Source organism: Capra hircus, chromosome 15 (assembly GCF_001704415.2).
Source record: "Capra hircus breed San Clemente chromosome 15, ASM170441v1, whole genome shotgun sequence".
In the NCBI taxonomy this organism is placed as follows: Eukaryota; Metazoa; Chordata; class Mammalia; order Artiodactyla; family Bovidae; genus Capra; species Capra hircus.
In genome coordinates, this window is record NC_030822.1 from 64908092 (window position 1) to 65052270 (window position 144179).

General features: G+C 40.7%; 1 protein-coding gene across 1 annotated transcript; it reads left to right on the top strand.

The window, feature by feature from the left end:
* SLC35F2 (solute carrier family 35 member F2) lies at positions 1952 to 68417 on the top strand. The gene is made up of 8 exons (XM_018059843.1): positions 1952 to 2231; positions 50336 to 50511; positions 53025 to 53152; positions 58349 to 58508; positions 59343 to 59499; positions 60058 to 60110; positions 61170 to 61324; positions 67431 to 68417. Exons 1-8 carry the CDS (start codon positions 2134 to 2136, stop codon positions 67614 to 67616), a joined length of 1113 nt encoding a protein of 370 aa, XP_017915332.1. The 5' UTR covers positions 1952 to 2133; the 3' UTR covers positions 67617 to 68417.

Genomic DNA, 144179 nt, shown 5'->3' on the forward strand with positions numbered 1-144179 from the left:
CTTTATTGACTATGCCAAAGACTTTGACTCTGGATCAGAACAAACTGGAAAATTCTTCAAGAGATGGGAATACCAGACCATCTGACCTGCCTACTGAGAAATCTGTATGCAGGTCAAGAAGCAACAGACCTGAAATGGAGCAACAGACCGGTTTCAAATCGGGAAAGGAGTACAGCAAGACTGGTTGTCACCTGGCTTATTTAACTTATATGCAGAGTAGATAATGCAACATGCTGGGCTGAATGAAGCACAAGGTGGAATCAAGATTGCTGGGAGAAATATCAATAACCTCAGATATTCAGATGACACCACCCTTACGGCAGAAATCCAAGAAGAACTAAAGAACCTCTTGATGAAATTTAAAGAGGAGAGTGAAAGTTGGCTTAAAACTCAACATTCAGAAAACTAAGATCATGGCATCTGGTCTCATCACTTTGTGGCAAATGGATGGGGAAACAACGGAAACAGTGAAAGACTTTATTTTCTTGGTATCCAAAATCACTGTAGATGGTGACTGCAGCCATGAAATTAAAAGATGCTTGCTCCTTGGAAGAAAAACTATGATCAACCTGGACAGCATATTAAAACACAGAGATATTACTTTGCAATAAAGTTCTGTCTAGTCAAAGCTATGGTTTTTCCAGTAGTCATGTATGGATGTGAGAGTTGGACTATAAAGAAAGCTGAGCATTGAATAATTGATGCTTTTGAACTGTGGTGTTGGAGAAGACTCTCGAGAGTCCCTTGGACTGCAAGGAGAGCCAACCAGTCCATCCTAAAGGAGATCAGTCCTGAATATTCATTGGAAGGACTGATGTTGAAACTGAAAGTCCAATACTTTGGTCACCTGATGTGAAGAAGTGACTCATCGGAAAAGACACTGATGCTGGGAAAGATTGAAGGTGGGAGGAGAAGGGGTTAACAGGGGATGAGATCGTTGGATGGCATCGCCATCTCAATGGACCTGAGTTTTAGCGAGCTCCAGGAGTTGGGCAGGGAAGCCTGGTGTGCCGCAGTCCATGGGCTCGCAAAGAGTAGCACACACCTGAGCAACTGAACTGATTGTCTATCACATCTAATCCCTTGAATCTTTTTGTCACTTCCACTGTATAATGGTAAGGAATTTGATTTAGATCATACCTGAATAACCTAGTGGTTTTCCCTACTTTCTTCATTTTAAGTCTGAATTTTGCAATAAGGGGTTCATGATCTGAGCCACAGTCAGCCCCTAGTCTTGTTTTTGCTGCCTGTATGGAGTTTCTCCATGTTCAGCTGCAAAGATATAATCAACCTGATTTTGGTATTGACCATCTGGTGATGAGCATATGCAGAGTTGTTTCCTGTTGTTGGAAGAGGGTGTTTGCTATGACCAGTTCTCTTGGCAAAACTTTGTTAACCTTTGCCCTTTCATTTTGTACTCCAAGGGTAAACTTGGACTCTACACACACCTTAATCTTGTCAATAACCCCACCCTTTTAAAACTTTGCAGAAGAAGGCAAGAGTTTTACTGCCTTGAGCCTTATCACATCCCCCTGCCAGACTATATAACCTTTACCTATTCACCAGGGCTGGGGGTATTGTTCTAGAAACTTGCCTTCTGGATTCCCCGTTTGCCTGGCAAAGAAAGAAAGCCACTCTTTCCTTCTCTATGGTTCTGACTCCCTATTTCTGTTTGTGATTGATACATAGAGAGTCAAGCTTTTGGCGGCAGTAGCTAAATTACTGCTTCTTAGGTTAGTACACTGGCATAATCTCGATTCACCTCATTTGCTGATTTTAAAAAAAGGACCATAAGAACTTGAAATGCATACTGGGTGTCGCCCAGCAGTTAAGCTCCACTGCCAAGGCGGGAAAAAAAAAAAAAAAGCGCCCTTTCTCCTGCTGCTCCTTGCTCTCTCTCGGAGTTGCCAGACTGTCATCTGCTGATGGATTGTCTGGCCCCAGGGCCTTGACAGTTAATGATTTGCCGCAGAACGAGTCCGCCCAGCAGAGGTGAGAGAGCGACGCCGGCGAGAGCGACAGCGCGGTCCCACTGCCCGTGCCGAGCCCCCACCGGCCGCACAAGCGCCGCCTCCCGTCTTCCGGGACCCGGCACTTCTAGGGGTTCCGGGCGCCGAAGACCGCGGGGCTCCGATGGAGGCCGCCTCGCCGGCGGGACCTAGCGGCCGGCAGCCGCACGCGCCGGGCTCGGCCAGCCTGCTGTTCTGGATCAAGGGCAAACTCTTCACCTGGTGAGTGGAGGGCAGTGCTCCGCGGCCGGCTGGGCTGCGGGCGCCGCAGGGAGCACCCCGGCTCGGGCTCGGCGGCCGCGTGCGTTGGGGGAGCTGGTTCAGGCGGCTCAACATGTGCCGCAGGGGTTTTACTCCTTACTGGCTTTATGAAGCGCTTGGTGTCTCTCTCCGGGCTCCCTCTTAGAAATCGTGGGGATGTGTTTCAGAGGATTTGATGGGAAATTAATTCTTTGGGCATCGTTAGGTCTGTCCCCGGTGGCCTCCCAGCCTGCAGGGGACGGAGCCCCCCGGGGATGCTGTGAAAGAGGGGTCCCCACCCTCGGGCTTTGTAGGTGGGTGAGCTCCTCTCCCTGGAGCCTATGTCCACATTCCACTGCTGCGGAGCCCAGTCCACTAACAGTTGAGTTCACCCAAGTGAAAAATCAGGGTTGAGTTTTCTGGTGCCGCCTGGAGGTAGTCGAGAGCCAGCTCCTTCCCTGGGCTGAGATGAGAGGCGACGCAGCCACCTTTGGGTCCAAGGTCCTCAGAGAAGCTGCTTCTGTTGTCATCATGCTCTGTGGGAAACAGAAGTGTGTTTAAGGGATTGGGAGAGACTCTGGGTCGGGGAAAGCATTTTTGTGGTCGGTGGACGACTTGGAAAATAGAGATAACTCAGGATCTAAATAATGAAAGCCAGCATTCATGGAGCATTCACAGTCAAGTACTGTGCTTAGGAATTTTTATGGATAATATTATTTAATCCTTACCACTTTATGAGATGGCACTGTTGTTATCCCTACTTTGCGGATGGAGAAACAAAGAAAGCTAAAGCAACTTTGCAAGGCCATGCAACGACCTGTGAGGAATGAGCCTGTCCACCCCAGTCTCAGCTGACCTGAAGTGCTCCTGGCCACTGGCTCATTATGACACAGGCATTTTTTTTTTTTCCTTTTTCAGATTAACAAATCGAATTTTTCATAAAAGGTTGTGAAAACTATGTCTTGAAAAGTCATACCATTTTCAAAACTAGATCAATAATGGTGTATATATTTTTGTCATGTAAATAAGAATAGTTTTAAACAGCTGTATATGTTTAAAGGGGAAAGGTGGCCAAAAATCACCTTGTATTATCCAGCAGTATACAGTATGCTTGATAATTTAGACAGAAGTTCTCAGCTGGGAGGCAGTATCTAAGAGTACATGTCTTAGAGTAATGTCTAAGAGTACAGACTCAAATTCTGTTTGTGCCACTTACCAGCTGACTGATTGTGGATGAGTCATTTAACTTCTCTGGGCCCCAGTTTCCTCACTTGTAGAATGGGGATAATAACAGTACCTATTTTGTTGTGATATTGTGGAGATTAAGTGGCTGACTACACAGGAGGGGCAGACAGCTTGGTTCATGGTACTATTCATGGGTTTGTTTCATTCATCATCAGCCCCCAGTTCTTGGGTAATAGGAAGGTGTGGTGTTGCTTTAGGAGATAATAGCAATCCTGAGACTAGACAGACAGATTAGTGTAGCAAGACATAAGAAAGATGAGCAATATTTTTTTTTCCCTAATGCTCTAATATTTTCCAAAATCTATTCTATTTTATTAATACCAGGAATATCTCATAGCTTCCTAGACATGAGATTTCTTCTCTCTCTAAACACACTTTTTTTGTGTGCCTCCTTTATTGATTTTTAATTTCTTCCCTGTGTGATAGCTATTTGTATGCATCTTACATTCCTGATGGACAAAGTCCTTAATAGCAGGAATTCCGATCTTTTTCTCCTCCCCCCCCCCACAATCCCACAAATGAATGAATGAATAAGGGATGACTAGAGTTCTTGAGACTTCCTTTTCACTCTACCATACTCCCTATAATCTTCCCTTTATTGGTCTTTATTCTGAGGGTCTTGGGCTGGAGCTTTTGGCAAAGCTCTTTTGTTCGTTAAGATTTTCAGTCCTACCTCTGGCAACTGTCCAAACATAAATTCTGATGTGCAGTTTCTCTTTGTTTAACCCAGCAATCAGAAAAATGCATTTTACCCAATATCCAGTACTCCTTATATTTAGTATTTTAAACTCTCAGTGTTAAAACTCATCTCTTCTGCTAGACTTCAAGAGGTGAAGTAGCTCATTACCTTAGGAGCTGGAGGGAGCTGGGTGAAGGAATGGCTCCAGGCTAGAAAGCCTGAACCTTTTTAACTTTTCAGCACTGCAGGAAGTTGTTAGAGGGATGGGCAGTAATGCAGTGTAGGGAGGAGGTGAGGGTGGACTTTAAAAGCCTTCCACGTGGCCTCTGGCCGTTCTCTGCCCAAGGGTATATTCCTCTCCTTCCCACCCCCCCAGAACAGTTCTAGGTTATTCCTGCTTATCTCTGCTCCTTTCTTTAGGTTCATTTGGAGGAATATGAGATGGCTGCCAGTGCTTATTTCTCTTCTTGACAGCGCTTCCAGAAAGTATATGGAGTCCACCTCCCCCTCCAATCCCTATGGTCACTACTTATGTTTAGACCTTTATCATTACTTGCACTTTTGTCACAGCTTCCATTCATGCCTTCATCTACCCTAAATCATCTCATTACAGAGGAACCAGAGTAATGCCAAATAACACTGAAGGGTACCAATAACTGCCATCAAATGAGAATTTTTCCCCCAATAAGGTATCCTTCAGGCTTCCCTAATAGCTCAGTTGATAAAGAATCCGTCAGCAATGCAGAGACCCTGGTTCGATTCTTGGGTCGGGAAGATCCGCTGGAGAAGGGATAGGCTTCCAACTAACATTTCATCAGTCCTTATAAAAAGTTTTTTTAGTCCCTTTGATAGCAGGTTGGACTTCCCTGGTGGCTCAGATGGTAAAGTGTCTGCCTACAATGCGGGACACCCAGGTTCAATCCCTGAGTCAGGAAGATCGCCTGGAGAAGGAAATGGCAACCCACTCCAGTACTCTTGCCTGGAAAATCCCATGGACGGAGGAGCCTGGTAGGCTACAGGTCCATGGGATCGCCAAGAGTCGAATAGGACTGAGCGACTTCACTTCACTTAGATAGCAGGTAAGTAATTTGCCTGAGGGCAGATTGCTGTTGATGATCTCACAGAGGCAGCTGTGAGCAGGGGCCTCAGATCTTAATTCCCTGCCCAGGAATTGAACCTGGGTAGCGCAGTGGTTTCCCTCTGGTGGCTCAGATGGTAAAGCATCTGTCTACAATGCCGGAGACCCGGGTTCGATCCCTGGGTCGGGAAGATCCCCTGGAGAAGGAAATGGCAATCCACTCCAGTACTATTGCCTGGAAAATCCCACGGACAGAGGAGCCTGGTAGGCTAGAATACATGGGGTCGCAAAGAGTGGGACATGACTGAGCGACTTCACTCACTCATAGCGCAGTGGTAAAGAATCCTTCTGCCACAGGTATACACGTGTTCCCCATCCGTATGGCAAAACCAATACAATATTGTAAAGTAATTAACCTCCAATTAAAATAAATTTATTTTAAAAAAAGATTTATTTATCATTGAGGAAAAAAAAAATCCTTCTGCCATTGTAGGAGATGCAAGAGACTTGGGTTTGATCCCTGGGTCAGGAAGATCCCCTGGAGAAGGGAAGGGCTTACTCCAATATTCTTGCCTGGAGAATTTCATGGACAGAGGAGCCTGGTGGGCTACAGTCCTTGGGGTTGCAAACAGTCAGACATGTCCTACTTAGCAAACAGGAGGCTGGTTTTAAGTGTCTGGCATGAAGCCCATCTTTTTCTTGCTCTAAGAAATGTAAACAAGTGGCCAGTTGTAAATGCCTAATTGTGACCCAACTGTCTCCTGCCTCAGGGAGAGGCAAAGTTGAGATAGTTTCATTTGATTCATGTTGTTGTTGTTCAGTTGCCAAGTGATGTCCGACTCTTCGACTCTTCGCGGCCTGATGGACTGTAGAATCATTTGATTCTAAACTAAACTTTTGCAGTACTATTTCAGAAATCTCACTGCATCGTGTTGAGGGTGAAATCTTTTGGCTTCCTCCCATTACCTGCCCAGTGGTTTACAATTTGGGGAAGCTCTTGGGGGGGCACTGAAGTTTCCTCTGGGTCCATTATGGGGGCAAGATGCGAAGTAGAAGCTGGCGGGCTCCTGGGCTGGCCTTTGGACCCTACTCGGTCTGTGGCTTTGCCTGTTTTACAGTTGGGCTTTTGTGCAAGATGTTTGAAGACAGGGTTCTGCAGTTAAAACAAGGCTAAGAGCCATTGGTTACTGAATGGAGCTCAAGCTGTGTCTGTTGGTACTGCTTCTGGTCGCTGTTCCCTCTTTTTCTTTCCTCCCCCTCTCCCTTCCTCCCTCCTTTGTCTTCTTACCTGAACACAATTATTATATTTTTAGAGGTTTTTATTATAATAAAATATACATAACGTAAAGTTTACCATTTTAACCATTTAAAGTGTCTAGTTCAGTGACATTACATTACATATATTCACAATGTTGTGCATCCATCACCACTCTCCATTTCCAGAACTTGTTAATTATTCCAAATGGAAACCCTAAACCTGTTATACCCTAACTCCACATCCCTTTCTCCCCACAGCCCTTGGTAACCACTATTTTGCATTCTGTCTCTATAAATTTGACTATTCTAGATCCCTGTTATAAATGGAATCATGCAAAATTTTTCCTTTTTTTGAGAACTCAAAGTTCTTGCCTTGAACTGTAAGGCTGTCTCTCATTGGTCCACTTCCCTCTCCAGGCTCATTTCCCAGGACGTCCATCTCTCATATGGTGGCCTAGCAACACTGGCATTCCTCTGAGTGCCTTGCTGCCACACGCCATAGTCCATGTCTTTATACTCGTCCCTCCCTCCTTGAATGCTTTCCTATCTGACCTCATGGCTGCTTAAAGACTCTTTGCAGACAGCACTAAGTTAGGCAGTCTTCTTCCCTGGCTCCTTGCTGTCTCTCTGTTGGGTGCCCTTCCTCTATGTTCTTCTGTACCTGTTTCCTAACTCATTACATTACCATACTGTAACAAAAAAGTAGTTTTCAGGAGCTACAGCTATGGAAGAAGCGAATTGCCTCTCAAGGTAACTGCTTGTGTACATTAGTTTTGGTAAGTTTATTAAAAAGTTATAAAGCTTCCTTATATTATTATTTACTGAGGAACATCAGAGAAAATGAAGTATTTCATGCAGGTGAATTTTACAGGTAACTTTTGACACACTTTTTAAAAAATATTAAGACTTTTAAACCTAATCAAAGTGGCACTGTTTATGTAATGGATTACTCACTTCTGTTGTCATAATTTTGGGCAACAGTTCTTCACCATTTAATTGGTTTGTATCAAACAACTGTCTGGGTTAGGCCAACCCACTGAATTACTTAGTGAGTCCATTTGCAACTAATCCTGGAGATTTTACCAAGGAAAAAATCCATCATTTAGAAGTCTTCATGGTATATTTAAAATAGAAATGAGACTACTTGCCTTTTAATAAACAAAGTGCATTCAACATAGCACCTTTTCTTAATGATTCAGGATCATCATTATGATGATTATGATAATTAAAATTATTCTGCTGAGTAGTCATAATATGCTAAGAGGCCATTTGACTTAATATTTTGTCTTAATTTTTTTTTGGACTTCTTATAGTTGTCACACATGATTTTTTTTTCTGTATTATGGAGCATATCTAAAAGTCTACATTTTTCTAGATTATGACTTCTAACCAATTAATGCTGTAGAAACTAGATAACCCATTTCTTAGAATTGCTCATAGTCAAAGTATAAATAGGCCCTGTATAAAGATTTAAATGGTTTTTATTTTAATAAATTATAAAAACTTTAAGTCTACAGATTGTGGGACTTCTTTTTAGATGGTTACAGGGGTCTGTGTTAATTAAAGTCATCAGATAAGTAATATGTCATGAAAACTTGGTTATTTATGCCAATGATTCAGAGAAAGATTCCATTAAAAACCACCTGTGAATCTCAGACTTCTTTCTACTCATTTCTTGGAAATCCGATTATTTAAGGAACGTATTGATTCAGTTTCTGCACTCCAGCAAATCCTACTGAGAGCTTGAGGCTAGTATTAATATGCTGTATGACTATATTACTATGCTAGTATTACTATGCTGCTGCTAAGTCGCTTCAGTTGTGTCTGACTCTGTGTGACCCCAGAGATGGCAGCCCACCAGGCTCTCCCATTCCTGGGATTCTCCAGGCAAGAACACTGGAGTGGGTTGCCATTTCCTTCTCTAGTATGATTTAGAGCCTCCCAGAATAGTACTCTTGTACTACAGAATATTTTTTCTTTTTGAGTTTTTATTTTATGATGGAGTGTAGCTGACTAATAATGTTGTGATAGTTTCAGATATACAGCAAAGCTACTCAGCTCTATGTATAAATGTATCTGTTGCAGGAAGGGGGATCCCTCCCAGGGTCCCAGAGAGCTGTTGTCTAACACTCAGAAATAAATTGTCCAAGGAGACATACATGCTGACAAAGCAAGAGATCTTACTGGGAAAGGGCACCCGTGCAGAGAGCAGTAGGTAAGGGAACCCAGGAGAACTACTCTGCCATGCGACTCTCAGTCTCAGGTTTTATGGTGATGGGATTAATTTCTGGGTTGTCTTTGGCCAACCATTCTGACTCAGAGCCCTTCCTGGTGGTGCACACATTGGTCAACCAAGATGGATGCCCATGAGAAGGATTCTGGGAGGTGGTCTGACATGTGGTGTCTCCTTTTGACCTTTCCTGAACTGGTTGGTGGTGGCTTATTAGTTCCATGTTCCTTACTAGGACTTCCTGTTGTAAAATAACTCATGCAAATGGTTACTATGGTGCCTGGCCAGGGTAGGCAGTTTCAGTAAGTGTGCTTCCCCTAACATATCCATTAGGAGAATATTTCTTAAGCTTTTCACGTGGTGTCAAGTCAGAGATAAAATAATGTTAAAAGCCAATCTTTGTTGAGTAAACTTTACTTAGTATACCTAGAGCAACCTCACTCTTCCAGGACATCATGTGGATTAATTTATGTAATCCTTACAATAATCCTCTGCAGTGTTATACTTGCATTGCCGGGCCCCTAGACACATTTGGAAGCTGAGGCACTGAGAGGTTAAATCTTATTCCCTAATGGGATTAGTCACATAGCAGTAAGGAAAGCAGCCAGGTTTCATCTCCTCCAAGTCAGTCTGGTCCCAGCGCCCGGGCTGCTACCACTGTGGTGACGCTACCTCCGCTGAGCTGGACACCAAACAGAAAAATCAAGCCCGGGACAATTTTACCCTCTAGAGTTTTTGTTCTGGGCTGTTCGTATCCCCTTAGGGTTCCAGGGAGAATATAAAGTCACAAGATAAATATAATTCTTTTCCTGGAGCATCATTTATTTTTTAGATTCCAGTTGCATGGAAGTGTATTACTCATAATCCCTGACACATGACATGCTTTCATAGTTGGCCCATGAATGACTGAATTAATTTTTTTTTTTTTGCATGCAATATGTTCCTATATACCTACTATCAGCCCTGAAACTGGCATTTACTGGTAATTTTCATCTACCTTTTTCAAACTGTTGACTGAAAAATTAGTCACATCCTGAAAATAGAGAATATTTCACTTGGTGGGAATGTTTAGGACTCCTAGCCCAGGAGACAGCATCTCAGAGGCCCTGAAAAACTGCTCTGAGCAGGCACGAGAGGGAGTCAGGCAATATACAAATTTGCAATAAAGGGGTCGGACAGGCTGACCATCACAGATTATTGTTAAGTAAGGAATACCAGGTATCAAGGAATTTAGCACCTTTCTATGTGTGAGAAGATGCAAGAGTCTGGGATTATTGAAGTCATTTCTTTCATATGCATTTCAGCTATCTGGGGCCAGCATCCTGCAATTTTACAAAAGTATTCTTTTCTCTCTTGAATTCCCTTATGGCTCACCAGCTCACACTGGAGGACTGTAATCGCTGATGACTGTAACACCCTTAAGTTCCTTGGGTAGAGAGTGGTGCCATTTGTTGGCAGGGCTCAGAAATTCACATTTGGTGATGCCATTTCTTGCTAGCTGATATGGCAGGAAATATTTCATTTCATACTATCCCTTCTTTCCTAACCAAAGATAATCACCATCCTAAATCCTTCTTTCACCATTTCCTTGCTCTCATTTTGGTATAGTTTTGTACCTGTACACATTTCTAAAACTTATATTTTATTATCTTTTTTTTTAACTGTTTAAAAAGGGTATGTTATGAATAATCTGTTGGGATTTATTTACACCCCCCATATCGCATTGCTAAGATTCATCTGTATTGTTGCCTGATGCTGCAAAACACTCCCTTTTGCTTCATATAATATTCTTTCTTGTGAGTATACCACATTTTATGTTCTCATTCCGTTGAGGGGCATTTGGGCTTTTTCCTATGTGTTTTGGAATAGTGAACAGGAGTTTTAGGAACATTCTTCTACTGTCTTCTATTGATCACTTGTAAGAGCTTCTTTAATACATACACATGCACACACACATGCACCTATGAGAGGAATTGCTGGATTAGAGGGTATGTGATTGTTCAACTTTATAAAGTAAATGCCAAACTTTTTCCAAAGTCTTTGTATGAATATGAGAAATCCTGTGAAACAAATATCCTAACATTTGATGTTATCATGTAAAAGAGTATCTTAATTTGTGTATCCCTGATCAATAATGAAGCTGGGTCTCTGTGTATGTTTATTGGCTTTATTTATTTCCACTTTTGAGAAATACTCATATTACCTGTGAAATACCCATCTCTTGCTATTTCTTTTATATCAAATGACATCTCTATGGGCTTCTTTTATGGTTCAGCTGGTAAAGAATCTGCCTGCAACGTGGGAGACCTGGGTTTGATCCCTGGGTTAAGAATATCCTCTGGAGAAGGGAGAGGCTACCCACCCCAGTATTCTGGCCTGGAGAATTCCATGGCCTGTATAGTTCATGGGGTCACAAAGACACAACTGAGTGACTTTCACACATACATACACAATGCAATTTACATAGATTTTTAAAGATGCCACCTGAGAGCTTAAAAAATTGGGGCTTGTATCAGGTTCCCCACTAATGCTCATTTACTTCTCCTTGCCTGATACTGGCAGTTCCATTTGAAAAGGTTGAGAGTGGTTGAGAGCTGGCAGGCATAAATTAGGAGCAAATGAAGCAGACTAAGGAGGAGAGTGAGTTTTTCTGGTTTAAGGTCTGTGGAATGTTGAAAGACTGTCATGACTCACTCCCTTACACCTCCCTTCCCCTCCCAGACCCAGTCCTCAGGAACTTTCAGACTTAGATTCCTGTTTTCTTTTGGTGCCTGGTTGGTGTTTGAATAGTGTATGAATTTGATTGTTAGAAGAGAAATCCAGCTGACCACTGTTGTAGGTAAAAAGGAAGATTTATGACTTCGCAGAATTCAAGGAGGGTTTAAGTGCCAAACCACAGAGAGCAGAGAAGCAGATGGAGCCAGGAACCCAAACCACAGTGGGATTCTCTGCCTGTCTCTTTATTTGTGCTTTGCTGTCGCTGTTGACTTCATTCTTCTAACTGCAGACCAGTTGATTTTCTTCATTTGAGGATTACATCTTGCCATTTAAAACACACAAAACAGAAAACAACAAAACCCTCAAATTTTGAAATCCGTATTTTTGTTTTGATAATCCATAATTTTCCAATGGTTAAAAAAGCTAGTTCTTCAAAACTTCCTATTCAGCCTCAGCCTCAATGGGTAGGCAGTATTAGGAATTTAAAATTTTATGGGTGGTGGCTTCTTGGTTGCCCATCGAGAACAGGGTTAGTCTGTTTTCTTCCATGCCTTTGCCAGACTGGGCTGGGTAGAGATATGGTTGTACGTCTGTCACAGGATTTTAAACTCTAGCCATCTAGACTCTTGAAACTGCAGTGTGCTAATTACCCAGTACTGATCCCATCCTTCTGAATTTACCCTTCCCCCATCCCTGTCCCCAGCTTGTCAGCCCTCCTGGAGCTCCTGTTCCTGACCTTGGATGGTGTTTCATATTGGTTGCCCCTTTTGGAACTCTCACACAGGAGTCTGGGGAGAGGGAGAATCCAAGAGGTGGAGGCCACATCCTCTACATATTGCCCACAGCTAGTGCTTCTCCAGCGCCTTCTTGTTCGCTTCCCTAGTGGCTCAGCAGGTAAGGAATCCACCTGCAATGCAGGAGACCCGGCTTCGATCCCTGGGTGGGGAAGACCCTGGCAGAAGGGAATGGCAACCCACTCCAGTGTTCTTGTATGGAGAATCCCAGGGACAGAGGAGCCTGGCCGACTGCAGTCCATGGGGTCGCAAAGAGTCACACACAACTGAGTGACTAACACTTTCATTTTAACCTCCCCCTTGTAGGCCGCAGGACTCAAGTTTCTCTGATCTGTGTCCAAATAGAATGCTGCTGCTGCTGCTAAGTCGCTTCAGTCGTGTCCAACTCTCTGCGACCCTATAGACGGCAGCCCACCAGCCTCCCCCGTCCCTGGGATTCTCCAGGCAAGAACACTGGAGTGGGTTGCCATTTCCTTCTCCAATGCATGAAAGTGAGAAGTGAAAGTGAAGTCGCTCAGTCATGTCCGACTCTTAGCGACCCCATGGACTGCAGCCTACCAGGCTCTTCTGTCCATGGGATTTTCCAGGCAAGAGTACTGGAGTGGGGTGCCATTGCCTTCTCCGCCAAAGGGAATAGGTGAATTGAATATGTGTTTCAGACTTTCTCTTTTCAGCCAATCAAAATTGGAGGGCAGAGAGAGGATACCATAAATAGATAAGTCTTTCTTAATTTCATTAGAACACCCCTTATTAGAATAATTGTGGAACATATAATCAAATGCATGTGTTAATGCTCATTGTTAAGAGATTCAGGGTAATTTGTATCAGTTGATCTCCTTGCATGGTATCTTAATCCTCAATATTGTATACTTTACTTTTGTTATTATCAGAGAGGTGAGGTAATATGTAGGATGGGAAAATACAAACTTGGAAGGGCTGAAACTCAGTTTCTTACCTATTCAGTTGTACTTGTAATCCCTTTCTCACTAAAGCTTTTATGAGATTTAAATGAAACAACATATATAAGCACTTAGTATGACACCCGACATAGTTATTTTTATTGTCTCCTCAATCTTGTTAGGATAATAAAAAAGGTATTTTGAGTCCCGAATAAATGCTGTCCTTGGTTTTAGTTTCACATGGTCAGCTGAGGCCTGAAAACATTAAATGGAAAATTCCAGAAATAGACAGTTCATAGGTTCTAGATTGCGTGCTGCTCTGAGTCGTGTGGTAAAATCCTGTGCTGTCTGCTGCATCCACCTGGGATTTGATTCATCTCTTTGCTCTGCTCTCCTGCCCATTAGTTACTTGTGGCGTCTTAATGATCAGATCGACTATTTTTGTGTTCATGTCACCATTAGATTACTTAAAAATGGCCCACAGATGCAAGAGTAGTGATGCTGGCAGTTTGGATACAGCACAGGGAAGCCATAAGGTATTTTCTTTAATTAAAATGGTGAAAGTTCTCTGTTTAATGAGGGAAAAAACTTGTCTGCTGAAGTTGCTAAGATGTATGGTAAGAACGAATCTTCTGTGAAACTGTGAAGAAGGAAAAAGAAGTGTGTGCTAGTTTTGCTGACTCAAACTGCAAAAGTTACAGCCACAGGGATTTCCCTGGCAGTCCAGTGATTAAGAATCCACCTTGCAATGCAGGGAACGTGTGTTTGATCCCTGATCGGGGAACTAAGATCTCACATGCTGCAGAGCAACTAAGTCCACGTGCCACAGTTACTGAGCCAGAACCTGTTCGCCACAGTTGGAGAGCCCACTTTAGCAACTGCTGAGCCCACAACTAGAGTCCCTGAGCTGCAACGAAGATCCCACATGCTGCAACTAAGACGTGACGCACCTAAACAGAGCAAAATAAAATAAAAGTTACAGACACAGTGTGTGATAAATGCTTAGTCAAGATTAAGATGGAAAACACATTAAACCTGTACTGTAAAATATTCTGAGCTCACATTCACATAACTTTTATTATAATATATTGTTATAATTGCTCTATTCTGTTATTAGTTACTGTTGTTAATCTCTTCCTTCATGTATAAATTAACTTTGTCATGAGTATGTATGTATAGGAAAAAACATAGCATGTGTAGGGTTGAGTACTATATACATTTTCAATCTTCCACTGGGATTCTTGGAATGTATCCTCCATAGCTAAAGGGGAGAGGGCTACTGTACTGTTATTATAAACCACAGTGCTTGGGCTGCTCCCCAGGTTCTACTGTTTATTAGCTGTATAATATTGGGCAAGTTGCTTAATGTCTTGTGCTTCAGTTTCTTTATCTATAAATAGCAAAAGAATTTTACCTACTTTATAGGATTGTTGGGAGGATTACATGAATTAAAATTATGAAATTGTTAGAACAGTGCTTGGTAAGAAATGTGCATTCAACAAGTGTCAGATATTATTGGTACTGTAAATAGTAATAATAGTAATAGTAACAATAGTAACAACAGCAATAATAGTAACAGTACTGGATATTATATGAATGTAAGGGGAAGGCACAACAATCCCCATGACACACTTTCTGCATTTATAATCTAGTAAAACAAATGAAACAGGAATCTAAAACACTACAGACATATAGTAGAAAGTGGGAAGAAGAGTTACAAGGCAAATGCTATAGGAATTGAGGGATAAATATTCTAGAACTGTGCACCCTTCTTACTATCTTTCTTCCCACAATTATTTCATTTTCTTAGCATAGCAGAATGGAAAGAACACAGGCTTTAGAATCTTATTTGAATTTTAATCTAGCTGCAGGGCTTCCCTGGTGGCTCATATGGTAAAGAATCTGCCTGGAATGCAGGAGAACAAGCTTTATTCCTGGGTTGGGAAGTTCCCCTGGAGAAAGAAATGGCAACCCACTCTGCTATTCTTGCTTGGAGAATTCCATGGACAGGGGAGCCTGGTGGGCTACAGTCCATGGGGTTGCAAAGAGCTGGACACGACTGAGCGACTTTCACTTTCCTAGTGTTACTATTTATTTGTTATAACTTGGTTAAAACACTTTGAACTTTGGCAAAAGAATACCTACATTTTAGGTTTGTATAAAAATCCATGAAGTTAATATATGTAAAAGCTCAGTACTTGTCAGTGATTGGCACTTGTCTCCCTTTTTGTTGTAGAGAGGGTGAGTATTAATATGTTTCCCCTGTACTCCTGACTATCTTAGAGTCATGCAGGACATGATATGTAAGGGGAAATCTCTAGATTTCCAACTGTACTTTTGTTCATTTACATAAAACTAGTTCAGTAGTTTCTGGTTTGATGGCATGGTTTCACTTTCTTCCCAGCAAATGATGAAAGTGTTTTAATCCAGGATGGCTCCTGATCAACTTTGTTTGCAGTTACTTAATACACTTTTTACTTGATGTGATTATCTTGTTACTAAGGCCATTCATTGGGTTGGATGTAAAGAGTTAAATAACATTATGATTCAAATATTAAGTGTCATATGCAACTAACTTGACTTGGTGCCCTAGTTTTCTATTGCTGTTATAACAGATTACTACAAATTTAGTGACTGAAAACAACAGATTTATTATCTTACAGTTCCTTAGGGCAGAAATCTGACACAGGTCTCACTGGGCTAAAAAGCAAGACATCAGCTGGGTTGTGTTCTTCTCTGGAGGCTCTAGGGAGAGTGGATAGCCTTGCCTTTTCACTTTCTGGAGGATGCCTGTATTCCTTGGTTTTGGCCCCTTCCCCCATCTTCAAAACCAGCAACGTTGCTTCTCTTGGACTCTTTTTATGTAGTCATACCACCCTCAACCACAGATGGAAAAGGGTTTTCCTTTTAAGGACTCATCTCAAGGTACTTAACCATAATTACATTTGCAAAGTCCCTTTTGCCCTAGGGAAAAAACTATTTTCCTAACTCAATATTTCTGACAACAAATGTGGGGGTGGTGGTTGTGGTTTCTCACATCAACAAATTTACCAGCTCTTCTGACACAAATTGGGTGTACCTACAATTTAGTTATGATACTGTTTGGAATTAGTGCAGACTCCACAGGCGCTTTTCAGGTGGCTCAGTGGTAAAGAATGCTCCTGCCAAGCAAGAACATGGGTTCAATCCCTAGTTTGGACGATCCCTGGAGAAGGAAATGGCAGCCCACTTCAGTATTCTTGCTTGGGAAATCCCGTGGACAGAGGAGTCTGGCAGGCTACAGTCCATGGGGTTGGTTGCAAAAGAGTTGGACATGACATAGCATTTAAACAGCAGCAGCCCTAAAGTTTGCCCTATTTTGTGGAAAGTTTTATTTTCATTTTAGGTTCGAAGGATTTATTAACAGAAGAAACCACTTGTAGTTACACACAAATGAACACTTTCAGTATTTAATACAGGATTATTATTTAGCTTAATTTCAATACATTGTTGTTCATAAGTTGTGTATGACTCTTTGACGCCCTATTTACTGCCGGGCTCCCCTGTCTTTCACTGTATCCCAGAGTTTGCTCATATTCTTCCCAGCAAATGATGAAAGTGTTTTAATCCAGGATGGCTGCTGATCCATTTTGTCTGGAATCCAGTGTCCATTGAGTTAGTGATGCTATCTAACCATTTTGTCCTCTGCCACCCCCTTCCCCTTTTGCCTTCAATCTTTCCCAGCATCAGGAACTTTTCCAATAAGTCAGTTCCTCACATCAGGTGGCCAAAGTATTGGAGCTTCAGCTTCAGCATCAGTCCTTCCAATGAATATTCAGGACTGATTTCCTTTAGAACGGACTGGTTTGATCTCCTTGCAGTCCAAGGGACTCTCAAGAATCTTCTTCAGCACCACAGTTCGAAAGCATCAATTCTTTGGCTCTCAGCCTTCATTATGGTCCAACTCTCACATCTGTACATGAATACTGGAAAATCCATAGCTTTGACTAGATGGACCTTTGTTGACAAAGTGATGTCTCTACTTTTTAACACGCTGGCTAGATTTGTCGTAGCTTTCTCTTCAAGGAGCAAGTGTCTTGTAATTTCATGCCTGCAGTCACCATCTACAGTGATTTTTGAAGCCAAAGAAAATAAAATCTGCCACTGCTTCCACTTTTTCCTCTTCTTTTTGCCATAAAGTGATGGGCCAGATGCCATGATCTTAGTTTTTTGAACGTTGACTTTTAAGCCAGCTTTTTTACTCTCTTTCACCCTCATCAAGAGGCTCATTAGTTCCTCTTCGCTTTCTGCCACAAGGATGGTGTCCTCTGCAGATCTGCGGTTGTTGATATTTCTCCCAGCATTCTTGATTCCAACTTGTGATTTATCCAGCCTGGCATTTCCCAAGATAGACTCTGCCTATAACTTAAATAAGCAAGTTGATAATGTGCAGGCTTGTCGTATTCCTTTCTCAATTTTGAACCAGTTGTTTTTCTGTGTTCAGTTCTAACTGTTACTTCTTGACCCACATACAAATTTCTCAGGGGACAGGTAAAATGGTCTGGTATTCCCATCTCCTTAAGAATTTTCCACAGTTTATTGTGATCCACACAGTTAAAGGCTTTAGGATAGTCAATGAAGCAGAAATAAATGTTGTTTTTTTTTTCCTGGAGTTCCCTTGCTTTCTCTGTGTTCAATGAATGCTGGTGATTTGGTCTCTGATTCCTCTGCCTTTTCTAAATCCAGCTTATACAATTCCAAATACCCAGTTCATGTACTGCTGAAGTCTAGCTTGAAGGGTTTTGAACATAACCTTACTAGCATGTGTAATAAGCACAATAGTATGGTAGTTTGAACATTCTTTGGCATTGCCCTTCTTTGGGATTGGAATGAAAACTGACCTTTTCCAGTTCTGTAGTCACTGCTGAGTTTTCCAAATTTGCTGGCATATTGAGTGCAATACTTTAACAGCATCATTTTAGGATTTTAAATACCTCAGCTGGAATTCTGTCACTTGCACTAGCTTTGAGGTAATGCTTCCTGAGGCCCACTTGACTTCATACTCCAGAATGTCTGGCTCTAGGTGAGTGACCACACCACTGTGGTTATCTGGGTCACTAAGACTTTTTTTGTATAGTTCTTCTGTGTATTCTTGCCACCTCTTTTTAATATCTTCTGCTTCTGTTAGGTTCATTCCATGTCTGTCTTTTATTGTGCCCATCCTTAAATAAAATATTCCCTTGATAGCTCCAATTTTCTTGAAGAGATCTCTAGTATTTCCCATTGTATTGTTTTCCTCTATTTCTTTGCATTGTTCATTTAAGAAGGCCTTCTTATCTCTCCTTCATATTCTCTGGAACTCTACATTCAGCTGGGGATATCTTTCCCCTTTTCCCTTGCCTCTTAAATTTCAATATTTAATAAAGGGTTATTTAACTTAATTTCAATATGCAGTCATTAAAAGGAAAGAGAAATAGAAACAATAGAGAAGATTAACAGCATATATATCACCAAATTGTGCTGACCAACATCCAGACTTAAATGGAATGCTGGAAAGTCCCTCATTAACAGCAATCTGGGGTCCCAACTGGGGGAAGGACCCTGGGTGATTCATCTGCTCCATGTGTGAGACTTCAGATTGTAGTTTCAGAGGCTACCACTTATAATCCCAGGCTGCAAACTGATATCATTATCAGTTTGTATACAAAAATGCAGCTCTGGTTTTACATTAATCTTTCCTTTTTTAAAAAAAAAATTTATTTATTATTTTTGTCTGTGCTGGGTCTTTGTTGCTGTGCACAGACTATCTGGCTTTGCTTAGGCTCTAGAAGGCACAGGCTTCAGTAGTTGCGGCACACAGGCTTCATTGCCCAATGGCATGTGGGATCTTTCCAGAGCAGGTATCAAAACCATGTCTCCTGCCTTGGCAGGCAGATCCTTAACCAGTATAGCACCAGGGAAGCCCCATTATTTCAATTTTTTTATAATGCTGTTTGTTTGTTTGTATTTCATTAGACCCCAGGGAGTTAGCCAGATCTCTAGGGGCTCAAGAATTCCAAGACCCATTCTTGGAATGGGTTTTATCTAAAGTACCTCCTGACTTGCTTTGCTTGCAGGCAGGCACGGAATTCTGGCAGTGTCCAGGCTGGTCAGAAGCCGATCAGAGGCCTGCTCTCCTGCTTCTGAAGCCTGAACAGAACTTCTTCCATTTTAATTTCCCTAACATGCCCCCACCTCCCAACCTTCCATTTCAGACACCAGTCATGAGTCCCAGGTAGTCACCTTGTATTTCTGCTGATCAACCAGAGGTTAGTGAATGTTTTTGTTGGTGACCCCATGGACTGTAGCCCATCAGACTTCTCAGTCCATTGAATTCAACAAGCAAGAATACTGGAGTGGATAGGTTTTCTCTTCAGGGGAATCTTCCCAACTCAGGGATTGAATCTGGGTCTCCCTCATTTGCTACAAATTCTTTACGGCCTTAGCCACCAGGAAAGCCCCCATTATGTAGCAAAGTGATTAATTCATTGGTCATCAGTGATTAACTCAACCTCCAGCCTCTTTCCTCTTCCTTGGGAGTAGAGCTGAAAGTTCCAGCCATCTAATTACTGGCTGGTTTCCCTGGCAACCAGTCCTTTATCCTTAGGGGCTTTCTTAAAGTCGTATTATTAACATAAACTCTGGCGTGGTTTAAAGGGCCTGTTACAAATAACTAAAGATGATTCTTTCTTCTTTATTACTCTGGAGCTATTTCAGGATCTGGAGACCAACAAATGAAAAAAGGTGGTCCTTTCACTTTCTATCTCTCCAAAATCACTGTAGATGGTGACTGCAGCCATGAAATTAAAATTTGATGCTTGCACCTTGGAAGAAAAGCTATGACAAACCTAGACAGCATATTAAAAAGCACAGACATTACTTTGCTGACATTAGTCAAAGCTATGGTTTTTCCAGTAGTTATGTGTGGATGTGAGAGTTGGACTATAAAGAAGGCTGAGCGTCAAAGAATTGATGCTTTTGAACTGTGGTGTTGGAGAAGACTCTTGAGAGTCCCTTGGACTGCAAGGAGATCCAACTAGTCCATCCTAAAAGAAAGCAATCCTGAGTATTCATTGTAGGGACTAGTAATGAAGCAGAAGCTCCAATACTTTGACCACCTGATGCAAGAAGCTGACTCATTAGAAAAGACTCTGATGCTGGGAAAGATCAAAGGCAGAAGAAGGGGACGACAGAGGATGAGATGGTTGGATGGCATCACCAACTCAATGGACATTAGTTTGAGCAGACTCCGGGAGATGGTGAAGGTCAGGGAAGCCTGGTGTGCTGCAGTCCATAGGGTCACAAAGAGTCGGAAATGACTGAGCAACTGAACAACTCTCTTTTTTAAAAAATTAGTTAATTAATTAGGCCTCCTCGGATCTTAGTTGCAGCATGCTGGATCTTCGATTGTTATTGTGGCATGTGAAATCTTTCTTTAGTTGAGGGCATGTGGGATCTAGTTCCCTGACCTGGGATGGAACCCAGCCCTCAAAAGTTGGGAATGCAGTGTCTTTGCTACTGGATCACCAGGGAAGTCCCCTTTCAGTCTTATCATTTAGGAAATTATAAGGACTTTAGGATTTGGCCAGGAGCCAAGACTAAAATATATATTTTTTATATCATAATATTGTACCATGTAAGGTGAACTATACATAGGTTCCAGGGTACTAGGGCATGGAGATATTTTGGGAGACATTATTCTTAGTACATTTGGTGATAGAGTCTAAAATTGGTTCCAGTTAAAAAAAAATAACTTTAGAGCACAGAGACCATCTGGATGCTGGTACAAATGTAAGCAATAATTCATAAAATATCAAAAAAAGTTTTCTCAACTCATCTAACCCTCACCTTTGCACATGGTCCTTGTTTGAAATAATCAACCAACAATTGGTTCTCTTTTTAGGTTGTTCCACAGGTTTGAAAGAGATTTGGTAGCTGCTAATTTCTTTGGATGAGCTGCATCTCTAGGCTCCAGGCATGCTGGAGAATTCATAATACCACTGTCTGCTGGGACCTATAAGCAGATAAGGCAGAGGGTCCCTGGAGAAAGAGAACCAGGCATGGTTTTCCTGACATTAGAGCACGGCCTAAGCTATTTTGTGATCTAAGCCTGACCACAATCCTTGATCAGGTCTCAGTATTCAATGACCTTAAGGACAAAAGAACAAATGTGTTCTTAGGCAAGAAAAGTAACAACAGCTAAGGAATAAATCAGTTATAAAGACTCCCAGTTACATTTCAGTGATAAAGATAGCCAGTATGTGGGTTCTTGGTCTGTTTTGTGGAACTGACCCCTCCTCCGACCACATGCTCAACCACCAGATCTACTGGAATCTAAGGAATGATGATGTTGACCTTTTCTGACCCTGGAGATTTCAGTCAACTATAGCTTGTACTTTGTCAACCTTAGTTCCAATTCTGTGCTGACTTCTTCTCTGCTCAAGTCCCTTCATGAATACATGTGAACCCTTAGCTTCAAGCTTCTCCAGCTTTGTTGTTGGTGAGACACTGCTTTGGGAAAGATACCTGTTGTTCTTACTCGCTACAAGTAGTAATCCCCCCTTCTCCTGCTCTTGGGCTTTTGGCTGTGTCTTTTAGCTTAACACCCACTAAGAAGTGATCCCAGTTTTCAGGTAACAGAACAGCAGTTCCTATTCCCTTTCTCTTAGCCTGAGCAGCTTGACGATGTCAGGGAATAGGAATAGAAAAGGGAATAGGAATTCCTGTTCTGTTATCTGAAAACTGGGATCACTTCTTAATGGGTGTTAAGCCAAAAGACACAGCCAAAAGCTCTAGCGCAGGAGAAGGAAGGATTAGGAAATAGCAATCCACTCAAGTATTCTTGCCTGGAGAACTCCATGGACAGAGGAGTCCTCTGTCACAGTCCATAGGGTCACAAAGAGTCAGACACGACTGAGTGACTATCACTCACTCATTTCTTTACTGTTTTTCTTCACTGTTGTATTGTGAATTTCATGAAGGCAGGCTCTCTATTATTTTTCTATATTCTGAGAGTCTGATATGGTATCAGGAACTAAAAAAAAAAATTGCCGAATTGAAAAGGGTACTAATAAAAAGATGGTAATAAAGGTCACCGTGGGTTGTAGCAGTTATCTGCCAGGTTGGATTGTTTTCACTAAGCAGTCTCTAGGTAGGAGTAGTATACTACTGCAAAGCCTAGCCCACTAACTCCTGAAAAAAAGACCCAGGTATAAACTTGATTAGATCATCGCTGAAGAATTGATTCTTTTGAACTGTGGTGTTGGAGAAGACTCTTGAGAGTCCCTTGGACTGCAAGGAGTTCAAACCAGTCTATCCTAAAGGAAATCAGTCCTGAGTGTTCTTTGGAAGGACTGATGTTGAAGCTGAAACTCCAATACTTTGGCCCCATGATGTGAAGAACTGACTCACTGGGAAAGACCCTGATGCTGGGAAAGATAGAAGGCAGGAGGAGAAGGGGTTGACAGAGGATGAGATGGTTGAATGGTACCACTGACTTGATGGACATGAGTTTGAGCAAACTTTAGGAGATGGTGAAGGACAGTGAAACCTGGCATGCCGCAGTCCATGGGGTTGCAAAGAGTCGGACATGACTGAGCAACTGAACTGAACTGAGATAGATCAGCTCCCTCGAACAAGCTGCAGCTTTCTATTACAGGTGCAGTTACTGAAAAATACCTTAAGTGGCTATTTTCTCCATCCACGCTTCTCTATTTGTGTGAGGATGTGTGTGTATGTGGTTGTGTGTATATCTTTCTGTTTTTGCTTAACTAATTTTCTACAGGACTTAATATTGGTATCCTTCTCATATTGGCTGTGGGATGATATTGCAATGATTAGAGTTGCCAGGTATTGCCAAAATTTGCATACTTCAGTATTGTGCACAGTATTTATTAAATTGCTTGGCATGTGTTAGGATATATTTGCAAATAAAATTCTGAGAAATATGTAAACTGATTATAATTCTATAATAACTGATTTAATTCTATGCAAACTGAGTTTATATTTTACCTAATATAAAATATATGGAAAAATATAATTTGAAGTCATATTCAATGATTAGATGAGAAGTCAGGCATTTATAGAAAGAGATGGTATTCAGTTCAGTGCCACCTTATCCATTTTCGTCAGATATTTGGTTAGAGAAAAAGAAGAAGAGATGAATCCTCTACTTTAAGTTATTTTAACAGAATCACATAGGAGGGAACATAGTGGGCTAGCAGAAGCACTCTATTTAGTTCTGGGGCCTTGTATTTTGTACCTAATTCTGCTACTTTGGAACCAACATCAGTTAGGTGACCCATTTCATCGCTCTCAGCCTCAGTTTCTTCATCTGTAAGTCCACAGCACTGTCAAATGGATCAAAAATCAAAGAAGGTAGAGAGAAGTTTTTGTATCTTGCAAGGCACTATAAAAAACATAAAGTAAGGTATTTTGATGGGGTTCTTTAGCGTGAATGTAAGAAAATAATACTTGATGGTGACAGATGAGTCAACCTTAGCACAAGGATTCAAAATGAAGAGTCAAAGAAGTCTTGTAACGTTAGTCTGCACGGCCTCTTCTGGTCCCTTCAGACTCTACAGGTTTTTAAAGAAAGAACATAGATGTTTAAAAATAGATTTCTCATTGTTAGAAAACTTGCTATGCACAACTTTGATAAAGAAGAAAACAACCAAAGTCCTATGATCCCAGCCAAATGCTCTGTTAATTTTAAGGTTCAGTCAGGTAATTTGATCCATCTACCAATCTAGTCATTGATTTCTTATCTCTTTCACTAATATCCTTTGGCTCTAGGCCCTTTTCATGTTTCTGCAGAGTCAGAATGGAATGAGAGTTTCAGGAACTAGAAGAGAGTTGTTAAGGCTCAGAGGTTGAAGTTAATTTTGGTTGAAAACATCTTGAGTTACAACTAAAGAGACTGAATGTAATTCTGGTCCTTGCTGGACCTATACACACCCTAAGTTTGCTCTTCTCCAAACCTCGTTGTATTGTCATAGAGTGCCACAAAATTGGTTAGCTTTCCCCCTCCCCTTGTAGTGTAAGAAGTTCACTATGACATATGGTGATGGTAAGTAGAGAAAAACGTTTTGCCAATTTTGAAGTGCCTTATTCTGTTATTCTGTTTAATAGTAATAAATAGAAGAAAATATAATAGGTGCTATGATTTATGGGGCAACTTTTGGACACACTTGCTTCATTACTTCATTAAACGATAGATTGTGGTTATGGCAAAATTTTGTGAACATCCTTCTAGCATTGTAGATAAGAAAGCTGATAGCTGCATTTCTGAATTCCTGTTCCTTGGGGGAATTTTCTACTTCTGTATATCTGGAACATCATGGTCAGTTCATTTGGGGGTGATTGGGCTCTAGATAAAGTGGGGCTCTTGCTGTTGAAACTTACATTTATACTTGAAAATAAATGTAGTAATTTATAATGGGGGCTTCCCTAGTGGCTGAGATGGTAAAGAATCCACCCGCAATGCGAGAGATGTGGGTTTGATCCTTGGGTTGAGAAGATCCCCTGGAGAAGGGAACTACACACTCACCAGTATTCTTGCCTGGAGATTCTCAAGAATGGAGGAGGCTGGTGGGCTATAGTCCATAGGGTCTCAAAGAGTTGGACAGGACTGAGTGGCTAAGCACAACAATTTATAACAAGAATTGTCACTGTTAAATTTGACAGCTGGTTACAGTGAAATCATCCCAACTGGAAAATCTACTTAGGAACTACAAGATCTGATGTTGTTTGGTGAATCTAGGACAAAGACAAAAGAAAGTCTCCCCTTACTTCATGACATCTTTTCTTCTACTCTTGGTATCTGACTTCCAAGCAGTTAGGATTGATTGTCAATGGACCCTTGCTCCTGTATAGGACTAGAGAAATGGTAATAATTTGGCAAGAGCCTACAACTTACAGTTCAGTTCAGTCACTCAGTCGTGTGCGACTCTTTGTTATCCCATGGACTGCAGCACTCCAGGCTTCCCTGTCCATCACCCACTCCTGGAGCTTGCTCAGACTCATGTCTGTCTTGTTGGTGATGCCATCCAACCACCTCGTCCTCTGTCGTCCCCTTCTCCTGCATTCTATCTTGCCCAGCATCAGGGTCTTTTCCAATGAGTCAGTTCTTTGCATCAGGTGGCCAAAGTATTGGAATTTCAGCTTCAGCATCAGTCCTTCCAGTGAATATTCAGGACTGATTTCCTTTAGGACGGACTGGTTGGATCTCCTTGCAGTCCAAGGGACTCTCAAGAGTCTTCTCCAACACCACAGTTCAAAAGCATCAATTCTTTGGTGCTCAGCTTTCTTTATAGTCCAACTCTTGCATCCATACATGACTACTGGTAAAGCCATGGCTTTGACTAGACAGACCTTCGTCGGCAAAGTAATGTCTGTGCTTTTTAATATGGTGTCTAGGTTTGTCATAGCTTTTCTTCTAAGGAGCAAGTGACTGTTAATTTCATGGCTGCAGTCACCGTCTACAGTGATTTTGGAGCCCAAGAAAATAAAGTCTATCACTGTTTCCATTGTTTCCCCACCTATTTGCCATGAAGTGATGGGACCAGATGCCAACATCTTAGTTTTTTGAATGTAGAGTTTTAAGCCAGCTTTTCACTCTCCTCTTTTACTTTCATGAAGAGGCTCTTTAGTTCTTCTTCACTTTCTGCCATAAGGGTTGTGTCATCTGCATATCTGAGGTTATTGATATTTCTCCCAGCAATCTTGATACAGCTTGTGCTTCATCCAGCCTGGCCTTTTGCGTGATGTACTCTGCATATAAGTAAAATAAACAGGGTGACAATATACAACCTTGATGTACTCCTTTCCCAATTTGGAACCAATCCTTTGTTACATGTCCAGTTCTAACTGTTTCTTCTTGATCTGCATACAGATTTCTCAGGAGGCAGGTAAGGTGGTGTGTTATGCCTATCTCTTGAAGAATTTTCTATAATTTCTTGTGATCCACACAGTCAAAGGCTTTAGTGTAGTCAATAAAGCCAAAGTAGATGTTTTTCTGAAATTCTCTTGCTTTTTCTATGACCCAGTGGATGTTGGCAATTTGATCTCTGGTTCCTCTGCCTTTTCTAAATCCAGCTTGAACATCTGGATGTTCTCAATTCAGGTACTGTTGAAGTCTAGCTTGGAGAATTTTGAGTATTACTTGGCTAGCATGTGAGATGAGTGCAAATGTGCGGTAGTTTGGGCATTCTTTGGCATTGCCTTTCTTAGGGATTGGAATGAAAACTGACCTTTCCCAGTCCTGTGACCACTGCTGAGTTTTCCAGATTTGCTGTCATATTGAGTGCAGCACTTTAACAGCATCATCTTTTAGGATTTGAAATGACTCAGCTGGATTTCCATCACCTCCACTAGCTTTGTTTGTAGTGATGCTTCCTAAGGCCCACTTGACTTCATACTACAACCTATCTGGTGAGCCAAATACATACTAAATAGAATACTATATAAGACATTTTATTAGATCAGCAATCTAGGTTTTCCTCCATTATAAACCTGTTTTCCTTACTTCTCTCCTCAGAATCTTATATTTTGAAACTTTAAAAAATTGTATTTGTTAAATAATAATGAATTTATTTTTTTTCCTCTCTGTTTTAACTAATCAGACACTAAAGCTTCTGATTAGTAAAAGAAAATGAGTGTTCCCATATTTGGTTGGTATAATTATAACTAAAAGTGAGTAAATATGATATTTGGGTTTGTCTGAATAGTCTTATCATGGGTAAATATGAGGTTTCTGTTAGGCTTAAAAAAATTATGGGAATATTTAAATAAAAGTAGAGACTATTACCTGCTGTGATATACAGATCAACTGATAATTATCAGCTTGTTTCTTTCATATTTCTCCACTTCATCCCTCCTGGATTATCCTAAAGTAAATCTCAAGCATCATAAAATTTCATGCATAAATATTTCAGTATTAATCTCAACATGTAAGATAAGGACTTAAGAAACATAGTCATAGTACTATTATTCCACCTAAAAATTAGCAGTAATTCCTTACTATCATATATCTAGTCTATGTTCAAGTTTTCCCAATTATAACTTAATTTTTAAAATAGTTTATATAAAGATGCACATAAGTACCATTCATTTTTAAAGATTGTTATATCTACATCTCTTTCTTCTATATGTTTCCTCTTCCTCTTGGCTCTTTTCTATTGTCCTTTTCTTTTTTTGGCTCTTTTATTCTTGCAGTTTATTTATTTTTTCGGTTCTCAAAATTCATTCTTTATTTTGATATAAAAAATAAGCCCGTCAACTTGTAAAGAGTGTCACTTGTTTTCATATTGTTTATTGTTGTAGAGCAAACTTATAGAATAAGACTATCTGCTGCCAGCCCTAAGGGTGTCACGTATACTTTAGAAGAAAAATCATTGTTACTTAGACCCAGACAAGCATCAGTGTGGAGAAAGTAGTAACTAATCTGATTTTTTTCATACTTTTACTAAATCATAACTAGAAAAGCTAGTAGTTGGGATGTCAGATAATTATGCTAGAATTTGGTAGTGGTGGTAAAACCAGGTATCTGAACCCAGCTAAATTATAAAAACATGACCTTCTTTTTTGCCATTCTTCCATTTCTGGAGTTCAAGAGCTGTGTTTGATACCCCTGTAGGCTAACAATAAGCTTGAGTTGTAATGTGTAGATTACTTTTGATTATAGTTGCCAAAGAAATCTTTAAATTCTTGAGAGTTTGACTTCTCTTGGAAAGAAGTAAGTTAGGAGGCAGACGGCTGATCTGGATTTGCTTAAATGGAAAACATTTACACTAGGAGTCCAGCTCATAGGCTGTTGAAATCACCAGGCCTGTACTGGTCATCGAGTTCCGTCAGCTGATTGGGACACCATCTCCAGATCTTTAAGTGACATGTTTGAAGTTCTCATAGTAAAGTTGTGGCCTTGACTCTATTCGCTCTGGTTATCTTCTTTGATTTTTAATGCCTAGCATTCTTCAGCAGCTGTAGTAGCCACAGCTTGGTAAAATTTTGCCACAAAGCCTGGCTTACTGACCTCCAGCTGCCTGACAAATTCCTAGTGCTGTTGCTCAGCCCAACCTCAGGACCGTTTATCCTGAAGATGCAGCTGGCACTCAAAGATACAAGGTAGTGGGTTTGCTCCAGACACACTGAGCCGCTCCAGACTTTCAAGCAGTGGCTATAATTTTCCCAGTACTGTCTTAGCTATCAGGTCCTGTTGTAAAGGTTCACACTGAGAACCCGACCAGCTGGCAAACCAGGGAAGGATACACTTTATCTCCTGGGAAATGATGTAAGACACGGGGGAGGGGAAGAGTTAGAAATGTCTGAGACAGAAGGGAGAAGGGAAGGGGAGCGGCATCGAAGAGGAAGATGATTCCAGGGGCACCCTCCCCTTTCCTCTCACAGGGTACCTGGAGACCACCACAAGACTGCTTGGACTCCAACTATTGCACTTCTGTTTTCTGAAAACTTATAAGAAAGGCCAGTCAGGCAACCCAAGCACGTCTGGTCTCTTGCAGTTTATTTTTAAAGGAACAGTTCATATGTGCTAGAGTTTTCCACTCTCTGGGTTTTGCTGACTGTATCTGGTGGGTTTACAGTATTTCCTTCTAAGAATAATGTTTTTAAATGCAAAAAAAATAAAATACATAGGATTATAGAGGAAACCCATTCTCTCTATTTAGGTATTAAATTATTAAAAACAATATGATGTTAATATATGTGCTCTCTTTTAAAAAAAATGTTAGATTAAAGATCTCACAATGGGTCTTTAACTACCATCATTTTGGAGTAGCAATGATGTTTTGAAATTCCAGCCAACAATTGTCATATAATATGAAAATATCTGTAAAATCTTTAGCAGCAAATTTATAGGCACAGCTAATAGTAATACCTCTATAATTTGTTACCTATGTTTGCAATCGAAGGGAATTTAAACTACAGTTTAATGTTACTGAAGATCAGGATGTATTTTTTACCCATCCAAGTTCATGTATTCCCTAGAATATTTTCATGGGCCTGATCCATGGACCCCTATTAAAAACTTTGTGGTTCTACAATTTTAGCAAGACAATTTTGTAGATATTGTGTATTGTCTTCAGGAAGTGCCTAATGTTCACGTCTTTTTTTTTTTTATGTTATGTTAGGAGCTATGAAGTTTTATTGCCTAGATTCATTATTTTATTAGGAGTTGTAAAATTATAGTCTCTTTCTGTCATTCCGTGTTTATTTATTATATACGTATTTCTACAAAGATGAACTTCCTGTCATCAACTCATTACCCTGAGGTATAATTTGTATAGGAAGGGCAGGGTAAATGTTTGCTTCTTTCCCTCTATTTACCAGTTTTCAAAATAATGGGTTGGTTCCCTGCGTGCGTGTGTGCTAAGTCACTTCAGTTGTGTCCATCTCTTTGTGACCCTATGGACTAGCCTGTCAGGCTCCTCTGTCCATGGAATTCTCCAGGCAAGAATACCAGAGTGGGTTGTAACGCCCTTCCTCAGGGGATCTTCCCGACCCAGGGATTGAACCTGAGTTTCCTGCATTGCAGGTGGATTCTTTAGCCACTGAGCCACCTGGGAAGCCCAGATTGGTTCCCTAGCATCCACCAAAGATGGTCAATTGTAGGCAAATAGGTTGGGGGTTTCCCAGAGAAAGAACCAGGAATGATTTTCCTTTTTTTTCTTAATAACAATAATTTTATTTATTTACGTATTTTTGGTTGTGCTGTGTCTTTGCTGCTGCACCCTCAGGCTTTTCTATTTGCAGAGAGCCGGGCCTGCTCTTGGTTGCGGGGCACAGGCTTCTCATTGCTGTGTAGTCTCTTGTTGCAGAGCATGGGCTCTGGGTGTGCAGGCCTCAGTAGTTGCAGCTCACGGGCCCAGTAGTTGTGGTGCACAAGCTTAGTTGCCCTGTGGCATGTGGAATTTTCCCAGACCAGGGATCTAACCTGTGTCCCTGCATTGGCAGGCAGATTCTTTACCACCGCACCATAAGGAAAGCCCTGCTTCACGGATTCAAACATACTAGAGGTATTTCAATCCAGTGTAGTTGCTCTTACTGATGCCTAGACGGTCTTTTTGTCATGACTTCACTAAAGTTTCTTGCCATTTGGTGTGACTGGAGTTCCAGTCTTTTTCCTGCTCCAGAAATCAATACATTAATATATTTTCTTACTTGTTTTATTCCACAATATGCATACAATTTCAAAATAATATCTACTCTACCTCTCAAGGTGTTTAAGGCATTTTGCAGTTCTTATTGGTCCTATAGTGTATTCTATTAAGAATTTACTATCAAATTAGTATATTTTTTAAAAGTTTATTTATTTCTAATTGAAGGATAATTGCTTTACAACATTGTGTTGGTTTCTGTCATACATCAGCATGAATCAGCCGTAGGTATACATTTGTCCCCTCCCTCTTGAAACTCCCTCCCACCTTGCACTCCAACCCACCATTCTTAGTTGTCACAAATTAGTATGTTTTAAAGTCATTTGAAATAATTCCTATTGGGTTTTGCTACCAACTTAAGACATTCTTTAAAGTTCATTTAACATTTTGTTTTTAATTCTATATGTAGCTTATTTTAAAATTAAAGTTTTGGCTTATAGTTATGTAAAATGGTTCCTAAGACAAATCTATAAACCAAGGCATATTCAGACGTAATATAGCTCTTACTTTTTCTTTCTTCTGACATATAGGTAGCTTTAAAAGCAGTTACCTGTTTTCACTTAAAAATATTAACAAATGTAGGTGAATGTTTGCATTCCATCCCATTTTCCTCCATACTTATTTTTTAGTATATCTTGGCAGTCAGTTTATAGAGTGTAGAGAGATATTTGCTTTGCTTTTTATAGCTACGTAGTACTCTTTTGTATTTATTAATCTAGTTCCCTGAGGTAGGAAGGCAGTGGGACATAACCTTTAAAAGAATGACAGCCATTGAGGACAGGACAGAAACTGGTTAGAACCAGCTAGGTCTAAGATGGCAGATGATTGACTTCCGCTAGACCTTAAGACGCAGTATACACTCATTGTAGTAGATCAGCTAAATGACATGACCGTTCTGAGACTGGACTGTAAAAGACTGAAAAGTGGGCAGTGGCCCAATTCCTGGAAATCCACATCCCTTCCCCCAAATAGTTGGAATAATCTTCCCACTTATTAGCCTATGAGATTACCCACCCCTATAAAAACCAACAGCCCTGTACCCTGGTGCTTCTCATCTTCTGAGGTGGCCCATACTCTGTGGGGTGTTTTGCCCTGAGTAAACCTTCTTTCACTTTACTGTGGTTAGCGTTTGAATTCTTTCCTATGCGAAGCCAAGAACCCACGCTTGGCAGCCATTCCAGACACTCACTTGAGACCTAGGATGTGACCATCCTCTCAGGCCCACTTTCTTTCCTGAAACACTATTGTGAGACATATACGATTTTCTCTTTAGACTTTACAAATAATACTGCAGTGAATAGCCTGTATATACACAATTGCACTCATCTCACATGCTAGTAAAGTAATGCTCAAAATTCTCCAAGCCAGGCTTCAGCAGTACGTGAACCGTGAACTCCCTGATGTTCAAGCTGGTTGTAGAAAAGGCAGAGGAACCAGAGATCAAATTGCCAACATCTGCTGGATCATGGAAAAAGCAAGAGAGTTCCAGAAAAATATCTATTTCTGCTTTATTGACTATGCCAAAGCCTTTGACTGTGTGGATCACAGTCAACTGTGGAAAATTCTGAAAGAGATGGGAATACCAGACCACTTGACCTGCCTCTTGAGAAATCTGTATGCAGGTTAGGAAGCAACAGTTAGAACTGGACATGGACCAACAGACTGGTTCCAAATAGGAAAAGGAGTATGTCAAGGCTGTATATTGTCACCCTGCTTATTTAACTTATATGCAGAGTACCTCATGAGAAATGCTGGACTGGAAGAAACACAAGCTGGAATCAAGATTGCCGGGAAAAATATCAATAACCTCAGATATGCAGATGACACCACCCTTATGGCAGAAAGTGAAGAAGAGCTAAAAAGCCTCTTGATGAAATTGAAAGTGGAGAGCGAAAAAGTTGGCTTAAAGCTCAACATTCAGAAAACGAAGATCATGGCATCCGGTCCCATCACTTCATGGCAAATAGATGGGGAAACGGTGGAAACAGTGTCAGACTTTATTTTTTGGGGCTCCAGAATAACTGCAGATGGTGACTGCAGCCATGAAATTCAAAGACGCTTACTCCTTGGAAGGAAAGTTATGACCAACCTAGATAGCATATTGAAAAGCAGAGACATTACTTTGCCGACTAAGGTCCGTCTAGTCAAGGCTATGGTTTTTCCAGTAGTCATGTATGGATGTGAGAGTTGGACTGTGAAGAAGGCTGAGTGCCGAAGAGTTGATGCTTTTGAACTGTGGTGTTGGAGAAGACTCTTGAGAGTCCCTTGGACTGCAAGGAGATCCAACCAGTCCATTCTGAAGGAGATCAACCCTGGGATTTCTTTGGAAGGAATGATGCTAAAACTGAAACTCCAGTACTTTGGCCACCTCATGCAAAGAGTTGACTCACTGGAAAAGACTGATGCTGGGAGGGATTGGGGGCAGGAGGAGAAGGGGACGACCGAGGATGAGATGGCTGGATGCCATCACTGACTCGATGGACGTGAGTCTGAGTGAACTCTGGTAGATGGTGATAAACAGGGAGGCCTGGCATGCTGTGATTCATGGGGTCGCAAAGAGTTGGACACGACTGAGCGACTGAACTGAACTGAACTGAACATCTTTTGTATTTTTCCCAGATTAACTTTGGGGTATTTTCCTAGAAATAAAATTGCTAGAAATTGTACCTCTCCACACCATAAATAATGTATCATTTTTGCATTCTTGCCAGAAAGTGTCCGAAATGCTGTTCAGCTTTTTGAAGTATCAAAAATAGCTCCTAAATAGCCCATGCATTGCTGCCACTAGTTCTATGGATTCAGAGTTGAGAGAGCTCAGAATTAGAAGCACTATGTAGAGCCTTGGACTGGAACAACGGACTGGTTCAAACTGGGAAAGGAGTATGTCAAGACCATATATTGTCACCCTGCTTATTTAACTTATATGTGAGAGAGTCAATTCCTAGGCAGGTTGATAGGAAGTCCGGTGGTCCCCAAGGAGAGAGGGGTCTAGGGTCCTCTAGGAGGAGATAAGTGTTTGGAATTCTCGAGGAGGAGGAAAGGACAAACTTTTTTTCCTCTACATTTCTTAGGATGATATAACAATAATGTATCCTGCTTGAGGACAGTTTCTGGAAAAAACCTTCTGGCTAACCTGTAATCTTAAAATGTAAATTATGGGAGTGGGTCTAGTAAGGTCTATATAACCTCCAGACATTCTTTTGACTCACTGTAATAATTAAAAAGTATATAACTCCATTGCTAACACTAACAAGGGGGCACTCTTTCTGCCCTCTTCTGATGTCTATGTCAGAAGCTTTCTCTGTCTCTTTTATACTTTAATGAAACTTTTTTTACGCAAAAGCTCTGTGTGATTAAGCCTCCTCTCTGGCCCTGGAATGAATTCTCCTCCGGAGGCCAAGAATCCTGGTGCCTTTTGTGGTTCAGAAACGACCTTTCATATGCAGAATACATCATGCAGAATGCCAGGCTGAATGAATCACAAGCTGGAATCAAGATTGCTGGAAGAAGTAGCACTAACCTCAGATATGCAGATGACACCATCTTTATGGCAGAAAGCAAAGAGGAACTAAAGAGCTCCTTGATGAAGGTGAAAAAGGAGAATGAAAAAGCTGGCTTAAAACTCTACATTCAAAAAACTAAGATCTAAGCATCCAGTCCCATCACTTCATGGCAAATAGATGGGGAAACAATGAAAGTCTTAATTTTCTTGGGCTTCAAAACCACTACAAATGGTGACTATAGCCATGAAATTAAGAGACTCTTGCTCCTTGGAAGAAAAGCTCTGACAAACCTAGAGAGCATATTAAAAAGCAGAGACATTACTTTGCCAACAAAGGTCTGTATAGTCAAAGCAATGGTTTTCCCAGTAGTCATGTATGGATGTGAGAGTTGGACCATGAAGAAGGCTGAACACCAAAGAATTGATGCTTTCGAACTGTGATGTTGGAGAAGACTCCTGAGAATCCCTGGGACTGCAAGGAAATCAAACCAGTCAATTTTAAAGGAAATCAATCCTGAGTATTCACTGGAAGGACAGGTGCTGAAGCTGAAGCTCCAATACTTGGGCCACCTGATGTGAAGAGCTGACTCATTGGAAAAGATCCTGATGCTGGAAAATGTAGAAAGCAGGAGGAGAAGGGGATGACAAAGGATGAGATGGTTGGATGGCTTCACCAACTCAATGGACATGAGTTTGAGCAAGTTTCAGGATTTGGTGATGGACAGGGAAGCCTGGAGTGCTGCAGTCTGTGGGGTAGCAAAGAGTTGGATATGAATGAGCAACTGAACAACAGCTGTAGAGGCTTACAACTCAAAGTGTGGTCCAGCAATAAGCATCATAGGCATCCTCTGAAGTGAAGTGAAGTGAAGTTGCTCAGTCATGTCCGACTCTTTGCAACCCCATGGACTGTAGCCTACCAGGCTCCTCTGTCCATGGGATTTTCCAGGCAAGAGTACTGGAGTGGATTGCCATTTCCTTCTCCAAGGGATCTTCCCAACCCAGGGATTGAACCCAGGTCTCCCACATTGTAGACAGACGCTTTACTGAGAGTGTTTAAATGCAGAATCTCAGACTTCTTTCCAAATCTACTAAATCAGAGCACGTAGTTTAACAAGATTCTCAGGTGATTCATACCAGGCTTCCCCGGTGGCTCAGACAGTGAAGAGTCTGCCTGCAATGAGGGAGACAAGGATTTGATCCCCGTGTCGGGAACATCCCCTGGAGAAGGGAATGGCCACCCACTCCAGTATTCTTGCCTGCAGAATCCCCATGGATAGAGGAGCTTGGCAGGCTATAGTCCATGGGATCACAGAGTTGGATATGACTAAGCGACTAACACTTCAAGATTTGAGAAGCTCTGGTCTAGAGTTGTGCTTTTTAGTATTTATAACTATCAGCTGCATGGGGCTATTTAAATTAAAATGAATTTCAATGAAATAAAGTAAAAAATTCAGTTCCTCATTCACCCTACTAGCCACATTTCAAGTGCTCAATAGCCAGTTTTAAACATTTACATTATTAGTAGCTTCTGTTGCACAGTGCTGGTCTGTGGCTACACTTCAGTGTGGTAGCCTCTAGCCACGCATGGCTATTTTAATTCAAATTGCAATTACATAACATTAAAATTTACATTCACAGTAGCCATATTTCAAGTGTTTAACTGCTACATGTGGCTGACACCAACATGTGGGTGTTGGTTATACAGAACATTTTTATCATCACAAAAAGTTCTGTTATACAGCTCTGGTCAGGAGGTTTCCAGAAGTCTGGGTGAGCCAGAAGAAAGACGGAAAGAAGATTCATTGAGTGTCTAAGGTTGCAGATACTTTTATACAGGTTACATCAATTAATCCTTAAACCCATATAGGTGGTATTGCTGCTGCTGGTAAGTCGCTTCAGTCGTGTCCGACTCTGTGCGACCCCATAGACAGCAGCCCACCAGGCTTCCCCGTCCCTGGGATACTCCAGGCAAGAGCACTGGAGTGGGTTGCCATTTCCTTCCCCAATGCATGAAAGTAAAAAGTGAAAGTGAAGTCGCTCAGTCGTGTCCAACTCCTAGCAACCCCATGGACTGCAGCCTACCAGGCTCCTCCGTCCATGGATTTTCCAGGCAAGATATTACACCCATTAAAAAAAAGAAAGTTTTGAGAGACTAACTTATTCAACTTCATAATACTGAGAGAAAGTCTAAAGCTTTTTCCACTATGTTCAGAGGAGTAGTCCTTTCCTGAAAGCTCTATCTGGGGTGCAATCTCTACCAGCCTTTTACAAAACAAAACAAAACCAAACACAACAAAACCCACTGTTTCTCACTTGCTTGCACCAGTTTTTCTATTGTTTCATGTTTCAGATTTAAATCCAGACCCCAGTTTTATCTAACTGAGCTCATATTCCTTTTACTGTAACATTCCTTGAGTTTACTTCAAAGGGTTTCTTATCTACAGTCTTTGTCTACCTTGCTTTTTAACATTATGGCATCTCAACTGTTAATTGCGCATTTTTCATTAATTTAGTAAACATTACTGAGCATCTCCTGTGAATGAGACATAATCCAGTGGGGGAAAAAGAAAATTACCTTTCCTTATTTGTCTTCCATTTAGAGTAATTACACACACACACACACACACACACACACACACACTAACCTTTCTATTCTTTGAAATTTGTCTTGCTTGGCCACTTTGAATATGCTTTTGTTACATCAGAATGTTGGTTCCTCAAAACTGCTAGCTACTTATGTTTATTATAATTAGATGGCTAAATTTCTGAATCATAGAAATGTAGACATGGAAAGAATATAACAGATCATCTAGGCTGCTACAATGTAAAGAAAATCTATCATTTATTTTTTAGCTTCCTTCCAGTCTAATTTAAAATACTAATACACATTGGATATTCTATGTGCTAAATATGAGGATTTATTCTTTTCAGATTTGTAATAGGATTTTTTTATAGAAGTGCTCAAGTTATTATTCTATCCCAAGTATTTACAGATGGCAAGTATGATAGATTTAAAAATCTCCCCAAGAAGATGGCTCCATAGAAGTCTTTAAGCTTTAATTCTAAATCCTGCCTTTAGCTGATAATGGGCAACCTAGCAGCATGGATCTGAGACATAACATTGTGTTTCTATAATGTTCCTGTCCTCCGGGAGCTTAGAGTCTTGGAAGAAGAACCATAAGCAGCATGGTGGGTGCTAGGATAGAGGCATGTGGGTATTTTTTTCAAGACGCACAGTAAGAGCATCTTTAGAGAAGAAGGCCTGGGACCATGAAATACGTGGGCCTTTAAAGTTCTAAATTCTTCATGTATAACACATATTGGGGGGCTTCCCTGGTGGCTCAGAAGGCAAAGAATCTGCCTGAAGTGCAGGCAACGTGGGTTTGATTCCTGGGTCCAGAAGATCCCCCAGAGAAGGGAATGGCTACCTACTCCAGTATTCTCACCTGGAGAATTCCATGGACATAGGAGCCTGGTGGCCTGTAGTCCATGGAGTTGCAAAGAGTCAGACACCACTGAGCAACTAACACACACACAAGTAAATAGTAGCACATATTAGGCACCCAAGAAACTTTAGTAAGTTCTTGACCAAAGAGTTTACTGACTGAATAAATGAATAAGAGAAATTATAGTTTCATTGGAAAGCATATGCTAAAAGTATGAGTTTTAGAATGGACGGGATATTAAAATACACACTTCCGGTTTTCTAGAAGAAGGAAGGGAGGAAATAAAATGGCCTGCAATCTTTTCTTCCTTTATTCCTTAAATTGTTAAATTTGTACAATATATCCAATGAGTAATGTGGTCAGAATGAGTCATGTGGTTAGTTTCATTTCTACCAGTTTCCCCACCCCTACCCCTGATGACCATGACTTATTTGTTCTGCTTCATGCTGTGTAGCCCAGCTCTCACAGCATGAAGCTGCCTTGGGAAACACGTCTTGGAGCTGGATCATATCCTGTCATTGAAGTTCACTTCAGTAGAGGTTCCGTTTGAAAAACAGTGACAGGATATGTCCCATGGTTAGATGCACGTTGCTTCTGGCAACTTCCCTTAAAGAGGACAGGCTTTATTATGGTATAGAGAGAGTCCCTGTGTTTAACTCAGAATTCATATGGACTAGGAATTTGTGAAGTTCAAATGCTTACATATGAAGCCATAAGTAACAAAAGTTGTTTTGTGGCCTTAGGTATCTCTCTGTACATGTCTGAGTCGTTTCCTCTTCTTTCTCCCTTGTGCGGCCTCCAACCCCTTCAGCTCCTCTTTCTGTCTCTCTTTCTCACTTTTGTTCTTGCTCTCTTCCTCTTCCATTATAGATGAGGTCATTATGATTTGGAGCCAAGAGAAGTGCATTGCTGTAACTTTAATCTCCATACTCAATTTATGACTCCCTTTTTATTTTTTAGAAGATAGGTATACTTTATAGTGGGAGGATAACTTTCTTAAGTGTGCCATTTTAGAATGTAAATGGATCTCACCTGGTTGGCTTAGATGGTAAAGAATCTGCCTGCAATGCAGGAGACCGGAATATGATTCCTGGGTCCAGAAGATCCCCTTGAGAAGGGAATGGCAACCCACTACAGTATTCTTGCCTGAAAAATCCCATGGACAGAGGAGCCTGCCTACAGTCCACGGGGTTGAATGAGAATCAGACACAACCGAGTGACTAACACTTGAATGTCCTCCTTATTGCAAACATCAGACTTAAATTGAAGAAAGTGGCGAAAATCACTAGGCCATTCAGGTATGACCTAAATCAAATCCCTTACGATTATACAGTGGTAGTGGCAAATAGGTTCAAGGGATTAGATCTTATACACAGAGTGCCTGAAGAACTATGAACAGAGGTTTGTAACACTGTACAGGAGGCAGTGATCAAGACCATCCCCAAGAAAAAGAAATGCAAAAAGGCAAAATGGTTGTCTGAGGAGGCCTTACAAATAGCTGAAACAGAAGAGAAGAGAAAGGCAAAGGAGAAAAGGAAAGATATACCCATCTGAATGCAGAGTTCCAAACAATAGTAAGGAGAGATAAGAAAGCCTTCTTAAGTGAACAATTCTAAGAAATAGAGGAAAACAATAGAATGGGAAAGACTAGCAGTCTCCTCAAGAAAATCAGACATGCCAAGGGAACATTTCATGCAAAAATAGACACAATAAAGGACAATAAAGAAATAGTATAAACCTAACAGAAGCAGAAGATATTGAGAAGAGGTGGCAAGAATGCATAGTAGAACTATGCAAAAAAGATTTTAATGACCCGGATAACCATGATGGTATAATCCCTCACCTAGAGCCAGACATCCTAGAGTGTGAAGTCAGATGGGCCTTAGGAAGCATTACTATGAACAAAGCTAGTGGAAGTGATGGAATTTCAGTTGCACTGTTTAAAATCCTTAAAGATGATGCTGTGAAAGTGCTGCACTCAATATGCCAACAAATTTGGAAAACTCAGCAGTAACTATAGGACTGGAAAAGGTCAGTTTTCATTCCAATCCCAATGAAAGGCAATGCCAAAGAACATTCACACTACCTCACAATTGCACTCATCTCACATGCTAGCAAGGTCATGCTTAAAATCCTCCAAACTAGACTTCAACAGTACATGAACTGAGAACTTCCAGATATTCATGCTGGATTCAGAAAAGGCAGAGGAACCAGAGATTAAATTGCCAAAGTCTGTTGGATTGTAGAAAAAGCAAGGGAATTCCAGAAAAACATGTGCTTCATTGACTGCACTAAAGCCTTTGACTTTGTGGATCACAACAAACTGTGAAAAATTCTTCAAGAGATGGGAATACTAGACCATTTTACCAGCCTCCCGAGAAAACGGTATGCTGGTCAAGAAGCAACAGTTAGAACCGATATGGAACAACGGACTAGTTCAAAATTGGGAAAGGAGTGCACCAAGGCTGTATATTGTTGCCCTGTTTATTTAAATTCTATGCAGGGTACATCATGTGAGATGCCAGCCTGGATGAATCACAAGCTGGAATCAAGATTGCTGGGAGAAATAGCAATAACCTCAGATATGCAGATGATGCTACCCTAATGGCAGAAGGTGAGGAAGAACTAAAGAGCTTCTTGATGAAAATGAAAGAGGAGAGTGAAAAAGCTGGCTTACAACTCAGCATTCAAAAATCTAAGATCATGGCATCTGGTCCCATCACTTCATGGCAAATGGATGGGGAAACAATAGAAATAGTGACAGACTTTATTTTCTTGGGCTCCAAAACCCCTACAGATGGTGACGGCAGCCATGAAATTAAGACACTTCCTAAAGCTGTGACAAACCTAGGCAGCATATTAAAAAACAGAGACATTACTTTGTCAACAAAGGTCTGTCTAGTTAAAACTATGGTTTTTCCAGTAGTCATGTACGAATGTGAGAGTTGGACCATGAAGAAGGCTGAGCACCAAAGAACTGATGCTTTTGAACTGTGGTGTTGGAGAAGACTCTTGAAGAGAGTCCTTTGGACTGCAAGGAGATCAAACCAGTCAATCCTAAAGGAAATCAACCCTGAATAATTCATTGGAAGGACTGATGCTGAAGCTGAAGCTCCAATACTTTGGTTACCTGATGTGAAGAGCCAACTCATTGGAAAAGTTCCTGATGCTGGGAACGACAGAGGCAGGAGGAGAGGGGGGCCACAGTGGATGAGATGATTGGATGGCATCACTGACTCAATGGATGTGAGTCTGAGCAAGCTCTGAGAGATTGTGAAGGCGAGGGAAACCTAGTGTGTTGCAGTCCATGGGGTTGTAGAGAGTCGACATGACTGAGTGACTGAACAACAAGAATGTAAATTTGGGCTTATTAGAGGAGTTTTCATTCATGAACAGGGCTTAGTTCCACATTTCTTATTCTCACGTTTCAAATTTATAGTTGCTTTTGAGCCCATTATGGTGGGCAAAAAATGTTCTGAACTTAAAAAATTTTCAGCTCCTTTATTAACTTTTTGGTGCCCTGTATTTTGGACATCCAATGTCCTCCTGACATGTGGGAAGCAGTAGCAGAGAAATTGGTTTCTCTGGTAGCAGAGAAATCGGGCTAGACCCTTTCTTTCCTGACCGTAAAGTGAAGTGCACGGATGCTTTGAAGAAGGTGGCTTCTAATGTAAGGTCTGTTATAAAATCATAGAGAAGTGAAGGAGGGTGGGAAAAGGGGTGTGGGGATAGGTGAGTGAGGATGAAGAGGCACAGGAGTAAGAAGATAGCAGCTGTGAGAGATGACCTCACTTCCTATCCTAAGACCGTGTTCTCCAGTGGGCACAGCAGATGCTTAATGGTCAGAGAATTTGCATACAGTTGGCTCCTATGTTTTCTTAGGTGATATACTCAGCTCTTCTGGCCAGTTTCCTCATTAAGAAAAAAATGGAGATTAACAACGAAGTCCAGCAAGTCTGAGACTTTGTTCCATGGAACAGAGAAAGAGAAGTTTAAAGAAAGGAAGCGTTCATTAAACAATGAAATACAAGAAAATTGGAACCATTTCCTTGCCAGGTACCCTTCCTCACATATTCCAGAGGGAAGTGTGTGGCTGGGAACAATGACTCTGAATGCACTTTTTCATTCTTTGGCTTTGGTCTATACACTTGTAGGTTCCCAGTTCATCATACGGGACCAAGTGGTGAATTTCTTTTGCTTAGGATAGGACAGCATAATTTCCAGAATCAATGCAAACTTGTCTCCTTCGGAAAGAAATGAGCGCAAGAGAGAGGTAGCAACCCGCAGATCCAGTTTGCCTCATCAGCCTGTGACGAGAAGAGCAGCCCTAGAAAGAATACTACTCTGTGAGAGCAAGTCTTGAAACTTTTGCTCACCTGGTTGGAAAATTCCTACAGTAGCCTAGTAAAATGTCTTTGCATCTGAACAGTTCTTGATACTATTTTTGCCTCTTGAAGGGTGAAATTTGCCTCACTTTCTTCCATTTGAATGTAACAGAGTAGGCTATATGGAGCAATATAACCCTTTAAAGAGAATTTTAGCAAAATAAGTAAAGCTGAAGACATGTTCTAAAACCAATTATTCTATTAAATACATCTCTAAAGCAAATGATTCCTTTAAACTTCATGACATAAATAGAAGTTTGTAGGATACTATGAGTTCACTGCTTTCAGAAGATGTCTAGGTGGTACCCATCAGGCCATCCTGAGTGCTGAGGAGATTATACATTACACATTAGTAACTCATTTGCACAAATTTTATAAAACCTAGAAAAACTCTTAGATATGCATGTTGGGAAACATACATATGAATATTTATAGAGGCATTGTTTATAGAAGCAAAAAAATTTGGAATACAACCTAATAATCAATAAAAGAATGGGTACATGAGGTGTGATATAATACAGTAGTGGAAAGGAATAAACTAGAACCAATGTATCATTATCAATGATACCATGTTGATCAAAACAGCAAGTTGCAAAAAGTATACATATAGTGTGATGCTGTTTACATAAAAATTTTAAACAGTTAAAATAATTGTTTATATTGCACAGGGATACTTACATAAATATGAAAATATATGGAAATGCATGAGATGTTAAATTCCAAGTTCTAGAAGGTACTTATCTCAGGAGAGCTAAGATACTGGGGAGAACACAAGAGGGAATGTTGATGTCATCAGTATTTTACATCTTAAGCTGCCTGGTAGATACACAAGTACATGCTGATTATGCTTTGTACTTATGTTATATTTTAATATTCTATAAGAAATTTCAAAACTTAAAAATTAAACTGTGATGGGACTGCCCTGTTGATCCAGTGGCTAAGATGCCACACTCCCACGCTCCCAATGCAGGGGGCCAGGTTCAATCCCTGGTCAGGGAATTAGATCCCACATGCCACAGCTGAGAGTTTGCATGCCAAGACTGAAAAATCCAGGATGCTGCACCTAAGATGCAATGCAGCCAAATGAATAAATAAATGTTGAAAAAAAAACAAAACAAAACTTCTACATCTTCTGATTAACATGCAGAATGTTGACTCCTGTATAGTGTAGAGATTGGGTTTGTGGAGAGTAAAGAAGAGAGAACAGTTAGGGGAAATTTGCTGTAGTTCAAACTGTAGAGTACTTTTTGCTTGAAATGCCACTTACCTTTGCTTCCAGTATTTTTGGCTTGTTCTCTCCCTGCATCTTTCTGGCCATGCCTTTTCATCTGCATCTCTAATTCCCCTTCCTCCTCTGCCTACTAAATGTTGCTGTTTCCCTGGGTGTTTCTTTTTTACCCTCTTTTCTTTTCAGTTTTTAGGTATATGTTTTAGTGATCTCATTTGTATCCCAACTTCAATTACCACTTTTATGATCATGATTCCCAAATTTATTTCTCCAATCCAGTCTTTTTATCCCAACTCCAAATTGTCTACTGGATATTTATTCTGGACTATCTCATAATTTAAACAAAATCCAGCATGTCCAAAGTGGAGTTATTCTCTTTTCTAAATGTGCCTTTTCCTTTTGTCTTTGGGATCTTGATTAACCGCATTGTTATCTACCACATGTCTGATTCAGAAAACTGCGTATTATATTAGACAGACCTGCCTCTGACAAATTTCCTCTTGAATTGGCTTCCATGGCAGGAATTAAGAGTAGGTTTTGGTGCTATGTGTTATGACATATAGGGACCCAGGCATGCCCAATTTCTGCCTTGCTAGTCACTTTTTTCTCTTCTATGTAGAAGATTTCAATGAGCTTGCCACTAACAGATAAGATACCAGCTTTAGAACTTACTTTAGATCTTTTCTTGATCTCACTTTTATTGACTTTTCCATCATCTGTTGCTGCTGTTTTTCTCTCCTATACTCTGAGCTACAGCTGTACTAACTCACATGAAATCCCTGAATGTGCCATATTGTTTTAGAGCCCTGTGCCTTGGTACTTGCTATTCCTTCTGCTTGAGATATCTTTCCTTACTGTGCCTGTCTAGTGAATTCATGAAGTTTTTGTAACCAGCCTATTTTTGTATTTGTCTGTCTGTGCCCTAGTTACTAGTTTATATTCCTGCTTATCCCCAGTGGTCTCTGAGCCTTTGAGGCACAGAAAGTGCCTATTCAGTTTTTGTATTCTCATGGCCTGGCACATGGTAGATGCTCTATAATTAGGATTGTCCCACCCAGCAAGCTTCCCCTTTTTCTTTTTGCCTGTGTTGGGATTGTTTGAGGTTAATTGTGAATTACTGAAACAAATATTCCAAAACAACAACAACAACAACAAAAAACCCTAAACTATAAACTCTTAGATCAGATATTCTGTGCCTTCCATAGTATTGGTATTTTCTATTTTGCTAAGAGCAATTCTTGAAGAAAGTATTTATGTAGAGAACACTTAAATAAAAGTTCTAGTATTCTCAGTCCTGGTCCCTGAAACTTCCAGGAAGTATATGTATCTCCCAGAGTTTGCTCATACTCATGTCCATTGAGTTGATGATGCCATTCAACCATCTCATCCTCTGTTGGGCCTTCAACTTCAACCCTCAATCTTTCCCAGCATCAAGGCCTTTTCCAGTGAGTCAGCTCTTTGCATCAGGTGGCCAAAGTTTCAGCAGCAATCTTTTCAATGAATATTCAGGGTTAATTACTTTAGGATTGACTGGTTTGATTTCCTTTTTGTCCAGGGGACTCTGAAGAGTCTTCTCTAGCACAACAGTTTGAAAGCATCAGTTCTTCTGCACTCAGACATCTTTATGGTCTGACTCACATCTGTTAGTGGTTACTGGAAAACCCATAGCTTTGACTGTACAAACCTTTGTCAGCAAAGTAATGTCTCTGCTTTTTAATGTGCTGTCTAGGTTGGTCATAACTTTTCTTTCAAGGAGCAAGTGTCTTAATTTCATGGCTGCAGTCACTGTCTGCAGTGATTTTGGGGTCCAAGAAAATAAAGTCTGTCGCTGTTTCCATTGTTTGCCCCATCAATTTGCCATGAAGTGATGGGACCAGATCATCTTTGTTTTTTGAATGTTGAGTTTTAAGCCAGCTTTTTCACTCTCCCCTTTCACTTTCATCAGGAGGCTCTTTAGTTCTTCTTTGCTTTCTGCCATTAGGGTAGTGTCCTCTGCATATCTGAGGTTACTGATATTTCTCCTGGCAATCTTAATTCCAGTTTGTGGTTCATCCATGCTGGCATTTCACATGTTGTACTCTGTATATCAGTTAAATAAAAAGGGTGACAATACACAGTCTTGATGTACTCCTTTCCCAATATTGAACCAGTTCATTGTTCCATGTCTGGTTTTAATTGTTGCTTCTTGACCTTCATACAGGTTTCTCAGGCAATACGGTCTGGTATTCCCATTTCTTGAAGAATTTTCCACAATTTGTTGTGATGCACACAGTCAAAGGCTTTAATGTAGTCAATGAAGCAGAAGTAGACATTTTATTGGAATTCCCTTGCTTTTTCGATGATCCAGCAGATGTTGGCAATTTAATCTGTGCTTCCTCTGCCTTTTCTAAATCCACCTTGAACATCTGGAAGTTCTTGGTTCAGCCTTGTTGAAGCCTAGCTTGTAGGATTTTGAGCATGACCTTGCCAGCATGTGAAATGACTGTAATTGTGCAGTAGTTTGAACATTCTTTGGCCTTGCCTTTCTTTGGGATTGGAATGAAAACTCACCTTTTCCAGTCCTGTGGCTACTGCTGAGTTTTCCAAATTTGTTGGCATATTGAGTGGAGCACTTTCACAGCATCATCTTTTAAGATTTGAAATACTTTAGCTGGAATCCCATCCCCTCCACTAACTTTGTTTATAGTAATGCCTTCTAAGGACCACTTGATTTTACACTTCAGGATGTCTGGCTATAGGTGAGTGACCACACCATCGTGGTTATCCGGGTCATTAAGACCTTTTTGTTCAGTTCTTCTGTGTATTCTTGCCACTTCTTTTAAATATCTTCTGCTTCTGTTAGGTTCACACCATTTCTGTCCTTTATTGTGCCCATCTTTGCATGAAATGGTCCCTAATTTTCTTGAAGAGATCTCTAGTCTTTCCTCTGTTTCTTTGCATTGATCACTTAGGAAGTCTTTCTTATCTCTCCTTGCTATTCTTTGGAACTCTGCATTCAGATGGGTATATCTTTCCTTTTCTCCTTTGCCTTTCATTTCTCTTCTTTTCTCAGCTATTTGTAAGTCCTCCTCAGACAACTATTTTGCCTTTTTGCATTTCTTTTTCTTGGGGATGGTTTTGATCACTGGCTCCTGTACAATGTTACAAACCTCTGTCCATAGTTCTTCAGGCACTCTATCAGATCTAATCCCTTGAATCTATTTGTCACTTCCACTGTATAATCATAAGGGATTTGATTTAGGTCATGCCTGAATGGCCTAGTGATTTTCCCTACTTTCTTCAAGTCTGAATTTTATTGAAATCAGTATGGTGTTCATGATCTGAGGCACAGTCAGTTCCCAGTCTTGTTTTTGCTAACTGCATAGAGCTTCTCAGTCTTTGGCTGCAATGAATATAATTCATCTGCTTTCAGTATGGACCATCTGGTGATGCTCATGTGTATACTCATCTCTTGTGTTGTTGGAAGAGACTGTTATGACCAATGCATTCTCTTGGCAAGAAATTTTGGTGCATTAATTTACTGATATTCTACTCACTCAGCCCACTGAAATCTGACTTTAGTTACTACCACTAACAAAAAGCCTTCTTTCCAAGCTACCTAGGAGCTTCCAGCTTGCCATTTCAACTGTGTCTGTTTAGCCATGATGACCCTTTTTCTGTCTCTGCGGTTTTTGGCTGTTGTATTGTTGATATCATTTTTCTTAAAATGTTTCTGTACTCAGTTTCTGTATCATGGCACTTTCATAGTTTGTTGTTTTTCTTCAACTATTACACTTCATAGGACAAGTGGGAAAGTGTCTTATATTTGAGGTAACCATATGTTTGGGCATATCTGGTAATTTCTTTATCTATTTACATTCACTTGACAAATGTTTATTGAGTGACAGCAAAGTGCTAGCACTGGATATGTAGTGGAGAGCAAAACAGATATAGATACAGTCTTTCTGAAGTTCAGAGTTTCAACTTTGTATTTTTTTAACCTCTTGCTACTGTATAACAAATTGCCTCAAATTTAGTGGCTTAAAACAATACACTTGTTATCTTATAGTTTTGATGGATCAGGCATCTGGGCATGGCTTAGCTCTGCTGTCCGCTTCAGATCTCTCATAAGGCTGCAGTCATGGTGTTGGCCAGGGATGGAGTCTCATCTGAAGCCCTGACTGGGGAGAAAATGCTTCTAAGCTTGTGTTGATGTTGGTGAGATTTATTTCCTTGGAGACTGGTGGACTCAGGGTCTCAATTCCTTACTGGTTGTTGACCAGAGGCCACCATTTGTTCCTTGCCATGTGGGCCTCTTTATATAGCAGCTTGTTTGATTAGAACCAGTAAGGAGGAGAATCAGTAGAGTTGGCTAGCAAGATGGAAGTTATAACCTCATCTAATGTATTCATGGAAGTGGTAGCCTGGGTTTTTTTTTTTTTAATTGAAGTATAGTTGATGTACAATAGTATATAAATTACAGGTGTACCATATAATGATTCACACTTTTTTTTTTCATTTTATTTTTATTTTTATTATTTTTTATTTTTTAAATTTTAAAATCTTTAATTCTTACATGCGTTCCCAAACATGAACCCCCCTCCCACCTCCCTCCCCATAATATCTCTCTGGGTCATCCCCATGCACCAGCCCCAAGCATGCTGTATCAGACATAGACTGGCGATTCGATTCTTACATGATAGTATACATGTTACAATGTCATTCTCCCAAATCATCCCACCCTCTCCCTCTCCCTCTGAGTCCAAAAGTCCGTTATACACATCTGTGTCTTTTTTGCTGTCTTGCATACAGGGTCGTCATTGCCATCTTTCTAAATTCCATATATATGTGTTAGTATACTGTATTGATTCACCCTTTTTAAGGGTTATACTCCATTCGCAGTAACTATAAAATACTGGATGTATTCTCTGTGTTGTACAGTCTGGTATCCCATTATTTTATTTGAATTCTAATGGTTAGAGTCAAATTAAAGATCCAGCTCATGTTCAGATGGAAGCGATTACACAGAACAGAGCTATCCAGAAACAGATTCACTGGTGGCCATCTTAGATGGCGCTTTCACGCATTACTTTTCCAGGCTTCTTGCCCATGGCTCTTTGCACTTGTGCCTTAGGCATAGACCACTTGCTTCCAGAACCCACCATTGGATGTTTGTGCCTCTACATTTGGGCCTACAGTTACTTCTTGGATTCCCTTCTCCCTACTTCTTCCTCTATCAACCTCTTATATACATCCAAATCTAACTGAAAAATTGTCTGTTCCACAAAATTTTTCTCAGTTTTCCCTCTGCCTGCTAACTCCCTCATTCAGAACTAACCTGTGTGCTCTCTCAGCCCTTTCTCACTTGTACCACTGTTATAAGATTGCTTTCTGTAACAACAAAAAAATGGTTTGTGTGGTTTGCTTTCTGCAGTTTTCAGTTGGTTGCTAAGGTACTTCTCTTTTAAAATGAAGAAGGGTAGGCTCTAGATCTTATTCTACTCTGGATTCAAAGTACCTGTCTCTGAAGTGGTGATTCACAGTCTTGGCAGCTTTTGGGATTACTTGGGGAGCTCTGAACATCACTGATGCCTGGACCCACCCCTTGAGGTGATAGTGTAATTGGTCTGGGGTGCAACCTGGGGTATTAACATTTTTAAAAGCTCTGTGATTTCTAACATGTAGGTAACACTGAAAGTCTCTGCTTCTAATTGAAGAAACCAAGTCTCTGGGAGAATGAAAGGATAAGAAAATGTTAAACATTTAATAAACAGATAAACTTTAAAACTAGAGTTAAAGTTGAGTTTTAAAAAATCACACAGACACAATTCAAATAATATATGACATAGCTAAGTAATCAGTTCAGTTCAGTTCAGTTGCTCAGTCGTGTCTGACTCTTTGCGATGCCATGAACCACAGCACGCCAGGCCTCCCTGTCCATCACCAACTCCCAGAGTTTACCCAAACTCATGTCCATTGAGTCGGTAATGTCATCCATCCCCTTCTCCTCCTGCCCTCAATCTTTTCTAGCATCAGGGTCTTTTCCAGTGAGTTGGCTCTTTGCATCATGTGGCCAAAGTACTGGAGCTTCAGCTTCAGCATCAGTCCTTCCAATGAATATTCAGGACTGATCTCCTTTAGGATGGACTGGTTGGATCTCCTAGTAGTCCAAGGGACTCTCAAGAGTCTTCTCCAACACCACGATTCAAAAGCATCAATTCTTTGGCACTCAGCCTCCTTTATAGTCCAATTCTCACATCCATACATGACTACTGGAAAAACCATAGCCTTGACTAGACAGACCTTTGTTGACACAATATTGCCTCTGCTTTTTAATATGCTGTCTAGGTTGGTTATAACTTTCCTTCCAAGGAGCAAGCATCTTTTAATTTCATGGCTGCAGTCACCATCTGCAGTGATTTTGGAGCTCAAAAATATAAAGTCTGTCGCTGTTTCCACTGTTTGCCCGACTGGATGCCATGACCTTAGTTTTCTGAATGTTGAGTTTTAAGCCATCTTTTTCACTCTCCTCTTTCACTTTCATCAAGAGGCTCTTTAGTTCTTCTTCACTTTCTGCCATAAGGGTGGTGTCATCTGCATATCTGAGGTTATTGATCTTTTCCCCAGCAGTCTTGATTCTAGCTTGTGCTTCTTCCAGCCCAGCGTTTCTCATGATGTACTCTGCATATAAGTTACATAAGCAGGGTGACAATATACAGCCTTGACGTACTCCTTTTCCTATTTAGAACCAGTCTGTTGTTCCATGTCCAGTTCTAACTGTTGCTTCCTGACCTGCATACAGATTTCTCAAGAGGCAGGTCAGGTGGTCTGGTATTGCCATCTCTTTCAGAATTTTCCACAGTTGATTGTGATCCACACAGTCAAAGGCTTTGGCATAGTCAATAAAGCAGAGATAGATGTTTTCTGGAACTCTCTTGCTGTTTCGATGATCCAGCAGATGTTGGCAATTTGATCTCTGGTTCCTCTGCCTTTTCTAAAACCAGCTTGATCATCTGGAATTTCATGGTTCACGTACTGCTGAAGCCTGGCTTGGAGAATTTTGAGCATTACTTTTCTAGCGTGTGAGATGAGTGCAATTGTGCAATAGTTTGATCATTCCTTGGGATTGCCTTTCTTTGGGATTGGAATGAAAACTGACCTTTTCTAGTCCTGTGGCCACTGCTACTAAGTAACCAAGATGATCTCTAAATAGATCATCAGTGAACTAGGGGGATATGTATTTTTGTGGGAGAAATTAGAAATATAAAAGAGAATAAAATTGTAGTTGTTGAAAATCCAACACTTTTTGTGCATATGAAGTAAGTGATAAATTGAAATAAAGAGCCACCTGGAATTATTAGCATTTTCCTTTTTGTTTAGCCCTAAAGTGTGTGTGTGTGCATGTGAAATACATAAATTATTTACCAGTTACTCTTATTTTCTCCTTTATTTTCTAGGAATATTTTGAAAACAATTGCCTTAGGTCAGATGTTATCCTTGTGTATATGTGGGACAGCCATCACCAGCCAGTATTTGGCAGAAAGATATAAAGTGAATACTCCCATGCTACAGAGCTTTATCAACTACTGCTTGCTGTTTCTAATTTATACAGTGATGCTGGCATTTCAATCAGGTATGTCAAATTACCTTTTTAACAAATTATCTTCATAAAAATTTTGGCTCTATACATTCAAAAAATAAAACATGAGCCCAAACCAAAACCAAGAACTGGAAACTACTGCTGTTTTTATAAAAGTCACTAGAAAGGTATGACACCTCTGAATTCTATGAAGTTAGTGACTAGAGTGGTTAAAATGAGTAGCATCAAACTGTAACATAGGATTTGTTAAAAAAAAAAAAAGTGTAAATGCCTTTATAAGTTACACCTTTTTTCCTCCCCTGTGGTTGATAAATTTAAGAGACAGTGTTAAAAATACTTAAAAAGTCAAGAACCTCACTTTCCAAAATATATATTTCCAGCTAAGTGGAGAATGCTAAGTAGAGCACCACTGCCTGTAAATGTGAATGAAACAAAACAAGGAATTAACATCTTATCACAAGATTGATTTCAACAGTGTAAAGACAGTGGATAACCCAGACTGGGAGGGTGCAATACTACCATTTTCATCACATTTAAAGCATATGATAAAATTACCAGTGTGGTGGTTTTAATATGAACATTAATACATCCATGGTATTCCTATATGTCAGGATAAATAACTTACTTTTGAAAGAAAGTGGAAGCCAATTATGAGAAGGGGGAACTATTCTAAGGGGAAAGCACCAAATTTGGCAAGAGCTGTACAAGCTGGAAATAGAACTGGTATGTTGTGGTTAATAGCCTCAGAATTTGCTCCTCTCTGTAAGAATTGGCCTTTAGGAAGTCAGTGTGATTTGTAAATGTATCAGTGAAGTCCCTCTAAGGGATGGCTAATATTGTGTTTAGTTGCTAAGTCGTGTCTGACTTTGCGACCCCATGGACTTTAGACCACTGGGCTCCTCTGTCCATGGGATTTCTCAGGCAAGAATACTGGAGTGGTTTGCCGTTTCCTTCTCCAGGGGTTCTTCCTGACCCAGAGATTGAATCTTCCTGCATTGCTAGTAGATTCTTTACCACTAAAAAAATGATACGTAATATAAATCAGTGAAGTCCCCTAAGGGATGGTTATTATTAATAGATGCCTTCCATGCTATCTCATGTTAGGAAGACTGTGTTTTTAGGATATTCCTGCTAGTTGGGATTTAATGATAATTATTGTGGATGGTGACTGCAGCCATGAAATTAAAAGACACTTGCTCCTTGGTAGAAGAGCTATGACCAACCTAGACAGCATATTAAAAACAGACATTACTTTGCTGACAAAGGTTCGTATAGTCAAAGCTATGGTTTTTCCAGTAGTCATGTATGGATGTGAGAATTGGACCATAAAGAAAGCTGAGCACTGAAGAATTGATGCTTTTGAACTGTGGTGTTGGAGAAGATTCTTGAGAGTTCCTTGGACTGCAGGGAGATCCAACCAGTCCATCCTAAAAGAAATCAGTCCTGAATATTCATTGGAAGGACTGATGCTGAAGCTGAAGCTCCAGTACTTTGGCCACATGATGCAAAGAGCCGACTCAGTGGTAAAGACCCTGATGCTAGGAAAGATTGAGGGTAGGAGGAGAAGTGGGAACAGAGGATGAGATGGTTGGATGGCCTCATCGACTCAATGGACATGAGTTTGAGCAAACTCTGGGAGATAGTGAAGGACAGGGAAGCCTGGTGTGCTGCTGTCCATGGGGTTGTGAAGAGTCAGACACAACTGAGTAACTGAACAATAACAGAATTTGACTATGATTCTCTCTGCCTTTATTTCTTTGCAGGTTATCTTACCCATAAAGCCTTCTTGCATATATGCCAACTCTATATCTCCTTGTAATGCTAGATTCTCCAAAGAAATTATTCACAGTTAACTTGAATAAATAGAATTTAAGGGATAAAAGGTGTTTCTTCAATGATGCCACTAGGCTGTTTTTCCAAACTTACCATTGGCTTAATTTTCTGTTGAAAGCAGATATTTTCCAAAATAATGACCACAAACAGAGTTTTGGTCTGTTTGATAAAGTTATAAGAAAACATTTCATTTCACAAGATGATCTGGATGTTATATTTCTGTTGCAGTAGGAAAGAAAAAGGAATTCAATGAATTTAACCACTCTTACTTCCTTTATCTTTGGTGTTTTCATTGAGCACTTGGTCTATGATGACATCTTAGCTTGTGCCTCATACTAGAAGAAAATCTGACCAACTCTGCTGAGCTGTTGCAGGAGTTTGAGTTATGAGTAATGGACTTTAGGAGGGACCATGTTCAATGCACATGGTGGTAAAGTATGTGCCTGTAATGCAGGAGACCTGGGTTCCGTCCCTGGGTTGGGAAGATTTCCTGGAGGAGGGCATGACAATCTACTCCAGCATTCTTGTCTGGAGAATCCCCATGGACAGAGAAGCCTGGTGGGCTACAGTCTATAGGGTCGCAGAGAGTCAGACACAACTGAGCGACCAAGCACAGCCCAGCACAAACACTAGCTTTGAGTCTTTATCTCTAAATTAACATGCATGGAATAATTTTCAAGTAACATGTCCTAATCTAGATTTCTTTCAACCAGGTAGTGATAATCTTTTATACATCTTGAAAAAGAAATGGTGGAAGTACATCCTGCTTGGACTAGCAGATGTAGAGGCTAATTACCTGATTGTCAGAGCATACCAGTACACAACTCTAACCAGTGTCCAGGTAAGGAGTGCTCTGACCAGTTTGGATTTTATAGCTTTAAGAAAGGAATCTGAACTCATATGTGCTCACCTAATTTGTTTAAGAACCTGTTCACTCAGAAAAAAACTAAAAACAGTAGATGCTGTCTGTTTTCCAGTGGAGCACGTGTGCTAATGAGAAAGGCTTCCTGGAATTAGTGAAAACATATACAAGTTAATCTGTTCCCAAATTGCTAATGCTATAGATGAATAGAACAGTTGCTACCAAATAAACATAAATATTTAGTTGGCAGTCGATGCTGTGATGTTGGCAAGAGTTCTGTTCTGTATGTTGTTTAAATGGTATATAAAGTGAATATACTATTGTGTCCCAGATAAATTGGAGTCTTACAAGTAAAGTAGATATCTAAGACAACTAATAGGTTGTTGTCTTTTTGTTGTCTGTTGTCTAATAGGGCATTAGACATTTTGGGTAGAGGTGGTAGCCAAAAGTAAAACTTATATCTATTCCTTTTCTAAGTTTATTCTCATTAGATTGAAAGAAAAATGTTCCTACATAGCGGTACTTTTCAACTTGGTGGAGTTGAGGACGACTGATTAAGTTGTCTTAACATTAGGGAGTTCCCTGGTGGCCTTAGTGGTTAGGATTCTGGGCTTTCACTGCTGTGGCCGAGTTTGATCCCTGGTCGGGGAACCAAGATCCAGCAAGCTATGTGACACACCCAAAAAAAAGAAAAGAGTTGTCTTAACGTTAGCAAACTGTGGAATGTATCATAACACTGACTCCTTATTGCCAACAATAAAATGTGTTGTAAATGGAGATGAAAGTAAAATAGATTCCCATGTCGGGTTTAGACTTCACAGTTTACTGAATTTACGACTTAAAAAAAAATTTGTTGCGGCATGTGGTATTTACTATCTTTACCAGGGATCAAACCTGAGCTCCCTGCATTGAATCGCAGAGTCTTAGCTGCTGGACCACCAAGGAGGTCCCTGAATTTATGACTTTTGATGCATCTTTTTTTTTTTTTTTTTTTTTTGTCTGTGCTGTATAACTTGCAGAATCTTACTTCCCCAACCAAGGAGAGATTGGACCTGTGCTCTCAGCAGTGAAAGCACAGAGTCTCTACCACTGGACCACCAGAGAATTCCTGTTGCTTTACTTTTTCCTATAAAACAGAGATAGTCTTACCTCCAAATTTAAGGAACATGGAAAAATTGAAGATTTAAAGAGAAAGATTAATGATTAGTGAAAACTCGGTATTTTTCTGATGTGAATATGCGTTAAATGCTATTATTACCAGAATGCCGTTTAATACTGTGCTAAGCATTGTCCTCTGGGCTTCCCAGGTGGCTCAGTGGTAAAAAGAATCTGCCTGTCAAGCAGAAGACGCGGGTTTCATCCCTGGGTCGGGAAGATCCCCTGTAGAAGGAAATGACAACCCACTCCAGTATTCTCGCCTGGAAAATCCCATGGACAGAGGAGCCTGGTGGGAAAGATAGGAAATCTTTTATAAGACAGACATCATAAGAGGCACATGAAAAACTCAGAATTTCATAGAAATTAAAACCAGGAGTGACCTAGAAGATGCATTCATCACAAATAGTATTAAGTGTACTTTTAGCAATGAATAATGAGAGTGTAAGTATATAGAAAATATACTCTATATAAAAGAGCCGACTCATTGGAAAAGACCCTGATGCTGGGAAAGATTGAGTGCAGGAGGAGAAGGGGGTGACAGAGGATGAGATGGTTGGAGGCATCACCAACTCAATGAACATGAGTTTGAGCAAACTCTGGGAAATAGTGAAGAACAGGAAAGCCTGGCATGCTGCGTTCCATGGAGTCGCAGAGTCAGACACAACCTAGTGACTAAACAGCAACAAATACAGAAAATGGCATTTTTCTAGTCACATCTACCTTCATGATCTCACACACAGTTTAATTGGTTGATTATAATTTCCAGAGATTTTGATCTGTGACAGATGATGTTTAGAAGTTTTGAATTGGTACAGGTCTAAACAGAGCTAAGCAAAATACTTACACTGAAGTTTTGTGACTAAAATTCATGCCTTAAACTAATCTCAAACAATTTCTTTCATCCTAGCCTCTTAGAAAAACCTAAGCATTTGGTTGTCAAAAATTAAGTACTTATGGTCCTAGGAAGCCATATTATAACAAGTGCATCTAACAACTAAACCTCCTTCCAGCAGTGAAGAGTGCCTGTCATTGGAATTCTTCAATCGGATTATCTCCTTGAGTAAACCTCTAGGCTGGTTAATCTGAAAAGGTGGAAGTTTGCTTGTTTGTTTCTTTATGGACATACAACATGCAGGATCTTAGTTTACCAACCAGGTATGGATCCAGTGCCCCCTGCAGTGGAAGCACAGAGTCCTAACCACTGGACCACCAGGGAATTCCCCCTGAGAGGGTGGAAGTTCAAATTGGATGGTCTTTGAACCTCTTTCTTAAGGATTCCTTCAAGGATTCTGTAATTGTAAATACTAATGTAGTGGTTCATGATGTGTCATGACGTTGACATTGCTGGCCTAGGTTTCTACTCATGTTACTTCTCATTTCACTTGCCATATCTACACATTCCCTACCCACAACCAGCTTCTCTCATTTTGCTATATTATTTCTAGAATGCATCCTTTTCAAAGCCCCTTCTCAAAGGCCTAATTCAATTTCATTTTCTTCTCTATAGAGTATACTCCATTGTATCACTAACAAAGTCTGATTCGTGTTTATATCCATCCTTCCCCCTCATTCCAGGTTCTTACTTCTTGTGTCTATATAATAATTTTTTTAAAGCAAAGATGAATATTTTTAATGATAAAAGGAGCAATTCACAAAGAAGATAGACATCATAAACCATTAGATACCTTATCAACAAAGAAACAAAGATATATAAAAGAAAAATCAGAAGAAATATAAAGGAAAAGAAAAAATATATAATCATAGTGAGACAATGGCAACCCACTCCAGTACTCTTGCCTGGAAAATCCCATGGACGGAGGAGCCTTGTAGGCTGCAGTCCATGGGGTCGCTAAGAAGTCAGATACGACTGAGTGTCTTGACTTTCACTTTTCACTTTCACGCATTGGAGAAGGAAATGGCAACCCACTCCAGTGTTCTTGCCTGGAGAATCCCAGGGACGGGGGAGCCTCGTGGGCTGGTGTCTATGGGGTCGCACAGAGTCGGAGATGACTGAAGCAACTTAGCAGTAGCAGTGAGACATATTAACATTTCTCTGAGAATATTTTATCAAGTGCAGAATAAATAAGAATAGGAGCATCTTGAATGATATCATTAATAATTTAAATATAATAGATTTATATTTAATTAATTTATATTAATCATATCCTACACAAATATATTTAAAATTTTGTATCTCATATGTTATTAGATGTCCATAGGCCATTTAGAAAACGTGGCAAAAAGATAAACATTGCTTAATTTCAAAAAGTAGAATTTTTTTTTGTGTGTGATTTAGTTATACACACGTTATTTTTGAAATTATTTTCCATTATAGGTTATTACAAGGTATTGACTATAGTTCCCCATGCCACACAGTAAACCTTTGTTGCTTGTTGCATATCTATTTTTTAAAATCAGAAATCTAGCCAATAATTTTTAAACATTAAATAGATGGCTCTTAAACTAAAAGCATCAAGCAGAAGGCATCTGTCACCAGGAATACATTTTGAAAAGATTCCGTTTAGATAAATGACTGACTGTGATAGATACCAGATTAGAAGTCATGGAACTTTAGAGTGGCCAGGTACCTTGAGATCATTTGGTCTGACTTCTTGATTTTAGATTTTGACTCAAGAGTTGACTAGCTGGAGAACACACAGCTGGTCAATGGCAGGGCTGGAGCCTGAGGCCTTGGGAGCTCTCACTAAGATGTAGGTGCCTCTCTTATATGGCCAGTCATTGCCCACCAAAAATGGTTAAAAATAGAGCAGGTTTAAGTTTGATTTTAAGATACAATTTGAGGATAGGGAGTCTTCTGTGATAGTTTTTAGAGAGATTTTTGTCTACTTTTTTTTGTTTAAGGACCATAGTTTCGATTTTATTACTTCACTATGGCTAGATTCTTTTGGTGTCTTCCAGGACAAGCTATTATCATTTGCATCGTTTAATGGTTTGTTATTCAGGCAGGCTCAATAAAGCACTTAAGAGATTAGAGTTCTATAGATGGAATAAATAACAGAAGGCAAAGTGCCCATTCCTATACTTGACATTGCAATGAAAGGCAATCAGTAAACAACTGTGGATAGGATCAAACAAACTGCTGAGATTTAGGGCCTGCCTTGTCCAAGACTAAATAGATACAGGATGAGCAATCAAACAGCAACATCAGGAACATTATTAGTAAAAGGAATGTATTTTATCCTTGAATGCACTCTACAAATGTGTGCCTTTGAGAATCGAATGAATGAAATCTCTTTTTACTTTATCTTGCAAAGATTTTGGATTTACTATAATTTTGGCACTCTTAATCCCCCTGCCTTTCAGACTGGCAATATCAGGGGTGTAGCAAGTATTTTCTGGACCCAGAATCAACAGGTGGTGGAGGAGTATATGATGAAGATGAGCGAGAGTATTTGCTGTGAGCAAGTATCTGTCATATGGTGGGGTTGGACACTTTGTCAGGGAGGTGGTGTCTGTTTGCTTTCTCATAATAACCTGTTCTTTTTGTAGTTCTTAAGCCCAACTGCAATTAAACATTGGTTATGCTATTTTTCTCTGTCTAGTGTTCTAAATACTCCACTTGGTACCTCTTTTATTCTCTACATTCCACCTCCTCCATTAGTGTCTCCCACATATCACATACTTAAATATTTATTGACTGAATGGGTACATGTCTACTGGACTTAAGGATAAACACAAGTGAAAGTGTAGAAATACATTGTATAGGCTGTTGGGCAGAATTCCTGGGTTCATCAACTGACTCCCAAACTTTTAACTGTGTAATTTTGGGCAACTCATTTAAGCTCTCTGTGCCTTTGGTTTCCTCATGGGTAAAATGGAGGTTGAAGTTCCAGTTTCATAGAGTTCTCGTGAGGATTAAATGAGTTCATCCAGATAAAGCATTTAGTACAGGGCTGGCAATAATAAATGCTCAATAAACACCGATTTCTGTTATTACTTGGTCATCTTTTCACTAATGAGAGATATTTTAAGTTATTTATTTCTCCTTTTATGCAGCTTTTGGATTGCTTTGGGATTCCTGTGTTGATGGCTCTTTCGTGGTTTATTCTTTATGCAAGATACAGAGTGATCCACTTCATTGCTGTGGCTGTCTGTCTGTTGGGTGTAGGAACTATGGTTGGTGCAGACATATTAGCAGGGAGGGAAGAAAATACAGGTGAGACTGTGTTACTTGTTTCTGGTTTAGTCACAGAAGACATTTTGCTTATGTCTTCACTTTTATTTTGCAAAGATAAAGTAAAAGGCAGAGAACATGTCCTGATTACCTATCTTAAAATTTTTATTTTTAGATTTGCTTGCTTCTGGTACTATGACCACTTCAACAAAGCATTCTATGTTCCTACCTGCCCAGAGTCCTTGCTTTTTGTCACACTAGTTTGTTTTGTGTCCTGAGAGAGAACTTTCTTTATATATTTGCAATAATCTTCTTTTAGCCCATACATTTAGATTAGTTACCGGAAACCCTACTGTAGGTTTTGTTGCCATCAAAAAGGAGACTTTGTGTACACTAAATGACCTCTATTTCAGCTACTCGGTAGATGAGAACATTTTGATATTCTTTATGTCAAGGTTGAAATAGTTTATAGTATAAAATCTAAATAAGGTCTATGAATTTCCCCAATCTGCAAGCAACTTCAGTGTCTCCTTTGATTGAGAAAATTACCTTGCTTCCCTGTAGTTTTCAGTGAGTTCTCATTAATAAATTCCATTAATTTCCCATGTCATAGAATCATTTTCTGGGGCCTTACATTATGGTATACACCACCATCTTCCAATCTGTTAGTTTCCTGAAGATCCAAAATAAGAAAAATGAAAGCAGAATTGTGCCAGAAAGCGAGAAGAGTAAGAGTCTTTAAACTTTTAAAAAGCAGGGTTTCTTCTCCTGTAAAATCTTATTTAGATGATTATGAGTCAGATATACTTCTGGAAGCAAGCTTGAGAGTTTTCTCTAGTGACAATGTATCCCTTTTTATGGCTTATCTCTCTATAGGTAATAATGTACTGATTGGTGACATCTTGGTCCTTCTTGGAGCTTCCCTCTATGCTGTTTCTAACGTGTGTGAAGAATACATCGTGAAGAAGCTGAGCAGACGGGAGTTTTTAGGAATGGTGGGCTTATTTGGAACAATTATCAGTGGCATACAGCTGTAAGATTCTAAACATATCCTTAAAAACAAAATCAGCAAATATGTCATAGATGATTAGTTTCCAGCTACTAACATTCATTGTTTACTTGGCCTAAATTCATATTCAAAATCAGTAGCTTGCTAAATATCTATTAGAAGATTGTTAAAATGTCAGTAATTATGCCTCTTTTTTTTTACATGTTTGATGCTTAAGATTCCTGCTTATAATATCATTAGACTTTGTATTACCAGTGAAGACTTTCTTTTTCAGTTATTCCTAGAAAATATTAACTTCCTATTCATAATATCATGTTTCCCTCCTGTAGCTGACTACCACTAAACAGTGCTTCTAGGGGTGTCAAACGTGTGTTTATGGACTCCTTTGAGTTTAATTCTTTGTCATTTAATTAAAGATAGTTTTTTAAAATATTTTATGAAAACCAGAAGTCAACATAATTCATTACCTTAAAAGCTGAAGCACTTAAAGTGAAGTACTTAAAGCTTGAAGGAACTTACTTGTTTATAAAACAGTGAAAATTTATATAAAGATGTCTCTGTGACCTCTTGTTTTAATCACAGATTGATTGTGGAATATAAGGATATTGCCAGCATTCACTGGGACTGGAAAATTGGTATGTATGTATATATATATATATATATATATATAAAATAATTATTTTTAGTCTTTCCCCTGACACACACCAAGAAATATTTTAATAATACTATTTAGGCATTTTTATATAAAATCACAGAGTAATTTAGTACACAGAAAACTATAGTGGTTTATGTCAAGTTTTCTCTGAGAACTTGTAAATGAACCTCCGTAAAAGTTAATCCTTAATCTTTACCTTCAAGAATAACCTTTCTTTACTAGGAATTCTGAATAAGACTGACCTTTGGTCACACTAGCTTTCAACTAGATCTATATTTCGTGTCCTCAGACTTCTTGTAAAGATTGCCTGCTTGATATAATCAGTGAAGTATTAACTTAAATAATCTGATGGTGTGTAGTCACTACCATCTTGATTGCTTCTCTCATCTGATAGTCTTAAGCATCTGCACAGATAAACAACAGAAGACAGCAGTAATGGGACAGTCAGGAAAGATTTGAACCTTATGGATGGAAAAAAGTAGTGCATGAAGTGTCATTGAATTGAAATTCATTTACCATGCTTGGATGATTTCATTCAAGTAAATAACTTAGATTTCCTGTGTATGTACTGTGTATGTGTTGAATGAGGTTGGAGAAGTGGTTGTGAAGCAGAGATACTAAGTAGTCAGCACCCACATGACTAGCTCTCTTATAGGATGAACAAAAGATAAGACTCTAACAACTGTCTTTGATACCCTAAGAATACTTCATTCTGAATTCAACCACACAAATTGTGTCCAACCATGATGTCTTTTGTCATTGGCACCTCACCGGGCAGGTGTGGATAGCATGGAGTGAAAAGAGCTGTTAGCTTACACCATAAGCAAGATTCTATGGCCTTGATCATCTAACACTCTGTTGTAGTTCTTCATCTACATCACATGAGAACTTTGTATGTCTCATTTGTAATGCTTACTGTTAATAAGGGACTTTGTGGACAGTATGTTAAAGGATCAGGGAATTTTACATCAGGCAAGCTTTATCCTTTATCTTTTGATTTCTTCCTTTAACATTAGATATTCCATTTTTCCCCCCACAGCCCTGCTATTTGTAGCATTTGCCCTCTGTATGTTTTGCCTGTATAGCTTCATGCCACTGGTGATGAAAGTCACCAGTGCTACTTCTGTCAACCTGGGCATCCTGACAGCTGACCTCTACAGTCTTTTCTTTGGACTCTTTCTGTTTGGCTATAAGGTGAGCAAATAGATCTTGTTCAATAAGAACATTTTTTTGGTGTAAAAGAAGTAGTGGGTTTCTTTAAAATTTTAGATCCCAAAATAAAACCTTCTCATCTCCTTAGCAAGAATTTCTTACTGCCTTAGAAATCTATCTTTCCATAGTATAAAGCTTGTTAACCTGCCTGCTATTACAATCATTTGAACAAATAGAATGTCAGCTGTTGCTTGGTAATGTTACTTTTAGCTGGGTATAGCAACTGTATTTCTTTATCCTTATAAAGTTTTAGATCTGGGTGGAAATTACATGGTGTTGATTGACACTATTCCCAGGAATTGACCATGAACTCAGAATGCCTAGTTCAGTGTATTCCCAGAAATTTCTGCTTAAGAAGCATAAACCATTTTTGCTTTTCAAAATTACATCATAGAAACTAGCTGTTATCTTTGCAAAAAACCTACTGGTTGTGGTATTCACGAACCAAGCCTGAAGAAGTATTTATAGCTTTTTGGTGGCATCATTAAAAAGTGACAGATGTCAGAGTGAATCAGAACAGTGAGCTTGATAGGCTTAGGTTCTTTCCTGTGATAAAAATCATTAAGGGGTACAAAGCAAGCTTTTCAAGTGTTAGCTGTTCCGTGCTGGTGTTACTGCTTTTCACATGGCCACCACTAGAGGACCGTGGTGATTTTATTCTGCAGTTCAAGGCCAGCTGATGGCTACCAGAGAAAGCTTGAAAGCTCTGCAGTATAACTTGTGGCCTGGCTCACGTGTGCTTTTTTTTAAAACTAAACATATTGAGATAGCATTAGTAGTTTAACATGTACTTTTCCCTCATAAATAAAATATTGTCCAAGGAGGAAGTAAGCTTCAAGAAATAAAAGCTTCAAAGTGAAAATACACTTGTCGCTACCTATTATAAGCTCCCTAAATGTAGTATTTGCTCTTTAATTGCTATTAACTTTAATGAGAAAAAGCCTTTTTGTGTGTCTTTTTTGCCCAAATGATTTACACTATTGTTTTCAAAATGGAACGTGCAAGCAATAATTCCTTTACAGTTCTTTTGCTTTGTGTTTCTTTGTCCCTGCATGTCTAGCAGCTCACTTTTAACTCTAATCAGATTTTATTCTTTTTGGTGAAAGGCTATTTCAAGACTCATAAAGGAAAGAGGTCTGCTGTGATCTTCAGAGTAAATTACAGAGGTTGGAAATCATACAGAACATAAAGAAGATACCTAGGATTTTAGAAGAAAATTTTAAGTAAAGAATCATTACTCAATATATCACCAGTTTAAAAAAGTGTAGCATCTAAGATAACCTGGGCTCTAATATTTTGAAACAGTTGAAGATGTTAAAAATTTCTACCTTCGTTGGTGTCAGACTCCACCCCCTCCCTGGATTGATCTTTAGTAAATACTCAGCAAACAGAGTAGCCACAGAAACTTCCTGTGTAGATCCAGACACAAAGGGTAGAATTAAAAAAAGGTAAGAGCCTTTAATTCAGGAGACTTATTGTCTCACTCCCTCAATCTCTCTCTTCTAATAAAGGTGCCTCCATTTAATCATCTGGAGGCTCAGATGGTAAAGAATCTGCCTGCAATGTGGGAGACCTGGGTTCGATCCATGAATCAGGAAGATCCCCTGGAGAAGGGAATGGCTACCCAGTCTAGTATTCTTCCCTGGAGAATTCCATGGACAGAGGAGCCTGGTGGGCTATAATCCATGGGGTTGCAAAGAGTCGGACATGACCGGGCACCTAATACTTCTTAAGAGGAACAGGACTTTTTTTCTTATAAACATTTAAAACCTCCAAATCAAGCAGAACATGTTTTGAATAAGTTACTTAGGTTTCCTCAGAGTTAAAAACGAACATTCTATGGGAGAGTACAATTGACTTTTATGATACCGACTTCAAAAGTTTAGAGTACTGTAAATAGCTTTAGACATTCTAGGAATCAGCAAACTAAAATGGACTGGAATGGGTGAATTTAACTCAGATGACCATTATATCTACTACTGCGGGCAAGAATCCCTTAGAAGAAATGGAGTAGCCATCATGTCAACAAAAGAGTCCAAAATGCAGTTCTTGGATGCAATCTCAAAAACGACAACAGAATGATCTCTGTTCGTTTCCAAGGCAAACCATTCAGTATCACATTCTATGCCCCAACAAGTAACGCTGAAGAAGCTGAAGTTGAACGGTTCTATGAAGACCTCCAAGACCTTTTAGAACTAACACCAAAAAAAGATGTCTTTTTCATTATAGGGGACTGGAATGCAAAAGTAGGAAATCAAGAAACACCTGGAGTAACAGGCAAATTTGGCCAAGGAATACGGAATGAAGCAGGGCAAAGGCTAATAGATTTTGCCAAGAGAATGCACTGGTCATAGCAAACACCGTCTCCCAACAACACCAGAGAAGACTCTACACCTGGACATCACCAGATGGTCAACACCGAAATCAGATTGATTAAATCAGATTGATTATATTCTTTGCAGCCAAGGATGGAGAAGCTCTATACAGTCAGCAAAAACAAGATTGGGAGCTGACTGTGGCTCAGATCAGAATTCAGAAATGAAGAAAGTAGGGAAAACCACAAGACCATTCAAGTATGACCTAAATCAAATCCCTTATGATTATACAGTGGAAGGGAGAAATAGATTTAAGGGACTAGATCTGATAGATTGAGTGCCTGATGAACTATGGACTTGAGGTTCGTGACATTGTACAGGAGACAGGGATCAAGATCATCCCCATGGAAAAGAAATGCAAAAAAGCAAAATGGCTGTCTGGGAGGCCTTACAAATAGTTGTGAAAAGAAGAGAAGCAAAAAGCAATGGTGAAAAGGAAAGATATAAGCATCTGAATTCAGAATTCCAAAGAATAGCAAAGAGAGATAGGAGAGCCTTCCTCAGTGATCAATGCAAAGAAATAGAGGAAAAGAACAGAATGGGAAAGACTAGAGATCTCTTCAGAAAATTAGAGATACCAAGGGAAAGTTTCATGCAAAAATAGGCTTGATAAAGGACAGAAATGGTATGGACCTAACAGAAGCAGAAGATATTAAGAAGAGGTGGCAAGAACACACAGAAGAACTGTACAAAAGAGAGCTTCACAACCAAGATAATCACGATGGTATGATCACTCACCTAGAGCCAGACATCCTGGAATGTGAAGTCAAGTGGGCCTTAGAAAGCATCACTATGAACAAAGCTAGTGGAGGTGATGGAATTCCAGTGGAGCTATTTCAAATCCTGAAAGATGATGCTGTGAAAGTGCTGCACTCAATATGCCAGCAAATTTGGAAAACTCAGCAGTGGCCACAGGACTGGAAAGGATCAGTTTTCATTCCAATCCCAAAGAAAGGCAATGCCAAAGAATGCTCAAACTACTGCACAATTGCACTCATCTCACACGCTAGTAAAGTAATGCTGAAAATTCTCCAAACCAGGCTTCAGCAATACGTGAACCGTGAACTTCCAAATGTTCAAGTTGGTTTTAGAAAAGGCAGAGGAACCAAAGATCAAATTGCCAACATCTGCTGGATCATGGAAAAAGCAAGAGAGTTCCAGAAAAACATCTATTTCTGCTTTATTGACTATGCCAAAGCCTTTGACTGTGTGGATCACAATCAACTGTGGAAAATTCTGAAAGAGATGGGAATACCAGACCACCTGACTTGACTCTTGAGAAACTTGTATGCAGGTCAGGAAGCAACAGTTAGAACGGGACATGGAGCAACAGACTGGTTCCAAATAGGAAAAGGAGTATGTCAAGGCTGTATATTGTCACCCTGCTTGTGTAACTTATATGCAGAATACATCATGAGAAACACTGGGCTGGAAGAAGCAAAAGCTGGAATCAAGATTGCTGGGAGAAATATGAATAACCTCAGATATGCAGATGACACCAATCTTACGGCAGAAAGTAAAGAGGAACTAAAAAGCCTCTTGATGAAAGTGAAAGTGGAGAGTGAAAAAGTTGGCTTAAAGCTCCCTTCAGAAAACGAAGATCATGGCATCTGGTCCCCTCACTTCATGGCAAATAGATGGGGAAACAGTGGAAATAGAGTCAGACTTTGTTTTTTGGGGCTCCAAAATCACTGCAGATGGTGACTGCAGCCGTGAAATTAAAAGACGCTTACTCCTTGGAAGAAAAATTATGACCAACCTAGATAGCATATTGAAAAGCAGACACGTTACTTTGCCCACAAAGGTCCAGCTAGTCAAGGCTATGGTTTTTCCTGCGGTCATGCATGGATGAGAGAGTTGGACTGTGAAGAAAGCCGAGCACCGAAGAATTGATGCTTTTGAGCTGTAGTGTTGGAGAAGACTCTGGAGAGTCCCTTGGACTGCAAGGAGATCCAACCAGTCCATTCTAAAGGAGATCAGCCTTGGGTGTTCTTTGGAAGGAATGATGCTAAAACTGAAACTGCGGTACTTTGGCCACCTCATGCGAAGAGCTGACTCATTGGAAAAGACTGATGCTGGGAGGCGTTGGGGGCAGGAGGAGAAGGGGACGACAGAGGATGAGATGGCTGGATGGCATCACTGACTCGATAGACTTGAGTTTGGGTGAACTCTGGGAGATGGTGATGGACAGGGAGTGCTGCGATTCATGGTGTCACAAAGCTGGACATGACTGAGTGACTGAACTTAACTGAAATAGCTTTAACTCTCCCTTAATCTTCTCTGAATCACCTCCCCCCGCCCAATCCACTGCTCACCCCTCAGAAAAAAAACATTTATTCAATACTAGCTATGTGCTGGGTTCTGTGCTAATATTGGATCCAAGAATGAAACCCATGGAAATTAGTTTGGCTCCTGCTCTGCTTGAAATTATCACTGGCGTTGCATCATCACTGAATCCATTGGAGGTCTTCTAGCTTTGGGGAGGGCTCTGGCTATTAGATGTGGAAACAGTGTCAGACTTTTATTTTGGGGGGCTCCAAAATCACTGCAGATGGTGACTGTAGCCATGAAATTAAAAGACGCTTACTCCTTGGAAGAACAGTTATGACCAACCTAGACAGCATATTCAAAAGCAGAGACATTGCTTTGCCAACAAAGTTCCGTCTAGTCAAGGCTACGGTTTTTCCAGTGGTCATGCATGGATGTGAGAGTTGGACTGTGAAGAAAGCTGAGCACAGGTGAATTGATGCTTTTGAGCTGTGGTATTGGAGAAGACTCCTGAGAGTCCCTTGGACTGCAAGGAGATCCAACCAGTCCATGCTAAAGGGGATCAGTCCTGAATATTCATTGGAAGGACTGATGCTGAAGCTGAAACTCCAATACTTTAGCCACCTCATGTGAAGAGTTGACTCACTGGAAAAGACTCTGATGCTGGAAGGGATTGGGGGCAGGAGGAGAAGGTGATGACAGAGGATGAGATGGCTGGATGACATCACCGACTCAATGGACATGAGTTTGAGTGAACTCCGGGAGTTGGTGATGGCCAGGGAAGCCTGGTGTGCTGTGATTCATGGGGATGCAAAGAGTCGGACACGATTGAGCGACTGAACTGAACTAAACTGGCTCTTCCAGGGTTCTAAAAGTTTAAGGTTAAGAACTAATTGAGCATCTATGAAACATTGACATGTTGAAACCAATGGTGACCTGTAGAAGCCCACAGCTGGAGGGGACCAGCAATCTATATAATACTCATTTCAAAACCTATTTCGTTTCTCCTTCTACCCTTGAGAATGTGTCTCACTTTTTCTTCTCTTTCATTTTATTTTTCTTTTCCTTCTCCAACCCATTCTGTTTTCTTATTGTTTCACGCCATTGTTATATGTTGTCTAGGGTCTAAATCTGGGTCTTTCCTTTTAGTCTCTCCACTAAGTAAGTGGGACTAGTTGTGAGGTGGGATGTTGCTGTATTATTGCAGAGAAAGGCAAGAGTGCATTTCCTAAAGATCTAAGATGTTTTACCCAGTTGACTGATGGGCTGGGTAATATTGGCAGAGATCACATATACGTGGGACAGTTTTGGTCCTTAATATCTCCTTGGACAACTTTCAGATAAAAAGATTATGAGAAGGTAACTCTCCAAACTCAGTGGACAGAAGGCAGCAGCAGAGATGTGTATGTGAGAGACCACTATCTTAGCCGATCCTCTCCTCCTAGTTTTCAGGACTCTACATCCTGTCCTTCACCGTCATCATGATAGGGTTCATCCTGTACTGCTCCACCCCGACACGCACAGCAGAGCCAGCTGAAAGCAGTGTACCACCAGTCACCAGCATTGGAATTGACAACCTGGGATTGAAGCTTGAGGAGAACCTGCAGGAGACCCACTCTGCAGTCTTGTAGCTGGAGAAGAAGGCATACACGTGCCCCTGAGGTTTCCTGGGGAGCTGGGAGCTGTCACCTGGATAAAGCAGAGCCTACTGCTTGGGCTACTTGAAAACTTATCAGAGTGAACACTCCATAGCATTTGGTTTGATCCAGTTGGATTGTAAAAGGATTATTAAAATCATTTATCAAAAGTGGAAATGCCAAAATAGAGCAGAATCCGAGGCTAGGATTGTGTTTCTGTATGTTTCAGGCCAAATACCTGTTAGTGTTAGGGAGACAAGGTATGGGGCGCACCCTGGGTTGTTAGAAGCACAAGTGGGAAAGCAGGATTGGGCAGATACTTGGGTGTGAGCCAGACTCAGGCTGTCCAGAATGGGCTAGGTAGTCAGGAGAAGGGGCAGCCCAGGGTGGTTGGGAGTAGGTTTTCTCATTTGGAGGCATCTGAGTTTTGTCTTGCTGAGCCAGTTATTGTCCACAAACCTTGTGGCCTTTTAGGAAAGGGAAAATGGGTGGGGCAGCACTTGAGAAATCCCGAGATGCAACTGTGAATACCATAGAAGCCGTCAAGTAGAGTACAGTAAAGCTAGGAACCTTCTCCCAACTGTACCTGTGCTACTTCTTAGCAAATAATGTGCCATGCGATTTTTATGATACCTCTTCAATGCAGAGTGTTAATATGCAGCGTCATTACGATATCAACTGCCAGAATACCACTTTGTAAAAACTCTGTATGTGAACTTTTGGGGGTGAAAAATATAATAATGAAACTGAGGGTAAATTCGTACTATTAAAAGATTTTGATTTCATGGAAATATATTTACTGTGTGGTTTCTTTGATTACCTAATTCCCCTTGTTGATTTTAAATGACAATATATTCAAGATTTCCTCATATACAACTTTTTAGAGTCATGTCTTCTTAAGGTGGGGCAGCCTTATCTATTTGGGGCTATGTCAGAATGGAGGGGAAATCAGAGCGAGCTCCCAAGTTATTTGCTGGGATAAACATTTAAAACTTTTGAATTACCTTAATGAATTTTTAATGAAAACTTTTTAAAGTGAAATAATCTTTCATTTCCTGCAGCCAGTTAAAACTGATGTTTGGTTTTCACTCTTTACCATTAACAACTATCAGTGAGTGGAAAAAGGTTATGTTAAAATGTTTGACTCTTTGGAGAAGACTTCCAGTTTGATTAATACACTGATTATTTCTTTAAAGAACCTTGATTAACAATAAACCTGTATCTATAGGGATAGTGGTGAAGTAGCCCCGATGGCTCAAGCAGTAAAGAATCCACCTGCTACACAGGAGACACAAGAGGCTTGGGTTCCCTCTCTGGGTTGGGAAGATCCCTTGGAGCAGGAAATGGCAACCCACTCCAGTATTCTTACCTGGAAAACCCCATGGATGGAGGAGCGTGGCAGGCTACCTTCCATGGGATCGCAAAGAGTTGGACGTGACTAAGCAGGTAAACAGACAGAGACAGACAGACGGAGAATCTCAGGTGTCAGTATCCCACTGGATACTCAGTATCCAGTATTCTGAGTCTGAGCTCAAATGAATCTGTGCTACTATGAAGCCTTTTTTAGGCTGTCCAGGCTGGGTCTCCCCCTCCTTTATGTTCCCAGGGGCCCTTGCTTATTCACATCTTCCTTATAACACTTAGTGAATTGAGGTGCTTGTCATTTACTTGTCCCTTTTCACCACAGGTTGAGCTCTTCCATGTCAACAGCTTTTTATCATCTTTCTAGTCCTTGGTCATCTCACTTCTTGAGTGAAGTGAGATTAGTGAACTTTGTCTTTGGTCCCAGTTCAGAACATTTAAGGAGAGTCTGATCTAAAGTAAGGCCTTTTATGCAGATACATGTCTGTTGTTCAGTTGCTAAGTTGCATCCAACTCTTTGTGTGGCCCCATGGACTGCAGCACACCAGGCTTCCTGGTCCTTCCATATCTCCTGAAGTTTGCTCAAACTCATGTTCACTGAGTCGGTGATACCACCCACCCATCTCATTCGAGGTTGACATCATCTTCTCCTGTCCTCAACCTTTCCCATCTTTTCCAAAGAGTCAGCTCTTCACATCAGGTGGCCAAAGTATTGGAGCTTCAGCATCAGTCTTTCCTATGAGTATTCAGAGCTGATTTCCTTTAGGATTGACTGGTTTGATCTCTTTGCAGTCTAAGGGATGAGAGTCTTTTCCAGCACCATAATTTGAAAGCATCAGTTCTTCAGTGCTCAGCCTTCTTTACAGTTCAACTCTCATATCCGTACACAACTACTGGAAAACCATAGCTTTGACTATATGGACCTTTGTCAGCAAAATGCTATCTCTGTTTTATCTCTGTATCTTAGATTTGTCATAGCTTTTCTTCCAAGAAGCAAGTATCTTAATTTCATGGCTGCAGTCACCATCCGTAGTGATTTTTGAGCCCAAGAAAATAAAATCTGCCACTATTTTCACTTTTTCCCCATCTATTTGCCAGGACGTGATGGGTCTGGATGCCGTGATCTTAGTTTTTCGAATATTTAGTTTTAAGCCAGGTTTTTCACTCTCCTCTTTCACCCTTATCAAGAGGCTCTTGATGTCTGTAGGGAGTAAATTATCCTACCCTGCTCTTTTTTTACCTGTTGCCCTTAATCCTGGTGTTCCTCCTTGCTTGCTGCCTTTGGAAAGGGGCAGAGGAGTTCCAGTCTAGGCATCTCACATTAAAATTCAGAATTCAGGGTTCCAAAGAAGCAATGCTATGAATGACATTCAAAAACTATATAATAATACTGCAAGGCTGTGCATATAAGGAGGGGCTTCGGTAAAGAATTGCCTGCAGTATAGGAGCCTCAAGAGACACGGGTTTGATCCCTGGGTTGGGAGGATCCCCTGGAGGAAGGCATGGCAACCCACTCCAGTATTCTTGCCTAGAGAATTCCATGGACAGAGGAGCCTGGTGGTCTACAGTCCATGGGGTCGCAAAGAATTGGACATGGCCGAAGTGACTTCACACACACACACACACACACACAAGGCTGTGTTTAAGTAAGTTGTGAAGACTGTCAGTTTAACTAGCTTATATAATGCCAATTTCATGGAAGATGTGTTTTCAAATATCTGGCTTACACACAAGCTTTTAAAACACAACACATTCTTAAGCTGAGAACCTCCTATAAATTCTTTCTCAGTCTATTAAAGCAATATTGATTTTTCTATTTTTTTGTAGATATTCATGTCATTAAAAAAAAATTCCTGCTGAATAGTATAATAGAGTTTCTAGATCCTTAGTGTTATATAGTGGTAATAAATTGTGCAATTGGACTGTGGTAACACTGTCAGAAGAGAGTGTTTTGCTGGTACCATTTTCATTATTTGCCTTTTGAATTTAGATTCTCTTTTTTGGATGTGCTGTGCTCAGTCACTTCAGTCATGTCTGACTCTTTGCAACCCAATGGACTGTATGTAGCCTGCCAGGCTCCTCTGTCTATGGGATTCTCCAGGCAAGAATACTGGAGTGGGTTGTCATGACCTTCTCCAGGGGATCTTCCCGACCCAGGTTTCAAACCCGAGTCTCCTGCTCTCCTGCAGGCAGATTCTTTACCCACTGAGCCACCTGGGAAGCCCATTTTGTGGATGAGCACTTAACATTTCTTACCTTTCTGATATGTGTTTCAGAGTATTAGAATGTAATATCAGTATTTCCAACAGGTGGCGCTTTAACAATTAGAAAAGAGACCTGTGACATTAAACAATCTTTTGTAGCACCACCATCATGTTCTGTTAAATCAAAGTGTTTTAAAAGAGAGGATCTTGATGACTATCCTCAGCAAGGATTGCCTTTGATTAACAGCTGAAGAATGCACGTCTCAGAAAAGTTGAAATGTCCTTTATGGGTCACATAGTTTGGTGGCTAAAGTGAAAACAGAATCTAAGATTCAGTTTCACTGAAATTCCTACTACTTGAAATGGTGAATTCTGAGCTGGCTGTATGTGATCCCCGTGGAACTGCTGAGCCAGTGAATGTGAATGCACCTCAAATGGGAGGAACCAGGAAGATTTTCCTCTAAAAACTAGCTTGATGGTGCAGTTTTCTATGTGGCTCTGGAGCCTGCCCTTTTTAAGAAGCTGTCAACATGCATTTCTGTGAGGTCTTCTGTATGCCTAGTCACGATTCTTTTTTCTGTCATTATTATGGTGATGTACCATTTTCATCCACATTTAATCACTTAGTATCTGGACATATCTTCAGCTCTCCAAAGAGGCCAATAAATCAGAGAAATTTAACAGATAGCCACTTAGCTTATTAAAAGAAGAGATTTATGAGGGAAAAAAAAGGCAAGAGATTTATGAGGAAATTGGGTAATGCTAAACATGCAGTTCTTCAATAGTATTTTAATAAAAAGTGTTTTGAAAAATCTTGCAATATTTATGTGGTATGTCACAGGAATAAAGCTTCTTTAGCAAAATTTTACCTGTAGAAATTTTTGTCCCCAAGTTTCTTCATGCACTTAATTCTTGGTTTAAATATTGCCCTCTTTTAGCAATTTTAAAGTGCAGACACTTTAGAAAAGAAAATTGGGAAGAGAAATGATGCCGATAAAAAACATAGGCCATTTGAATAATTATTTGTTCCAACTACCATAACAAGCATGCAGGTCGTACCCCTATAGAATTATCATTCAATCAGCTCTTCTTCACTGCTTGCCCAGTGAAGAGGCTGGACTCTGTACACGAAGTGAGATTTAGAGGATTTGCCGAGCTAGTAACAGGATTCTGGATTCCCACTTTCCATGACCTCAGAAGTTGCTTTCTTTCTGTTGTTGATGGTGCTTTTCCATTTTTGCCTGAGTGTTTCACATTCTTTCAGATTCATATTCTGACTTTGGCCTTGTGGACCTTATCCACACCTTGGTCTTGATAAAAGCCTGCTAGTTCAGTGCATCTGCCTATAGTGCAGGAGACCAGACCACTGCATCTGACTGCAAAGAATCTGCCTGCAGTGCAGGAGACCTGGGTTTGATCCCTGGGTCAGGAAAATACCCGGGAGAAGGGCATGGCAAACCATTCCAGTATTCTTGTGTGGAGAATTCCTTGGACAGAGGAGCCTGGCAGGCTACAGTCCATAGGGTTGCAGAGAATCAGATCTGACTGAACAACTAACACTTTCATTTTCACACACAATTCACAATCCAGTGTATACACCTTTACATGAAGGCACAGACACACACCACACCACTGTTACCACTATTATCACTATCACCAACTCCTATGTATTCCCCTGCCCCACTGTCTCCCCATCCTACCCCCATCTTATTAATATTTTTCCAGAAATTGCAGTTGTTGATAAGATTGATTGCAGCAGTTTAGGAAATATACCCTTACCCCTGACACATATCTAGAGCCATTCCTGTAAAAGTTCATTTTCTTCAGCCAGTTGTTGGATTAAATGTACGGACATGCCTCATTTAACTGTGTTTGGCTTTGTTGTGTTTTGCTGATATCACTATTTTTACAAATTGAAGTTTTGTGGAAACCCTGAGGAAGTCTATCAGCACCATTTTCTCCAACATTTGTTCGCTTCATGACTGTGTCACATTTTGGTAATTCTCGCAATATTTTACACTTTTTCATTATTATATATTTGTCATGGTGATCTGTGATCAGTCATCTTTGATATTACTATTTTAATTTTTCAGGAGCCACAAACTGTGCCCATATAAGACAGTAAACTTAATTGGATAAATGTTGTGAGTGTTTTGATTCTTTCATCAACCAGCCATTCCCTTGTCCCTCTCCCTCAGCCTCACTATTCCCTGAGACACAATATTGAAATTTGGTCTATTAATAACTCTGCTGTGGCCTCTAAGTGTTCAAGTGAAAGGAAGAGTTACATGTCTCTCACTTTAAATCAAAAGCTAGACATGATTAAGCTTAGTGAGGAAAGGATGTTGAAAGCAGGAAAAAAACTAGGCTTCTTGTGCCATTTAGCTAAGTTGTGAATGCGAAGGAAAAGTTCTTGAAGGAAATTATAAGGAAATTATAAGAACACATGAGTGACTAAAAAAAAAAGTGAAACAGCATTATTGCTGACATACAGAAAATGTTAGTGGTCTGGATAGAAGATCAGACTAGTTACAACATTCTCTTAAACCAAAGCCCAGTCCAGGGGAAGGTCCTACTCTTTTCAACTCTATGAAGGCTGAGCCAGGTCAGAAACCTGTAGAAGAAAAGTGTGAAGTTGGCAGAGGTTGTTCCTGAGGTTTAAGCTAAGAAGTCATCCCCATAAGATGAAAGTGCAAGATGAATCAGTAAGTGCTGATATATATAAGAGCTGCACAGTTATCCAAAGGATCTAGCTAAGATAATTAATATGGTGGTTCCTCGAAACAGATTTTCAGTGTAGATGAAAGAGGCTTCTACTGGAAGAAGATGCCTGCTAGGACTTTCATAGCTAAAGAGGAGAAGTCATTGCCTGACTTCAAATTTTCAAAAGACAGGCTGATTCTTTTTAGTGGTCTTTTTAAAACAAGATCTACTGTGAGTAAAATGCTATCAAACAGCATTGCAAGCTGTAGAGAAACTGTTCATGAAAGTAAGAGTCAGATGATGCAGCAAACCTTATTATTGCCTTATATTAAGAAACTGTCAAAGCTATGCCAACTTTCAGCCAATGCCACCCTGATCAGTTGGCAGCCATCAGTGCTAAATAGTCAATTGTCGGGAGCCACGTTAGGCATTACTGACAAAATGGAGGCATGGCCCCAGACCCCTCTCTTCATTCCGCAGGCATGGACCCGGGATGAAGGAGTTCAGTTCAGTTCAGTTCAGTTCAGTTCAGTTCAGTCGCTCAGTCGTGTCCGACTCTTTGCGACCCCATGAATCACAGCACGCCAGGCCTCCCTGTCCATCACCATCTCCCGGAGTTCACTCAGACTCACGTCCATCCAGTCAGTGATGCCATCCAGCCATCTCATCCTCGGTCATCCCCTTCTCCTCCTGCCTCCAATCTCTCCCAGCATCAGTGTCTTTTCCAATGAGTCAACTCTTCCCATGAGGTGGCTAAAGTACTGGAGCTTCAGCTTCAGCATCATTCCTTCCAAAGAAATCTCAGGGTTGATCTCTTTCAGAATGGACTTGTTGGATCTCCTTGCAGTCCAAGGGACTCTCAAGAGTCTTCTCCAACACCACAGTTCAAAAGCATCAATTCTTCGGTGCTCAGCCTTCTTCACAGTCCAACTCTCACATCCATACATGACCACAGGAAAAACCATAGCCTTGACTAGACGGACCTTAGTCGGCAAGGTAATGTCTCTGCTTTTGAATATACTATCTAGGTTGGTCATAACTTTTCTTCCAAGGAGTAAGTGTCTTTTAATTTCATGGCTGCAGTCACCATCTGCAGTGATTTTGGAGACCAAAAAAATAAAGTCTGACACTGTTTCTACTGTTTCCCCATCTATTTCCCATGAAGTGATGGGACCAGATGCCATGATCTTCATTTTCTGAATGTTGAGCTTTAAGCCAACATTTTTACTCTCCTCTTTCACTTTCGTCAAGAGGCTTTTTAGCTCCTCTTCACTTTCTGCCATAAGGGTGGTGTCATCTGCATATCTGAGGTTATTGATATTTCTCCCGGCAATCTTGATTCCAGCTTGTGTTTCTTCCAGTCCAGCGTTTCTCATGATGTACTCTGCATAGAAGTTAAATAAGCAGGGTGAAAATATACAGCCTTGATGTACTCCTTTTCCTATTTGGAACCAGTCTGTTGTTCCATGTCCCATTCTAACTGTTGCTTCCTGACCTGCATACAGATTTCTCAAGAGGCAGGTTAGGTGGTCTGGTATTCCCATCTCTTTCAGAATTTTCCACAGTTTATTGTGATCCACACAGTCAAAGGCTTTGGCATAGTCAATAAAGCAGAAATAGATGTTTTTCTGGAATTCTCCTGCTTTTTCGATGATCCAGTGAATGTTGGCAATTTGAGCTCTGGTTCCTCTGCCTTTTCTAAAACCAGCTTGAACGTCTAGGCCTTGTAATTCTGACTTGTTTCTTCCTCTCCTTGGCTGAGTTGACTGAAAAGGAATATTAAGGTGCTTATTGTTCTTGAGAGAAGCATGAGAAGGAACAAAGCCTTCTGCAGCTGTGCTCAGAGAATAATTCATAAAGTTAATAATTTACATTTGTTTAAGGACTTTTACAAAAGAGTGTTCCAGGATGAGCACATAGGCTACAGCTTGAGGCCATGGGAGGGATTGCTATCTGAAGCCTATTTGTGAGGAAAATGTTTATGGCAAAGGAGTTTACTGAATTTAGGGCCTGAAAGTGAAAGTGAAAATAGTTAGAAATTAAAGATTTAAGGAATGTTGTAAAGTTAGCATATTTTAATATAGCTTATAGAAGTTAGGAATTTTTAGAGACACTATAGCTAGAAGCCTTTTTAAGAGATAGTGAGCTTAGAATGCTAGGGGCAAACAGGACTTAGAAATATAAGAAATAAACTGAGGAATGTGGTATGCAGCCCAGACAGTAGCATGAGTTACAGTGTATTCGCAAGGACACATGAGAAAAAGTAGATAAGAGAATCGCTGAGGCAGAAACTCCTTTTGAGGGGCAATGATGATTTATGGAGACAACAAATCTGGGTCAGTGGGAACTGAAAATATCAAACCTCTGAGATGATGCTTTTGTAAAAGTATAAAAGAGAATCATAAGCTTGAAATAAACAAGCAGTCCAAGAAAACTGAGAGGCTACCTCAGTTTCTCTCCGACACCGCTCATCTCTTCAGGTTGAATCCCTGGCTACTGGAGCTGTACTCTGGCAGTCAAGATTCTCCATCTGCAAAAGGATTATGACTTGTTGAAGGCTTGGATGAAGGTTAGCACTTTTTGGCAGTGTTTTACAATTCAGCTATATACATTGCTTTTAAAAATATTATACTATTGCACACTTAGTAATTACACACTTAATAGAATACTCATAAATTTTATGTGCAGTAGGAAACCAAAAAAGAAATCATGTGACTTTTAAAAATATTTCTAATTTGAGTAATAGTCACTTGGTTATAATTGAGTAATAATTACATGAGTAATAATTACTTTACTATATTGTGATTGTTTCTGCCATACATCAACATAAATCAGCCATAGGTTTATGCATATACTCTTCCTCTTGAACTGCCCTCCTGCCTTCCTTCCCATCCCACCACTCTAAGTTGTCAGAGTACAGAGTACCAGCTTTAGGTTGGTACTCATACAGCAAGTTCCCACTGGCTATCTATTTTACATATGGTAATGTATATATTTCAATGTTACTTTCTCAAGTCATCCCACCTTTTCCCTCCCTTGCTGTACCGTAAGTCTGTTCATGTTTATGTCTGCTTTGCTGCCCTGCAAATAGGACCATCTGTACTATCTTTCTAGATTGCTTATATATACATTAAATTATGATATTGGTCTTTCTCTTTCTGACTTACTCCACTCTGTATAATAAGCTCTAGATTCATCCACCTCATTAGAACTGATTCAAATGTGTTCCTTTTTATAGCTGAGTAATATTCTATTTGTGTATATGTACAATTTCTTTATCCATTCATCTGTTGATGGACATCTAGATTGCTTCCTTGTCCTAGCAATTGTAAATAGTGCTGCAGTGAACATTGGGGTACAAGTGTCTTTTTCAATTATGGTTTGCTGAAGGTATATGCCTAGTAGTGGGATTGCTGGGTCATATGATAGTTTTATTTCTAGTTTTTAAAGGAATATCCATACTGTTGTCCATAGTGGAAATTTTAATTGTCATTCTCACCAACAGTGCAAGAGGGTTCCCTTTTCTCCATATCCTCTCCAGCATTTATTGTTTATAGACTTTTTGATGATGGCCATTCTGACTGGTGTGCTGACTTGCTTTAATATGATATTTGCTCTATTATAGTGGGTGGGAATGAAACTCATAATATCTCAAAGATATGCCTAAATATAGTGACTTTACTTGGACACAACTGGTGTGCAACATTTATTTAGTCTCCCATCAGTTTAAAGCATTCTATAAGAGGTGTAGGGCCAGGGCTTGACCTCTGATCTGATAACTAAAGTGTGAGACATGTCAGAGCAGGGGTATTTGGCTTATTAGAAAATTAGAGATACCAAGGGAACATTTCATGCAAAGAAGGGCTCGACAAAGGACAGAAATAGTATGGACCTAACAGAAGCAGATATTAAGAAGAGGTGGCAAGAATACACAGAAGAACTGTACAAAAAAAGCTTCACAACCCAGATAATCACAATGGTGTGATCACTCACGTAGAGCCAGACATCCTGGAATGTGAAGTCAAATGGGCCTTAGAAACCATCAATCACTATGAACAAAGCTAGTGGAGGTGATGACATCTCAGTTGAGCTATTTCAAATCCTGAAAGATGATGCTGTGAAAGTGCTGCACTCAATATGCCAGCAAATTTGGAAAACTCGGCAGTGGCCACAGGACTGGAAAAGGTCAGTTTTCATTCCAATTCCAAAGAAAGGCAATGCCAAAGAATGCTCAAACTAGCACACAGTTTCACTCATCTCACATGCTAGTAAAGTAATGCTCAAAATTCTCTAAGCCAGACTTCCGCAATATGTGAAATGTGAACTTCCAGATGTTCCAGCTGGTTTTAGAAAAGGCAGAGGAAGCAGAGATCAAATCGCCAACATCCACTGGATCATGGAAAAAGCAAGAGAGTTCCAGAAAAACATTTACTTATGCTTTATTGACTATGCCAAAGCCTTTGACTGTGTGGATCATAATCAACTGTGGAAAATTCTGAAAGAAATGGGAATACCAACCACCTGACCTGCCTCTTGAGAAATCTGTATTCAGGTCAGGAAGCAACAGTTAGAACGGGACATGGAACAACAGACTGGTTCCAAATAGGAAAAGGAGTAAGCCAAGGCTGTAGATTGTCACCCTGCTTATGTAACTTCTATGCAGAGTACATCATGAGAAACGCTGGACTGGAAGAAACACAAGCTGGAATCAAGATTTCTGGGAGAAATATGAATAATCTCAGACATGCAGATGACACCACCCTTATGGAAGAAAGTGAAGAGGAACTAAAAGCCGCTTGATGAAAGTGAAAGAGGAGAGTGAAAAAGTTGGCTTAAAGCTCAACATTTAGAAAACCAAGATAATGGCATCTGGTTCCATCACTTCATGGGAAATAGATGGGGAAACAGTGGAAACAGTGTCAGACTTTACTTTTGGGGGGCTCCCAAATCACTGTAGATGGTGATTGCAGTCATGAAATTAAAAGACACTTACTCCTTGGAAGAAAAGTTATGACCAATCTAGATAGCATATTCAAAAGCAGAGACATTACTTTGCCAACAAAGGTCTGTCTAGTCAAGGCTATGATTTTTCCAGTGGTTATGTATGGATGTGAGAGTTGGACTGTGAAGAAAGCTGAATGCTGAAGAATTGATGGTTTTGAACCGTGGTGTTGGAGAAGACTCTTGAGAGCCCATTGGACTGCAAGGAGATCCAACCAGTCCATTCTAAAGGAGACCAGCCCTGGGTGTTCTTTGGAAGGACTGATGCTAAAGCTGAAACTCCAATACTCTGGCCACCTGATGCAAAGAGTTGACTCATTGGAAAAAACTCTGATGCTGGGAGGGATTGGGCATAGAAGGAGAAGAGCATGACAGAGGATTAGGTGGCTGGACGGCATCATCGACTTAATGGACATGAGTTTGGATGAACTCTGGGAGTTGGTGATGGACATGGAGGCCTGGCGTGCTGCAATTCATGGGGTTGCAAGAGTTGGACATGAAATGAGCAATTGAACTGAACTGAACTGAGGAATCAAATTTGGCTGATGAGCACAGTGTACTCTCTTGAGAACTCTTTGGACATGATGTAGAAACATGGTTCAAGTCCACATCTCCTTTTGGAGAGGAGTGCAGGAAGACACTGTGCCCAGTTGCTCAGTCATGTCTGATTCTGTGACTGCATGCACTGTAGCCTGCCAGACTGCTCACAAGAAGACTTTCAGTTCAATCAGTTCAATTGCTCAGTCGTGTCCGACTCTTTGCGACACCATGGACCACAGCACACCAGGCTTCCCTGTCCATCACCAACTCCCAGAACTTGCTTAAACTCATGTCCATAGAGTCTGTGATATCATCCAACCAGCTCAACCTCTATTGTCCCCTTTTCCTCCTGCCTTCAATCTTTCCCAGCATAAGGGTCTTTTCCAAGGAGTCAGTTCTTGCCTAAAGTATTGGAGCTTCAGCTTCAGCGTCAGTTCTTCCAATGAATATTCAGGACTGATTTCCTTTAGGATTGACTGGTTGGATCTCCTTGCAGTCCAAGGGACTCTCAGGAGTCTTCTCCAACACCACAGTTCAAAAGCATCAATTCTTCAGTGCTCAGCTTTCTTTATAGTCCAACTCTCATATCCATACATGACTACTGGAAAAATCATTGCTTCGACTAGACAGCACTTTGTTGGCAAAGTAATGTCTCTGCTTTTTAATATAGTATCTAGGTTGGTCATAGCTTTTCCTCCAAGGAGCAAGCGTCTTTTAATTTCATGGCTGCAGTCACCATCTGCAGTGATTTTGGAGCTCAAGAAAATAAAGTCTGTCACTGTTTCCCCATCTGTTTCCCATGAAGTGATGGGACCAGATGCCATGATCTTAGTTTTTTCAATGTTGAGTGTTAAGACAGCTCTTTCACTCTCCTCTTTCACTTTCATCAAGAAGCTCTTTATTTCCTCTCTGCTTTCTGCCATAAGGGTGCTGTCATCTGCATACCTGAGGTTAGTTGTTCAAGCTGGATTTAGAAAAGGCAGAGAACAAATTGCCAACATCCACTGGATCATAGAAAAAGCAAGAGAATTCCAGAAAAACGTCTACTTCTGCTTCATTGACTATGCTAAAGCCTTTGACTATGTGGATCACAACAAACTGTGGAAAATTCTTAAAGAGATGAGAATACCGGACCACATATCCTGCCTCCTGAGAAATTTGTATGCAGGTTCAGAAGCAACAGTTAGAACTGGACATGGAACAATGGACTGGTTCCAAATTGGGAAAGGAGTATGTTAGGGCTGTATACTGTCACCCTGTTTATTTACCTATATGCAGAGTCAGTTCAGTTCAGTTCAGTTCATTTCAGTAGCTCAGTCGTGTCCGACTCTTTGTGACCCCATGAATCGTAGCATGCCAGGCCTTGATGTCGATCACCAACTCCCGGAGTTCACTCAGATTCACGTCCATCGAGTCAGTGATGCCATCCAGCCATCTCATCCTCTGTCGTCCCCTTCTCCTCCTGCCCCCAATCCCTCCCAGCATCAGAGTCTTTTCCAATGAGTCAACACTTCGCATGAGGTGGCCAAAGTATTGTAGTTTCAGCTTTAGCATCATTCCTTCCAAAGAAATCCCAGAGCTAATCTCCTTCAGAATGGAGTGATTGGATCTCCTTGCAGTCCAAGGGACTCTCAAGAGTCTTCTCCAACATCACAGATCAAAAGCATCAATTCTTTGGCACTCAGCTTTCTTCACAGTCCAACTCTCATATCCATACATGACCACTGGAAAAGCCATAGCCTTGACTAGACGGACCTTAGTCAGCAAAGTAATGTCTCTGCTTTTGAATATGCTGTCTAGGTTGCTCATAACTTTTCTTCCAAGGAGTAAGCGTCTTTTAATTTCATGGCTGCAGTCACCATCTGCAGTGATTTGGGAGCACCTAAAAATAATGTCTGACACTGTTTCCACTGTTTCCCCACCTATTTCCCATGAAGTGATGGGACTGGATGCCATGATCTTGGTTTTCTGAATGTTGAGCTTTAAGCCAACTTTTTAACTCTCCTCTTTCACTTTCATCAAGAGGCTTTTTAGTTCCTCTTCACTTTCTGCCATAAGGGTGGTGTCATCTGCATATCTGAGGTTATTGACATTTCTCCCGGCAATCTTGATTCCAGCTTTTGTTTCTTCCAGTCCAGCATTTCTCATGATGTACTCTGCATATAAGTTAAATAAGCAGGGTGACAATATACAGCCTTGACGTACTCCTTTTCCTATTTGGAACCGGTCTGTTGTTCCATGTCCAGTTCTAACTGTTGCTTCTGACCTGCATACAGATTTCTCAAGAGGCAGGTCAGGTGGTCTGGTATTCCCATCTCTCTCAGAATTTTCTACAGTTTTTTGTGATCCACATAGTCAAAGGCTTTGGCATAGTCAATGAAGCAGAAATAGATGTTTTTTCTGGAATTCTCTTGCTTTTTCCATGATCCAGCGGATGTTGGCAATTTGATCTCTGGTTCCTCTGCCTTTTCTAAAACCAGCTTGAACATCTGGAAGTTCTTGGTTCATATATTGCTGAAGCCTGGCTTGGAGAATTTTGAGCATTACTTTACCAGCATGTGAGATGAGTGCAATTGTGCGGTAGTTTGAGCATTCTTTGGCATTGCCTTCTGTGGGATTGGAATGAAAACTCACCTTTTCCAGTCTTGTGGCCACTGCTGAGTTTTCCAAATTTGCTGGCATATTGAGTGCAGCACTTTCACAGCATCATCTTTCAGGATTTGAAATAGCTCAACTCGAATTCAGTCACCTCAAGATGGTAGGTTATGCAAGAGGGCATCAGAGGGCAGACTGAAACCATACAGAAAACTAGTTAATCCAATCACACTAGGACCACAGCCTTGTCTAACTCAATGAAACTAAGCCATGTCTGTGGGGCAACCCAGGGCGGGCGGGTCATAGTGGAGAGGTCTGACAGATTGTGGTCCACTGGAGAAGGGAATGGCAAACCACTTCAGTATTCTTGCCTTGAGAACCCCATGAACATGAACAGTATGAACAGTATATGCAGAGTGCTGCTGCTAACTCGTTTCAGTCATGTCTGACTCTGTGCGACACCATAGACGGCAGCCCACCAGGCTCCCCTGTCCCTGGGATTCTCCAGGCAAGAACACTAAAGTGGGTTGCCATTTCCTTCTCCAATGTATGAAAGTAAAAACTGAAAGTGAAGTCGTTCAGTCGTGTCTGACTCTTTGCGACTCCATGGACTGCAGACTACCAGCCTCCTCCACCCATGGGATTTTCCAGGCAAGAGTACTGGAGTGGGTTGTCATTGCCTTCTCCACAGTAGGACTCTAGGCTAGGCCTAAGGACACTGTCTGGGAGATCTATTCATCAAAAGTGGGCAACTCTCAAATTTCCTGGACTTCAGTGACTACAAGCTAATTTAGAAGAAGGCTGGTCAGATAATGGGAGGACATTCATTCGGAACCCCCAGACAGGGATGAAGGGGGCAGGGAGAAGAATCTGGGGAGATGAGAGTCCTAGGCCTCTAGTAGTAGGATGAGCTCAAAAGAGGTAGCTCAGTTTGGCTCCCAAATGGGCCTGTGCTCTTAGAATATACTTTAACCTTCTAATATGGACATTTCTCCAGCTTAGTATTCCAGTACTGAACACAGTAAGTTTAACTGAAACACATCATAGTTTCTATCCCCTTCACTTTATCATCTGCATTAATGTAGCAGGTGGAGAAAACCTTTTAGAAGGTTAAAGAACATTCTAAGGTCTATTTGGGGACCAAGTTCTAACAGTTAAGAGCAATACCTTTTAGTTTGCTTATCCTTTAAATTTTCTTTCCTTGTTACTAATTTTGCTATTTCAGCTGGTGGATACTGCAGCTGGGAATGAATCATGTGTTTTGAACTTAGTGAGACAGAAAAGAAAGTGCTACAGACACTCTGAGAAGGGAGAGAATCCTGTGGACTCCATCTGCTAGGAAGAAGGAGACAGACTTCAGGTGAAGCTTGGACAATGAAGTAAGTGTGAAGCACACAAAGAAGAAATGGAAAAAGGACTTGAACCTGATTATAATTAGATAATTATTTAGATATGTGGAGAATTGTGAGCTTTAAGCATTGACACTCAAGAACAAGATTTGACAGTACTTAATTTGGTAGCATTCAAACCTGCCAGAGAGTGCTTTTGTCCTTGGGAATTTGAAAATAAGTTCTGAGCTTCCCATTTTGGCTGCTTCCCAGTGACAGGCTTTCTACCCATGGAACTATTGGTAGTGCTGAACAGAATAGTTAACGTCCTGTTACTTTAAATCCTGAGAGAGATGGAATTCTTCATCTACATTAAAACAACAACAACAACAACAACAACATAAACCAAAAGTGAAACAACCAAAGCACCCCTGGGTGAATTGGAGTTCACAAATAGATTGGCAAACCTGACCAGAGATCTCTTCCAGAGGAAACCAGAAGCCTTGGGACTGCAAAGCACCTGGCATAGTGATTGTGAGCAAAGCAAGATAGTCCTGGCTCTTCCTATTGCTGAGTGAGTCTCTCACAAGTGATTTCATTTATGTCTCGGGTGAGAGAATGCCCGTCAAGTGCTCAGTACATGAGGCACTGCCCCTCTGGCAATGTTTGGGGTCTGCTGTCCCCTGAGGGACATCAATGATGCCAGTGAAAGAGGAAAGTGAGAAAGCTGGCTTAAAGCTCAACATTCAGAAAACTAAGATCATTGCATCTGGTCCCATCACTTCATGGCAAATAGATGGGGAAACAATGACAGACTTTATTTTTGGGGGCTCCAAAATCCCTGCAGATGGTGACTGCAGCCATGAAATTAAAAGATGCTTATTCCTTAGAAGAAAAGCTATGAGAAACCTAGACAGCATATTAAAAAGCAGAGACATTACTTTGCCAACAAAGGTCTGTCTAGTCAAAGCTATGGCTTTATCAGTAGTCATGTATGGATGTGAACGTAGAACCGTAAAGAAAGCTGAGCGCCAAAGAATTGATGCTTTTGAACTGTGGTGTTAAAGAAGACTCTTGAGAGTCCTTTGGACGGCAAGGAGATCCAACCAGTCAATCCTAAAGGAAATAAGTCCTGAATATTCATTGGAAGGACCGATGCTGAAGCTGAAACTCCAATACTTTGGCCACCTGATGTGGAGAACTGACTCATTGGAAGAGACCCTGATGCTGGGAAAGAGTGAAGGCAGGAGGAGAAGCGGATGATAGAGGATGAGCTGTTTGGATGGTATCATTGACTCGATGGATATGAGTTTGAGCAAGCTCCAGGAGCTGGCGATGGGCAGGGAGGCTTGGTGTGCTGCAGTCCATGGGGTCGCAGAGTCGGACGCAGCTGAGCAACTGAACTGAACCGTCGCCTAAAGGTGCTGGCTCTGCCTACCTGGTCTTGCCACACACTCTTGTCACACACTTTGGCTGTGTCAAGTTTCATAATCTCACTGCCTTCTTTTTCATCTTGAGACAGCCACCTGTTATTGCTGTTGACAGTGAAGGAGGAAGATCCACTAATAAAGGAAGTGCAAAGTGACTTGTCATTATTAATATCACAGATATATATTGCTCCGTAAAATAGGGGCTCAGTTATACCACAATTATTTTATTAATGATTATGCTAGAACTCATAATCCTATTAGCAAGACCTTCTCTTCTTAGGGGCTCTCCCCATTTCCTGAATTACCTGAAAACCCAAAGGGGCTTTAGCAATTCCAAATGGTTGAAGGGTACTTTCGTCCAACTTTTGTACCAGAAGGACTGAGTTGTCTCTGATTCATCAGCCTCTGTTGCTTCTTCTCCCCAACATATGGTGTAATAGTGAAGAAATGGTCCTACAAAGTCTGACAGAAGATGACATTCTTTTCTGACTGAGGCCTTAACTGATCCAGATGTGCACAAACTTGATGGAGAATGAATGAGCCAAACCTGCTAAAGCTAACTAGGCATGTTGTGTCCTCATACTGAGCATTTGTGGGGTTTTTTTTTAATTGGAGAAAAATTGCTTTACAATGTTGTGTTGGTTTCTGCTGCACAACATGAATCAGTCATAATTATATATATGTATATTTATTATACATGTGTATATTATGTACGTATATGTATGTATATATCCACTCCCTCTTGAATCTCCTTTCCTTCTGCCCATCCACCCTTTAGGTTGTCACAGGACACCAGAGTGGGTTCCCTGGGTTATACAGCAGCTTCCCACTCAGTTCAGTTCAGTTGCTCAGTTGTGTCTGGCTCTTTGCGACCCCATGGACTGCAGCATGCCAGGTTTCCCTGTCTATCACCAACGTCCAGAGCTTGCTCAAACTCATGTCCATTGAGTCGGTGATTCCATCCAACCAGCTTATCTTCTGTCATCCCCTTCTCATCCTGCCATCAATCTTTCCCAGCATGAGTCTTTTCCAGCGAGTCAGTTCTTCACAACAGGTGGCCAGAGTCAGTTCTTCACAACAGGTGGTCAGAGTATTGGAGCTTCAGCTTTAGCATCAGTCCTTCCAATGAATATTCAGGACTGATTTCCTTTAGGATTGACTGGTTTGATCTCCTTGCAGTCCAAGGGACTCTCAGGAGTCTTCTCCAACACTACAGTTCATAAGCATCAATTCTTAGCACTCAGCTTTCTTTATGGTCTAACTCTCACCTGCATACGTGACTACTGGAAAAACCATGGCTTTGACTAGGCCCTTTGTCGGCAAAGTTTCTTTGTCTCTGCTTTTTAATATGTTGTCTAGGTTGTTCATAGTTTTTCTTCCAAGGAGCAAGCCTCTTTTAGTTTCACGGCTGCAGTGACCATCTACAGTGATTTTGGAGCCCAAGAAAATAAAGTCTGTCACTGTTTCCATTGTTTCCTCATCTATTTGACATGAAGTGATGGGACTGTGAACCATGATTTTCGTTTTTTGAGTGTTGTGTTTTAAGCCAGATTTTTCACTCTTCTCTTTCCCTTTCACCAATAGGCTCTTTAGTTCCTCTTCACTTTCTGCCATAAGGGTGGTGTCATATGCATATCTGAAGTTATTGATATTTTTCCCAGCAATCTTTATTCCAGATTGAGCTTCATCCAGCCAGCATTTCTCATGATGTACTCTGCATATAGTTTAAATAAGCAAAGTGACAAAATACAGACTAGACGTACTCCTTTCCCAATTTGGAACCAGTCCATTGTTCCAAGTCAAGTTCTAACTGTTGCTTCTTGACCTGCATACAGATTTCATAGGAGGCAGGTTAAGTAGTGTGTTATTTCTATCTATTTAAGAACGTTTCACAGTTTGTTCTGATACACACAATCAATAAAGCAGTAGTCAGTAAAACAGAAGTTGATGTTTTCTGGAACTCTCTTGCTCTGTCTATGATCCAGTGGATGTTGGCAATTTGATCTCTCATTCCTTTGCCTTTTCTAAATCCAGCTTGAACATCTGGAAGTTCTTGGTTCAGTATTGTTGAAGCCTAGTTTGGAGAAGTTTGAGCATTACTTTCCTAGTGTGTGTGATGAGTGCAATTGTGTGTTAGTTTAAACATTCTTTGGCATTGTTTTTGTTTGGGATTGGAATAAAAACTGACGTTTTCCAGCCCTGTGGTCACTGCTGAGTTTTCCAAATTTGCTGGCATATTGAGTACAGCACTTTAACAGCATCATCTTTTAGGATTGAAATAATTTACCTGGAATTCCAACGCCTCCACCAGCTTTGTTCATAGTGATAGTTCATAATGAAAAGTTGTTGAATCAGGACGCCGGGATTCTTGGCCCCTGGAAGAGAAGAATTCATTCTGGGGCCAGAGACGAGGCTTGATCCCTCAGAGCTTTTGTGTAATGAAGTTTTATTAAAGTATAAAGGAAATAGAGAAAGCTTCTGACATAGACATCAGAAGGGGGCAGAAAGAGTACCCTCTTGTTAGTGTTAGCAATGAAGTTATACACTCTCCAATGAATCCAAAGAATGTCTGGAGGTTGTAAAGACCTCATCAGACCTACTCCCATAATTTACATTTTAAGATAACAGAATTAACCAGAAGGTTTAATCCAGAGACTGTCTTCAGGCAGAATACATTATTGTTATATAATCCTTGTAAAGAGCAGGTCTACTTCCATAATTTACAGAATTAGCCAGAAGGTTTAATCCAGAGACTGTCCTCAGGCAGGATACATTATTGTTATATAATCCTAAGGAATGTAGAGAAGGAAAAAAGTTTGTCCTTTCTTCCTCCTTGAGAATTCCAGACCCCTCTCTCCCTGGGGACCCTTAGACTTCTTATCAACCTGCCTAGGAAATGACTCTCTCAGTAAGGCCCACTTGACTTCGCATTCCAAGATGTCTGGCTTTAGGTGAGTGATCACATGATTGTGGTTATCTGAGTCATTAAGATCTGTTTTGTATGGTTCTTCTGTATATTCTTGCCACGTCTTCTTAATATCTTCTGCTTCTGTTCGGTCCATACCATTTCTGTCCATTATCGTGCCCATCTTTGCATGAAATGTTCCCTTGGTATCTCTAGTTTTCTTGAAGAGATCTCTAGTCTTTCCCATTCTATGGATTTTCTCTATTTCTTTGCGCTGATCACTTAGGAAGGCTTACTTATCTCTCCTTGCTATTCTTTGGAACTCTGCATTCAGAGGGATACATCTTTCCTTTTCTCCTTTGCCTTTCATTTCTCTTTTTTCCTCAGCTATTAGTAAGGCCTCCTCAGACAACCATTTTGCCTTTTTGTATTTTTTTTTCTTGGGGATGGTCTTGATCACCACCTCCTGTACAATGTCACAAACCTCTGTCCATAGTTTTCAGGCATCCTATCTATCAAATCCAATTCCTTGAATCTATTTGTCTCTTCCACTGTATAATTGTAAGGGATTTGATTTAGGTCATACCTGAATAGCCTAGTGGTTTTCCCTGCTTTCTTCAATTTAAGTCTGAATTTTGCAGTATGAAGTTCATGATCTGAGCCGCAGTCAGCTCCCAATCTTGATTTTGCTGACTCTAGAGGACTTCTCCATCTTCAGCTACAAAGAATATAATCAACCTGATTTCTGTATTGACCATCTGGTGATGTCTATGTGTAGAGTCATCTCTTATGTTGTTGGGAGAGGGTGTTTGCTATGACAGTGTGTTCTCTTGGCAAAACTCTGTTAGCCTTTGCTCTGCTTCGTTTTGTACTCCAAGAGAAAACTTGCCTGTTATTCCAAGTATCTCTTGACTTCCTCCTTTTACATTCCAGTCCCCTATGATGAAAAAGATCTTTTTTGGTGTTAGTTCTAGAAGGTCTTGTAGGTCATGGTAGAACCATTCAATTTCATCTTCAGCATTATTGGTTGGGGCATAGATTTGATTACTGTGATACTGAATGATTTGCCTTGGAAATGAACAGAGATCATTCTGTCATTTTTGAGATTGCACCTAAGTACTGCACTTTGGACTCTTTTGTTCACTGTGAGAGTTACTCCATTTCTTCTATGGGATTCCTGCCCACAAGAGTAGATATAATGGTCATCTGGTTAAATTTGCCCATTTTGGTCTATTTTAGTTCACTGATTCTTAAAATGTCAATGTTCACTCTTGCCATCCCCTGTATAACCACTTCCAATTTACCGTGATTCATGGACCTAACATTCCAGGTTCCTGTTAGGTAGTTAGAATAGGAAACAGGAGTCCAAATGGCGGTGGCTAAAAGATAAGGAAGGGAAAAGCCCGCTAAAATAGAACAAAGAAAGGTCTGAGGACCGGAGTGAGGACTTCAGGTAGAACAAACAGCACTCCTGGCTATCCCAATTTGCGTAGGGCAGGCCCAGGGGGAGGGAAAAACATAAAAATAGGAGCCAAAGGCTCTCTCTCTCTCTCTCCCCTCTCCGCATGTGTGCACTCTTTCTCTTTCTCTCTCTCTGTCTCTCTCCCACACGCTGGCACGCTCCTCCACTCTCTTCTCTTTGTGTCTTTGGGTTGGCATGACCTCACACTTTGAAAATGGATTCTCCTGCTATCTTCCAAATAAAATAGAGCTGTAACACTGATTTGTCTAAGAGCTATAACATGGTTTGTCTAAGACCCGAGAGCTGTGATGCGCTGAGGGCTTTAATGTCCGTCACTCCAAATCTCATCCAAATTGTGACGAGACAGAACAGAGGAGCATACATTTGCCTGACATGCCATGACTCAGATTTAACCTGGCTGAAACAACCTCAGCGTGGCCCCTGCAAGGAGGAGACCAAGCACAGCTGGAGGCCAAGCACAGCAGGAGCCCAACTCAGCAAAAGCCCCGTGGTAGAAGCGGAACGTGAAGAAAACCCAGTGCTAGGGAACTGACAAGAGGCCCATCGTGCTGGAGACCAGGCCAGCAAAAAATGAACTCAGCAGAAAGCTCACAAGGGTCAGTCTCAGATTCCAGGAGACCTCCAGTTAAGGTAAGGAGGTCCACGCTCCTATGGCTGGAGGGACATGCCTAACAAAATCTTAATTCCTTTACAATCTCTGGTTTCTTGCTTCCTTGAACACTCTCCCCGTGAACAAGTAAGTGGCAGTGGGTGCAATTGATGGACTCTGGAGAGGCTACTCTTTGGTATGTCCCAAAGGCACTATCTGCTGAGCCCCAGTAGCTGTTACCCAAGCCGGTGGGGGTTCTTCTGTCCTTACTCTTCTCCGTGCCGAGAATCAGGCCAATGAAAATTGTGAGCACAGGTCAGGAATTTAGCAGATTTTCTGGCAGACTATGGAGGGGATTCTTTGGCACGTTTTCCCCATTGCTTTTTCCTTCTGTCCTTCAGCTCTCTCCCAGGACTTGAGCCCAGCCAAACCCAGGATGCCTGGCTTCAGCACCTAATGAAGCTCAGGCTCTGATGTCTCATTGCAAAAATTCATTGAGAGACAAAACCATTAGTAAGAGGTGGATTTGTTAGGATTCAGAGAGAAGCCACTCTTCAGGGTGTGGATCATTGCCGAGGGCAAGGGCTTGGGTGATGGAATGTAGTCTGTCTAGGTTTTGCTAGTGGGGTGAATTCATATGCTAAAGAGTGGGAGGATCATCCCAGCCACTGGGGAACCACCTGCTCCTCCCTCTTTTGACAGTGCCTTAGAGCTGTCCTGCCACCTCTGGGTGTGCCTGTTGGCTTACAGATTGGGGATTAAGGTTTACTTGAATTTGATTTGCCATGTTAGACCCAATTGATTTTAATTGGTGTAGTTATGCCCTTGTGCTATGTCATTCTTTCAAAGGTTGTGCTCTGCCTCCTTCCCTCATGTTTCATACTCCTTTCCTCAGCCCCTCTGGGCCCACAATGTTGCCTCTACAATCTTCTGGGGGGACAACCAGAAAATAGCTGGCCTTGGGCAGGAAATACTGTATGATAGCCAACCCCTTAATCCTACCCAGCACTGGTCACGCGGGAGACCTTGGGGATGCCCAACTCCAGTCCGGGGGTCCCAGGAGGTCAACCTGCCTTGACCTGCCTAAGGATCTGGTCCTCAAAAGGTTGTCACGCCTCAACCTGCTCGGGGATCTGCCAGTCCCAGGGGCCCCAGGAGGTCGTTACGCCTCGACCTGCCCAGGGAACCGATTCTCAGGAGGTCGTCATGCTTCAACCTGCCCGGGGATTCGATCTCTAGAAGGCTGTTATGCCTCAGCCTGCCTGGCGATCTGCACCCTGACCCGGGGATGCCTGGCTCTCAGGTTGCAACAGTACTGGGTAGGATAAGCTTCAGAAAGACTCACCCCTAAGAAAGTCCACTCCTGGAAACAGAAGGAAGCCTATTACTTATGGGAACGTGCCCAGTCTCAACAATAACTCAGGAGCCCAACAAGAACCCCATTGCCTTTCTGGAAAGGCTAAAAGAGGCCTTCCAAAAGTTTAACAATCTGAATTTAGAGTCCTTCGAGGGACAGGTGATTTTAAAGGACAAATTCCTGTCCCATTGTGCATCAGATATCAGAATTAAGTTACAACAGCTACAGCAGCAGGACCCTGTTGTCTCTTTAGATGAGATGATCCAGACAGCCACCAATACCTTTGATAACAGAGAACAGTAGGAGGCCAAGGCCCAGAAGCGGGAGAGAAGGAAAGAGACAAGGCATGCCCAGATGCTGGCCTCCCTCCAGGGATGTCCCCGGAGGCAAACCCCGAGTCCTTGAAGGACAAGGCATGAGGCAAATGTCTAATCTGTAGACAGGTGGGACATTGAGCCAGAGTGTCCAGACCGTGACAAGTCTCCTAAAATGGCTTGCTACAAATGCCATCAACTGGGACATTGGGCAGCACTCTGCCCTCTGGACCCAAGAACCTCAAGGTCAAGTGCCAAGCCTTTCCTCATGATGGTTCAAAAGGACTGAAGTGGCCCGCTCCAACCAGCCCACCTGTCATAGATAACCATCACTGGGCTGGAGCCAAGGGTGCAACTGGATGTGGCAGGTAGGTCCGAGAATTTCTTGGTTGACTCAGGGGCTACCTACTCTGTCTTGATCTCCTACTCTGGAGCCTTCTCCTCCCAAATCTGTACCATTTTGGGTGCTACAAAAACAACTACTAAAAGATTTGCCCAAACACTTCTTTGTTGCTGGGATGGGCAAATATTTTCCCACCAGTTTCTGGTGGTCCCTGAGTATCCTACTCCCTTATTGGGAAGAGATATACTCACTAAATTGGGGACCACCCTTGTGATGGGAAGCTTTTCAGCCCCTAGATCCCTACAGCTCCTAGTTACTACTGAAGAACCCATCAAACCTGCTCCAATAGAGAGGAGCCAAAAACTATGGGACGACAAAATTAACCCCCAGGTGTGGGACCAGGGAATTCCTGGACGAGCCCACAAAGCTGAACTGGTCATCATGGTCCTCTGAGATCCCACCCGGTTTCCCAACTGGAAACTATCCCCTCAAAAGAGAGGCTCGGGAGGGACTACAGCCTTTAATAAATAAATTCCTTGTTTGTGGGCTATTGGTTCCCACCAATTCACCATGTAACACCCCAATCCTCTCAGTAAAAAAAAAGGATGGAACCTGGCAAATGGTTCAAGATCTCTGGATCATAAATGAAACTATAGTCCCCCTCCATCCCACAGTACCCGATCCCTATGTAATCTTGGGAGAAATCCCACCCAGTGCTAAATGGTTTACAGTCTTGTATCTCAAAGATGCATTTTTTTACATACCACTGGCTAAAGAATCCTAATATCTTTTTGCCTTTGAATGGGAGGGCCCAGGAGAAAAACACCAACAGATGACTTGGACAGTATTACCTCAGGGGTTCAGAGATAGCACTCACCTGTTTGGAAAGGCCCTTAGCTGGGATCTCCTAGATCTGGACCTAGGACCTAGTGGGAAAATATTACAATACGTAGATGATGTAGTGCATCTGCTCTCCAGATGAAAATAATGCCCAACAACATTCAATTCAGGTTCTAAATTTTTTGGCAGAAAGGGGATATAAAGTCTCCCATGCTAAGGCACAGATGGTTGAGACAAAAGTCACTTATCTGGGAGTTCAGATTACACACGGGTCCAGGAGGCTGTCCTCTGATCAGGTACAAGGAATCCTCCAGTTACCCTCCCCACGACTCAAAAATAATTGTAAGCTTTCCTGGAGCTAAATGGGTATTGTAGAATCTGAATACCCAACTATGGTCTAATTGCCCAGCCCTTATATGAAAGCTTAAAGGGACAAGATGACTCAATCCCACTGATGTGGGGAACTCCTCAAAAGAAGGCAGAGGCTACACTAAAACAGGCCTTAACTCAGGCACTTGCCTCGAGGTTGCCAGATCCAGAAAAAGTGTTCCAACTTTATGTCCATGAAAGAGAGGGAATAGCCCTGGGAGTGTTAACTCAAAGGCTGGTGTCTGAGCCCTAGCCTGCAGCTTACTTATCCAAGAGACTCTATCCAACCGCCCAAGGCTGGCCCCCCCTGCCTTCGGAATCTTGCAGCTATTGCAATCATGATATAAAATGCTTTAAAACTCTCCTTTGGGGGCAAACAAACTATTTTTACCAGCCACTAAGTAAAACAACTCCTAAATGGGAGAGGCCATTTCTGGATCTCTGACCAAAGAATTCTCAGATATCAAGTAATGCTGATGGAAAATCCAGGCTTCACTATACACCCTTGTGAGGTTCTTAACCCAGCCACCCTCCTGCCTACCCCCGAGGGCTCTCTCCCCTTTCACTCTTGTCTAGAAACCTTGGACCACTGGACAAAACCCCAAGAGTGATTGTTGGAAGATCCTCTGACCAATCGTGAGGAAATCTGGTACACTGATGGAAGCAGCTTTGTCTTGGATGGAAAAAGAAGAGCCCGGTATGCAGTAGTCTCAAATTTTGAGACCACAGAGGCTAAGCCTCTGCCACCAGGTACTTCAGCCCAATTAGCTGAGCTCATAGCCCTGACTCGAGCTTTAGAGCTGGGAAAAGGAAAAAGAATAGCCATTTACACTGACTCCAAGTATGCCTTTCTGGTGTTACATGCACATGTGGATATTTGGAAAGAAAGGGGTCACTTGACCACCTGAGGGTCCCCAACCAAATATGGTGATCATACTCATAGACTCTTGGAGGCAGTCTATCTGCCCACTGAGGTTTCAGTCTCCCCCTGTAAAGGACACCAAAAAGGGAGCACGGAAGTGTCACAAGGGAACCAAGCAGCTGATCAGGTAGCTAAGAGAGCAGCATTACAGAACAATGACCTAATAGGGGTTGCCACCCTAGCTCCACAGACTAATTTGCCAGAAACTCCTTCATATACTGAAGGTGAGACTCTTAAAGCTAAGAGTGAAGTCTTTCAAGAATATCATATGGAGTGGTTCCAAAAGGAGGGGCCCCTTTTTCTGCCTGGGAACCTCCAATGGAAGTTGGTTAACTCCTTACGTGCCACCACTCATTTAGGGAAAAAGGCCCTCCAAAGATTACTAGAAAGGTCCTTCAGAGGAACAAGCCCCCAAACAACTATAAGGCAAGTGGTCTCCTCTTGTCCCACTTGCCAATTAAACAACCCCCAAGGAGCTCGAACAACAGACTGGTTCCAAATAGGAAAAGGAGTACGTCAAGGCTGTATATTGTCACCCTGCTTAATTTATATGCAGAGTACATCATGAGAAACGCTGGACTGGAAGAAACACAAGCTGGAATCAAGATTGCTGGGAGAAATATCAATAACCTCAGACATGAAGATGACACCACCCTTATGGCAGAAAGTGATGAGGAACTAAAAAGCCTCTTGATGAAAGTGAAAGAGGAGAATGAAAAAGTTGGCTTAAAGCTCAACATTCAGAAAATGAAGATCATGGCATCTGGTCCCATCACTTCATGGGAACTAGATGGGGAAACAGTGGAAACAGTGTCAGACTGTATTTTTTGGTGCTCCCAGATCACTGCAGATGGTGACTGCAGCCATGAAATTAAAAGACACTTACTCCTTGGAAGGAAATTTATGAGCAACCTAGATAGCATATTGAAAAGCAGAGACATTACTTTGCCAACAAAGGTCCATCTAGTCAAGGCTATGGTTTTTCCAGTGGTCATGTATGGATGTGAGAGTTGGACTGTGAAGAAAGCTGAGTGCCAAAGAATTGATGCTTTTGAACTGTGGTGTTGGAGAAGACTCTTGAGAGTCCCTTGGACTGCAAGGAGATCCAACCAGTCCATTCTAAAGGAGATCAGCCCTTGGTGTTCTTTGGAAGGAATGATGCTAAAGCTGAAACTCCAGTACTTTGGCCACCTGATGTGAAGAGTTGACTCATTGGAAAAGACGCTGATGCTGGGAGGGATTGGAGGCAGGAGGAGAAGGGGACGACAGAGGATGAGATGGCTGGATGGCATCACAGACTCGATGGACGTGAGTTTTAGTGAACTCTGGGAGTTGGTGATGGACAGGGAAGCCTGGCGTGCTGCGATTCATGGGGTCACAAAGAGTCGGACATGACTGAGCGAGTGAACTGAACTGAACTGAAGGAGCTCAAAGACCAAGGTGGCCCAGCCTGTCCAATGATGTGGGACCTATCCAGGAGAGGACTGGAAGATGGACTTCACCCAGATGCCAGTTTCCCAAGGGTATAAATACCTATTAATCATGATAAATACATTCACAGGATGGATTGAAGGCTTTCCCACCCAGACTGAGAAGGCTGAGGACGTAGTAAAAAACTGCTCCATGAAATCAGTCCAAGATTTGGTCTGCCCAGGTCATTACAAAGTGACAATGGGATGTCATTTACTTCTAAGGTCACTCAAGGCGTCCCTAAAGCATTGGGCATTACTTATTATCTCCACTGTGCCTGGAGACCTCAGTCTTCAGGAAAAGTAGAAAGAGCCAACCAATTCTTAAAATCAGTGATAAAAAAGATAACCCAGGAGACCTCCCTGGGATGAAAGGAGGCTTTACAAATAGCCCTCCTCTGCACCTGCATTACCCCTAAGGAACAGGTTGGTCTTAGTCCTTATGAGATGCTATATGGGAGACCTTTTGTAATGGGAGACCTCTTCCTAGATCCAAAGGTTCAGACCCTCCAGTTTTATACCATGGCCATTGGGCAATTCCAACAGGATATACGCTTGTGGGGGCATGAACCAGGACCCAAAAGATTCTAAGGAGTCACCACTATACACTCCAGGAACTCAAGTCCTAATTAAAGTCTGGAAAGATGGATCCCCAAAGGCTCAACTCCAGCCCACATGGAAGGGCCTCTACCCTGTAATACTTTCTACCCCCACAGCAGTCAAGGTACCAGGACATGACTCCTGGATTCACTACTCATGAGTCAAGCTGTGGAAGAAAACAGAAGAGGACACTCAATACACCTGTGAGCCCCTGGGAGATCTCAGATACCTATTCAAGACTACAAATGAGTGCCATTCTAATGAACACCACCAAAATCTGTTTTCTGGGGACAAGATTTCTCAGGATAGCTCTAAACAGCCAACACAGCTTGGTAGAGATTGTACTCCAAAACAGACAGGAGATAGATCTTCTAATCCCTGAACAAGAAGGGACTTGAGCCATCCTAGCAATGGGAATTTAGAATTGGCTAATGTCCCCACTAGTCCTTGTTACATCATACTGCTTATGATTGTTCCATGTATTGTCAATTGTCTAACCTGTTTTGTCTCTGCTCAGGTCAACAAGTTACAACATGCAGTGCCAGTTCAACAAAGATACAAAATTACAGCTGACCGTGGAAAATATCACTCACCCTTTGATGGACACTGCTATGAGGACTCTGACGCCTGAGACTAGCAAGAGGGGGAGGTCCAATACCCCTCGCCATCCCAGTTCAGCAGGAAGTAGCCAGAAAGACCTCGACACCCCTATTCCCAAAGAACTGGGCCCCCAGTCTCTTGAGGGGGGAATGTTAGGTAGTTAAAATAGGAAACAGGAGTCCAAAATGGTGGTGGCTAAAAGGGAAAAGCCCGCGAAAATATAACAAAGGAAGGTCAAAGTGTTAGGTGAAGCAAATTGATTGAAATCACCCACCCTGGCCAGGCACCATAGTAACTATTTGCATGAGTTGTTTTATGACAGGAGATCCTGATAAGGAATGCAGAACTAATAAGCCACCACCAACTGGAAGAGTTTGGGAAAGGTTGAAAGGAGACACAGCGTGTCCGTCCACTTCCCAGAATCCCTCTTGCTAGCATCCATCTTGGCTGAGCGATGCGTGCACCAACAAGAAAGACTCAGAATTAGAGTGATTGACCAAAGACCACCTGGAAACTAATCCCATCACCGTAAAACCCGAGACTGCAAGCCACATGGCAGAGCAGTTCTCCTGGGTTCCCTTTCCCAATAAAATCTCTTGCTTTGTCAGTGCATGTGTCTCCTCAGACTTCTAACACTTCATTTCCGAGTGTTAGACAAGAGCCCAGTTTCGGGCCTTGGAAGTGGTCTCCTTTCCTGCAACAAAAGGAAGGTCCAAGGACTGGAGTGAGGACTTAAGGTAGAACAAACTGCACTTCTGGCTAGCCCAATTTGCATAGGGCAGGCCCAAGGGGAGGGAAAAACATAAAAAGAGGAGCCAAAGGGCTCTCTCTCTCTCCCCAGCATGTGTGCACTCTTTCTGTTTCTCTTTGTCTTTCACGTGCTGGTGTGCTCCTCCACTCTCTTCTCTTTGTGTCTTTGGGTTGGCATGCCCTCACACTTTGAGGATGGATTCTCTTGCTATCTTCTAAATAAAATAGAGCAGTAACACTGATTTGTCTAAAATCTATAGCATGGTTTATCCAAGACCTGAGAGCTGTGACACACCAAGGGCTTTAATGTCCGTCACTCCAAATCTTTGTTGTAATGAGACAGAACCGAGGAGCATACACTCGCCTGACAGTGCCTATGCAGTATTTTTCTCTACAGCATCAGACTTTACTTCTGTCACCAGTCTCATCCACAACTGGGCATTGTTTTCTCTTTGGCCCCATCTCTTTATTCTTTCTGGAGTTATTTCTCCACTCTTCTCCAGTAGCATATTGGGCACCTACAGATCTGGGGAGTTCATTATTCAGTGTTATATCTTCTTGTCTTATACTGTTCTTGGGGTTCTCAAGGCAAGAATACTGAAGTCGTTTGCTGTTCCCTTCTACAATGGACCACATTTTGTCAGAACTCTCCATCATGTCCCATCCATCTTGGGTGGCCCTACATGGCATGCCTCATGATTTCATTGAGTTAGACAAGGCTGTTGAGAGGGTAAGAGGCAGGAAGGAATGTTTAGAGGCCCCAAAGGGATGAAATAGGCTGCAAGTGCAGACATTTTAAAAATCTTTCTTAAGAGGCTGTAGGAAACAAACTGCAAGTGTCAAGATTTTTTTCCCCTTTTCTATACAAATTTAAGAGGCAGTTTCTTTTAAAATTCTGTGTTGCCATGATGACACCTGGTTCCCCCTGAACTTAACTTTCCTCAAACCTTGAGCTAACCAACTGTTTTTCTTAAGCTATGTTAATGAACTATGTATTTACCCTAGACTCTGTCTTTCTTCAAGTCAGTTCCACCTAAGACTCAGAAGGACTTGATAAACCAGTATGTTTTACTGATACAAATGTTCTCTTAAGCTATGTTAATGAGACTATGTCTGCTTCAGTTCAGTTCAGTTCAATTCATTCCCTCAGTTGTGTCCGACTCTTTGCGACCCCATGAATCGCAGCACGCCAGGTCTCCCTGTCCATCACCATCTGCCGGAGTTCACTCAGACTCATGTCCATCGAGTCCGTGCCATCTCTTCCTGGGTCGTCCCCTTCTCCTCCTGCCCCTAGTCTCTCCCAGCATCAGAGTCTTTTCCAATGAGTCAATTCTTCGCATGAAGTGTCCAAAGTACTGGAGCTTCAGCTTTAGCATCATTCCTTCCAAAGAAATCCCAGGGTTGATCTCCTTCAGAATGGACTGCTTGGATCTCCTTGCAGTCCAAGGGACCCTCAAGAGTCTTCTCCAACACCATAGTTCAAACGCATCAGTTCTTCGGTGCTCAGCCTTCTTCACAGTCCAACTCTCACATCCATACATGACCACTGGAAAAACCATAGCCTTGACTAGACAGACCTTAGTCGACAAAGTAACGTCTCTGCTTTTGAATATGCTATCTAGGTTGGTCATAACTTTTCTTCCAAGGAGTAAGTGTCTTTTAATTTCATGGCTGCAGTCACCATCTGCAGTGATTTTGGAGCCCCCAAAATAAAGTCTGACACTGTTTCTACTGTTTCTCCATCTATTTCCCATGAAGTGATGGGACCGGATGCCACGATCTTCATTTTCTGAATGTTGAGCTTTAAGCCAACATTTTTACTCTCCTCTTTCACTTTCATCAAGAGGCTTTTTAGTTCCTCTTCACTTTCTGCCATAAGGGTGGTGTCATCTGCATATCTGAGGTTATTGAGATTTCTCCCGGCAATCTTGATTCCAGCTTGTGTTTCTTCCAGTCCAGTGTTTCTCATGATGTACTCTGCATAGAAGTTAAATCAGCAGGGTGACAATATACAGCCTTGATGGACTCCTTTTCCTATTGGAACCAGTCTGTTGTTCCATGTCCAGTTCTAACTGTTGCTTCCTGACCTGCGTACAGATTTCTCAAGAGGCAGGTCAGGTGGTCTGGTATTCCCATCTCTTTCAGAATTTTCCACAGTTTCTTGTGATCCACACAGTCAAAGGCTTTGCCATAGTCAATAAACCATAAGTAAATGTTTTTCTGGAACTCTCTTGCTTTTTCCATGATCCAGCGGATGTTGGAAATTTGATCTCTGGTTCCTCTGCCTTTTCTAAGACCAGCTTGAACATCAGGGAGTTCACGGTTCATGTATTGCTGAAGCCTGGCTTGGAGAATTTTGAGCATTGCTTTACTAGCATGTGAGATGAGTGCAACTGTGTGCTAGTTTGAGCATTCTTTGGCATTGCCTTTCTTTGGAATTGGAATGAAAACTGACCTTTTCCAGTCCTGTGGCCACTGCTGAGTTTTCCAAATTTGCTGGCATATTGAGTGCAGCACTTTCACAGCATCATCTTTCAGGATTTGAAACAGCTCTACTGGAATTCCATCACCTCCACTAGCTTTGTTCGTAGTGATGCTCTCTAAGGCCCACTTGACTTCACATTCCAAGATGTCTGGCTCTAGATTAGTGATCACATCATCTTGGAAACCTGCATTTCTTCAAGATTCATGTCAATCATTTTATGGCCAGGGCAACTCACCTTGTGCCAATGTTATCTCAAAATGCATGTTGTGGGTGAGGGGCCTGGTGTCAGTCTCTGAGTTTGGAGACATTTCTTTTCTCTAATTAGCAGACTTCTGCTGCTGCTGCTGCTGCTGCTAAGTCATTTCAGTCGTGTCTGACGCTGTGCAACCCTATAGACGGCAGCCCACCAGGCTCCCCCATCCCTGGGATTCTCCAGGCAAGAACACTGGAGTGGGTTGCCATTTCCTTCTCCAATGCATGAAAGTGAAAAGTGAAAGTGAAGCTGCTCAGTCGCATCCGACCCTCAGCGATCCCATGAACTGCAGCCTTCCAGGGTCCTCCGTCCATAGCATTTTCCCGGGCTAGCGTACTGGAGTGGGTGCCATTGCCTTCTCCGAGCAGACTGCTAGTAGTTATATAACATTCCAGCTAAAGACTAGCAGGGGACCACTCTTTCTTCCCCCTTCTGATGTCTATGTTAGAAGCTCTCTCTATCTCTTTTATACTTTAATAAAACTTTATTACACAAAGGCTCTGAGTGATCAAGTCTTGTCACTGGCCCTGGATTGAATTTCTCTCCTCTGGAGGCCAGAACTCCTGGTGTCTTTCATGGCTCAGCAACAGCCTTTCACTGTGATCCTTGTAATCAGTTTGGTTAGTTTTCTGTGATTGTGATTTTTCATTATGTTTGATTGTGGTTTTCATTCTGTTCCTTGAGTTATATAGCAGCTTCCCACTAGTTATCTATTTTACATATTATAGTGGATATATGTCAATGCTACTTTATCCATTTGTCCTACTTGTACTCCCACTGTGTCTATAAGTTTGTTCTTACATCTGCGTCTCCATTCCTTCCCTGCAAATAGATCCATCAGTAGTATTTTCTAGATTCCATATATATGCATTAATATACAATATGTGTTTTTCTCTTTCTGACTTACTTCACTCTATAGAATAGGCTCTAACTTTATCCACCTCATTACAAAGGACTCAAATTCTTCCTTTTTATGGTTAATATTTCATTGTACATATGTGCCACATCTTCTTTACCCATACGTCTGTCAATGAACTTCTAAGTTGCCTCCATGTCTATTTATTATATATAGTGCTACAAGTGAACATTGGGGTACATCGTGGTTTTGAATTGTGGTTTTTCTCATGGTATATGTCCAGTAGTGGAATTCCTGGGTCATATGTTAATTTTATTCCTAGTGCTTAAGGAATTTCCATTCTGTTCTCCATAGTGGCCATATCAGTTTGTATTTCCCAATAGTGCAGGAGGGTTGCATTTTCTCCACATCCTCTCTAGCACTTATTGTTGATGTGTTTTCTGATGATAGCCATTTTGATTGGTGTAAGGTAATACTGCATTGTAGTTTTAACTTATATTTCTCTAATAATGAGCAGTGTTAAGCACCTTTTCATGTGTTTATTGGTCATGCTGGGTCCTTGTTGCTACATGTGGGTTTTCTCTAGTTGTGGCAAGCATGGTCTACTGTGTAGTTGTACTTTCTGCCCATTTTTTTTATTGGGTTGTTTGTTTTCCTTATACTGAGCTCTATGAGCTGGTTACATATATTGAAGAATATATTAAAGAGGCTGTTGATGTGATTTATGTCAAAGAGTGTATTGCCTATGTTTAACTCCTAAGAGCTTTGTAGTTTCTAGCCTTACATTTAAGTCTTTCATCCACTTTGAGTTTATTTTCATGTATGGTTAAGAAATGTTCTAACTTCTTAAGAGTTCATTCTTTTACATAGCTGTCTACATTTTCCTAGCACCATTTATTGAAGAGGCTGTCTTTTCTCCATTGTATATTCTTGCCTCCTTTGTCAAGGATGAGATGAGTTCATTTTGGGCTTTCTATCTTGTTCCATTGGTCTATATTTCTAACTTTGTGCCAGCACCATACTATCTTGATGACTGTAGCTTTGTAGTATAGTCTCAAGTCAGGAAGGTTAATTCCTCTAGTTCCATTTTTCTTTCTCAAAATTGCTTTGGTTATTTGGGCTCCTTTGTGTTTCCATAAAAATTTAAAAATTTTTTGTTCTAGTTCTGTGAAAAATGCCATAAGTAATTCGATATAGATTGCATTAACTCTTTAGATTGCTTTGGGTATTATAGTCATTTTCACAATATCAGTTCTTCCAGATCAAGAACATGGCATATTTCTGCATCTGTTTGTGTCATCTTTGATTTCTTTCAGCTGTTTTGTTTCTTTCATGGTGTTTTATAGTTTTCTGCTTACAGGTATTTTGTCTCTTTAGGTAGGTTTATTCCTAGGTATTTTATTGTTTTTTTGTTATAATGGTGAATGGGATTATTTCCTTAATTTTTCTTTCTGATGTTCTGTTTTTAGTGTATAGGAATGCAGGGGACTTCTGTGTATTAATTTTATATCCTATGACTTTATTAACTATTTCAAATAATAAATCATGATGCTGTTAAAGTGTTGCACACAACATTTCAACAAATTTGGAAAAAATTTGGTCAGCAGTGGCCACAGGACTGGAAAAGGTTAGTTTTCATTTCAATTACAAAGAAGGTAAATGCCAAAGAATGTTCAAACTATAGTACAATTTTGCTCATTTCACACATTAGCAAGGTTATGCTCAAAATCCTTCAAGATAGGTTTCAGCAGTATGTGAACTGAGAAATTCCAGGTGTACAAGATGTATTTAGAAAAGGCAGAGGAACCAGAGATCAAATTGCCAACATTTGTTGGATCATATAGAAAACAAAGGAATTCCAGAAAAAGATCTACTTCATTGATTATGTGAAAGGCTTTTGACTGTGTGGATCACAACAAACTGGAATATTCTTAATCTGGTGGGAATTCCAGATCACCTTACCTGCTTCCTGAGAATCTTGTTTGTGGGTCAAGAAGCAACAGTTAGAACTGAACATGGAACTTTGAACTGGTTAAAAATTGGGAAAGGAGTACGTCAAGGCTGATATTGTCACCCTGCTTATTTAACTTATATGCAGAGTACATCATGTGAAATGCCAGGCTGGATGAATCAAGCTGGAATCAAGATTGTGGGAGAAATATCAACCTCAGAAATGCAGATGATACCACCATAATGGCAGAAAGTGAAGAGGAACTAAAGAAACTCTTGATGGGGTTAAAGAGGAGAGTGCAAAAGCTGGCCTAAAACTCAACATTCAAAAAACTAAGGTCATGGCATCTTCTCCCATCACTTCATGGAAAATAAAAGTGGGAAAAGTGGAAGCAGTTACAAATTTTATTTTCTTAGTCTCCAAAATCACTGTGGACTGTGACTGCAGCTATGAAATTAAAAGGGCTTTCTCATCAGAAGGAAAGCTATGACAAAACTAGACATCTTATTATAAAGCAGAGATGTTACTCTGCTGACAAAGTTTCATATATTCAAAGCTATGATTTTTCCAGTAGGAACATATAAATGTGAGAGTTTGACCATAAAGAAGGATGAGCACCAAAAATTGATGTTTTCAAATTGTGATGTTGGAGAAAATTCTTGAGAGTCTCTGAACTGCACTGAGTCAAACCAGTTAATCCTAAAGGAAATTTACCCTGAGTGTTATTTGGAAGGACTGATGTTGGAGCTGGAGCTCTAATAATTTGGCCATCTGTTGAAAAGAGCTGACTCATTGGAAAAGATGGTGATGCTGGGGAAAATTGAAGGCAGAGGCAAAGTGGGCAGCAGATGATGAGATTGTTTGATACCATCACCTACTCAATGTACATGAATTTGAGAAAACTCTGGGAGATAGTGAAGGATAGGGAAGCCTGGCCTGCTGTAACCTATGGGGTCACAAAGAGTCAGATGTAACTTCACAACTGAACAACAACAACAACAATTTTCTGGTGGCAATTTTAGGGATTTCTACGTACAGTATCATGTCATCTGCCAACAGTGAAAGATTTACTTCAATTTTCTAATCGAGATTCCTTTTATTTCTTTTTCCTTTCTGATTTATGTGGCTAGAAGTTCCAAAACGATATTTAATACTAGTGGCAAGAGTGGGCAGTCTGTCTTGTTCCTGATTCTAGTAGAATTGCTTTAAGTTTTTCCCTGTTGAGAATAATGTTTGCTGTGGGTTTTTCAAATATAGCCTAAATTATGTTGAGGTAGGTTTATTCTATGCCTACTTTCTGGACTTTTTTTTTTTTTAATCATAAACGGGCATTGAATTTCGTCAAAAGCTTTCTCTGCATCTACTGAGATCATCATATGGTTTTTACTTTTCAATTTGTCAATATGGTTTATCACATTGATTTCTTTGTGTATATTAAAGAATCCTTATATCCCTGAGATAAATCCCACTTGATCATGGTGTGGAAGTGGAGTAGAGTCACTCAGTCGTGTCTGACTCTTTGCGACCCCATGGACTGTAGCCTACTAGGCTCCTCTGTCCGTGGGATTTTCCAGGCAATAGTACTGGAGTGGGTTGCCATTTCCTTCTCCAGGGGATCTTCCTGACCCAGGGATTGAACCCGGGTCTCCTGCATTGTAGGCAGACGCTTTACCATCTGAGCCACCAGGGAAGTCCTAGTGGACTTGGTGCATGATGCTTTAAGTGTGTTATTGGATTCTATTTGATAGAATTTTGCTGAGGAATTTTGCATCTTGGTTCAGCAATGATATTGTTCTGTAATTTTCTTTTTGTGTTATCTTTGTCTGGTTTTGTTATCAGGGTGATCATGGCCTTGTAGAATGAGTTTGGGTATGTTCCTCCGTCTGCAATTTTCTGGAGGAGTTTGAGCAGGATAGGTATTAGCTCTTTGCTAAACGTTTGATAGACTTCACCTGTGAAGCCATCTGGTCCTGGGCTTTTGTTTGTTGAAAGATTCTTGATCATAGCTTTGATTTGAGTGCTTCTGATTGGTCTGTTCATACTTTGTATCTCTTCTTGCTTCACTCATGGTAGGTTGTACTTTTCTAAGAATTTGTCCATTTCTTCCAGATTGTCCATTTTATTTGGATATAGTTGCTCATAGTAGTCTCTTATGATCCTTTGTATTTCTGCTTTGTCAGTTGTAACTTATTTTTCATTTCTAATTTAATTGATTGAGTCTTCTCCTTCTTTTCCTTGATGAGTCTAGCTAATGGTTTGTCAACTTTGTTTATCTTCTCAAAGACCCAGTTTTTAGTTTTATTGATCTTTGCTGTTGTTTCATTCATTTCTTTTTGCTCCAATATTTATGATTTCTTTCCTTCTACTAACTTAGGGATTTTTTTTCTTTTTCTAGTTGCTTTGAGTGTAAGTTTAGGTTGTTTATTTGGTGTTTTTCTCATTTCTTGAGGTAAGCTTGGATTGCTATAAATTTCCCTCTAAGCACTGCATCCCATAGGTTTGGAGTTGTGTTTTCACTGTCATTTTTGTTTCTAGGTATTTCTTTTTAAATTTCAACTTGATTTCTTCAGTGACCTCTTGGTTATTTAAGAGCACATTGTTTATCCTCCATGTGTTTGTGTTTTTTATGGTGATTTTTAAATAATTTATATATAATCTTATATTGTTGTCATCAGAAAAAATGCTGGATACAATTTCAATTTTATTAAATTTAGCAAGACTTGATTTGTGACCCAAGATATGGTCTATTCTGGAGACTGTTCCATGTGTACTTGAAAAAAAAAAATGTGTATTCTACTGTTTTTAGTGGGAATGTCCTATAGATATCAGTTAGGTCCATCTGGTCCAACATGTCATTTAAGGTTTGTGCTTTCTTATTAATTTTCTCTTTGGATAATCAGTCCATTGTTGTGAGTTAGAGTGTTGAAGTTCCCCACTTCTATTGTGTTATTGTTGATTTCCCCGTTTATAGTTGTCAGCATTTGCCTTGTGTATAGAAGTGCTCCTATATTGGGTTCATATATATTTATAATTGTTATTTCTTCTTCTTGATCACTTTATCATTATGTACTATCATTCTTTGTCTCTTGTAAAGGTCTTTATATTTAAGTATTTTTTATCTGATGTGAGTATTGCTGCTGCTGCTGCTGCTGCTGCTAAGTCACTTCAGTCGTGTCCGACTCTGTACGACCCCAGTGATGGCAGCCCACCAGGCTCCCCTGTCCCTGGGATTCTCCAGGCAAGAACACTGGAGTGGGTTGCCATTTCCTTCTCCAATGCATGAAAGTGAAAAGTGAAAGTGAAGTCACTGGGTCATGTCCAACTCTCAGAGATCCCATGGACTGCAGCCTACCAGGCTCTGCCACCCATGGGATTTTCCAGGCAAGAGTACTGGAGTGGGGTGCCATTGATTTCCATTTGCATGGAATATCTTTTCTTCATCCCCTCACTTTCAGTCAGTATGTTTTCCTAGACCTGAAATAGGACTCCTGTAGACAGCATATATAGGGGTCTTGTTTTTGTATCCATTCAGCCAGTCTGTATCTTTAGCTTAGAGCATTTAATCTATTTGCATTTAATGTAATTATTGATATGTTTGGCTCTATTATCATTTACTTTATTGTTTTGGGTTTGTTTTGTAGGTGATTTCTTTCTCTTATGTTTCCTGTCTAGAGAAGTTCCTTTAGTACTTGTAAAGGTGGTTTGGCGGTGCTGTGTTCTCTTAACTTTTTTGCTTGTCTGTTAAGCTTTTGATTTCTTCTTCAAATCTGAATGAGTTCCTTGCTGGTGGAGTAATCTTGGTTGTGGGTTTTGCACTTTTGTCATTTTAAGTATGTCCTGCCATTCTCTTCTGGCCTGCAGAGCTTCTGCTAAAGATAAGCTGTTAACTTTATGGGGATTCCCTTTTATGTTATTTGTTGTTTTTCCCTTGCTGCTTTTAATACTTTTTGCTTGTGTCTAATTTTTTTTAGTTTGATTAATATTTTCTTGACATGTTTCTCTTTGTGTTTATCTTGTATGGGATTCTATGGGCTTCCTGGTCTTGACAGGTTATTTCCTTTCCCATATATGGAAGTTTCGGATTATAATCTCCTCAAACATTTTCTTATATACTTTCTTTTTCTCTTCTTCTCTCACCCCTATGATTTGAATGTTGGTGCACTTAATGTCCCATAAGTCTCTGAGACTGACCTCATTACTTTTTATTCTTTTTCTTTATTGTGTTCTGCTTCAGTTTTTTCCACCATTCTATCTTCCAGCTCACTTATTTTTTCTTTTGCCTCAGTTATTCTGGTATTAGTTCCCTCTAGTGTATTTTTTTAATTTTGGTTATTGTGTTGTTCATTGCTGATTGTCTGTTCTTTATTTCTTCTAGGTCCTTGTTAAACATTTCTTGTATTTTCTCAATCCATGTCTCTATTCTATTTATCTGTGCCTCCATTTTATTTCTGAGACTTTGGATCATGTTTGCTGTCATTACTCTGAATTCTTTTTCAGGTAGACTGCCTATTTGCTTTTCATTTTTTTAGTCTTATGGTGTTTTTGTTTGTTTGTTTTTCTTTTTTTACCATTCTCCTTTATCTGCTGCATGTTTCTCTGTCTTTTCATTTTGTTTAATTTACTGTGTTTGTTGTCTCTGTTCCACAGGTTGCAAGGCCATAATTCCTCTTACTTTTGGAGTCTGCTCACAGTAGGTGAGATTGGACCTATGCCTTGTGAAGATTTCCTTGGGCAGGGATGGTGCCTCTGTTCAGGAGGATGGAACTGGATTTTGTGTCTCTGAAAGACAATGCTGCACCTAGTTATGTGTTATGGGGGTGACTGTGAGCTTGGTATGGCTTTGGGAAGCCTGTCTCCTAATGAATAGGACTGTGGGCCTGTTTTACTACTTGTTTGGTGTGTTGTGTGTGGCATTGGAGTCTGCTGGCCTTTCAGTAGGATTGGTCTTAGTGCCAGGCTGTACAGGATCCTAGAAAGATGTGGGTAGTGACCTGCTCCAGTCTACAGCTTGGTGGCCCACCACTGGGGTTGGAGACTGCAGCTGCGGTGTGTCCCACATCTGGTTACACGGAGTTAGAAGGTCTCTGGGACAGTGATCTCTTGCCTCTCTGGAAGGTCCCAGATTTCCCCTGGACTCTTTCAGTTGTGTTGTACTAGCCCCCTCAGACTGTCTTCAAAGCCATTAACTCCACTCCTCTCCCTGGAGTCTGACCCTCAAATCCCGAGCCTCACTCCACACCTAGTTCCCATTCGCTGAGGTGGGCATGCAGAACAACATGTCAGGCTGGGAAGTGCCAGTTGGTGCTGATCTCTGTGCTGAATTCTCTCCTCTTTGCCTTCTGTGCACTTGTTGCTACACTCAACATGGGGAGGTTCTGAAGCTCCCCATATCCCTGCTCTTGAGGAAGTTTCCAAGTGTGCAGAAACTTCTTCCTTCACTGCTCCATCCCACCCCACCCCCCACAGGGTGCAGATCCTATCCTGATTCCTTTGTCTGTTTTTTTTTTTTTTTTTTAAATTTCTTTTGCCTTACTCTGCTATGTGAAGATTAGCTTACCTTTTTGAAGTGTGAGGTTTTCCTCCAGCATTCAGTAGGTATTCTGTAAGAGTTGTTCCATAAGCAGATGTATTTTTGATGTATTTTGGGGGAGAAAGATGATCTCCACATCTTACTCCTTCACCATCTTAAAAGTCCCCCCATAGCTTTTGAATTTGCACACAGTTATCTCTTAAGGGGACTTCCTTGGTCGCTCAGACAGTTAAAACATGCCTGCCACTACAGGAGACCTGGGTTTGATCCCTGGGTCAGGAAGATCCCCTGGAGAAGGGAAAAGCAAGCTATTCCAGGATTCTTGCCTGGAGAATTCCATGGACAGAGGAGCCTAGCGGGATACAGTCCATGGGGTTGCAAAGAGTTGTACACCACTGAGCAACTAACACTTTCACCTCTTAAGGTGTCAGCTAGGCCCAGGCACTTAAAAGTTCAGCGGGAAGTGTCTATTGCCCAGAACTACTGACTTACTTTCTTGTCTAGGGGGGTCCCAATTTTTAGAGGGCAAGCTGTGCTTTCTTAGGCAAGTAAAAAGAAAAACTCTTTAAGTCTCATATTTCTCCTCTGTGAAGTGAGGATAATAATATCTATCACACAAAAAGGTTTAGGGGAGCATGAATGAGAATGCACAAAGATGTACTTAACATAATGCCTGGATACATTAATATGATCCCCTTATGTAGCACTTACTGAGTGCAATCAGTGTTCTAGGCACTTTACATACATTAATTCCTCTAATCCTTCAACAAACCCACGTTAGGTACTATTATCATCCTCCTGTAGCAGAGGAGAAGCCATCTGTAAATCACAGTTTTAATTATTTCACAAGCCATCTGTAAATCACAGTTCTGATTATTTCACAAGATAACAGGTGCAGAAAAATAGCGATCAGCACCAACCACTTTTAACCCTTAGAACATTTTCCCATCCAGATGATCAAGTCCTTCTAAGGAATGGAATACTTTGACTGCTATGAAGATAACTCATCTTTTAAGGACGATTCCTCAAGAGATTTCAATGCATTCATACCAAATTCTGAAGCAATACTATTTTCAATGACTCTAAGTTTTTCTATTCCTTCTCAAAGGGAAGCTGCTATAAATGAAGCTAGCCAGTTTTCTGGTACTTTTCTGGCTGAAAAAGAGAAAGAATAACCCTCCGCAAATTTGTTATCTGGAAGGCCACTCCATTATGTTAAATTTAGGATAATTTACATTTGAGAAAGAACTATTAAGTTTGAAAAAATCTATATTTCTTCAGAAGTGTAATACCCACCAGGAATACTTTCTCTGGTGTGATTAGTATCTAATTTTTCTCATAGCAATAAGGTTTATTGTCAATAGTATTATTTCAATTTCTAGGTCAATGGAATAATTGACTTGTGATTTTCTCACAGCAATATAGTTTATTTCCAACAATGCAACTATACACTTTATCTTATTATCTTCCTATTTCATATTTAATTTTGTGCCCTCAATCTCTTGGTATAGCCAAATCCTGCCTCCCAGTCACTCTCCAGGCTTCATTAAAGACTTTGACACTCATTTGACGTCTTCTCACTCAACTTGGATGATTTGTGCCCACAAGGATGAATTACCTACATTTGAATCTCACAATTTGTCTCCTTACACCAGCAACTGTTAAAGGTAAAATTAAGGAATTTCTGTCTAACAGTTACTCCTATATCTATGTTTTGTCATCACTCAGAAGTTCTCTATTTTTGTGTCTTAAATTTCCATATTCTGTATTCAGAGCACAATTTACATCTTCGAATTCTGCGCACTTGTTTTTCAAGTTCTCCAGAACTCTTATTCTTTAATTACTTAAAATTTGCCCTTTGAATACTCTTTATCCTCCTCATCCTCCCTAGAGTCTGTTATTGATTGCTTGGATTTCTTTCATTCTCATCCACACTTTCCATTTCCTTGCACCCATATCCTGCCCAGCAAAACTACAATGCTGGATCAATGGTATGATAAAGCATCTTTCCTATCTTCCCAAATTGAGAGATACTGATTTGTCCTAACCTGACATTCCTAGCCCATAATCCGAGCAATCCTCAGATATCTGCTTAACATCATATCTAGTCTAATTTAGGAAAAATATGTTGGAGAATTCTAAATGTCGAGAGCCTGAGTTATCTTCTATCCAAGTCAAGGGAGCTATATAATATTGGGTAAAATTATTAGCAGATTTGTAGTGGAACCCTTCCTAACACATCAACTATATCTTTTGGTTCTTTGGTTTCTCTAGGTAATTTTTCTGGTTCATTTCTCACTTTTCTTCTCAAAAGTTCCAATACCAACTTTTTCAAGGAGAAAATAAATGTATTGATTTTGAAGTTCCTTGCCTCAGCAGCATTCAACTCAGAAGTCCTGGTTTTCTCTTCTAGGTCACTAGATCTTAGTCAAGATACTGAGCAGAGTCCCCAGGGACCTCTGGAGACCACACTAGAGCCATATATTATGTCTGTTGCTCAACTAATGGGCATCAAATACTGCTTATCCCGCATTTCTACTACAAATTGTCCTGATGGAATATCCTTTGCAATGTGACACTTTATGCACACCTTTTCTTTTGTCAAGTCGTCATTGGTATTAATGATTTACTCCAAATGCCATAATTTTAGCAATTGACCCTCAGTTTGTTTGTTTTTTTTTTGCTTTTGAAGGAGCCCAAAGCCCTCCAAACCCATTTTCAATGATCTCCAGGTCATTGTTCAATGACAGACAAATAGAAAATATCACCAGGTATAGGAAGTATTCTTATATTACTATACCTCCTAGCAATGAGGCAAATGATTCACCTATCAAATGTATAGCATTTACAAGCAATTTCACTCCTCCATTCAGAATTTCCTACTCTGTTTCTGTTACTTCTCTACCTTCTAGCAGGCTAAGGACCAGTTCAAGTTTCCTTGTAAGTATTAAACCTCAGGTACAACTGAGGCATTGTACTAGGTCTCCTCCATTACTTACATACTGCCCTACTATGCTGAAAGGTGGGATACTACTGCCTGGGGCCCTCAGAGATAGTAGAGATTGTGAGTCTGCCAGAGTCCAGCTCCAGCAGCCAGGGAATCAGCCTGAAGGGATGAGCAGTGTCAGCAAGTAATGATGCAGCCTCTCATTCAGCTTTCTTGGACTGCATGCTTATTTCAAGCTTTAGGTTCTCTTTTATACTTTGACAAAAGCATTAGGTTAGAGGTTTGACATTTTCAATTTCTCCTCACCCAGATTTGTTGTCTCCATAAATCATTGTTGCCCTTCAAGCAGAATTTCTGCTTCAGCAGTTCTCTCTGAATTGTGTTTACTTTAACTTGTGATTGCATTGTAACTCATGCTTATATCTGGGCTGCATACCACAAACCTCAGTTTATTTCTTATCTTTCTAAATCCTGTTTGCCCCTAGTATCCTGATCCCACTATCTCTTAAAAAGGCTTCTAGCTATTAATATCTCTAAAATTCCTAATCTCTATACGCTATAGTAAAATATGCTAACATTACAACATTCCTTAAATCTTTAGCTTCTAACTATTTGTAATTATTCCTAAGCCCTAAATTCAGCAAACTCCTTTGCTATGAACATTTCCTTCACAAATAAGTTTCAGATAACACTCCTTCCCATGGCCTCAAGCTGTGGCCTACATGCTTATCCTGGAACACTCTTTTGTAAAGCTCCTTGAACAAATGTCAATGATTAACTTTATGAATTATTCTCTGAGCACAACTGCAGAAGGCTTTGTGCCTTCTCATGCTCCTCTCAAGAACAATAAGCACCTTAATGTTCTTTTCAGTCAACTCAGCCGAGGAAAGGAAAAAGCAAGCCAGAATCACGAGACCTAGCTCCTTCATCCCAGGTCCGTGCCTGTGGGACAAGGAGAGGGAGTTGGGGCCGTGCCTCCATTTTGTCAGTAATGCCTAACGTGGCTCCCAACATGAGTCCAATAGCCTTCCATTAATGTTTATTGCAGCTTCAATCATAATAGCAAAACATTGGAAACAACTGATCCATTAAGAGAAAGAATTTATAAATTTTGGTATATTTGTAAACGTACTGTTTTGCTGTTGTTCAGTCACTCATTCATGTGCGACACTTTTCAATCCCATGGACTGCAGCAGGCCAGGCTTCCCTGTCATTCACTATCTCCTGGAGTTTGCTCAAACTTATGTCCATTGAGTCAGTGATGCCATCAACCGCCTCATCCTCTGTTGCCCCCTTATCCTCTTGCCGTCTATCTTTCCTGGTGTCAGGGTCTTTTCCAGTGAATTAATTCTGCACATCAGGTGACCAAAGTATTGGAGCTTCAGCATCAGTCCTCCCAGTGAATATTCAGGGTTGATTTCCTTTAGGATTGACTGGGTTGATCTCCTTGCTGTCCAAGGGACTCTCAAGTCTTATCCAGCACCACAGTTCAAAAGCATCAATTCTTCAGTGCTCAGCTTTCTTTATGGTCCAATTCTCACATCCACTCATGACTACTGGAAAAACCATAGCTTTGAGTAGATGGACCTTTGTTGGCAAAGTGATGTCTCTGCTTTTTAATACCCTCTCTAGGTTTGTCATAACTTTTCTTCCAAGGAGCAAGCATCTTTTAATTTCATGGCTGCAGTCACCATCTGCAGTGACTTTGGAGTCCAAGAAAATGAAATCTGACATTGTTTCCACTTTTTCCCCCATCTATCTGCCATAAAGTGATGGAACCAGATGCCATAATCTTCAATTTTTGAATGTAGTCCATTACTTTTCATTGCAAATGTACTACAACTCAGCAATGAAAAGGAAAGCACTATTGATAAATATAATGGCATGAATACAAAAGTATTATATGAATGGAAGAAGCCAGTAAGAAAAGAGTATGTATTATATGATTCCATTTGTATGAAGTTCAAAAGCTAATTAATGGAATAGAAAGCAGAACTGTGGCTGCCTCAAGGCAGCACAAGCGTTATTGGAAGGACCACGAAGGAACTTTCTAGATAATAGAAATATTCTACATCTTGCAAGAGAGTATTGGTTACTTCAGTGTCCAATAGACTTTTTAGGACCATTGATTCCTTTTATTCAAATCTATCTCATCTTGCATTGCTCGTATTCTATATGACCCACCTAGGTTCTACTTTCTGCCTTCTAGCTGTTACCTTTCTTGGTACTTTTCAGAATGGAAAACTATAATGGGTTGTGAAGGAAGTGCTGCACAACACATGGACAGCTCACTGTGAGCCCTGGTATGGGGGTAAACAACAGACACTCCAGAAGTGTGATTATGGGATAGGACCTTCCAAGCTTAGAGTTCTCCTAGAAGGTTAGAAGTCTCCTAAGCAAATAAGGAAATTTGGATCCACTCTTTGTGAGAGGAGAACTTGACACTTCAAATAGCAACCTCTTTCAAGGACTCATTATTGATTTAATTAAAACAAACTAATATAGGCATACATTTTTTAAAATTATAATTTTAAATAAGTAAAAATCCTAAAGAATAGTATGTGGATATATGGCCTCCCAAAGATGTCTAAGTCTTAATCCTTGGAGCCTGAGAATATGTGACCTTACATAGTAAAGGAAACTTTGTGTATGTGACTGAGTTAAGGATCTTGAGATGGTGAGAATCTTTTGGGTTATTGGGTGGATCCAGGTAATCACAGGGTCCTTATAAGTGAAAGGAGGCAGGAGAGGCAAAGAAGGAGATGTGACAATGAAAGAAGAATCAGATTGGTGCACTATTCAAAAGACTTGACTAGCCATCGCTGGCTTTTAAGATAGCAGGGATGCCATGAAACAAGGAAGGTGGGTAGCCTCTAGAAAGTGGAAAAGACCAAGAAAACTAGAGACTCCACAAAGGAACACAGCCCTGCCCACACCTTAATTTTAGTTCAGTGAGGACCATTTCAGGTTTATCATCTCCAGAACCATATAACAGTAAACTTGTGTTGTTTTTAAGTCAGTAAGTTTGTTACACAGTAATAGAAAACTAGTTAGTATATTAGCATACGTTTTCATCCAGGGGTCAAGTGGAATAGGCGTACAAGAGGGCTGAGTGCCAGGCATCCTGGATTCTATTCTTATCAACCAGCTGAGTAATCATGGACAATTATTCTGCTCAGGTCTCTGAGCTCTGATCCTCTTCTGTAAAATAGGGAAGATGGCAGCTCATCGTTAAACTATTTATTTAAAATATGTGTTGATCACTACCCTGAGTGGAGAGAGGCATCAGATTGAGGGAAATGTCTGGGCTTTGGAGTTAGTCAGACCTGTATTTGTATCCTAGCTCTTTTATTTACTGGCTTAAATCTTGGGCAAGTTATTTAACCTCTTTGAGCCTTTTCTTCAGTTGCAAAATGAGAAGGATAATCATGCCTATTATGTCAGGGTATTTTTAAACTGGTCAACACAGCTTAAGCTCTTAGAACAAGTCTTGGCATATAGCAAGTGCTCAGCATTTTGTCATGTTTCATTATCTCTGAGACCTTAGGTAGAGTTATCATATAAAGATGGCTTTTGTTTACTTACAATGTGGTTGTACTCTAAGAAATATATACTTTATAGATTCCCACGAAGATTAGAAAATGGTGCTTGACATTTAGGAAGCATTAAAACAAAACAAAACAAAACAAAACCTGGTGCCTGACACTTAGTAAGCATTAACAACAACAACAACAACAACAAAAACAAAACACATCTTTTTTTGATAATGAGGGGGAATTCCTTAGAAACTTGGAAGGGAATTGTGCAGTGGTTCAGTATTCAGGTTTTGTAGAAACACTTGGATTTAAATCCCATATATACTTTGTGACTTTGGGTAAGTTACTTAATTTCTCTGAGCCTCAGCATTCTTGTCTCAGTAGTTTCACCTTCAAGATTAAAATTTAGAATGCAAAGAGCTCACCATGGTGCCTAACACATAGTAAATACTTATTAAAAGATAGAAGGACATTATCTGATTTTAGAGGTGTACTTTATGATCAAAAGCATGCTTCAGTTCAGTTCAGTTGCTCAGTCATGTCAGACTATTTCTGACCCCATGAATTGCAGCACACCAGGCCTCCCTGTCCATCACCATCTGGAGTTCACTCAGACTCACGTCCATGGAGTCCGTGATGCCATCCAGCCATCTCATCCTCTGTCGTCCCCTTTTCCTCCTGCCCCCAATCCCTCCCAGCATCAGAGTCTTTTCCAATGAGTCAATTCTTCGCATGACGTGGCCAAAGTACTGGACTTTCATCTTTAGCATCATTCCTTCCAAAGAAATTGCAGGGCTGATCTCCTTCAGAATGGACTGGTTGGATCTCATGCAGTCCAAGGGACTCTCAAGAGTCTTCTCCAACACCACAGTTCAAAAGCATCAGTTCTTAAGCACTCAGCCTTCTTCACAGTCCAACTCTCATATCATGACCACTGGAAATGATATGGACCTAACAGAAGCAGAAGATATTAAGAAGAGATGGCAAGAATACACAGCAGAACTGTACAAAAGAGATCTTCATGACCCGTATAATCACGATGGTGTGATCACTCATCTAGAGCCAGACATCCTGGAATGTGAAGTAAAGTGGGCCTTAGAAAGCATCACTATGAACAAAACGCTCAGCCTTTGAAGGTGCTCAGCCTTCTTCACAGTCCAACTCTCACATCATGACCACTGGAAAAACCATAGCCTTGACTAGTTGGACCTTAGTCAGCAAAGTAATGTCTCTGCTTTTGAATATGCTATCTAGATTGGTCATAACTTTTCTTCCAGGAATAAGTGTCTTTTAATTTCATGGCTGCAGTCACCATCTGCAGTGATTCTGGAGCCCCCAAAAATAAAGTCTGACACTATTTCCACTGTTTCCCCATCTATTTCCCATGAAGTGATGGGACCAGATGCCATGATCTTCGTTTTCTGAATGTTGAGCTTTAAGCCAACTTTTTCACTCTCCTTTTTCACTTTCATCAAGAGGCTTTTTAGTTCCTCTTCACTTTCTGCCATAAGTGTGGTGTCATCTTCATGTCTGAGGTTATTGATATTTCTCTCGGCAATCTTGATTCCAGCTTGTGTTTCTTCCAGTCCAGTGTTTCTCATGATGTACTCTGTATATAAGTTAAATCAGCAGGGTGACAATATACAGCCTTGACTTACTCCTTTTCCTATTTGGAACCAGTCTGTTGTTCCATGTCCAGTTCTAACTGTTGCTTCCTGACCTGCCTACAGATTTCTCAAGAGGCAGGTCAGGTGGTCTGATATTCCCGTCTCTCAGAATTTTCCACAGTTGATTGTGATCTACACAGTCAAAGGCTTTAGCATAATCAATAAAGCAGAAGTAGATGTTTTTCTGGAACTCTCTTGCTTTTTCCATGATCCAGCAGATGTTGGCAATTTGATCTCTGGTTCCTCTGCCTTTTCTAAATCCAGCTTGAACATCAGGAAGTTCACGGTTCATGTATTACTGAAGCCTGGCTTGGAGAATTTTGAGCATTGCTTTACTAGCATGTGAGATGAGTGCAATTGTGTGGTAGTTTGAGCATTCTTTGGCATTGCCTTTCTTTGGGATTGGAATGAAAACTGACCTTTTCCAGTCCTGTGGCCACTGCTGAGTTTTCCAAATTTGCTGGCATATTGAGTACAGCACTTTCACAGCATCATCTTTCAGGATTTGAAATAGCTCCACTGGAATTCCATCACCTCCACTAGCTTTGTTCATAGTGATGCTTTCTAAGGCCCACTTGACTTCACATTCCAGGATGTCTGGCTCTAGATGAGTGATCACACCATTGTGATTATCCGGGTCGTGTAGATCTTTTTTGTACAGTTCTGCTGTGTAATCTTGCCACCTCTTCTTAGTATCTTCTGCTTCTGTTAGGTCCAGACCATTTCTGTCCTTTATCGAGCCCATCTTTGCATGAAATGTTCCCTTGGTATCTCTAATTTTCTTGAAGAGATCTCTAGTCTTTCCCATTCTGTTCTTTTCCTCTATTTCTTTGCATTGATCACTGAAGAAGGCTTTCTTATCTCTCCTTGCTATTCTTTGGAACTCTGCATTCAGATGCTTATCTCTTTCCTTTTCTCCTTTGCTTTTTGCCTCTCTTCTTTGCACAGCTATTTGTAAGGCCTCCTCAGACAGCCATTTTGCTTTTTTGCATTTCTTTTCCATGGGGATGGTCTTGATCCCTGTCTCCTGTACAATGTCATGAACCTCAGCCCATAGTTCATCAGGCACTCTATCTATCAGATCTAGGCCCTTAAATCTATTTCTCACTTCCACTGTATAATCATATGGGATTTGATTTAGGTCATACCTGAATGGTCTAGTGGTTTTCTCTACTTTCTTCAATTTAAGTCTGAATTTGGCGATAAGGAGTTCATGATCTGAGCCACAGTCAGCTCCTGGTCTTGTTTTTGTTGACTGTATAGAGCTTCTCCATCTTTGGCTGCAAAGAATATAATCAATCTGATTTCGGTGTTGACTATCTCGTGATGTCCATGTGCAGAGTCTTCTCTTGTGTTGTTGGACGAGGGTGTTTGCTATGACCAGTGCATTTTCTTGGCAAAACTCTTTAGTCTTTGCCCTGCTTCATTCCATATTCCAAGGCCAAATTTGCCTGTTACTCCAGGTGTTTCTTGACTTCCTACTTTTACATTCCAGTCCCGTATAATGAAAAGGACATCTTTTTTGGGTGTTACTTCTACAAGGTCTGTAGGTCTTCATAGAACCGTTCAACTTCAGCTTCTTCAGCATTACTGGTTGCGGCATAGACTTGGATTATCATGATATTGAATGATTTGCCTTGGAGACGAACAGAGATCATTCTGTCGTTTTTGAGATTGCATCCAAGTACTGCATTTTGGACTCTTGTGACCATGATGGCTACTCCATTTCTTCTGAGGGACTCCTACCTGCAGTAGTAGATATAATGGTCATCTGAGTTAAATTCACCCATTCCAGTCCATTTTAGTTCAATGATTCCTAGAATGTCGACATTCACTCTTGCCATCTCCTGTTTGACCACTTCCAATTTGCCTTGATTCATGGACCTGACATTCCAGGTTCCTATGCAATATTGTTCTTTATAGCATCGGACCTTGCATCTATCACCAGTCACATCCACAGCTGGGTATTGTTTTTGCTTTGGCTCCATCCCTTCATTCTTTCTGGAGTTATTTCTCCACTGATCTCCGGTAGCATGTTGGGCATCTACTGACCTGGGGAGTTCCTCTTTCAGTATCCTATCATTTTGCCTTTTCATCCTGTTCATGGGGTTCTCAAAGCAAGAACACTGAAGTGGTTTGCCATTCCCTTCTCCAGTGTACCACATTGTGTCAGACCTTTCCACCATGACCTGCCCATCTTGGGTTGCCCCATGGGCATGGCTTAGTTTCACTGAGTTAGACAAGGCTGTGGTCCTAGTGTGATTAGATTGACTAGTTTTCTGTGAGTATGGTTTCAGTGTGTCTGCCCTCTGATGCCTTCTTGCAACACCTACCATCTTACTTGGGTTTCTCTTACGTTGGGCGTGGGATATCTCTTCACGGCTGCTCCAGCAAAGCACAGCCGCCTCTCCTTACCTTGGATGAGGGGTATCTCCTCACCGTTGCCCTTCCTGACCTTCTATAGGCCCTCCTGTGCCCATGCAGCCACCACTCCTTGGATGTGGTGTGGCTCCTCCTGGCTGCCGACCCTGGCCTCGGTCATGGGGTGTCTCCTCTCAGCCGTCCCCCCGACCTTGCACATGGGGTGGCTCTCCCAGCTGCTGCCCCTTACCTCGGATGCGGGGTAGCTCCTCTCTGCCGTTCCTGCACCATCGCAGTCTGGCACTCTCGGCCGCTACCCCTGTCTTCGGGCGTGGGGTAACTCCTCTTGGCCGCGGCTCTTCTGACTTGGGGCCCTCTCGGCTTCTGCCCCTGCCTCGGACATGGGGTAGCTCCTCTCGGCCACACTTCGTGCGCCAGTTGGTCGCAGTCGCCTGCGCTTTGTGCGCCAGTTGGTCGCAGCCACTAGTGCTTAGTTGATGCTCAATAAATTTCTGGTGAATTTATTTAACTCTAACAAACAATCTTTTTTGGGTGGATTTTCATCCTGGGGGCTTATATTGTCTTTTTTTTTTTTTTCTTTTTTTTAAAGAAGAATATTTCTTTTATTTGCTTGGCTGAGTCAGGACTTAGTTGTAGCATGCGGGATCTTTGTGGAGTGCAGGCTCTTTGGTCCAGCATATGGGCTCCAGAGAGTGTGGGCTTAGTAGTCCTATGGCATGTGGGATCTTAGTTTGATGACCATGGATCAAACCTGAGTCCTTGCACTGGAAGGTGGATTCTTACTCAGTGGGCTGCCATGGAATTCCCCTAATTTGGTCTTTTAAAATAAATCTTACTTTTATTAACACAAGTTAATAAAAGTTCATTAGTGTTATGAAAACGGATAAAGATAAGAATAAGGGAGTGACAAAAAATTGCCCCACATCCTACCAACCAGAGATATCAGTAATTTGAAGGATATTTTTCTAGATTTTTATGTATATGATTGTATGATTAAAGTTTGCACACATGCATGCATGCATGTATAGTTGTTCAGTTGTGTCTGACTCTTTGCAACTTGTTGGACTATAGCCCACCAGGCTTCTCAGTCTATGGAATTCTCCAGGCAAGAATACTGGAGAGAGTGATCATGTCCTCCTCCAGGGGATCTTCCAAGGATTGAACCCAAGTCTCCTGTGTTTCCTGCATTGCAGGTGGATTCTTTACCACTGATCAACCTGGGAAGCCCATGGAACTACATAGTACATAGTTATATAGTACAATCTAAATTTTCTTTTTTTTTTCCCCACTCAACAAGATGTCATAGATCTTTCTAAGGTAGAGAATATTGATCTTCCTAAGAGATGAAGCAGAAGAGATTAAGAAGAGGTCACAAGAATACACAGAAGTACCAAAAAGGTCTTAATAACCTGGATAACCATGATGGCTAGATCCAAACATCCTGGAGTGTGAAGTCAAGTGGGCCTAAGGAAGCATTACTATGAACAAAGCTAGTGGAGGTGATGGAATTCTAGCTGAGCTATTGCAAATCCTAAAAGATGATGCTGTGAAAGTGCTGCACTTAATATACCAGCATTTTGGAAAACTCAGAGGTGGCCACAGAACTGTAAAAGGTCAGTTTTCATTCTAATTCCAAAGACGGGCAATGCCAAAGAAGGTCCAAACAACCACACAATGGAACCCATTTCACATGCTAGCAAGGTCAAGCTCAAAATCCTTCAAGCTAAGCTTCAACAGTATGTGAACCAAGAACTTCCAGATGTTCAAGCTGGATTTTGAAAAGGCAGAAGAACCAGAGATCAAATTGCCAAGATCTGTTGGATCATAGGAAATACAAGGAAATTCCAGAAAAACATCTGCTTCCACTTCATTGGCTACACTAAAACATTTGACTGTGTAGATCACAACAAACTGTGGAAAATTCTTCAAGAGATGGGAACGCCAAACACCTTACTTGCCTCCTGAGAAACCTGTATGCAGGTCAAGAAGCAACAGTTAGAACTGGTCATGGAACAACAGACTGGTTCCAAATTGGGGCAGGAGTACATCAAGGCTGTACAGTGTCACCTTGCTTATTTAACTTACATGCAGAGTACATCATGCATAATGCTGGATTGGATGAAGCTCAAGCTGGAATCAAGGTTGCTTGGAGAAATAGCAATAACCTTAGATATGCAGATGACACCACCCTTATGGCAGAAAGCAAAGAAGAACTAAAGAGCTTCTTGATGAAAGTGAAAGAGGAGAGTGAAAAAGCTAGCTAGCTTAAAACTCAACATTCAAAAAACAAAGATCATGGCATGTGGTCTCATCACTTCAGGGTAAATAGATGGGGAAACAATGGAGAAACAGTGACAGACTTTATTTTCTTGGGCTCCAAAATCACTACAGATGGTGACCACAACCATGAAATTAAAAGATGCTTGTTCCTTGGAGGAAAAGCTATGATAAACCTAGACAGGTTATTATACAGGAGAGACATCACTTTGCTGACAAAGGTCCATATAGTCAAAGCTGTGATTTCTACAGTAGTCATGTATGGATATGAGAACTGGACTATAAAGAAGGCTGAGCACCGAAGAATTGATGCTTTCAAACTGTGGCATTGGAGAAGACTCTTCAGAGACCCTTGGACAGCAAGATCAAACCAGTCAATCCTAAAGGAAATCAACCCTGAATATTCATTGGAAGGACTGCTGCTGAAGCTAAAGCTTCAATACTTTAGCCACCTGATGTGAAGAGCCAACTCATTGGAAAAGACACTGATGCCAGAAAAGACTGAGGGCAGGAGAAGGGGACAACAGAAGATGAGATTGTTGGATGTCCTCATTCACTCAATGGACATAGGCCTGAGCAAGCTCCGGGAGATAGTGAAGGACAGGGTAGCCTGGCATGCTGTAGTCCATAGGATCAGGAAGAGCTGGACACCACTGAGAAACTGAACAAGAGTTGAACAGTGCTTGAATGGATAATGTGAGACCTGGTAAATCAGAGAGCTGAACACTAGATGGCGACGTTTAAATGAAAATTTAGGAAAATGAATACTGGAGGTACACAGAAACAAGAGACCTATGGGACTTTGTTCAATTGAATCCTGTTACTGACATCCTGATAATGAATAACTGGTGAGAGGGTATTTATCTGATTAAGACTGTATTACTTTGGAGGCTCCACATTCCCCTGAGTTACTCTGCAGACATCAAGCTTCTACGATTCTTAAAGATTTATAAGACTGCACTTAGATTTCTTTTACCATCCATTGGTCAAACCGAAAATCTGCCTTCTGTAGAAGGAATAGTCTACTTGCCATTTCTTTCTCACTCTCTCCCCACCTGTATTCCAGACACAATAGATGGATTTACAGTCTTGCCTCCTTCCCAACCCCCCAAATCAGCTTAATTCTTGCTCCATGGCAATTAGGCAAGAACTAACACCTTCTAACCCAGGGCACTCTGGATGATGCTTTAGTTTGAGATTCCAACTACCAGAGACCTTGATCAGACTCTCCTGGGAATTTTTATTCCCCATAGCAGCTTTGGCTGTGAGGAGATAACAGATCAATCCACACCTTCAGAATCCCAGCCTTCCTTGGGTTTCTTTTGCTTTGTTTTGTTAAATATGAGTAATAACAATGCCTGGCTCCATTTTGGGGTATTAAATTCATAACCATATGTGTGCTTAAGGCCCTCCTAGCCCAACCCATGAAAAATGAGAAAAAATATTCTGAAAGAAATAGATAATTTCTATTTTTAAGATTCATGTTGATGTTTGGCAAAAATACTGTACTACAATACTGTAAAGTAATTAGCCTCCAAACAAAATAAATAAATAAATTTTAAAAAGTTGCCGTCACAGGAAAAATCAGAATATTATGGATTTCTTTATATAATATTTTGTGATTTACTTTGTTTTTATCTTCCACCACAGTGACTTCTCAAGCCACTTGTACAAGTTTAGTACCATAAAAATACTCTGTGATTCAGGGCACAGGGGCATTTTTGGAGTATGAGTTCTGCCTAACTTCATGGTCTGTTACAATACTGATTTGTGGACACAAGTTTCATCTTACAGGAAGTAGCACAAGGGGAAGATAAGTGTTGTTGTTCACACAGACTCTATGGAGAGATACAAGTGACCCTTTCTCTGGAAGCTAACCCTTTTGAAGAGAATGTCTATCTTAATTTCAGTGACTGAATAGGGAAAGCTTGTGGAGATGTTTTGGGAAAGGACATTATTGAAGGATTAAAGGCAATCTAGCTCTTTTCCTGGGCATAAGCAATCAAAAAGAGAGCTAACTAGTGACCTAAACAATATCAATTTGGTAACATTAGATTCAATTTAATTCAATTCAATATATTTTGATTCAATTAACAGCTTTTGAGTAACTACTGTTTGTGAAAGATGAAGAAACGAATGTGATAAATATATACACAATTCTCTCCTCTTCTGTAGTACAATAAGCCCAGAGACTTTACAAATCTTGTTCATCACCCTTTATTCTGGGCCTGGAACTTGGAGAGTTCATTACTATTTTGGGATGAATAAACATATAATCCCTAGAAAGCAGAATGTGACAACTGCTATTAAAGAGTGATGTTGGAATGCAAAGGGGCAAAAAGTAAAGCCACTTAAAAGGAAAAAGGGAGGGTGCTGTTTTTTAGCAGAGCTTTTGAGGGATGGGTGGAATTTTGATGAGGGAAAGGAGGATGATAGAGATTGATTTCTTGTCTAAGAGGAAACATGATGAGCACAGGCAAGGTGGTAGAGAGAGGCAAGGGGAAGAAAAACTTCAAAAGAAAAGAAAAGTACATATAGGCCTGTGGCAGGCTTTGCTTTAAGCACTTTAAAAGCATCAGCTAATTTAATTCACAATATCCCTATGAGATATATGCTATTGTTGTTGTTCAGTTACTGAATTGTGTCTGACTCTTTGCAACCCATGGACTGCAGCACACCAGGCTTCCCTATCCTTCACCATTTCCCAGAGTTTGCTCAAACTCATGTCCAATGAGTAAGTGATGTCATCCAACAATTTCGTCCTCTGTTGCCCTTTCTCCTCCTGCCCTCAATCTTTCCCAGCACCAGAATCTTTTCCAATGAATCAGCTTTTCACATCACGTGGCCAAAGTGTTAGAGCTTCAGCTTCAGCATCAATGAATATTCAGGATTGTCCAATATCCAATGAATATTCAGGGTTGATTTCCTTTAGGATTGGCTGGTTTGATCTCCTTCCAGTCTAAGGGTCTCTCAAGAGCTTTTTTCAGTGCCACAATTCGAAAGCATCAATTCTTTGGTGTTCAGTCTTCGTTATGGTCCAACTCTCACTTCTGTACATAATTACTGGAAAAACCATAGCTTTGATTACATGGACCTTTGTTAGCAAAATGATGCGCTATAATTATCTGCTGGAGTCCAGCTCCAGCAGCCAGGGAATCAGCCTGAAGGGATGAGCGGTGTCGGTGGAGAATGATGTAGCCTCTGATTTAAGGTGCAGGACTGCATGTTTATTTCAAGCTTCAGGTTTTCTTTTATACTTCGACAAAAGCATTAGGTCGGAGGTTTGACATTTTCAGTCCTCCACCCCCCCCCAACCCAGATTTATTGTCTCCAGAAATCACTGTTGCCCTTCAAACAGAGTTCCTGCTTCAGCAATTCTCTCAGAATCAGCTTTACTATTATCTACTTCCTCTTATTTGTCCTATACTTAACTTTTGATTACATTGTAACTCATACTACATTCCTCAGTTTATTTCTTATCTTTCTAAATCCTGTTTGCCCCTAGTATCTTAAGATCATTATCTCCTAAAAAGGCTTCTATCTATTAATATCTCTAAAATTCCTAATCTCTGTAAGCTATAGTAAAATATGCTAACACTACAACATTCCTTAAATTTTTAGCTTCTAACTATTCTTAATTATTCCTAAACCCTAAATTCAGCACACTTCTTTTGCCATAAACATTTCCTTCACAAACAGGTCTCAGATAACAATCCTTCCCAAGGTCTCAACCTGTGGCCTACATGCTCATCCTAGAACATTCTTTGTAAAGATCCTTGAACGAATGTCAATGGTTACTTTATAGATTATTTTCTGGGCACAATTGCAGAAGGCTTTGTGCTTTCTCATGCTTCTCTCAAGAACAAAAAGCACCTTAACAATGTTTTCAGCCAACTCAACCGAAGAAAGGAAAGAACAAGTCACAATCACAAGACCTAACTCCTTCATCCTGGGACCATGCCTGTGGGACGAGGAGAGGGGATTGGGGCCATGCCTCCATTTTGTCAGTAATGCCAAATGTGGCTCCTGACAATTATCCTCATTTAATAAATGAGGAAACTGAGACACTGAAAGATCAAGTAATGTCCAAGGCCACACAATCATTAAGTGACAACCAGTTTTCAAACTCAGGCAATTAGTCTCCAGAGATTGTGTGAACCAATGGTGGGAGATTGCAAAAACGGGTGCAGATTGCTTTTCTCTCTGTGTCCAAGGCCTTGGATGTGACTTCGTGGTTCTGACCATCAAGAAGTGGAGTGTACTTTTCCAGCCCTTGAGTTTGGACTGATTTTATAACTTACTTTGGTTGGTCACATGCAATCGAAGAAACACTGTGTCAGTTCCAAGCCTAGACCACACATACTTCTGCTGTCACTGTAGAGACTTTCTTGCTGCCAAGTGAATAAGCTGGAGGTAGCCTATTGGTCGATGAGAAATGTGTGGCCCAGTGTTCTGTTCTTTCTCTGTTTCTCACACTTGCTGGCCCAGAAAAATGTGCCTCTCTGTTTTCTAGGGTAGGCTTGTGCTGTTCTGCCGAGCTGTTGGATCTAGCATTACCTTTTAAATTCCCAGCACTTTAATTCCAAATACACCTTTATTCTAGCTGACAGCAGCCAATTCCAAGAACTCAGCTGAGTCCAGCCCAGATTACCAACTGACAAAATCATGAGCTAAATAGACTATGGTTTGTGGAAAACAAGCAAACAGGCCCCAAGTGGAATCACTTATGTTAAGCTCTGTGTCATCAACAGAGACTTCACTTATAGTTTCAACTCTTCCAGAAATGGAATCTTAATCAGGAGTTGCCTGATCAGGACTAGTTGGGTAATCTGCCTAATAAAACACTGCCGTGACATCACCATAATCAATATGATTTTTGCCTACTATATCTACCTTGTTCCTGCTTCCTTCTGAATAGAGAAGTCTTTCATTTTGCACAGTTCCTCAGTTCTTTTCCATCTGCTAGAGTGGATGCTGCCTGGTCATGAACCATTGAATAAGGCCAATGAGATCTTTAAAATTTATTCAGTTGATCTTTAAAAAACAGATTGTCCTCAGCCCCAAGATTTGGGATACTTCATTAAGCAGCAAGGGCTAACACTATGCTGCTTTTAAATTACTGTCTATTAACTTTGTACAAGACATTTCACAGAAAATTTTGCATGTTATCTTGCATGAGATGGGACAAAAAAATCAGAGGTTATAGAAAGTTAACTTGCTCACTATCAAATGGCTAGTAGATGGAAGAAACAGAATTATTGCATACAAAGTTTCAAAAATAAAAGATCAAATGAAACTTTAGTGCTGATAAGGAGCAGAAGCTACCTTTGGCTTTAGACATAATAGTGGATTAGCAGGACAGTTGGCTCTTTTTATAACTGAATCATAGTCATACCACAGAAATGAGAGAAAAGCACTGGAATTGGAAGTACTGGAGCAAAATCCATGAGAAGCCCATATAAAATCCTTGGGGAAATAAAAGGTGATTATAATCTGGTAAGGGAAGAAAGACTTCTTCCCATATCAGGTGTTGGAGAAGACTGTTGAGAGTCCCTTAGACACCAAGGAGATCAAACCAGTCAATTCTAAAGGAAATCAACTCTGAATGTTCACTGGAAGGAGTGGTGCTGAAGTTGAAGTTCCAGTACTTTGGCCACCTGATGCAAAAAGCTGACTCTTTGGAAAAGACCCTAATGCTGGGAAGTATTGAGGGCAAGAGGAGAAGGGGGTGACAGTGGATGAGGTTTTTGGATGGCACTACTGACTCAATGGACAGGAGTCTGAGCAAACTCTGGGAGATAGTGAAGGACAGTGAAGCCTGGTGTGCTGCAGTCCCTGGGGTCACAAAGAGTCAGACATGACTTAGAGACTGAACAATAACAAGGAAAGCTCAGCATGGGATAGAAGAGCATGCTCCAGTAGGACAAGGGAGAGAAATTTTGATCCATTGCCCACAGTGGATCATTGAAGGCTCTTTTGTAATGTAAAACAGAAATGTAGCAGCTCTAGTTCAGGACTTCAAGGGTCAGCAGGGTGACTGGTTGGTGAGGAGCAGGTAACAATGATGTAGACAGAGTATTGAGTCTCTATTCCCTACTCTCTCCCATCTCCTTCTAAAAGAACAAACAAAAAAACAGTTTTTCTATACTACTGTATTAATTTATACTCATGCTTTACTTATGATCCTATCTACCCTGGAACTAGCATCAGATCCTACAAGCTAAAGGGCTCAATCCCCACAAGACTTCCCTCATGCTCCTTCAGATGTCAATCACAAACCCCAGATTGTCCCTTGTGCATTTGAATGACCAGCTATGAAACAGGGGTTCCCTTAACAGCAACAGCCTACTCAGGTTTGATAATTTGTTTGAATGGCTCATAAAACTCAGGAAAACAGTTTACATTCTAGATTACTGATTTATTATACAAGGATACAACTCAGGAGCAGTCAGATGTAAAAGGTGCATAAGGCAAGGTTTTGTAGGAAGAGGCATGGCAATTTTATTGCCTGCTCAAGGTGGCCTCAGCACTTCCACATGTTCTCCAACCCAAAAGCTCTCTGAACTTTGGTTACAGTATGCGGGGAGGTTTCATTATGTAGGAATGAGTGACTAAATCATTTGCCATTGGTGAGTGAACTCAATTTCCATACCCTCCCGCTTCTCCCGTATGTCAAAGAATGGGGTTGAATGTTCTAGCCTTCTCATCACTGGTTGGTTCTTCAGACAACCAGTCCCCAACTTCCAAGAGTCATCTCATTAAGATAAACTCAGGTGTGGCTAAAAAGGGGTACGTTATGAATAACAGAAGACACTCCTTTCTCTTTTATCAGTCTTTTCATTCAAGAAATTCTAAGAATTTTAAGAGCTTGTGCAAAGAAGGATAAAGACTGAATATGTATTTCTTATTATATATCACAATATCACATCTTTAGGACTGAACATTTACAACACACAGAGAAAAAGATCTTCCAGGGGAGATTTTTGAGGAGGTTATGGAGCATCTCTAACAACCTAGAGATTATGTCAGGGTCACCTTGTGAAGGTACAAAGAGTGAGTTAGCTCCTCCCCCCAACTCCCCAGGAATAGTACTAGCAAGAGTCTGGGCCACAGCTCCTCACTTTGGGTACATCACCAGGGGAAAATGAACTCAGAAGCAAAAATATTGAGATAATGGGAGTCCAGTCCACTTGAAAGAACACCACTGAAATTGAAACAGGAGGGAAGAGAGCTTGAATAACCATTAAAAGAATGTCAGAGCTGTAGGACATGAAAAAACCTGGTTAGAACCAACTGGTTCCAAAATGGCAGAAAACTCAACTTCCAATAGACCTTGAGCCTCTTTATCTGCTTAGTATAATATATTAGCATGACAGTTCTGAGGTCAACCATGAAAGGACAAAAAGTGGGTGGTGGCCCAATTCCTGGAAATCCTTGCCCTTTCCTCAAAATAATTGGAATAGTCTTCCCACTCATTAGCTTATGGAATTACCCAGTCCATAAAATTTAACTATGGAATATTTCAAACCTCTCTTTTACCTTCTGAGATGGCCCAGATGCTGTCTATGGAGTGTGTTTCTCTTGAAAGACATCTACTTCTTACTTATCACTTCATCTAATTTTTTCACAATGAAGCAAGAACCTTAACATTCACTGACCAAAATATGACCTTTGCTAGAGGAAAAAGAATTGACGTAAAACATGGACTAAGGCTTTATTTATTTAATTTTGGTAGTACCATGCCATTTGTGGGATCTTAGTTCCCTGATAAGGGATTGGACCCAGGCCACAGAAAAGAAAAGTGCAGAGTCATAACCACTGGACTGCCAGGAAAATGGAGTAAGGGTTTTTGTTTTTTTTTTTTTTAATTAATAAAATTTTAAAATTTGAGGATGATTACTTTACAATATTGTGATGATTTTTGCCATACATTGATATGAATCAGACGTGGGTGCACATGTGTCCTGCACCCTGACCCCCCACCCACTTTCCTTCCCACCCCATCCCTCTGGGTTGTAGCAGAGCACCAGCTTTCAGTGCCCTGCTTCATGCATTGAACTTGTACTGGTCATCTATTCTGCATACAGTAATATACATGTTTCAATGTTATTCTCTCAAGTCATCCCACCTTCACCTTCTCCCACTTAGTCCAAAAGTCTGGTCTTTACATCTGTGTCTCTTTTGCTGTCTTGCATATAGTGTTATCATTACCGTCTTTCTAAATTCCATATACATGCATTAATATATTGTATTTGTGTTTCTCTTTCTGACTTACTTCACTCTGTATAATATATTCCAGTTTCATCCACCTCATTAAAACTAACTCAAATGCATTCCCTTTTATAACTGAGTAATATTCCATTGTACTACAACTTCCTTATCCATTCATCTGACAATGGACACCTGGGTTGCTTTCATGTCTTAGCTATTGTAAACAGTGCTGCAGTGAACATTGGGGTACATGTGTCTCTTTCATTTCTGGTTTCCTCAGTGTGTATGCCCAGCAGTGGGATTGCTGGGTTTTATGGCAGTTCTATTTCCAATTTTTTAAGGAATCTCCACACTGTTCTCCATAGTGGCTGTATCAGCTTGAATTCCCACCAACAGTGTAAGAGGGTTCCCTTTTTTTCTACACCCTCTTCAGCATTTATTGTCTGTAGACTTTTTTTTTTTTTTTGTCTGTAGACTTTTGAAGGTGGTGATTCTGACCAGCACGAGATAATACTTCATTGTGGTTTTGATTTCCATTTCTCTAATAATGAGTAACGTTGAGCATCTTTTCATGTTTTTATTAGCTATCTGTATGTCTTCTTTGGAGAAATGTCTGTTTAGTTCTTCGGCCCCCTTTTGTGTTGTTTGTTTTTCTGGTATTGAGCTGTATGAACTGCTTGTATATTTTGGAGATTTAGTCATAGTCATGTTGTTTTCTATTATTTTCTCCCATTCTGAAGGCTGCCTTTTCACCTTGCTTATAGTTTCCTTCATTGTGCAAAAGCTTTTTTTTTTTAACTTTATTTTGCTTTACAATACTGTATTAGTTTTGCCATACATTGACATGATTTGTGCAAAAGCTTTTAAATTTAATTTTGTCCCATTTGTTTATTTTTGTTTTTATTTCCATGACTCTGGGAGGTGAGTCATAGAGGATCTTGATGAGATTTCTGTTAGACAGTGTTCTGCCTGTGTTTTCCTCTAAGAGTTTTATAGTTTATGGTCTTACACTTAGATCTTTAATCCATTTTGGGCTTATTTTTATGTATGGTGTTAGAAAGTGTTCTAGTTTAACTCTTTCAGATGTGGTTGACCAGTTTTCCCAGCACTACTTACTAAAGAGATTGCCTTTTCTCCATTGTATATTTTTGCCTCCTTTGTCAAAGATAAGGTGTCCATAGGGTGTGGGTTTGTCTCTGGGCTTTATATTTTGTTCCACTAATCTATACTTCTGTCTTTGTGCCAGTACCCTGATGCGCCAGTATCTTGGCACTTTGTGCCAGTATCTTGATGACTGTAGCTTTGTAGTACAGTCTGAAGTCAGGAAGGTTGATTCCTCCAGTTCCATTCTTCTTTATCAAGATTGCTTTGGTTATTTGAGGTTTTTTGTGTTTCCATATAAATTGTGAAGTTATTTGTTCTTGTTTTGTGAAAAATATCATGGGTCGCTTGATAGGTATTACATTGAATTTATAGATTGCTTTAGGTAGTATACTCATTTTCACTATATTGATTCTTCCAATCCACGAACATGGTATATTTCCCCACCTATTTGCATTATCTTTGATTTCTTTCATCAGTGTTTTATAGTTTTCTATATATAAGTCTTTAGTTTATTTTAGGTAAATTTATTCCTAAGTATTTTATTATTTTCATTGCAATGGTGAATGGGATTTTTCCTTAATTTCTCTTTCTGTTTTTTCATTGTTAGTGTATAGGAATATAAGGGATTTCTGTGTATTAATTTTATATCTTGCAACTTTATTATATTCATTGATTTGCTCTAGTAATTTTCTGGTGGTATCTAATTTAGGGTTTTCTATGTAGAGAATCATGTCAACAGTGAGAGTTTTACTTCTTTTCCAATCTGGATTCCTTTTATTTCTTTTCTTCTCTGACTATTGTGGCTAGGACTTCCAAAACTATGTTGAACAGTAGTGGTGAGAGTGGGCATCCTTGCCTTTTTCCTGATTTTAGAGGAAATGCTTTCAATTTCTTTGCCATTGAGGATAATATTTGCTGTGGGTGTGTCGTATATGGCTTTTTATTATGTTGAAGTATGTTCCTTCTATGCCTGCTTTCTGGAAAATTTTTATCATAAATGGGTGTTTGTCAAAGGCTTTCTTTGCATCTATTGAGATAATCTTGTGGTTTTTATCTTTCAATTTGTTAATATGGTTGATAAAATCGATTGATTTGCAAATATTGAAGAATTCTTGCATCCCTGGAATAAAGCCCACTTGTTCATGATGTATGATCCTTTTAATATGTTGTTGGATTCTGTTTTCTAGAGTTTTGTTGAGAGTTTTTGCATCTATGTTCACCAGTGATATTGGCCTGTAGAATTTTTTTTTTTTTTTTTGAATGTGGCATCTTTGTTTGGTTTTGGTATCAGGGTGATGTTGGCCTCATAGAATGAGTTTGGGAGTATTCCTTACTCTGCAATTTTTTGGAAGAGTTCAAGTAGGACAGGTGTTAGCTCTTCTCTAATATTTCTGTAGAATTCACATGTGAAGCCATCTGGTCCTGGGATTTTGTTTGTCGGAAGATTTTTGATTATGGCTTTGATTTCTGTGCTTGCGAATTATCTGTTCAGATTTTCTATTTCTCCCTGGTTCATTTTTGGTAGGTTACATTTTTCTAAGAATTTGTCCATTTCTTCCAAGTTGTCCTTTCTATAGACATATAATTGCTCATAGTAGTCTCTTATGATCTTGTGTATTTCTGTGTTGTCTGTTGTGATTTCTCCATTTTCATGTCTAATTATTGATTTGATTCTTCTTGCCTTTTTAAACTGATGGGTCTGGCTAATGGTTTGTCTATTTTGTCTATCTTCTGAAATAACTAACTTTTAGCTTTGTTGATCTTTCTATAGTTTCCTTCATTTCTTTTTCATTTATTTCTGCTCTGATTTTTATGATTTATTTTCTACTAACTTTGGGGGTTGTTTTGTTCTTTTTCTAGTTGCTTTAGGTGTAAAATTAGGTTGGCTATTTGATATTTCTCTTGTTTCTTGAGGTAGGATTGTGCTATGAACCTCCCTCTTAGCACTGCTTTTACTGAAGCCCATAGGTTTTGGGTTGTCATGTTTTCATTATCATTTGTTTCTATGCATATTTTGATTTCCTATTTGATTTCTTTCATGATCTATTGGTTATTCAGAAGAGTATTGTTTAGTCTCCATATGTTTGTGTTTTTTATAGATTTTTTCCAAGAGTTGATATCTAATCTTACTGCATTGTGATCAGAAAAGATGCTTGGAATGTGCCCTTGAGGAAAAGGTGAAATCCATTGTTTTGGGGTGAAATGCCCTCTAGAAATCAATTAGGTCTAATTGGCCCATTGTATCATTTAAAGCTTGTGTTTCCTTTCTAATTTTCTCTTTGGTTGATCTATCCATAGGCATGCTGCTGCTGCTGCTAAGTTACTTCAGTCGTGTCCGACTCTGTGTGACCCCATAGACGGCAGCCTACCAGGCTCCCCCATTCCTGGGATTCTCCAGGCAAGAACACGGAAGTAGGTTGCCATTTCCTTCTCCAATGTATGAAACTGAAAAGTGAAAGGGAAGTCACTCAGTCGTGTCCGACTCTTCACGACCCCATGGACTGCAGCCTTCCAGGCTCCTCCATCCATGGGATTTTCCAGGCAAGAGTACTGGAGTGGGGTGCCATTGCCTTTTCCGTCCATAGGCATGAGTAGGGTATTAATGTCCCTCTCTATTATTGTGTTACTGTTTATTTCTCCTTCCATACTTGTTAGTATGCCTTATGTACTGAGGCTCTCCTATGTTGGGTGCATATATGTTTATAATGCTTTATCTTCCTGGATTGATCCCTTGATCATTATGTAGTGTCCCTCTTTGTCTCTTATCACGGTGTTTATTTCAGTCTATTTTATCTGATATGAGTATTGCTACTCCTGCTTTCTTCTGGTCTTCATTTGCATGAAATATCTTTTTCCAGCCCCTCACTTTCAGTCTATATGTGTCACTAGATTTGAGGTAAGTCTCTTGTAGACAGCATATATAAGGGTTTTGTTTTGTATACAATTGGCCAGTCTTTGTCTTTTGGTTGGAGCATTTAACCCATTTACATTTAAGGTAGTTATTGATAAGTACAATCCCATTAACTTTTACTTTGTTGTTTTGGATTCATTTTTATAAACCTTTTCTCTGTTTCCTGTCTAGAGAAGATCCTCTAGCATTTGTTGAAGAGCTGATTTGGTGATGCTGAATTCTCTCAGCTTTTGCTTGTCTGTAAAGCTTTTGATTTCTCCTTCATATCTGAATGAGATCCTTGCTGGGTACAGTAATCTTGGTTGTAGGTTTTTTCTCTTTCATCACTTTAAGTATATTCTGCCATTCCCTTCTGGCCTGAAGAGTTTCTATTGAAAAATGAGCTGTTATCCTTATGGGGATCCTCTTGTGTGTTATTTGTTGCTTTTTTGCTTGCTGCTTTTAATATTTTCTCCTTGTATTTAATTTTTGTTTGTTTGATTAATATGTGTCTTGGGATGTTTTGCTTTGGGTTTATCCTGTTTGGAACTCTCTGGGTTTCTTGGACTTGAGTGGGTATTTCCTTCCCCATTTTAGGGAAGTTTTTGATAGTTATCTCCTCAAGTACTTTCTCATACTCTTTCTTTTTGTCTTCTTCTGGGACAACTATGATTCAAATGTTGGGGCATTTAATATTGTCCCAGAATTCTCTGAGGTTGTCCTCATTTCTTTTTAATCTTCTTAATTTTTTCTCTTTGCTTCATTTATTTCCACCATCCCATCTCCCACCTCACTTATCCTCTTTTCTGTCTCAGTTAATCTACTGTTGGTTCTCTCCAGAGTGTTTTTAATCTTAGTTATTGCATTTTTCATTATTGATTGACTCTTCTTGTTAAACATTTCTTACTCTTCTCAATCCTTGTCTCTAGGCTATTTATTTATAACTACATCTTGTTTTCTAGTTTTTGGATCATCTTTACTATCATTATTTTGAATTCTTTTTCAGGTAGACTCCTTATCTCCTGTTTTGTTTGGTTTGGTGGATTTTTATCATGTTCCTTCACCTACTGGATATTTCTCTGTCTTTTCATTTTGTTCAGCTTGCTGTGTTTGGGGTGCTCTTTCTTCAAGCTGGAAGGTTGTGATTCCTTTTATTTGTGGATTCTTCTCCCTGTGGGTGGGGCTGGACCAGTGGCTTGTCAATGTTTCTTGGTTGGGGGAACTTGTGTCTGTGTTCTGGTGGGTGGAGCTGTATCTCTTCTCTCTGGAGTGCAATGAAGTGTCCAATAGTTTGTTTTGTGGTTTCTGCTGGGCTTGGTATGGCCATGGGAAGCCCATCTTTCAATATCCAGTGTTGTCTTCTTATTTTGCTGGAGAATTAGCATGGTGTATCTTGCACCGGAACTTGCTGTCTCTTGGGTGGAGCTTGGTTTCAGTATATTATGGATAGTTTTGGGTGGCCTCTTGTCTATTAATGCTCCCTGGAGTCAGAAGTCTCTAATGTTCTGAAGTTCTGGAGTTGAGCCTCCTGCATCTGTGTTTCAGTCTCCTTCTTACAGTAGCTTCAAGACTTCTCCATCCATACATCACAGAAGATAAATCCCCTAGGTTAATAGTGAAACAACTCACAGCCAGGAACACTCAGAGAGACTCACAGAGTTATACTGAGACAACAAGAGGGAGGAGGAAGATAGAGGTGACCCGGGAGAACAAAGGGAGAGTCAAAATGGGAAAGATAAATCAAGTTGATAATCAAATCCCTAAGTGAAAATGGATACTGAAGATTAGATGGATACTGAAGGTACAAAATTGCTAACAAATATTAAAAGGCAAAAATTAAAAACCTAGAATACAGGTTAGATGCTCAAAAATACAATATAAAAAGTATAAAACAAAATTGATCACAAAAATTTAAAAATATATATGGAATTTGTTTTAAAATATAGGTTTTTTTCCCTTTAGTTAACAGTAGGCTATAAAAATGAAAGATAAAGGAGTAATAAAGAACTAAAAATTTTAAAAACTAAAAAGTGATAACAGTAAATATACACCTAGGAATTTCTCTGGAGCTCTTGTGGGCAATGTGGGGTCAGTTCAGTGTCAGATTGTCCCTTTTTCTAGCTTGTAGTTGTTCTCAAGGTCTATAGTTACAGTCTCAGCAGGGTTTTAAACTGTTGCACCTGTCACTTCCATGGCAGGTCCCTCTTCTTTGTTTATTTTGGCATCCTCTGTTTGCAAGTCTCTTCAGTGTCTAATTTCCACCCTGACACGAGGGGGCGAAAGGGACCATTTATTCATGGTCATGTGTTCAGCTGTTTGTGGAAAGGGAGGGACACTGCAAATAAATACCACTGGCACGTGTGGGGAGTGCTTATATTGGATGGACCACACTGGGTTTGCCACAGCTCAAGGTTGCATGTACTTCCTGGGTCCACATTGCTCAGACTCCAGGGTGTTCCATGAGGGCACTATCCCAAGTGAGCCCTACGTTTCGTGCACTTTCAAGGCTTAAACTGCACAGGTTCTTGGGTGTTCCATGAGGGCACAGACCCATATGGGCTGTGTGTTTTGAGCCCTTCACAGGTCCAAGCCACTGAGGCAACTGGGTGCTTGGTGAGTGGACTGTCCCAGGTGGGCTGTGCATCTTATTCACCTCCCCAGTCCCAGCTTCTTGGTTTCTCGGGTGCACCATGAGCACAGTCCCAGGTGTGCCATATGTCTCCTCTGGGGAGCTGATTTCAGGCTGTGACACTCTTGTCTGATGTGAACCACCAGGATCCCAGGAAGACGTGGTCAACAACTTGCAGCCTGCTCACAGTTTGGCGGGAAATGTGGTCTCTGGGGCTGAGATTGCAGGGGCCCTTTGACTTCCAGCTCTGGCCGTGGCACACCTGCCTCTCTGCTTCCAGGGATAGAGGACCCTAAAGGCAGCCAGCTTGCTCTCCTTTGGTATTCACCAGGGCACAATCCTTTGGTCTCTGTGTGCACCAGTGGTCACTGTGCAGCATTAGAGACTTTAGTGAGAAATGTCCTTTTTTTTTTTTTCCTCTCTGGCAATCCCACAGTTTGGGTTGCTATGTCAGATTAGCCCCCTCAGACTTTCCTCAGGGCATTCCAGCCTGTTCCTTACCCTAAAGATGGATGATGCAGTCCATACCTCCCTGCCCAACCCCCATTTGCTGCTGGCAGATGTGGTCATCTGAGCTGCTTCTCCACTGGTAGTTGTGGTTAGGCACATATTCTGTGGGTTTTTTTTTTTTTTTCCTTCTGGTTATGTTGCCCTCTGAGATTTCAAGGCTCCCCACAGACACTCCTGTGAGAGGGTTTCCTATTGTGTGGAAACACCTCCTCTATCACTACTCCCTCCCCAGGATGGGTCTCTGTCCCTAATTCCTTTGTCTCTGTTTTCATCTTTTATATTTTGTCCTACCTTCTTTTGAAGAGATTGAGCTGCCTTTCTGGGTGTCTGGTGTCCTCTGCCAGCATTCACAAGTTGTTTTGTGGAAGTTGCTCCACATTCAAATGATCTTTTGGTGAATTTGTAGGGAGAAAGTGGTCTCCCTGTCTTATTCTTGTTCCATCTTGGACTGCCCCCACCTGGAGTAAGGCTTTAAAATCAGCTTAATAAATATTCTCAAAAAATGAGATGACATTGGCAATATGGAACAGGGACAAAACACAGCCAAGAAAACCCAAATAGATATCCCAGTGCTAATGAGAAAAACCACAAGCCCTAAATGGCACATCTTGTGCTAAAACCCATGATACTAAATCAAGATTTAATACCTGGCCTACTTGCAGTTTCAACCTGCACCAGAAATGTAATGTTAACCAACCTGTTTGGGCTTTTTTGGTCAGCATCAATGAAGTAATCCACTACATGGGTCCTTTACATCCCTCAGAGGAAGAAGAGGTATCTGCAGGGTAAAACCATCGCCAAATTCTTTCCTGACAAAAAGAAAATGTTCTGGCCTAAAAGTAATCCTTTTTTCCCTTTTGCTAATAGCTCCCTTGCCCCATCCTTCTTCCTATGAAACCTTTCATTTGTACAACCACTTATAGATATTAGTTCCCTTCTATCTGCTAGATAGGATGTTGCCCAATTTCATGAATCACTTAATTAGATCTTCAAATTTACTCAGTTGAATTTTACCTTTTAATATTGAACATGAAAATATAATAGTTGAAAATTGGATTCAGTAGACATGGAGTTCAGTTCAGTTTAGTCACTCAGTCATGACCAACTCTGTAATCCCATGGACTGTAGCATGCCAGGCTTCCCTGTCCATCACCAACTCCCAGAGCTTGTTCAAACTCAGGTCCATCAAGTAGGTGATGCCATCCAACTATCTCAATCTTTGTCATCCCCTTCTCCTGCTTTTAATCTTTCCCAGCATCAAGGTCTTTTCCAGTGAGTCAGTTCTTCACATCAGGTGGCCAGAGTATTGGAACTTCAGCTTCAGCATCAGTCCTTCCAATGAATATTCAGGACTGATTTCCTTTAGGATGGACTGTTTTGATCTCCTTGCTGTCCAAGGGACTCTCAAGGAGTCTTCTCCAACACCACAGTTCAAAAGCATCAATTCTTCAACACTCAGCATTCTTTATGGTCCAACTCTCACATCCATACATGACTACTGGAAAAACAATGGCTTTGACTATATGGACCTTTGTCATCAAAGTAATGTCTCTGCTTTTAATATGCTGTCTAGGTTGGTCATAGCTTTTCTTCCAAGGAGCATGCAACTTTTAATTTCATGGCTGCACTCATCATCTGCAAAGATTTTGGAGCCAAGAAAAATAAAGTTTTTCACTGTTTCCCCATCTATTTTCCATGAGGTGATGGGACCAGATGCCATGATCTTTGTTTTCCGAATGTTGAGTTTTAGGCCAGCTTTTTCACTCTCCTCTTTCACTTTCATCAAGAGGCTCTTTAGTTCCTCTTTTCTTTCTGCGATTAGGGTGGTGTCATCTGCATATCTGAGGTTATTTATATTTCTGTGGATAATCTTTATTCCAGCTTGTGCTTTATCCAGCCTGGTATTTCACATGATGTACTCTGCATAGTGAAAAAGTTGGCTTAAAGCTCAACATTCAGAAAACGAAGATCATGGCATCTGGTCCCATCACTTCATGGGAAATAGACGGGAAACAGTGGAAATAGTGTCAGATTTTATTTTGGGGGGCTCCAAAATCACCACAGATGGTGATTGCTGCCATGAAATTAAAAGACGCTTATTCCTTGGAAGGAAAGTTATGACAAACTTAGATAGCATATTCAAAAGCAGAGACATTGATGACAAAGGTCCATATAGTCAAGGCTATGGTTTTTCCAGTGGTCATGTATGAATGTGAGAGTTGGACTGTGAAGAAAGCTGAGCACCAAAAATTGATGCTTTTGAACTGTGGTGTTGGAGAAGACTCTTGAGAGTCCCTTGGACTGCAAGGAGATCCAACCAGTCCATTCTAAAGGAGATCAGTTCTGGGATTTCTTTGGAAAGATTGATACTAAAGCTGAAACTCTGATACTTTGGCCACCTCATGCAAAGAGTTGACTCATTGGAAAAGACTCTGATGCTGGGAGGGATTGGAGGCAGGAGGAGAAGGGGACAACAGAGGATGAGATGGCTGGATGGTATCACTGACTCGATGGACATGAGTTTGGGTAAACTCCGGGAGTTGGTGATGGACAGGGAGGCCTGGCGTGCTGCAATTCATGGGGTCACGAAGAGTCGGACACAACTGGGCGACTGCAATGACTGACTGACTGACTGATTCTGCATATAAGTTATTAAGCAGGGTGACAATATGCAGCCTTGACGTACTTCTTTCCCAATTTGGAACCAGTCCGTTGTTTCATGTCTGGTTCTAACTGTTGTTTCTTGACCTGCATGCAGATTTCTCAGGAGGCAGGTAAGGGGATCTGGTATTCCCATCTCTTTAAGACACGGCATTAGGCAGAAGGAATACAGACAATAATTACTAATCTGGGATGTCAGCTCAAGAAATTCTCCTAGAAGCATAGAGTTAAGGCTCTGGGTCTACTCTAGTTTGTACCAAATCCAGGAGCATTTAGTTGAAATAAATTCCTGGGCGCAAAATAGAGTCACTCCTACTCAAGGTGGAAGGTGCATACCAACACACTGAAACTTAGGTAACTTTCACATCCTTGTAAATGCTCCACTTGTTGAGAAACTCAGTATATCTAGTCAATTGAAAGTAGTTGTCTCCCAGTATACCAAATCCCCAAATGCCAAGCCAACTCTGGGCTCTGTACTTATTTGTTTGTTCTTCATTTTCCCAAGATTGATTTTTATTGGAGTATAGTTGCTTTACAATGTTCTGTTGGTTTCTACTGTACAGCAAAGTGAATCAGCCATGCTGGAGAAGAAAATGGTAACCCATTCCAATAGTCTTGCCTGGAGAATTCCATTGACAGAGGAGCCTGGCAGGTTGCGGTCCATACAATCTATGTTGCTGCTATATGTATACGTATATCCTCTCTTTTTTGTATATGTATACATATAATCCCCCTTTCTTTTATTTCCTCTCATTCAGATCACCACAGAACATTGAGTAGAGTTCCCCAAGAGAGACAGTAGGTTCTCATTAAGTACCTGTGTTGTACATAGTATCAATATGTACATGTAACATATGTATATGGCAATATCAATCTCCCAAATCATCCCATCCCTACTTTTCCATTTTGGTGACAGCACATTTGTTCTCTATGTCTGTGTCTCTATTTCTGCTTTGCAAAGGAGATCACCTATACCACTTTTCTAGATTCTACACATATGTGTTAATATATGATATTTGTTTTTCTCTTTCTTTTTAAAATTTTTAAAAATTTATATATTTTAGTTAGAGGCTAGTTACTTTATACTATTGTGGTGGTTTTTGCCATACATTCACATGAATCAGCCATGGGAGTACATGTGTTCCCCATCCTGAACCCCCTCCCACCTCTCCCACCCATCCCAGCCCTCAGGGTTATCCCAGTGCACCAGATCTGAGCACCCTGTCTCATGCATCAAACCTGGACTGGTGATCTATTTCACATATGATAATATATATGTTTCAATGCTATTCTCTCAAATCATCCCACCCTAACCTTCTTCCACAGAGTCCAGAAGTCTGTTCTTTACATCTGTGTCTCCTTCACTGTCTCTCATATAGGGTCATCATTACCATCTTTCTAAATGGGTGATGGAATTCCAGTTGAGCTATTTCAAATCCTGAAAGATGATGCTGTGAAAGTGTTGCACTCAATATGCCAGCAAATTTGGAAAACTCAGCAGTGGCCACAGGACTGGAAAAGGTCAGTTTTCATTCCAATCCCAAAGAAAGGTAATGCCAAAGAATGCTCAAACTACTGCACAATTGCACTCATCTCACATGCTAGTAAAGTAATGCTCACAATTCTCCAAGCCAGGCTCCAGTAATACATGAACCGTGAACTTCCTGATGTTCAAGCTGGTTTTAGCAAAGGCAGAGGAACCAGAGATCAAATTGCCAACATCCGCTGGATCATGGAAAAAGTAAGAGAGTTCCAGAAAAACATCTATTTCTGCTTTATTGACTATGCCAAAGTCTTTCACTGTGTGGATCACAATCAACTGTGGAAAATTCGGAAAGAGATGGGAATACCAGACCACCTGACCTGCCTCTTGAGAAATCTGTATGCAGGTCAGGAAGCAACAGTTAGACTGGACATGGAACAACAGACTGGTTCCAAATAGGAAAAGGAGTACATCAAGGCTGTATATTGTCACCCTGCTGATTTAACTTCTATGCAGAGTACATCATGAGAAACGCTGGGCTGGAAGAAACAAAAGCTGGAATCAAGATTGCTGGGAGAAATATCAATAACCTCAGATATGCAGATGACACCACCCTTATGGCAGAAAGTGAAGAGGAGCTAAAAAGCTTCTTGATAAAAGTGAAAGAGGAGAGTGGAAAAGTTGGCTTAAAGCTCAACATTCAGAAAACGAAGATCATGGCATCTGGTCCCATCACTTCATGGGAAATAGATGGGGAAACAGTGGAAACAGTGTCAGACTTTATTTTTTGGGGCTCCAAAATCACTGCAAATGGTGACTGCAGCCATGAAATTAAAAGACACTTACTCCTTGGAAGGAAAGTTATGACCAACCTAGATAGCATATTCAAAAGCAGAGACATTACTTTGCCGACTAAGGTCTGTCTAGTCCAGGCTATGGTTTTTCCAGTAGTCATGTATGGATGTGAGAGTTGGACTGTGAAGAAGGCTCAGCACTGAAGAATTGATGCTTTTGAACTGTGATGTTGGAGAAGACTCTTGAGAGTCCCTTGGACTGCAAGGACATCCAACCAGTTCATTCTGAAGGAGATCAGCCCTGGGCTTTCTTTGGAAGGAATGATGCTAAAGCTGAAGCTCCAGTACTTTGGCCACCTCATGCAAAGAGTTGACTCATTGGAAAAGACTCTGATGCTGGGAGAGATTGGGGGCAAGAGGAGAAGGGGACGATAGAGGATGAGATGGCTGGATGGCATCACTGACTGGATGGACGTGAGTCTGAGTGAACTCTGGGAGTCGGTGATGGACAGGAAGGCCTGGCGTGCTGCAATTCATGTGGTTGCAAAGAGTCAGACACAACTGAGCGACTGAACTGAACTGAACTGAAATTCCATATAATGCATTAATATACTGTATTGGTGTTTTTCTTTCTGACTTAATTCACTCTGTGTAATAGGCTCCAGTTTCATCCACCTCATTAGAACTCTTTTTAATAGTTGAAAAATAGTCCATTGTGTATATGTACCACAGCTTTCTTATCCATTTTTCTGCTGATGGACATCTAGGTTGCTTCCATGTCCTGGCTATTGTAAACAGTGCTGTGATGAACATTGGGGACACATGTCTCTTTCAATTCTGGTTTCCTCTGTGTGTATGCCCAGCAGTGGAATTGCTGGGTTGTATGGCAGTTCTAGTTCTAGCTTTTAAAGAAATCTCCACACTGTTCTCCATAGTGGCTGTATTAGTTTGTATTCCCACCAACAGTGTAAGAGGGTTCCTTTTTTTCCATACCCTCTCCAGCATTTATTGTTTGTAGACTTTCTGATAGCAGCCATTCTGACTGGCATGAGATGGCACCTCATTGTGGTTTTGATTTACATTTCTCTGATATTGAGTGATGTTGAGCATCTTTTCATGTGTTTGTTCACCACTTGTATGTTTTTGGAGAAATGTCTGTTTAGTCCTTTGGTCCATTTTTTGATTGGGTCGCTTTTTTATCTGGAATTGAGCTGCAGGAGTTGCTTTTATATTTTTGATGTTAATTCTTTGTCCGTTGCTTTCATTTGTTATTATTTTCTCCCATTCTGAAGGCTGTCTTTTCACCTTGCTTATAGTTTCCTTTATTATGCAAAAGCTTTTAAGTTTAATTAGGTCCCATTTGTTTATTTTTGCTTTTATTTCCATTACTCTGGGAGGTGGATCATAGAGGATCCTGCTATGATTTACATCAGAATGTGTTTTGTCGATGTTTTCCTCTAGGAGTTTTATAGTTTTTGGTCTTACATTTAGATCTTTCATCCATTTTGAGTTTATTTTTTTGTGTATGGTGTTAGAAAGTGTTCTAAGTGAAAGTGAAGCTGCTCAGCCGTGTCTGACTCTTAGCGACTCCATGGACTGCAGCCCACCAGACTTCTCCATTCATAGGATTTTCCAGGCAAGAATACTGGAGTGGGTTGCCATTTCCTTCTCCAGGGGAATCTTCCCAACCCAAGGATCGAACCCTGGTCTCCTGCACTGCAGGCAGACTCTTTACCACCTGAGCCACCAGGGAAGCTAGAAAGTGTTCTAGTGTCATTCTCTTACAAGTGATTGACCAGTTTTCTCAGCACCACTTGTTAAAGAGATTGTCTTTTCTCCATTGTATATTCCTGCCTCTTTTGTCAAAGATAAGGTGTCCATAGGTGTGTAGATTTATCTCTGGGTTTTCTATTTTGTTCCATTGATCTATATTTCTGTCTTTGTGCCAGTACCATACTGTCTTGATGACTGTAGCTTTGTAGTAGAGCCTGAAGTCAGGCAGATTGATTTCCCCAGTTCCATTCTTCTTTCTCAAGATTGCTTTGGCTATTTGTTTTTCTCTTTCTGACTTACTTTAAGCTGATTGACAGTGTCTATGTCCATCCATGTCTCTACAAAAGACCCAATTTGTTGCTTTTTATGGCTGAGTAGTAGTCTGTTGTATATATGTACCACGTATTCTTTATACATTCCTTTGCAAATGGATATCTAGGTTGCTTGCTTGTTCTAGCTAGTATGTGTGTGTGTGTGTTTTAATATTTATTTATTTATATGTTTATTTGGCTGCATCAGGTCTTAGTTGCATCATGTCAGATCTTCATTGTGCCATGCAGGATCTTCTGTTTTGCACAGACTCTCTAGTTATCGTGTACAAACTCTAGCACGTAGCAGCTCCATATGTGCTGCATGTGCACTTTAGTTGCTCTGTGGCATGTGGGATCTTAGCTCCTCAACCAGGGAATGAACCCCATCACCTGCATTTCAAGGGACCACCAGGAAAGTTCCCCATGTGGCTTTCTGAATTATTATTTTCTCTGAGTATATGCCTAGCAGTGGAAATTCTGGGTTTTAGTTTTCACTGTTCATGGGTTTCCCAGGTGGCTCAATGGTGAAAGCATCCTCCTGCAAAGCAGGAGATGCAGGTTTGATCCCTGGGTTGGGAAGATCACTTGGGGAAGGAAATTGCA

Bases quoted from the DNA above. Each gene is read 5' to 3' on its own strand.
- SLC35F2 (XM_018059843.1), top strand. From the start codon at position 2,134: ATGGAGGCCGCCTCGCCGGCGGGACCTAGCGGCCGGCAGCCGCACGCG. The intron at 50,512-53,024 runs GTATGTCAAATT...TCTTTCAACCAG, and splicing joins GATGCTGGCATTTCAATCAG to GTAGTGATAATCTTTTATAC. The intron at 53,153-58,348 runs GTAAGGAGTGCT...CCTTTTATGCAG, and splicing joins CAACTCTAACCAGTGTCCAG to CTTTTGGATTGCTTTGGGAT.